This window comes from Pleurodeles waltl, chromosome 4_2, assembly GCF_031143425.1.
Source record: "Pleurodeles waltl isolate 20211129_DDA chromosome 4_2, aPleWal1.hap1.20221129, whole genome shotgun sequence".
NCBI classification, from domain to species: Eukaryota; Metazoa; Chordata; class Amphibia; order Caudata; family Salamandridae; genus Pleurodeles; species Pleurodeles waltl.
In genome coordinates, this window is record NC_090443.1 from 853,323,998 (window position 1) to 853,468,176 (window position 144,179).

At 43.4% G+C, this 144,179-nt stretch overlaps 1 protein-coding gene across 2 annotated transcripts; it reads left to right on the forward strand.

The window, feature by feature from the left end:
* The first annotated feature begins 1,454 nt into the window (after nt 1–1,454).
* On the forward strand, nt 1,455–85,341 carry PLPP3 (phospholipid phosphatase 3). Of its 2 annotated transcripts, none has more exons than XM_069232601.1 (6): nt 1,455–2,085; nt 39,646–39,803; nt 48,882–49,162; nt 52,156–52,213; nt 66,884–67,060; nt 83,717–85,341. In XM_069232601.1, the coding sequence occupies exons 1-6, from the start codon at nt 1,947–1,949 to the stop codon at nt 83,837–83,839; spliced, it is 936 nt and encodes a 311-aa protein (XP_069088702.1). In that variant the 5' UTR covers nt 1,455–1,946; the 3' UTR covers nt 83,840–85,341. The 2 variants fall into 2 exon arrangements, with proteins under 2 accessions (XP_069088702.1, XP_069088703.1); XM_069232602.1 differs by lacking the exon at nt 39,646–39,803 and adding an exon at nt 39,199–39,356 and having other exon boundaries at nt 1,466–2,085.
* The last annotated feature ends 58,838 nt before the right edge of the window (nt 85,342–144,179 follow it).

Here is a 144,179-nt window from a genome sequence, read left to right on the forward strand (position 1 = left end):
TTCACCTTTGCACATCAGTATGTCCTTTACTGATGAGGGCTTAAGCACAAAAGGTCCTACTGGGTTGATGGGCCTGCTAAGTGGCGACGTTTTTCTTGCAAAAACTTCCTGTAATGTATGCATATATTACAATTACTACCCATACTTAACAAAGAATAGACTTCTAATGAGGGGTTTCATGTTGAATGATGCATTTTGCATTCTTTTTTTTTTAAAGAATAGAAACATTTCTGACATCCATCCATTCATTTTCAACGCTTTCAAAATTAACTCAGGAAAGAAGATCGCATCTATTTTCAACAGCGCCCTGGACTTCCAGAAAATATTGCCAGGTTTTTTTCAAAAAATTAATCAAGGGCACATGTCAAGGGAAACTGAGAAACTGCAAATTGTGGGTGGGACTGTGTTAGAGGTCTGTGCACGTTTTTGCCTATGTAATAATAAACAAACATTTGCTATATTTAAGTACATCCCTCACACACAGACACACATGTGCTCCGCTTTCTGGGAAAGTATATCAACTACCTTAAAGAGAAGCCCAAAACAAGCACTGGCGTGTCTGTGATTGTTGAACAGCTTTGAGAAATGTCCATTCATCACCGTCGTCTGGGGTGGTGGAAGAGAACCAGAGTAGATTGCGTCTGCCTACTCCTCTCCCAATTTTATAATGAGAGAATATGCTGCTTTATCTTTGCAAATGTTTTTTTTTTCCCTGCAATATTTGCAGTCATTACATTTTGGATTAAGGGTTTGCACTTCACAGGTACAAAAGTCTATTTCGCAATCGAAAGTTTATTTATATAGGCTTCCAGTCCCGGTTTCAAGGTAAGATGTTATCAAAAAGGTACGTTAATGTTTCAAGGCGCTGTATGCCTGTCATATTTGTTTTTTTTAAATACCTCATTAAATAGGTGGGTTATATGGTATAAATTACTCTCCACTTTATTACAGCATAGCCCTGCAGTGCAACTTTCACTATTTGTCTATTCGTATGCAAAAAATGACGTTATCTTCTAAATAATGCGCCTTTATAACTTTCATTTCTTAACAAATATGATGTTCAGGTTTCTGTCAAGCACAGATTATCTCGTGTCCCTGATGTTCCCTACAACTCTTCCTACCTTGGAATGCTCAACTATTGTCGGGATAATTTCCAAAATTATAAAATTGCCTTTAATTTTCCACGTTTCATTTATGGTAGAGGAAATTACATGAATCGAAAAAAGAACACACAACACTTGACAATGTAAAGAAAGTTCTGAATGCACAGAGATGCGGCACTGTTAAGTCTCCGCGCCAGAAGTGTGGCTCTCTCGACCCCTCCCCCAGTGAGCAGAACGCGCATCATCCCTCCTCCCTGATCACTCCCTTCTGTTACCGCTAGGTGCTCCCTAACTCCGGAAAGCGCTTCCCAAGTTTTGGGAAGAGGGAAGAAATGTGGCCTTAATTATCATATGTAAAAGGCAGCCTCAGGAAGGGGGCTGTCCGCTGAAATCCCATCAGAGCCGAGTCGAGTAACTTAAAGGGGGTGCAAAGGAGTTTACGAAATAAAAAGTGCAGCGTCCCGCTCGCGGAGTTTGTTGATCGCAGAGAGCGGCGGAGGACAGGCTTTGTGCAGGAGAGAGGAGCGCTGCCTCTCGGTCCACTCCACCTCCATTCATTCACCGACCACCCGGGAAGGGGGCTGCAGATCCACACACAGGACACCCCCTCGCACTTTACACAACTTTTGTGGCTGTTGTCTCCCGCGTCAAATACTTTTACAACCGGATCTCTGCATCGTAGGCTCGACTAAAGAGAGAGACTTTGCGCCCGGGACCTTTGTTACTTATAAACCAACCCCTCCGAGGCCAAGGTCGGCAGAGCCGCCCGAGCAGCCGGCCGCCTCCAGGCGCGGTGCAGTTTGTGCAGGGAGCGGCGTCGACATACCGGCAGCTCACCCCAACATGCAAAACTACAAGTACGACAAGGCGATGGTCCCCGACAGCAGGAACGGGGGCGCCCCGGCGCTGAACAACAACAACAGCAAAAAGAGCAGCAAGAAGGTGGTTCTCATCTGCCTGGATGTCTTCTGCCTGATCATGGGTGAGTGCAGCCGTCGGCCCCGCTCTTCTAGCACTTTGCCACTTTTCCTCGTGTTTTGCTGCTTCGCGGTTGTGGATGCTGCGCGCGCCCTCACCTCACGGAGGAGCCCAAAAAGTTTTATCCCGGTGTGTTTTGTGCCACCGCCCTCCAGTGTCAGCCCAAGCTTTGGAGGTGCATGCTTAGCAGCAGGTACCCCCGGTTGCAGCCTGTTGTGTTTCCCCTCTTTTGTGGATGGACTCCCTCCTGGCGTCCCACCCCACAAAAACTAAATTGGACCTGTCACACCCCCAAAATTACCTTAGCCCTGTCAGAGATCACACCTTGGAAGGCGCAATAAACCGATATTATGATTATGATGGGTTTCATCCCCCATCTGCTGGTAGTCACCCCGCGACCGCCCCGCCGAGGATGATGGGAAGCCAGCGCTGCTGCTGCCCCGACCCCACAGTGGCGCTACAGTGAGACGCCGGGCAGCACAGTAACGCTCTATGCGAGGCAGGCGGTCCCCGGTGGCCTGACATTCGGTGCCGAGCTCAGCTCTCTTCTCTCACACACTGTAAACACAGTGTGAGGCGCTCCATGCCCGTCCCTGCTGTCTGACAGGGCGTCCTATAAAACAAACAGGGTTCACAGGGAACCCAGCCCGTTCCCAACCAAAAACAGATGTTTGAATGTGCCATCGCCAATTGGGCATTTTTCTGCTCTTTCTTTTAAGGAAGCGATGACCCCACAAAATGCAGCGCCCAATTTATTGCACCATGTTTTGCTTATGAATAGTAACACAACTGACATGTTAACTGTAGTATAGTTTTGTGTGTGTATAGTGCATACACGTACACAAACACATATTTACACGCACACTCGGGCATTCAGATGAGAAAGTCATTTCAATAGCACGTGCCCACAACAGAACCAAAAAATACAGTGTGTGCATCCACTAAGGATGGCAGCGCTTTGTATAATGACTGTCACTGAAAACATCTTCACAGTGTGCACGGCTATGTCATGGAATAGTCTCCCCGCAATGAGGGCACTGGAAGCTTTTCTCAGTGGTTTAATGCCAGGATGCACAGGTAGGTCAGATGTTGGTGTCTGGTATGAGGGTACTACAAGTAGGACAGGAGGCCATTGCAGCTTGCAGCACAGCTTGTCACTCTCAGTGCTGCAAATTGCAGTACTTACACAACGCCTGTCACCTCCACAAAGGTGACAGTTCATAAAGTTTGAGGCCCCAAAGCTATAAGAATGGGTTGAGTGGCAGGTATTAGGTGTTTACAATGTACATTGAATTAGGTAACAACTGTTGTTCTGCTCTTCTTTAAATTACTAAAAACAGCGCCACCATGTGGCAGCTGTCAAGTCCTGGTGTTGACAATTAAGTGCTGGTGCTGAGCACCGGAAACCACCAACTCAAATTAAGCACTGGTAGGGGGTATTCCGAGGTGACCACAGTGGTTATCATGTGTAAGGCCACGGTCTGGCTGTGAAAGAATGTTTACATAGGATAAGTTTTATCATATGCCTTTACTATTACACGTGTCCAAGTACGGGTATTTGTCTGCGTTGCAGGAAATGCAGTTGTTTGCTTGTGTTGCAGTTATGCTTCCAAAGTGAATTTACTTTGCCCTGAAGAAGGCTTGTAGCCCATACACATAGAGTATGCAGATGCTGAAACAAGTCAGACTGTTATAAAATAGTTATTTGCGCGGACATGCAAAGTGCAGTTTGACACACACAAAGTGCAGCCCACGCATGCGGAGTGGAGTCTCACACACATAAAGTTCTGTCCCACACATGCAGAGTGTGCAGCCTCACACAGGCTAGCTTCAGAGAGGACTAGTGCTTCTGATGCCTAGAGTCTGAAGTGGCAGGAACATGTTGGAGTTGTATAAAACAGCATACACATAATAATACAGAGACCGGCAGGGTGCAACCTCGCACGCTTAACGTATACCCTTACACAGGAAAAGTGCAGCCTTACACAGTCTAGCATCAAAGAGGACTGGGTGGCCCAAACTCACAGAGTATGAGAATTTTGAAACATGCCTGACCTCTATAAAACAACACACATAAAGAAATAGAGGTGCAGAAGGTATAGCCTCACTCACGCAAAGTGCAGCCTCACTCATGCAAAGGGCAGCCTCACACATGCAAAGTGCAGCCCCACACGCACAGCCTCACGCATACAAAGTGCGGCCTCACACACACTAGCATTAGAGATACCTAGTGCCTTAGACGAACGGAGTATTAAGTGTCTGAAACATGTATGACCTTTACAAATATGCAAATATATAGGAGTGCAGACTACAGCCTTACACATGTAGAGCGCAGCGTCATACATGCAAAGCGCAGCCCCACACACCATGGAAAGTTCAGCATCACTCACGCAAAGTGCAGTACCACTCACGCTGGCATCAGAAGCAGAGTTTGAAGTAGCTGGACATGTCAGACCTATAAAACAGCATACACATACTAATAAAAACACACCCAGACTGCAGTATAACACACGCTAATCACAGCCTCGTGCAGGCTGGCCTCAGAGGAGACTGGCTGCACAGACTATGAAGAGACTAGGGTATGTCAGCCCTCTCTCTACTAACCAGCACACATGTATTCCTGCACATAGAGTGTGGAACAGCTGGAAGGCATCAGGCCTCTGTAAAACTCCATAGATGGAGAAGTAGACAGACGTGCAGAGCGCAGCCACACGCTCTTGCGCCCGTCGACTGCACCCTGTGGGACGCTGAAGCGCAACGTGGGTGGCACGAAGCTAACAATTTGTCATTGAGGGCTTTATGCCTCAGTGTTTACAGGGATAATCACAACAAAGGTACCTACATGTGGGTTAGATTTGAAGCAGTGCGCATCTGCAGGCGGGGATGTGACGCACGCTGACGCATGCACGTGTCTGCACAGGCCTCGAGAGCGGGACCTGGCGTCCCCCGGGGCACAGATAAGCCCCGTGTTTACCTAGATTCACCGGGCATGCCAGACAAAGAGACACATCGGAGGAGGTTCACCGAAAAGCTGCTTTAGAAAATCTTCTAAGGGTGGAGGCGTGTGGGTGTGTGTGCGCGCGAGATGGTGTCTAGGCGAATTGTGAGAGAGCATGAGATTGTGCCTAGGCAGCGCGTGAATGAGCATCAGTTTGCTTCACCAGTGTGAGTGTGCATGAGATTGTGTCTATGCGAAGTGAGAGTTTTCATGATATTGTGCCTAGTCGAAGTGTGAGTGTGCATAGATTGTGCCTCGGCATTGTGAGTGTGAATGAGATTGTGCCTAAAGTGTGCGTGTTTATAGATTGTGCCTTGGCGGAGTGTGCATTGTGAGCGAGCATGAGATTGTGCCTAGACGGAGTGTGCATTGTGGGCGTGCATGAGATTGTGCCTAGACGGAGTGTGAATTGTGAGTGCGCATCAGATTGTGTCCAGGCAGAGTGTGGGTGTGCACGAGATGCCAGTGCAGAGGTGCCCGGGAGACTCGTATCTGCGTGTGTGGAGCCAGCGGGAAGGAATGCAGCTGATTAAAACCAGGCGGCTGCCCTCGCGCTGAGCGCTGCAGTTATGTGGTGATCTGAGCTAAGCGCCCCCCAACGTTGCAGCCAAGATCAACCCCTGCATCTGAAAGGGCCGGCGGCTGAGAACAGCGTGCCCGCTTTGTTGGGATCTCGAATATGTATATTGACCCGCAAAAAAGACCTGGAAGGTGCCTGATGTGCCAGACGTTATCTTCAAAGAATACTGTGAGGGCGCGTGAAGAGAGGCGCCCCCACCTCCGACCGTACATTGTCAGGCATCGACCATTCCCACTTCAATGGTTTGAAGACCATTGGCACGTTATCTGAAACAAAGGTCTAACATTTTGATAATTTTGCAGATCAAACTTATACACTCCTATTTATTTGTTATTTATTTAGTGTGAACAGTGTTAAGCCTACACCAGGACGCTTTACATTTCGCGGCAGTATTGGAGAGAGGTTGGAACTATAACAGCGTAGTTTGTTACAAGTAGTTGGAGGAGTGAGACCATAGAAGTAGCCCGAGAGAGGTGTTGAATACATCCCTGGAATTCTTAAAGCCCCATATCAACGGTGCACCTAAGCGCTGCACTAACCTCTTGACCTTTCTGTGCTCTCTCTGCAGCGTGTGACCCTTGCCAAATGCCACCCTGTGCGGTTTCTTCTTCTTTGCAGTCATTCAGATTTCAGAACTTCCCATGACTCTTAACTGTGTTCTGGTTTTGGAAGCAGTCATAGGATGCTGTGTGACTACATTTCATGGTTTGGCACCGCCAGCTTGGGCGCACTGTATGCCAGGTGCTGGCAAGAATGCAACTAGTATGTGCAAAGAGCAGGGCACAGCAGGAGCACAGAGGTTGGATTTGCTGTTAGCCAAAGTGGCGAGGGGGAGCCTTGAGAGGTGCATGTACACAAGTGCTTCACATGAACATTAGTTAGTGCATTTGTATGTTAGTGTGCGAGTGTGTTTTTGTGTGCACGTGTGCTCATCTAGATTTGGCACATGTAAGCATTAGTTTGGAAATGTATTATGTTGTGGTTAATTTCATTCAGACTCCCTTTTGGGTGTGTCTACAGCAAGTTCCTGTTGAAGCAGGTGCATTGTGCATTGTTCGACAGGAAACAAAATCCACTTTGCCTCTGTCCCTTTTTCCACCTGGTGCATTTGTGTCTTTGGACACATCTTTGTCCCTTGTCATGCGACCATCAATAAGGACGACAACGAATGGACACCACACTTGGGCTTTACTTAACAATGTTTGAAAGGTCAGTACTGTTGCAGTCTTCCCTGCCCAATTCCATTGTTAAAGTTTGTGCCCATTCCCCTCTAAAAACTGAGAAAGATGCATGCTAGGGATGCTTCTTAATGAGGCTTCCTAAGGATCTTTGGCTGTTGGTTAAACCACCTAAACACTTGATTCTTTGCCAGACTTGTATAGGATTAGTTCATTCTTAAGTGAGATCCTGCATAAAGTATCACTACCGAGGACAAGCTTTCTGATATTCAGCTAGCCCTTGTCTTTAACTTGCCACAGGTAGTCATTGTGTTTTATTTAACAGCAAAAAACACACTGAAACTTGGAAGTCACCCTTTCCATTTTAATGATCACTCTCACCATCCCAACATCTTTATTACTCCGAAAACCCAGGACATGCTGCAAAACATTCTCATGGCATGGGGCCAGCTGAAGCTAAGGCCCATCAGGAACCCAAGAGTACCTTCAGTTCTAGGTAGGACGGTCAATGAAGAAGATCTTAAACATGAATATGACAAAGGGCATGGGTGCATTTCTACAGTAGCTAGTAGCAAGAATGTTGGAGATTGAGAATTTAAACTTGTTTCCTGCTTGCTTTTATGACAAAAAGCTTATTTCATACATCCTCAAAGTTAAAGTAAGTTCCCAATGAAAAAAATAAAATAAAGCAACCATGGTGATATCCCCGCCGTGATCTGTAGCACCTGTGCAATAATCTGCATCAGTGTGGGATTTAACCCCAGAATCAAGGTGCATGAGCTGGTCACGGGTGGGTGGATTTTCAGGGCGGTACCCCCAAAGTTAAGTTTGAAGTTCTACAGAAGGGTTCAGACCCATCTCAATATATATGAAGCCAGTTGTCACTTCAAATGTGACAGATAGGCTGCTCATCATGCAGCAGTTCATCATTATGAAAGTGTGATACTTTGGCAATACTGACTTTACATTTTATTATTTGATTGCACGTTTCGGATTTAATGCAAAGGTGTGGATTATATATTCAGTATCTGAAAGAAGTCCTGAAATACGAGGCTAGTCAAGGCATCAACTGATTAGGTGTTTGTTGATGCGAGGATATAAGACCGTCAATTACCCATGCTGTAAAACAGTCCTTATATCATAATTACAGTGTGTTCTAATCATGTGCACGAATACTCATTTGCATTTATTATCTGTCATTTCATCTCCTTTCTTTAATGCTGCACTTAATTGTTCCGTCTGCAGACCAAGTGGGACTTTAATATCACAGCGGGATATAAATTTAATAAAAAAATTCCAGAGTATCTAAGGCTATTGCAGAGGAGATTGGGAAACCACTGTACGCCTGTTGCTTTTGTTCTGTTTTGATGCAGTCGATGGCTCATCTGGTCTCTATTACTGGGTTTAGGGACTTAAAGGGATTAAGGAAAGAGACATAATAATTTTCCAATCATTCTCATGTGGGAATGAGAGTAGCTGGGCTCTGTTTTAGCTGGGTTCTGTTTTTCCTACCAAGGACAAGCAGGTTTTGTATAATGTTTCCTATATAAAATAGATGATGGTGGAAAAATTGGGCAACTCGTGAACTGTCAGCCATGCTTAATTTTACACTTCTAGTCATCTGTCTGCCTGGGGGCTTCAGGAAGTGTATGCCATGATGACGAGGAGAAGTGATGGGAAATCAAGTGTAGGCACAAAAAGCAACTGCTCCAGTAAGGCTGGAGCAGATTTAAAAACTCTGCCATGGAAGTTATGAAAAGTTCAAAACTATGTAACTTCACACAACTTTGCCTCTTGCAAAAACGTTACTGTGGGAAGGTGTTTCTGCCAGAACATTTTTATGTAGGACTTTCTCCTGCAAGATTTGCTCCTCGTCAGATTTGTGATGTTCCCCCCAAAAAATCATCACCCTCACTGAACCACTCACTGAACCATAGCTGCAGTGTAGTTTCTTAGGTCCTTGGGGAGATGTCTTTTTTGCAATGCCCATGGGTCTGGTATCAACCACCCAGGAAGAGAACAACAAACAATAGTGCGTGAATACACCACCTTGTCATAGAAATGATCATGTGATGTCCTGACATTGTCGCATTAAAAGATGCTACCTGAAGCTGACTGAACGACGAAGGTATTCACTTAAGTAAATCATTGCACTACCTTTTGAAATGTGCATATGTATTCTCTGTTTTGCGGGTACCATACAAAATCTTAACAGGTGATTGGCGCCCTAAACCTCAAGCTTTTCACTGGTCTTCAGTGGCAAGTAGACAAGCAAAGACAATCTTGTGGCTGGCTGAGAAGTTTTGAAACCAAGCTGTGTGTTTGTGATATATGAGAATGTGACATACCACCATTTGTTGAGTGGCCCCTGGAACTCCAGGTTGCACAGCTCTGTGCATAAACACGTTTTTATATGGCATGAGAATGTGATTCGAGGAAGCATTTGGTCTTTAGTGATTCAGTGAGGCATTTTGACCTTTGGTCTCAGGAAGTTTATTTGGACCTTTTTAATTCAGGTACTTGTTTGGTCTTTCCTATGGTTCAAGGGTGTATTTCATGTATTTGCACACAGACACACTGCAGTTGTTGAAAAACATCTTTAAGGGCGTATCTTGAATGTCTAGTTACCAAAGTCAGAAGTTATGCACTTTAACTAGAGCAGACTATCTGCAGTGCAAATGAAAACATCTGCCCCATGAGAAAGATCTACAAGTGGGGCTGATTGTTGGATTATCTGCGGGTCCTCCCCTTGCTGCTTGCCTCTTGAGCTCTCTGCTAATCTGAAGGGTTCTATTTTTGTCTGCCTTTGTGGTTGATGCCCGTTTGTGTCAGCTAATGGGAATGTAATCTGAAACGGAGATATGGGTCCTGGTGAGGACACGTGTCCAAGGGAACTTCCACGTATTTTCAAACACTGCTGTGCTTGAAGTGAGGGGATTCAAACTTTTATAACACGTGGCAACCATAATCCAAAGTAAATATGATCTGCTTGGCCTATGAGCCAAGCCTTCAGGGTGTGCACTAAAAACATTTATCGTTAGCTCTTTGACATGGTGAAGGTCATAAACGCACGTCAGCCTTTTCCATGCACTGCTACCAAGGGTGGTGTCACACAATATGTTAGCACGTAAGGCCATAGACACACCTAATCACAAAAAAACCCGCGTTAGAAATCGCTGATTTTGTAATCAGGAGCCCATTGGAAGTTGTGACGTCTTGCACGACGTGCGTCTGCCCTCAGTGAAGAGATTCCCTCTATACTGCTTACGTTTATTCTTCCTGGTAGAAGAAACGTGTATGGACGGGGGCAGAGGGGGTGTCTTTAAATACAAGCTATTGTCCGCAGTGTTTTCACAGACAAGCAAACTCCCTGTATCTACCTACTGGCACAAAGCAGAGGTAATTGGAGAGTTCTGGGCCAGAGTTACTGTATCTCTCGTCTCTCGTGCATGATAATAGAGCGCCATGTCACAGGCAGACAAATCCGCCGTCAGCGGGAGAATGTTTATCTTGTCAGAGGGGGGATGGGCAGGAGGAGGCCGAGCTTTCATCTGAAGAGCTTAGGCCCTTTTCTGCTTTGTCTGGTCCTTGGGAACTAGCTAATGGCATCTATTTTCTAACTGTGGAATACTGTGGCATTGCACCACTTATGTGTGGGATTAACATATTTGTAATTCAGTGGGAAAATGAGTTCAAGGCACTATAAGCCTTACTCTGTTTTAAGCTTGGCCTATCAGTGGGATGCGCTGAGGCGCTCGCATGGGGAAATAGTATTGTCTGCCTACGGTCTGCGTTAGTGTGGATGTGCGACCACACAGAAAGGGGGTTCACAAGTTAGGATGGCGTCATGCCTGCTGCGCAAACAGGGTTCATCCCTATGGAAAATCCGGAAGTTCATTTTCAAATAGTTTCAACTAACTGTAGTGGGTAGCATCACTTTTGTGATAGCTGGATCTTGAAAACTGCTGAAAAATGTAATTTGTTGTATTTGTTATTTTTTGTAACTGACAGAGCACCCCTTGTTTTATCTAGTGGACCTGTGTACTTGGATGTCCAAAAACAGGGCACAGTTATTAAACTGGGACATCCAATTTAAATAATTTGTCTGCCTTACCTAAAAAACACTAGTTGTCATGGGAGGGATGTGCCTCCCTCAATATCTTGTATATATGCACCCTGAATACCTCCAGGGTATGGCCCATGACCACACTAGTGAGGCTGTTGCTATACATCAATCATTACGAAATACATTGTGTTGTGCTCTGCCTCAGGACATGTATTCCCTTACTTCCTTCCACTTTATCTATAACGGTAAGCCTTTCAGCATACTGCAGGGACACTACGCTTTTTGAACTGTCCCTGACTATGTTCTCATCTCCCCCTCTCTTTCCCTGAAACATGGATTCGATGGTCCACAGATGACTTGGAAGCAATTTTGTTTTTTTGTTGATCCAAAGAATATTCTATCTTTCACTCCTTGGAAATCGTCCATGGTTACCCTGAAGTGTTTAGTCTTATCAGTAAAATGTCTTGATCACTTCTGTCCAAATACAGATGGCACTGTGATTGGCATAACAGTGGCCCAGCACTTCATAGATGCATACAAGGACATAAAATCCCATCTTTAAAGACCCACTGCCATTCATCCCAGAGAAAAGTTGCAGTAGCAATTTTCTTCAAGTTTCCCAGTGTTGGTTATGTATTTCCTTTAAGAATCAATTGTTTTATTGTTGAGTAGAGCTACCTAGAATTTTGTTTTGTTTTACTATTTGTTACATTTCATAGCAAAAGTCATTTATAGTTCCACAGGTACTTCTAAGTCTTCTTGTCTTGGAGAGCACTTCAACATATACTTGAGTACTAAGAATTCCATGAGAGAATGCGGTTAAAGGTTTGGTTAAAATAGATGTGTTTTAAAATACTCCCAATCAAGTAGTGTGTTCGGTGTAGAACTCCTCTAATGTGGCTAGACGTCTACCTAGATAACTCCTGAGTAGAGCACAGACCTCATTTGGCCTGGAGATAGGCTAATCTGGACAATGTGATGTGTGGCTAACCAGTAGATATTTCCAAAGCCATGTAGAGGACCTTTCTCTGTGGGAAAAAACTTGCCAAATCACTGGGAGATGTAATGTATTAACAGATAGTTCCTACCCAATAGTCTGACATAGATGGTCTTCCAATGTGAAATGCTGGGTGCAAAACATCAACTGTAACTACAAAATAAATGGGACAGTCTCTAAGGAGTAATAGCAGCAGGGTGTTTGTGGCAATGTCTGGGTCTGTGGTGTGCTTGTAAATCTAACTATGGACCTTACAGAGACATCCCTTCTCTATAGTCAGTTTCTGCACTGTAGTCTTAGCACAATTTCTTTATAGGTTTTAAACATGAGAAAAATAGGCTCATTTCAGGATATACACATATCTCAAATATTCAGCTTATTTTGGTAAAAGATTGGTTTAATGTGTCTGCCAGTGAATAAAGTTAACACGAATGTTTGCTTTCCTGCTTTTCTGCAGCAAAGAACCTTTGAAAAACATCTGGACCTATTTTACAGGGTTACTGATGAGGGGAGAGACTGGCTGGAGGAATGGTGGGGATTAAAAGAAATACATTGCCTCCTTATGATGCCAGACAAAATATAACTTTCAAACTTACCAGTATGCCAACCTCCATGAAACTGCATGTAATTTGTAGACCCTCTTTCATCTTGAAATTCAGTATGCAGAATCCGGTGTGTTTTTCCAGTTTTTGTCTCAAAATTTATCGCTGTTTTTCCTGAACTTAGTATTAACAAGTTGGCATTAAACAGGAAACATACTGTATTGCACTACGTTTGATGCCTACTAGCAAAAATTAAGCAGTGAATGCAAAACTGCTAACGTGTTACATTGAGCCTTATGCTTAGACTGTATCATGTTGCCTTACACATTTTTGGTAAAGCACATGCTCATCAATTTCTTAACCTCTTAGCACTTTGGGTCAGAGCATGTGTCTGCGGATTTGCCTTTCATAATTTGTAAGAATATACTAAAATAGAACAAAATCAGAATCGTTATGTGGTTTTATCTTAATAAAACAAAAATTTGCAGACTAGAAATGACAAAAAACTTCAGAACCAATAGGATTTCTGTCCTTGTTAGTAGCATTTCATTCTATCATTTGTAGTTCATCTGGGCAATTGCAGTATGTATGCATACAACCTGATGCAACCGGTCCTGGGAGAGGATTAGGCCAGCCCAAACCGCATCAAGTGATGAGAAGTGTGATGTTTATGAACTTCTCAAAATTTTGTGGGTAAATGTTAAATTTCTTCCACTCCTAGTTGATCCGTGCATACCCTGATCGTGACCTGTTTAAGGCAAATGACACACTTTCTGAATGCTCTACATCTGCGCCTCATGTGTTAATCCATCTTGCTTTCAATTGAGCATGCCTATATTTGGAGCAGATTTCCTTGGTCTTCCGAATCCATCTTCTGACTATTGCTCGGATTATGTGAGCAAAAGTGCCACAGAAATTAACTGAATGACGAGGCAACAATGTGTCAGACTGTTCAATGAACTTTAACTCCTCACTGTTCTGACAATGTTTCCAGGGCCTTTAAGAAAACCTACATCTGTTGTCAGTAAAGATATCCCATTCCCTAACCATTGCCCATGGCCAAGTTAAAAGTAATGGGTTCAATGTCGTACATTTAGAGAGCAGCAAATGGGGAGACGCACAGAATACCACATTTATTGGTTTCGGGGAAACTTAGGCCTATATTTATACTTTTTTTGTGCTGCATTTGTGTCATTTTTTGTACGCAAATACGGTGCAAACCTAACTCCATATTTATATTTTGACGTTAGACAAGTCTAACGTCAATATAGGAGTTTGCACCGTTTTTTGGATGGGTACACCTACCTTGTGTCAATGAGATGCAAGGTAGGTGTTCCCATCCAAACAATAGCGCAATTCCCATAGCCCCATATTTATCCCCCATCCTAAAATGACGCAATGATGGGAGGAGGGGCTTAATAATGGTGCTAAGCTTTCTTAGCACCATTATTTAATGTCTGGGTCAGACCAGGCCTTAGGGGACCTATGGACCCATTTCCATGGTTAAACACCATGGAATAGGTCCACAAGTGCCCTCCCCAGGCACTAGGAACACCCCTTCCAGAGGGACACTGGAGGATGGGGGACCCCATCCCAGATAAGTCCTGTCAAGTATTTTTTTTTATTATTTTTTTACCATTGGGGGCCCTAACTTGGGACCCCCTGCATGGCACAGGGTGCAATGGCCATGACCAGAGGACACTTGTCCCCTGTGCTGCCCATTGGGGTGGTGGGCATGACAGTCATGTTTTTGGTGGTTGAGTGCCAGGAAATGGTGCTAGTCTGGTTAGAGGCATTTGTTTTTTGCCTCTAACCAGGCTAGTGTCATTTTCTGATGCACAACCTCCTCCTTCCCTACCACCACCTCCACCCGGCTAGTGTCTCTGTTTAAGGCGCTAGCCCAAGTTTAGCACTGGCTTGCACCATTCAGTAGATATGGTGCCCAGCTGGCATTGTGAAATAACGCAAGCCAACACTATATTTTTTGCCCCAAAACAGCATTGGCGCAGTTTTGCAACAAAAAGTATAAATATGGGCCTTAGTGTATCTAAAGATTCCTGCATAGGATCAAGGGTGCACATCAGCAGTTCTTTAGAAATTATCTTGGCCTGTGATAGTCTCAAAATTGCTCCAAGCATATTCAGGTCTACTCCAGGGTAACCCTTTGTAAATAGGGATTAAAAAAGCTTGCACAATTCCAAGATATGTGCTGTAATAGGCATCAATAGGTATTCAACCATCTGATCACTTAAGCCCCCCCCCCCAGGGGAGTTCTCCTCCCACTTTGAAGACCCCTGGTCTATATCAATCTACCATTGGCAAATCTGGTTGCACGCAAGTCACACAGAATCTGGGAAGCAGCTGGCAACAGTGTGTCGGATGGCCACATTTGTGAGGTGTATCATTAGTCTAACTTTCTGTTCTTTAAATATATGGATCTGCATTGCTCTACAAGTAAATGTTTTATTCCGTTCTTCAAAATGGTCTGGATGCGGCGGTGCTTTACTAATGGCGTGATGTACTCCTTGAAGGAAATATTGAGGCATGTGTAATTCATGGATGTTTATGACTCTTCTGCTGGTCTTTTATATATCTCAACTGATACATATCATCCATTAGTTCATTATTATCAAGAGGAAGAGTTTTTGGATGATAGTTATCGTCCCTGCTTATTGACTGCTCAGAGGGTGTTTCACGCTACAGTCTGTGACTTCTCAACAGCAGCCAAACCAGCCAGTTACTTTGTGTGTGGCCTAAAGGGATGGTGGAAACAGCAGGGTTAACTCAGCAGTTAACGCTATCTAATCATTCAATGAATCTGTTGCTTAGCAACAATTAATCCATAGTTGTTACTTTAAGCAAGCCTTTGTACTGTATCAGGTATGCACCATGAATCAAAAACTTAACTGACGCTTGTGTGAGTCACACTTTATGGTGACTCACTATACTTTTAAAAATGGCAGCTGGTGCATCATTCTAGATTGTCAGTTTGATGATGAAATATTTGAAATCATAAAGTTGACACTTCAATAACTGTCTTTCGGAAACCTTCAGTCTAGTGAATAATGCAGCACCCCTTGATGGTACAAAATACAGGAATTGTCCCTTTGCTTAAAGGAGGGTTAGATACACATGTTCTATGCAGATAAAGCATGGTCAAGATGAGCTCTTCCTATTTCTTAAATCTACCTCAGTTGCAAGAGAAGGCCAGTACTTGCTTTCAGTGCCTTCAGGCCACGTTCATCTTCTCATCTCAGTTAGTTCTTATTTGCACTGGATGGACTACCAGGATTATAGTCCACTGTCTTCTCAGTATTTTGTAAGGCAGCTTTGGCTAAGTGACAGTTTAGTAGACACTTTGGAACCTGAGTGAAAAGTATAGTCCCTTGATCCAAGCCATGGACCCGTTCTACAATTTTCAAGGATATAGTGACTGACTATTGAAGTCTTTAAACACATCTTGCCCACTGTCAACCTTATTTCAGAAAATGCTTTGAATAGGTTGGTCCTTTCCCTATGCTAAATTCCCTTGATGTCTTTAACTTTTCAGGCCACTCAGCAGAGGATTTAAGTTGTGGATCAGATCAAGATTGCTTGTGTACATGGTGGGTGATCTCATTTGGTTCATGGTCACAAGTGGGTTTTCTTCTGTTGCCATCTTGGAGATTTTGGTGGCCTTCTTACTCCAGAGGAAAGATGAGAATGTGGCCAGTGACTGGTATTTGTCATCCTCATGTGGCACTACGTACTACTTCATGCCCAGCATATTTTCACAGTCATACGTGAGTTTAGTGTATAATCAGTGTAGCCACTGTATAAATGAGACACATCCTTGCCATTCTTTCAGGCACAGCTGGCATAGACTTCCTAATCGTGCTCATCTGACATTGATAACCCTCTGGATACAATGGAATCAACTAAAATTGCAATAATTACACCTTCTTAGAAAAACATATTACAATTTTGAGGGTCTTGAGCTTTGCCAAATGAAAGTCTATCCCTGTGCTGTAGCCAGTGGCTGGAACATTAAGTACATCTTAGCCAGAATCTTAATATCCTATTGCCGATCACAGTGGATGGACAATGGGCATTGTTCGATCTTGGCAGCTCATGATCTCAGTTCATTGTTTTCCTCTTTTGCTTTGGACCGTCTGCACTGTGGGAACACCCAATAGATACAGCACCAACTTAGAATGGTGGGAAAACTTCATGCAAGATGCTTCCATTGTCAGGTATTTCATGGTTGTTCATACATTGTGCAGTGATTCCTGTTGCTCTTCTGATTTCCACTCAGCAACCTCAATGACTCAAAAACACTCTACCTTGAAATGGACCTTGGTGTTTCTCGACTTCTTTAAATTTTTGTACGATTTGCTTTGAACTTCATGGAAGGTTCTACACGATATCCTTCAGCTTTATCGCTCAACCTTGGAATGTTGAGTTTCTTAAATATTTTTCCAAACTTTTGAAACTTTTGTCCTCTACAGATGAGGTCTTTGACTGCAATCTGTACAGGGCTCACTTCTTCCTTTTCTGTTTTCCGAGATTGTTTTTTATAAAGTTACATATATTCATCAGTTGTCTTTTTAAGAATTTGATACTTCTTCAGTGGCACACAGTAACTCTTTAAAATACCACTATGGAGATCATGCATAATAATATGAACATTTGTGTGTAAAATGTCTGGTGTAGCAAATTTGGGCCCACATTTATACTTTTTTAACGCCGCATTTGCGTAATTTTTTGATGCAAAAGTGGTGCAAACTTACAAAATATGATTGTATTTTGTAAGTTTGCGCCGCTTTTGCATCAAACAAATGACGCAAATGCAGTGCTAAAAAGAATAAATATGGGCCTTGTTGATTACTTGAGACTGCATTGGGGTGATTCAACACTCATGAATTTTCAATTGTAGAGGAATTTGGAAACAATCCACAGGGTTAGCTGGAGGTCTAATATTGTTGGCATGCGTAGGTTACTATAGCAATGACAAATTCAAGTTATGGGGTACATTTGCATAACTCCATGGTGTCAGACTTAATGTATACACTCGTCTTCAAGTTCATAAGCTATGGATGTATTACATCCTAGGAGTTATTGAAATGTATACAAAAATCGATAACCGCGTAGATAACAGCATCTAAGAATAAGAAACTGCGCTTTGAAAAAAGCTCCAGGAGAAACTTAAATGATGGTGGGAGGAGCAGGACTGGAAGAGCAATGGAGCATAGATGGAATTAGATAATGGGTTCCATTAGCAGGCAGGCTAGCTTTATCAGTTATCTGAGATGCAGAGCTGGGCTTTGTGGGGCTTCCCATCATAAGATCTGAGATAGAAAATCAAGCATCTTTTTGAAACAGACAGTACTGTAACTCCCATTTGAAATAAGGACCTGCAATCATTTCCTCTAGACCCGCTGAAGGAATGTCAGAAGGGTCCAAAAACCTCTAAAACGAAATGCACTGTTAATTACTGCGGAAAATCGAAAGCATTATCATGATCACGTTTTACTGATAACAAGTAACAGTGCAAAGCTTACTTTTTGTTCTTTTCAGGAAACAGGCATTCAGGCTTCAAAGATCTCTTTCCTGTTTTACATCATAGACAAATTAGTTAAAAGGCGACCTCGGATGACACATTTTTTTTTTTTTGCAAAAGTTTGACATTTTTCAAGATGTAGTTCAATTTGGTGGACCAACACAGACACAAGTTTAAATGTGTCTTTGTTGTATAACCCATCCAGAAAGCGGCAAGGAACAAAATGGCATTTAAAATAAGTACAAAATATGCTAGTTACCTTTCCTGATCTAATTGGGTATAAATAGAAAAAAAAACACAGCAGACAATGCTGTGCATTTTAGCTCTTCTTTGTATGCCCGATCCAAGAGCAATTCATGCCTCCCATAAGCAACAACAGAAGCAAGTGCCAGTGGTTTTTTTCCCACCACTGCTTTTCAAAAGTCTCCACAATACTTTTTGAATGGGTGCAGTGTCCATGGCAACAGGACAAGAACCCAGAGGCCTTCCTTCTGGAACAGATGGTTCAAACTCCACACTACTTTTAGGCAGTCACAAAGGGGCCTGAATGCGATTTATTCCTTTCAATTGATGGGCCGAAATGGACACCATGGTTCGAAATATCGAAGGCGATTTTCCACTTCGCGTTTCTCACGACTGCCTCAGAAGGCGGCGGGCAGATTCCTCCACCAAAAAGACAGCGACGTTGTTTTTGAGTGCAAGTGGAACGCTGCACTGGCCATATGGAGTGCACGGCTTAAATTCGAGCCTGCGCACGCGCCCTTCGTTGATTGTACCTTAAAATGCTGAAAAATGTCATTTACTGTTGATGCATCGTAGGCACCGAATGCACGTCCTTGCTTGCTGCTCGCGTAAACCACTCACAATGGACTGGAAAACCAGGGTAACAGGACCCTTTGAGAGCAGAGTGCACGCAATGTGAAAAGGGTTCAGTGCACCTCTCTCCTATTGTTTGCATCCCTATTCAGTGGGTAATTGAAGAGTCGGCTGATTAGCATGTTAGCAAGCTTCCCAAGCATGTGCCGTGCATCTCAATTCCTTGGTTGTTTGTTTGGCTGGTAAGTCTCACAGAGGCCCAACTCCACGCTTCTGTAAACCGAGCAGCCATTCGCCGAGGTTTTGCAGTTAGATTTGCAGAGGGGCAGAGCCGTGGTGTCCGTCACCTGACGTCTGCGGAGGGTCCCACTTGGCACGGCAGTCTCCCACTGGTGCAAAGGAATTATTTTAATTTCCAGCAGGCAGGGCAACTACAGGAATGTGCAAGTCTGCAAACAAGGGGGCAGGCGGTTGCAAGTTTGCCTGAGGACATCTTGGCCATCGTTGTGTGTTACCTGTGATCTTCGCTGGACCCGGTAACTTGAGTTTCCTGGTTCAGCAGAATGACTCGGACAGTCCGAGAAGAACCCACACGGTTTTCAGCTGCTGAATAAATCCGAAATTCACAGCTGAAAAGCTAGCTTGGAATGGGGAATAACACACCCAGTTATTTCTCTCCCCCACGTGGATCTTAAGGGTCCAGATTGTAATGGGTTGTTTACCCGACCCCGTGAGATACTGTCCCAGCTAGTAACAGTATCTCCTGATCTATTAACGAGTCACTCGTAATGAGGGCCTTCATTTTTTTTATTCCAAGATGAAACATATTTTATAGTATGAATAAAACAGCTCAATCATGCGGAAAGCAGTTTTATTCAGAACACAAAGAATGGTGTAGCAGACTTGTCTTGCCAGTGGCTTGTTGAAGAGTAGCCAATAATACCTGCAATGTTTGAGTAGGTGGAGAAGTTATTTTCGAAATGGAGTCAACAGAAGTCAAGGCCAGTCCTAGTTAGTCATGAGTCAGTGACTTGAACTGAGTGACGTTGGTTTGGCTGTTTCTTTTTTAATTTGGCGTCTTATTGCCACCATTCAGTTGGTCTCCTTTGCAGGTATGTGCAACCAGGTGATTGTTTTGAAGTACTCAGCGAGACTTGAAACAATGTCCTCTGTCTGAGTTTCTTGGCTAATCTAAATTGGGGCATACATTGTGCTCTATGACAGGGTCTAAATTAGTGTAAATTGCTGTTTTACCCCATAAAAATCCCCGTGAGAGTAACATGGAGTAATTTTTGCCAGGGGCTTTGTACTTACTTTGACATTTAAATATTGGTAATAGGCAAAATATGTTGCTTTATTGCGTGGCAAAACAGCAACCATAAGTTATTCCCCATTCCGACTTGCAAAACTCGTAGGGCCAGATGTATGATCTTTTGTGACTCGCAATTTGTGAGTCGCAAAAGAAAATGTGCTAATGTGTCACATACACTTTTAGCGATTCCCAATTGGGTTGCAGTTGACCTGCCTCATCAATATTCAAGAGGCAGGTCGCAATTTGCAAGCCTTTGGGAATGGGAAATTCCCAATGGCTTCCTGCTGGGGACAACAGACCACCACCTCTGTGTTTGCTTTTACATAAAGCAACTTTTTTTTAACAATGCATCCCGTTTTCCTTAAAGGAAAAGGGGATGTGTTTCAAAAAGAAAAAATGAAACGGTTCTGTTTCATTTTTTAAGGGTAGGCATTGGTGCCTGGGATGACTGCCTGCACTTACAAAACATTTTCGCTACCATTCAGGGGTCCGTTTCCGGTTTGCGACTGGCTTACCACCTACTTGAAGTAGGCGGTAAACTGCAATTGTTTTGCGAACGCATTCCAGTTGCAAAACAGTCATACATCCCCCTGCGCCTTGCTATTAGGAAGGGATGCCCTTGGCACACCCTTTCCTAATATTTAATCACAAAACGTATTTTGCAAGGCGGTAATAGGTTATCGGCTCGCAAAATAGGGTTTGTACAAGCCAGAGGCCGTTTCCGCGGTCGCAAATGGGAGAAATCTCTGTTTGTGCCCCCTAAAAACGGTTATACACTTGGCCCTAAGTTATGTGGTAAAACAGTCTGCAGCGAATAATGACTTTGTGCGATAACACTCAGTGAGAAGCAATGCAGTGTCCGGATCTGTTGCCATAAATTTACCTGTGAACATGAAGCCCATGGTGATGAAGGAACATTGGTGCCATGAGCTAAACCACACTTCATACAGCCTAAAAAGGGGAGTATCCTATCCCCCATGCCTACTTAGGATACTGGCCCAAAAGCAAACTCACAACAATTAGCAGACACAGGATAAATTAAGTCCTAATTTAAAATAACCAATATTAACTCTTGGTTTCAAGGGGTAAATTATTTGCCCTTATTTATTTCATTAATTCACAAAAAATGCAACATCAGACTCGTTGGGAAAAAACCTAGCTCTTGTTCTATTGTTATAGCAAGAATATACAGATCATCAAACGTATATTTACATTAAATATATCTAACACATGGTACATACATGAATACACACATAACAAAATTCATAAAAATTAAACAAAACCGTGTGCCCATCTTCGAAGTTTTTTAGATAAATAGTCACTATACCACAATTCGTAATGTGATCTAATACCAAATGGTAACCAAGTTTGCTTATGGGCTAAACCACAAGCAAGGAAAATGCCCCCCCGCACCGTGATTGGGTGCTACTAAAAGACAGCTATGATTGGGACGCAATATGCCGTTTGCCCTGCTAGACCTGGGTGCCACTGCTCCTGCCGTACTACCGGTAGATCCCGAGGTTCCCGGAGTATCTTTTCTGGTAGAGAGAGAGGCCACCTGCGCTTCTCCGTCAGCTTCTGCCAACTTTCCTATGCCCTGCGCTTCCCAGGCTTTGCAATGCATACCATGTACATCATCGCTCCGAGCTGATTGGCTGGAGTGCTGTTAATCTTCGGCAGCCGCACAAACCAGCACTTCTGTGAGCTTTTAATGAATGCAGAGCTCCTTGTAGCCTTTTGACAATATAAAACCTTTCTTCTCCTCCTCGGCGCCCTTTGTCTTACTTTTAAAAGCGCTCGCTGTGGGTCTACGTGCCTCAGCTTTGTGAGCGGCTCGAGGCCGCAAACCTGCTGGCGAGGGTCTTGCGCTGCCAAGGCACCGAGCGTGCAAACGCATCGGGGGTTCAAGTTCAGGATACAGGGATCTGGGCCGCGAGACTGCGCTGTAAACAAAGGGGCTTTTCAACATGGGGGCATGGGCTCGGCTTTCAGCTGCTGAGGCACTCTAGCGGAATGTGCAAGCACGACATATTTATGGGAAACGCAGAAAAGTGTAACTTGCATATTTTTGTTTGAAACTCCACGCGGTATGGCTGGCAATGTTTTCCCTGCTAAAGAAATAATAAAAAACTGTCGGCTTGGTCTCCCCTCCCGCTTTGTGTTTGAGTCAGAAACACAGCCCCATTTTATTTATCAGATGGAATGCGGGGTGTGCCTCTCTCACATCCAGGAGCAATTAGCCTGAACTTTTTATGGCTACAATTTTTTTCCTTGGGCAGGGCTGAGTGTGTCCCACGACCTGCAGGTGAATGCACTCGCTTTTTTTCCACAGTTCCCGTGGTGTGGCACAACCTCCACACTCCACATTGGTGTTTCCACAATAGCACTCTGCACACACAAAGCCACAGGGCGGTTGCAGCCACAGAACGCAAGAAGCACACATTTGGAGAAATAAATGTTTGCGAAGCATGCCTTTCTCTGCAATGTATAAACAATGTTGCTGGTAAGCACAAAACGGATTCATGCCTGAACACGGCCTGGCCCTTTCAAATCCATTGAAAGGTTGCTAAAACAGTTAACTGTGCTGTAAGCCTGCTGACATCAGCTAACGTCACCATTGTAAACCAGTCAGTTAGGCCACAATGGCATTCAAGCTATGGATTTAAGTCTCAAATGGGAGTCTGGCGGTAACCCCTATAGTTAGCACAAACCCCAATATTGTTATTGAATTCAGAGCACGAAGGTCATAAATGAAGCAAAAAAACGAGTAATATGCTTGGCCGGAGTCAATCGGAAACTCATTATCTGACATAAGTTTGTTATGTAAGTGAACACCAATTCAGATATACACTCTGAAACAAAATTAGGAAGGAAACTTTTACTAAGTATGTTGTGTTTTATAGTTTAATATCCTGCCTTTGAAGGTGCCATAATTTATATATGATGCAACAGTGACTACTTGAATGCTGAGCTTGTTTGTGTTAATAATATCTATCATTTGATGGTTCCACAAGGATTGCTAAGTGGGTTTTCAACCTTGAAATGTTGGTCGGAAACCTTTGATTCGCAGACTAGGTGGAATTGCGAGAGTGTGGTTGGTTTACTGCAAAGTTAGGTGATTGTTGATGCAAAATAAAGTAGTGTTCAGTGGATACTCATCTACTTTGGGAGCTTGGTGTCTACTCACATTGACTAATCCACATCCCCTACACGACAATCCAGTTCATACTAATATAGAAATTCAGATGCTGATAAGTTTTGATTTAGTTGCCATGTGTCATTACGATTAGACATGTGGATAACATTCTCTTAGTCCACCTTCTCCAGTTGTGCTCGAAGGTGACCTCAGAGTGTTCCCTCAGAAACACATCAGCACTGCGCTGTTGTGTGAGTGGGAAGAGGGCAGAATGTGAGGCTAATCACCCTCAGTGGAACATTTGGCACAATTAATGCACCATCTTGAACCAATTTCTATATTTACAAATATGGAATTTGGTGGACAAGAGCCTGTGACTTCATATCCCACAAAGAGATCACACACCAGTCTAACTGTGGATGCTGGACTTGGTGATCATCTGATTTGAGGCAAAATATGACAGACTCAATTGGAGGCTTCTCAGATCTGCCGATGCTAATGTGTGGGCTGTTTCTGAGGAGGTTCTGGGATCCTATGTTATACTGTATATACTTAGTGAATTGTACTTTTTCTAAATTTAAAAGGTAAAGCAATATGGTAATTTGGTTAGAGGACAGGTTGATGAGTAGTATAACATGCAGAGGGCCGTGCTGTATATTAACTTGGCAGCTGGATTCAGAGTCATGTATCTCCGATGGAAGAGAGCCAAGTGTTACAGCCAGATGCTTCATGTGGCGACCTATGCGAAAGGTGAAATTCAGTTTTACGAACATGTAGAAACTTTTAATTTCAATGGGATGAGAGCCTTCATGTGCTCACCCTGAACCTACTCACTGTCATTCAGTGCCAGTGTTCCTTAATAGAATTGAGAATTATCATTTCACCAACAGGGCTTTATAATTTTCTTGAGAGGGGTGTTGCTCAAGGCATCAAAGAAGACTTGGTTGGAGATGACAACCTGTGAAAAGTGCATTTAACAGAAAATTATAATTGGATTGCTTCTACTTTTACAATGTATGAATATAAGTTGATTAATTTGGAGAAGTATTTCCCCTTCTTTTTTATTTTGGTCCTACATTTTTCACTGCACCAGAGGGAATGTGGCGATGGATGAGTATTCTTAAAACTTTTAATCAACTGATTGATTAGCTTAAACCTCTTTATGTTGATGGGTTTCCTAACTCCTAGATTTGAGGTGTACAGTGACTTGGTGCTATAATACTTACATCTTTACTCAACCTCAGGGCAGCCTCTCACCGCGTGAGAAGATAGGATCATATTCTTCCTTATCCAGTTGAGAAGTTCCAGAATAGCTAGGGGAGACATCGAAAAAGTTTTTCTAAAGTGTATAATCCAAAAAGTATCAAGATGCCTTCCTTAGTTAAGGCATGAATGGTGACTCAAATGATCGTGAAGATCACAGATTTCAGTTTCCTCTTTAAAACTTCTACGTTTTGTCTTCTTTAGTATGTAAGCTGAGATGATTTTAAAGGTGAGGAGTGGCCTCCTGAACATGTCTGCTTTGCAGAGAAACTCGGTGGAAACTTTGTAAACCAAGAACTTTAAAGTATTAGATCTAAAGTCTCACATCTTGATTTTATTTTTTGGGGGTAACGTAGACGGAGGGGTTTGAAGACTACTGTAAGAGCTCTAAATTCATGAAAAAGAAGGAATAAAAGAATTGGGAGTCTCGGGTGGCATGCCAAAATTGGAGGGCAAGAATTGCTGCTCGGCTGCATGGTTTTGGAATCTTCTGGAAACAATTGCTGAAACAATGTATGTGTTATCGCCAGACAAATAGGCAGCCTTATTATGTGCCTATATAAACTCATGTTTGCCAGCTGTGGCTAGATATATGTTGTTGTCCAAATTGCTGTGATGCATTTACTTCACCTCCGTATGTTTGCCCGTGTGCACACTGCATATGAGAAACCACTTGCGTAGATGTATTGTGTTGGTTGTGATGAGTGCTGCCTTATTAGTGGATATTTCTATGATTAATGAAGTCACATGGTTTCAAGCTGGATCACCTCCAGCGTAGCACTATTTCCCTTCTTGCATACACAGAGTCTAAATTACAAATCTCTTTTAAAATGTTGGACATAAAGGTGTTATGTGTGTATTGGCTGTATATACAAAGCCTGGCAGTGATGTAATCAGTAAGCAGATAATGGCCTTATGTTGAATACTTAGCAGCAGTGAAGCTCCCATCCTCAACACTCTCACTCTTCATAGTATCAGTGAACAAGTTACAAAGGCATTCCACTGCATCTTCCTTCCGCCAGCACTGTTCTCTGGAGACACTAATCAGTTTTAGATACAGAGGGTTATCACTCTCCATTCTCTCCTCATATCTCTCACAGGCTTAAGCTGCTGGTTGGGATGCACTTGCCCTCTTTGCAAGGAAGACGGCTACTAACACATGGATAAAATGGCTGAACATCTATTAAGGGTTGAGATTAGGCCCAGGGAGTAAGCCTGGGAAGACAATGGAAACACGATCTGTCAACACGTTGTTATCATGTGTTATAGCTACAAACAGGACAGCAGCCCTCACCCCCCCACCCCCCACCGAGGTTCTCATCTGAAAAATAATTAGAAGGTGTCACTTCAAGCTGTTGGATAATAGCAAGCACCTGAAGATATATATATTTATTTTTATATATTTATTCTAGCTTAGGGATTCAAGCTAATGGTAGTTTCTGAGGTGAAGCATGGCAATAGATCAGAAAACACATGACTTGACCTAGGCGACAACAGTCAGTCATGACTGGAGAGTGCATTTCCAACTAGGATTCTAGTTAAAATAATAATTCAATAGGCAGAACATTGATCATAACATTTCATTTTTTTCAAAGTAGCAGTAAGTATGGCAAACTGGAGTTAAGTTGGTATAGGAAAAGGAAGGGAGGACAGTAAAATACGATAAAACACAAATATATGAAAATGGCTCCATGTCTTTCGTCCTCATCCTTTTCATACTCCGGTCTGGTAGGTAATCTCCTGATTCACAAACATTTTTTGTTGTAGTGTATCTTACTCTTGGTAATACAAGACTATGTCACACTTTTGTTGAGTTTAAAACAAACCAACTTACAGAAAAAAGCTTCTAACATTGGGCCCCCAATGAGAAAGTTCAGTAGATCCTAATATTGTTATAGATTCCTCAGGAATATTGCAAACTAGGATATAGGACCTCTGCATCAAGTCTTCAAATCTCTTCTCTAGGAGCTACATTTGAATGATTCAATGAATCTTGCTAAAAAAGGTATAACTCCAGTTACACTGGAAGACGTCTTGGTCTGGGCTTTTGTAGTAATTTAAACTACTAAAAACATAGAAAGACTTTTTTGTAATTTCGCAGTGAAAGAGCCTGAACAACATTATTCTGTTTTGAATCTTGTGCCTACTTGCTCATTCCTAAAATCTATCCGCTTAAACTGTACAGTGCGATGTAAAAAATAACGCCCTTACATAATTGAATGAGTAAACCTTCACTAAGGTAATAAAGCCCATTAATATGTATTGTTCCTAATGAGGATCTCAATTAAGATCTAATTATACAGAAAAGAGGATTAAACTGTAGCATGTACCTTCTTGCTCACATAATCATCTAATTTAGTTTCTCCTTTCACATAAAAAGACGAGGTCTACAATTAACAGATATGTCTATGTTTTGAATTACTCTTTGGGAGCCGCAGTTCCACAAAAAGTATGGTTGGAAAGCCATAAAAGTCATCATTTTCCAGGTGCATCCTGTACCACCAATACCACTCCTTGGGATTATTCTCAGGATCAGTGTCTGTGGATATAGGATTAGCGAAAATGTCAGTTGCCCACATTTCTTGACTGAGTACTGTAGGGCCAACCTGGTTGATTGTGGCTTTTCACATTGTAAATGCACAGTTAATGCGACCTATTTTTCTGGAGTAAATGTATGTTTACTGTGAGGAAAAAATATGAATGGATACTAGTACCACCAAAAGTTCACATTTGTTGGATTTTTTAAAGTTTTTAAGATTACTCACCTAACTCTTCCATGGGAAAATCATTCACCACGTTTTTGTAAGGTTATACAAGCATACAATTCACTGTCATGGGAGATTTCCACTGTTGTGAGTTGAATGCATGGCTGGAAAACTCAGCAAATCCATATTCTGGGAATTAATAGCTATGAGTTCCAAATACTATTTTTGTTTTCTTCCCACAGGCAAAGAAAACAATTCTAAATCTTTCCAATAGATGTTTCAATTATCCATGGGTACTTCCAAAGTTATGTTTTCAGGTATACAATTGATCGCACTGCGAAGAAGTGAAACTGGGTATTGTGTATCTGTAGGAGTACTTACCAATTAACAGCTACAGCACTTCGCAGTCGCAGCATTTAACACTGTACATGTGGCAATTAAGAAACCCCTCTACTCCTTAGTGTTTACAACTGAATTCTGAACAAATGTTTCAACTGTTCTTTCCAGATTTATGTTCCTAAAGGAAAGTGCTCTGTAAGCCTAAGTCCATTAAACCAGAAAAAAATGAGAATGAGTGACTGTAATGATGGACATCAACACCAGAATCTTTTTGCCAAACAAACCAGGAAGTGTTCAAGGCTGCAAAGAAGAAGAGCCATTATACTGCCTCCTCTCGAACCTTGAACTTTATTGAAGTCTTAATAAACCCACGAGCTGATAAAGAAAAAAAGTAAATATAGAGCAGGTGCAAAAAACAACGAGGAAAGCGTAAGAACGCATTTCATATGTTCCCTCATTTCCTCATGCATAAGTTCCTTATCTACTACAGTCAAGTATACTCTGACCACGATTTGGCACAAAAAGTACCTGGAAAATCCTTTAGTATCAGTCAGAAAATAAAACTTTAAACTTCATACAGCGCACTACTCACCCGTTAGGGTCTCAAGGCGCTGTACGCATACCACTGTGGAACCCCTCCTGGCTTTTCCCTGTGAGATGCCCACTCCTGGGCAACCTCCAAGGTGAAGCCAGGCATCCCAGTGCTGTTGGGGCCGTTGTGGAGATTAAGCAAGCTATTGCCCAGAGTGGGACCCATGAATTAGATTAGGCACCAATGCGAGAATTATCAGGTCTGAGGAAATTGAGCCCAAGACCCCGCCGAGGCAGGAATTGAACCCTGGTCCCGGGCCAGATTTCTGCATCAGGGTCTGCCGCTCTAACCATTGAGCCACAGTCTCAGTCTTACTTAAACAAGGATGGTGGCGCTGTTGACTGGGACGGCCGCCTTTTCAATATTACGAGCAGCAATGGAATCCTCAGCTGACCAGCATTGAGCATAGTTGATGAGATGGGTCATATTACTGTACATGTACGTAGTTGCTACCCTTCCCAATCATTATTTGTTGATCTCCTTTGCATTTTATGCCATGCACCTATTTTCCTAAAAGCGTATTTGACACCATGACGAGGTCAATAGTTTTGACCTACAAAAATATTATATCACCAACAACATTGTCTACTACTATTTTATACCAAGTGAAGTATATATCAATATTCTTAGCTCAATATCTTCTTACAGTATATGGACCTTTCAAGTTGTGAATTGGTTGAGGTAGAGGATACAGTATTTGTGTCATATTATCTAACACATGCGATATAACACATGTAATATAATGGTGGAATAATGCCCAGAGGAGTCCACGAGAGGTTAGCAAGCATGCTGTTCATTATTCGGTCACAGTCTTTCTGAGCTCCCTAAAGATAAGTTCATGTCCTCTGCTGAAAATACATTGGATGCTAGTTGTTGTGCGTATTACTTTTGGAAAACCCTAGAAACGCCAGGCACTGCTACTTCTTCAATCAGAGAACGTAATTTAATGTTTACCTTTTTCTATGTACAACAACAATCGAACAAAGACTCAAGAGTCATTCCTTTCTTGAATGATTGTCAATTGCCTGTGAGCCCTGGCTGCTGTGGACATGACAGTACTTTCAGTAGATGTTTGAAGGTTAAACTGCAGTACCGTAACGTCTAAAATATGTAGACAGCCTAGCTGACTTTGTTACTTTTTGTTCCTTCATGTTTCAGTGCCTTACCCTGCATTTAACACATGGTTGTATGAATCAGTGGAGCATCTATTTAACCATGTGGATCTTGCTTCGTCCATTGATGTTCGGTGATACCATGAGACATTATTGCTTTTTGTGCAGAATAGCATATAAGTCTGAAAACCAATGAGGTCCTTCATTGTGATGATTCTTTCACTTACAAACAGAGTGACATGGGGGAAAGATGGATTCCAAAAACTTCCACGTGGAACTGTTGGCCTGTATACCTGTAAGGTTCCTCTGTGTCACTGGTATTTCCTTTTGCTATACCGATGGTTGCATGCAGACATTTCTGGATGTCTCTGTATAGGATCCAATACCCACAGAAGTGAGTGCATCTAGAAGGTTTTTACATGTAGATAGTGTTTAGGCAGCTTAAATTGGAAAACACTAATTTCAAGGTTCCTTCTCTAGGATCATCTACTAAGAATTCCAGCAAATGCTTGAATTGTTCATCTGAAATCCAGATATTCTTAAAACCAATTCCAGTGTCTGGGCATTTTAGCAAGACTCCATATTCTTGATGTAGACTTATCATTACAATTATGTTTTGAAAACTCTGAATACATATTGTCCTAAGTGCCTTTTAAAGTAATTGTCCTTTATTGAGGTTTTATTTGGGAATACCTATCCAAAGTTAGGAAAATCGACAAACCACAGCTATCAGTCAACCCCACCTAGAGAATCCAGTCTTTAAAAACCAAAAAAAAACCTGGACAATCTGCAAACATAGAAGTAGGACTACTATTTTGCATCAGCCTAGAGTCTCAGAATACCTTGATTGACAGCACTTCCCAACTAGAAAACACAGACATTGATGCACTAAGGGTAACAAAATGGAATGCTTACACACAATATCATCTGTGCTACTTAAACTGCTACGTGATAAGGGCCACTAACATACCTTGCACTGGAACACACAAAAACGTGTCCCCCTCTCTGTTTTGTAGTATCTCTCTTTAAAAACAGCAGGTATGCTAAATGTAATGAAATTTGATTGGACAGATGGTGAAAGTCCCTCACTGTTCCAGCAAATTTGTCATGGTTCCAGCAAATCAGGGAGGCCTAGTCTCCCTAACTCCACCAATAACTTAATTTACACATTCTGTAATGACTTACATTTTAATCACATCTGTGGTGATAGGATAGGTCAGCGTAGGTAAAGAGACAACCACTAGTGTATTGTAAAATGATAATCTATGCTCTTTAAGACATTTTTTCCAAAAAGGAAAGAAGAACTACAAGAAGTCATCTGGCATTTTCAAAAGTAGCATTTGCCTGAATGATTTATTAATTTCAGGATTTTAGCTGCTATGAAGCAAATCTTCATGGTCACGGTGCCCAGATGTGCTTCAGTGTGTGGCAGGCCTCAAGCTCGCTCGCTCAGCATCTGTGACCTTTGAGGCATCAATGCCAGCTAGGAAATTAACCATGCCTAGATTTCTGATTGAAATCATTCCTGCCCACTGTATGCCAGCACTGGCACACAACTCATGAGTTTTATAATAAATTATGCCTATTATCCATTAGGGTTCCACCCCTGCTCAGCAAAGCCCTCTCTGAAGTTACTCTAGCTGTGTTCATACCTTCAGCATTTCCAGATGGAGCTTGTTGAACATTTCATAACAAGGAACAGGCAAGCAGCTCCGTGATTTATTTAGATCCATAATTGAGAGGCTAAGTAAGAGCTTTGGGGAAGATCAAACATTTAGTACACATGCTAAATAAAAATAAATTTAGTATTAAAAAGGATCATGTTGATTTACCAGTATGTACTTCTTGCCGACTGAATAAACAGAAAATATGAAAGTTGGCAAAGCCATTGCTTTGATCCGTGTTTAAGTGAGAGGCCTGTATGTTTCATCCATTTGATCACAGCGCAACACGTGTTGCCACTTGGCAGCATTTATGGAAACAAGACTCAGACTTGAAAAAGTGTGAAAAAGCTTCATTCCCAGTTCCTCCAAGAGTCCTGTAATGCCCTCTAATTCTGTAATCCTTCAAAAATGAGCATGCAGTCTCATCAAAAGACTTACAAATGAAATAAAAATACACTAAAAAATGAGAAGTGAACTTTACATTTTATCGTAAATGGTTTCAGTGCTTGTATTTTGTTACAGAATTTTATGCTGGCTTTATTTGCGCAGGTGGCTGCTGGCAGTTCTAGTCCAGGATCCATGTTTACAATGGGAATATTGTGAGGGCTAGCAAAAAGTGCTGGGGTGGACACCTTTAAAGATTCTCATTTATCTCAGTCCTAGGGAATGGTAAAAACACAATTAAAGGAATCTTAGATGATAGTTAAACATGCCACGGAATCTAAGCACTATATTGCTTTTTATGTCTTCTGACGCATGAAGATATCCTGTAATAGAAACTGAAAGGGTAGTTTGTAGTATTTTAAAATCCACAAGGACATTTGTGTTTCTAGTGTTTCCTAGAATCATTATGCACCCAAACAAAACACATATAGAGGGTGTGGTTCCTCATGTTTGGATCCTTCATTAAACATACGGCAAATCACCCCTCCTCCCTTTGTAAATCTAATTCCGACAAAATAGTTTGCCTTTACAAACACTAAAAAATAAGACAGTAAAATTAGCAGTGCAAATTTAAGGTGTGAATCATGGTAAGACTATGCTATTTCTTTTATGTGTTGTAAGAGAAAACAGAGCGCACCCCAACATCCCTGGGAACCTGCAGTGCTGTAGGCACAGGAAGGGGTACAGTGGTTCCTTCAAGGTCATTGACATAAAAATGTTGACCATACAGTCCGTTATTATTACTGAATACACATGCATTGTTAGAGGTTCCATTCATTAACATGTGGGCTTTTCCATATTTTCGTGACTGTGTTACCAGGATACTCACGGAAGTCCCCTTAGCCAGTGCTAGGCCAACACGCAATGCTCAAGGAAGGTGGATAATGTAGACCATCCAGCAACTTGTTCACATTTTGTGCCCTCCTCCCCCAGGATGTAAATATGATGCGCTTAGGGAGGAGTCTAGGAGGGTCTCCCTGGTCTCTTAAAGACCCCTTTTGGAAAGATCCAGTCACAGATCCCACCCCTTGTCTTTCCCTGGGGAGTGGGTAATGTCGCCTCACTAGGTGTCCTTTTCCACAGAAGCAGACCTTAGAACGCGTACCTTGCAGCCTATTGTTGCTCCAGGGCCCTTTTGACTCCACCCACAAGAAGGACATGGATGTATACACAAGGGTTAGGGCGGCCAGAGACTGCACGCACACTGGTGAGGGTGCTCAGGATCCCTTCAGAGATCAAGGGGGGGCTGCATACCTTCTTCAAACAACAGCTGACACCCCAGTCTAGGAAATCCACTGGGAGCAGATACACACAAGCACACACACTAATACCATGTGTACCTGCAGCTATGTATTTCACGCCGTTACCTGGGCATGGTTTGTAGTGCTAGGAATGGCCTTTGATTTATCTTGGCACTAGGACAGGGTTTTATTAGTGTGCCACAGCACAAAAGATCACTATGCCCTGTTGTGAATATTTGTGCATGCACGAGTAATGCACAAGTGATGAGAAATGCAAACGGACCCTGTACTTCTGCATTCTAGCATGGCAAGGTTGATCTGTCGGAGAAGGCTGCAATGATTTGCTGTGACAAATGGCTTCTTGGGTTACAGCAAACACTGGCCTTTCCTTGCTCTGAACACAACCACACACCAACAGGAAATCATTAAACTCCGCTTCTGGGGGCAGCGTCTTTTCTTAGACCGTGTCTGCCATGTAGTCATGCTGACGGGCAAATATTTACTTATGCAATATCAGGTACACGACTGTAAGAACTTTCCTAGACTACAGCGAAAGGCTTCCTGCTTGGAAGCGGTTCCTTCTTTGGAAATAAAGGCGCTGCCAATAAAAAACGCTTTCACTCCTGAGTTTTTCAGTAGCGTATTGTGAACTTTGCCCGGGACTTAAAACTGAAACTGTTATTGCGGTTTCGCAGCTGTGTAACAAGGGTTGAAAGATAAAGTTAAACTGTTTTTGTAAGATGAGGAGTGTTTTGATTAATCGGAATGGGGTGCCAACCTTTGGGTGCTGTACACACTGACCTACATTTGTTGTGCTGTCGTTGACACATGCTGATGGTGGTTTTCTGAAGAAAGGAGTTTCCCCATCTCTGCCTGAGTCACTGTGCTGTACCAAATCTCACCAGCAGTTGGCGACCCTGCAACAGTGCCATCACTGTCCCACCACACCTCAAACTGGCTTGGAGTTGCTGTCATATTGATGACACCCTGTGTGCGCAACCTGGCAGATGTGTGGTGTGCCGCCGTACTGCTCCTGCTTTATTTCACCACAAATCAAGAAGGTATGCCAATTGATAATGAGTGTTGGATAAGGCTGTTAGTGCTAAACACACATTAACTTACAGAGGAAGTTAATGTATGCTTTTCATCTGCACATGTATGTGCGGAGCGGTTCAGAGTGGGAAACATCGGCAGGAAGCCTTCTCTTTAAAAGACAGCACAAAAAGTGTTGGATGGAATGTGTGCATATATATTTTAGTCGCTGGTTACTACACTGGGGCACATTCCATTCTATTGCTTTTAGGTCATCTGTGCCTTTGCAAACAAATACCAACTTACTCAAATTAGCATTGGTCCACCATAGGGGGTGGTCCTGTGGCACAGTGGGGTTAGGGCTATGGGCATACGCCTCCTACTTGGAGAGATTCTGAAGTGATGGGTGGAGTGTTTGTGCTAACTACTATGGACCACATTCAGTTCTATCCCTTTAATACCACCAGTGCCATTGCCAGCCGGGATCAACCAAATGCAGATCTCTTTCGTTTTTTTCCTTTTTATACATTACAATAAATACTAAAGGAGATATTGTGAAAAATATCCAAATGCTCACATCAGCTGAACTCATTATGGATAATCGGGATATATGCGGCCTGCTTGATTTGAATACCTGGTATTAGCTGTTAAGTGCTGTGATTCGAGTTAAGGTACACTTGACTTGACATGTTAGGGCCTAATTTAGAGTTTGGGTGGTGGGATATTCCAAAGGTGTCAGATGTACAGCCCACGTATTATAAGTGCATTAGAGTGTAATGTCCTGGTAGTACGGAGGACAGGATATCTGCTACGCTTTCATGGAGTTTCCCACGTTCCAGACTTTAAAAAAGCACCTTAGTCTTCAAAAGGCTGAAAACCAAAAGGGCATCAGTATAGTGCACAACTGATCAGTGTCATCCATAGAGAGGACTAAGTGATTTCTAGGATTCTGCAGAAGTGACTTAACATTGTATTAAAAAATGAGCATTTTGCATGAATGAACTTTCCACGTTTAGCTCTTGCTTTATAAGCCTAGAGTCTAGACTACATTGAAGTCCAAAGGTACATAATGTTCCATTGTGAAAGAAGTGGTACCCTACCAACTGAGCTCCCAACCAAACTGATCCAGTCCTGCAACTCTTGGTGAGGCATCCATGTGAGGCATCTCCCTGGCTCCTGCGAATGTAGCACAAAGGAGCATTTTCATTGAAACATCACTTTACAGGGACAAGTTCTGCTCCGTCTAAGGCCTCATTGAAAAGGACCCAACCTATCCAGTTAAATCTGAAACCCCCCAGTCACCAACACTTAGGCCACCAGTGCTTCCAAGCGGAATTATTATGTTTGGGTCCATGAGGCTTACCAGGGATTGTGTAAAGAAACTGCATGAGCAGAGAGCAGTCTGTGGAGTGGTGCTTGCTGCATTCACTCTGCTAGCTCAAGGCTTTTATGTGGCAGAGCTATACGTTATTTCAAAGTTATTTAACTTAAATGCCATGCATTAACTGTATTGCAAACCTAAGTTAAGTGAAGGAGCCTCGACTTTTCTAAATAGGATCAGAATGCTTGTGTACTGTTGTTTAACCACAGCATTGACCTGTTGCAAATAGTGTATCCCCTAGGTACACGCTAGAATTCCTTACTGGGCTGTGTTACTAAGCAAATACTTCCTCATCAGTGGCTTTATGGGTGGGTGGCCTGGGCTTTGTTTCTTAGAGCCTTGTAAAGTGTTAGCTTTTCTCGGACATCTGGACACAGATTGAAAATCCCACACTCCTCTGTTTGTCTAACTTTCCTAGCACGAAGATGTTTAAGTTGAATTGAATTGGATACCTGAAAGGAACAATGGTTTGCCTTTTGTATCCTCCCCACACACCCTCCCTCAAGAAAATAACAACATGTTCTAGGCAGACATCATTTTTTTTTATATACAAAAGTGACTGTTACAGATTTTGGTGACAGAAGGTCTACATCCACGATCTTGTATTCGGGAGAGGGTTCACATTGCAATCAGATGTACTTCATTGCTCGGGATGTTTAGCTAATGACTGACCATCTCGCATCCACGTTTTTTCAACTGAATTTATCCAGAGAGACCTGTTTGATAATGCACTAACTTCAAAACCTGAGCAGACCTTGATGGGTCAAATGTATGACTGCTTCTGAAGCAGACCCAATCAATCAATCAATCAATTAAACTCAGGACCCATTTACTGCAGAAAATAATAGTGATACGGATGTTACATTATCCTCTTTGGGTGAAAAAAACATATAACCCTGGAATTGTATTCACTTTTGATAAGAGACTCCTTACATGTTATTCTTAGCATCAATACATTCTAATCACTGCGTATACCAGGGTTTGTAGAAACAGGGATTGATAGCTTATTACCTTTGACAATGAATAGCTGAAGAATGCAGAACTTTAATCAGGTAAGTATGTAGCTATTGCAGTAAAGCCTCAATACTAGGGGGTGGATAAAAATAATTGTTTTAACAACAGACAGGCAAATTAAATTAATTTAAAGAAAATATGGATATCACTTTTGTGACCTGTGTAGAGCTCTCATATTGTCTATTGTGAAGCAGATTATATACACACACTGCTCATCCATCTGTGCGCTGCATTTTCAGCAGCTGAACTTCCTACATCTCATCACTTAGACCCCATCACCCTGGGTGAGTTTATGGTTCACACAGCCTAGGATGTGAACAGGCGGGCTGCAGTGACATCATCATGGTCGTCAAGAAGTATGGTGCACATCTCCCTTCATGTTGGGTTTGGTGCGAGCAGGTGCCACAGGGATGCCATCCACTGGCCCCTGAGGCTAAACATAGTTGCAGCATGGCAACATGGTTTATGACACTCCCCAGGGCAATAAATTAACAAATTAGCTGAAGTTTATATGTGGGCTAGTTTCAGTCATTTAAATAGCTGACACGTTCCATTAAATGTTCCGCCAGTGAAATATATCAGAAAAAGAATTATTTGCTGTATTCATCCAGAATGCAAAAAATTAAGAGAATGCCTTCATTTAATGGTTGAGTAGTGACTGCACGTTCTTATTATCTTGTCGTCGGTCTGGTATGTTCTGTAGCTAGTTCAGCTGTTTTATGTTTGCATACGTTCATGACCTGTTTGGCACCAAATGTAATTCCTAGGCCACTTTAGGGAGCCTTGGACAAGCAACAGCGTGTGGTTTTTAAGCTGTGTGCTACGACTATATTTAGTTTTGCATCATTCCCATGTCAAGAGAGAAAACCTGAGGTTATGGTTTCACTGTAAAAGAGGCGCCATTGAATTGAAAATATCCTATGCGCGCCACAAGCCCAAGCTAGAGAAAACACAACCAAAACAATTCCATCTGTGTGTGTTAACTGTTCTGTTTGCTTAAAAGAAAGGAAACCACACACAGCACAAGTATAATAACCATGGCATTCTATTGTCTGGAAAGTACTGGGCATAACAAGTGATGTACATTCTCTTGCATCAAGTCAAAAAATGAAGTCCTAATACTAAATGAAAAGAGCAACATGTTCCCAGAGCCTCCTTAGCTCACAGCTGGGTTCTATTATTTGAACGCCATGTGGCCTGCAGACATGTAATATGAAAACTATTAGAGGAGCTAGAGAAATAGCAGTGGCCACGTAAGTGTGCTCTGCGTGGTCCCCGGGATGAGGTGGAATTTAGAGAATAAGTAGAGGGTGGGATCAACCCAGGCCTCATCAGCTTTGACAAGAAATCCATTACAATATCAAGGGTTCTAACCCAAATACCGACACCAGGCGGCTAGCTGGCTTCCGATAGACTTTTCAAAGTCAAGAGTACAGGGTTTCAAACTATTTAGGTAACAGAATATGGATGAGAGGGATCCACTAGAAACAAATTGTTTGTTGGGAATTTGTGCTGAGAAAAGACGATCATTCAATGATTGTTTACTGACATGCTATAAATGGGGGTCGCTTTATTACAAAATAACATTAATTTCAAAGAATAGCATCTCTCTGTCTCTGACAGTTTTATTTTATTTTTCTGAAAACCAGTGAAGTCCTTCTTGTGCTTTTCAAAGCAAAACAGAAATAAAAGATGGTGAATTGATCACTGGGGATATTTCACTCCTTAGGTGGACTCAAATTCAACCAACTGAGAAAAATGAAGGTAACAATATCTTTAAGCAGAGAACAAGTGACCACATTTTGGTGACAACACTTTGAACTATGTCAGTGGCAATAGTGGCAAAATGCTATTTCTCGTGATCAGAAAACAGAAAATGAATGTTACACTGTTATCTTGGCCATTACTCTGCTTTTAGGTGCAATCCCATGCCTTCTGCTAAAAACACCATACATCATTTCTTGCTTATGACATGACCTAGAACCACCAACCACAACCTCTGTTACCTAGCTCAACCTTATAGAACTTTGGAGAGCACATATATTTTATCTACCCCTGAGGGCATGCAGCTCTTTAACACACAGATTTAAACTAGAAAGAAATAGAAAAAAGTATTGTTGTTCAAGCCTGTTGAATGTCTAGTCACTCCTATCATAAAAGGTCTTTAGAAAAGGTCACGTTTGATCAAAAAAAATAAAGATGCTTGTATACTCCTAATGTAGGTGATATCACACAGTGTCTCAGTTATTTAAAAAAAAGTTGTGGGGCTTTAGATTTTTGTTAAACACAAGACAAATAGTCAGGAAAAAAATGTCTCTTTTCATTCCCTTTACCTATTTTATTATGAAGATTTGAAATGGAGAAGGAACTTAGAGGAATGGTCCTAAAAGTCAAGGCAGTGTCTTCAGAACCAAAACACACAGAGATCATGTTTCTGCTTGTTTTATTGCTGACTTTTAAAATGATTTGTAAATAAGCGTTTCTTAAACTCATTTTGTGAATATTTCAGTTCAGCGTCAGAGAATATGCTGTAAGGAATTGGTCACTTCTAGTTCTGGAGTAATTTGGAAGTGACCAAAGATCACATGACCCTGAAAAAACTTCCTTTCCTCATTCACAATGAGGACATATTCACTCATGTGCCTGCCACCATCAACAGGGCCTCAAACTCCACGGTGAATGTTCTAAGATTCAGGTTTTGTCAGTGATAACCCCATATGCAATTCTTTAAATATTCTTTGAAGTATTGGTGGAGGAGTGATGTGCTAACCTGACAGGTGGCAGGTGAGATGCAAGAAAATGTTCCTCCCTTCCCCAAGTACTCGGTGCTGGATCAAAAGCAAATACACTTCAATAATAGTTGATGGCATTAATCAATTGATCATTTTGCAAGAAAACATTAAAAATCAACGTAGTGTTTCGAAAACAAAAGGTTAACAGAGTCATTCTCACAAGTCATTTTATTTGTTTGATAACATATTAAGAGTGCTGCTGTAAAAAACAATGTTGATGCATGCCTTGAGTGTTGAATGCAGCTGTCCAGTAGCCACAGGGCAGATTCCTTTTCCACACATTATATAATGTTGGCATGAATTATGCCTACAAGTATTACTTGGTTTAATCATTCAGGCCAGTAACACTCATGTTCTACAATTTATTTACGCAGTCACTATCCCTGCAGCAGTGATGAACACATCTTCTTATATCAAGCCCTACAAGCGGGGCTTTTACTGCAGCGATGACTCCATCCAGTACCCCCTATTGAAAAGCACTGTACCTACCCCTGTGCTGCTTGCAGTAGGAGTTCTGCTGACGTTCATATCTGTAAGTTACCAATCTGTGGCACACAAGACTATGCTGGGACCCTGCAAAACATACACAATGATGCCCAAATTAACTACTCTTCATACGTTTTGCTTGCTCTGCATTTTATCGAACAATGAACCAATGTGTGTATTATGACAACTCTATAGAGTAAGACTTAACCTAAAGCCACTTCCTGAAAGAAAACTGTGTATGGATATTGCATTGTCCCAGTGGGTCTGTGCTGCATGTCGTTCATGTGTGTCCATGTTACTGATGTGTTTTTGTGTCTCTCTTGCTCTTTCGCTAGCTGGCCTGCCCTTCCTGGTTATTGAGACTAGCACAATCCAGCCATACAGACGGGGTTTTTACTGCAATGATGAAAGTATCAAGTACCCATCCAAACCAGGAGAGACCATTAATGATGCTGTGCTCTGTGCCGCTGGCATTCTCATTGCCATTCTTGCTGTAAGTCTGCGATCATACAATCAAAATGCTCCTTCCTTTCTGCCATCTTGCACGCTTTCCTCTGGCACACACTACGTTCAGCACGTACAAATATGGCTGCTCGGCTATACACTAATGGATTATACCTGCAAAAGGAAAGAAGCCGAATCTAGGAAACTTGGCTGCTTCTATTAAGTATTTATGGTGTAATCAGGCAAATTACATTTAATTACCCCGTCTGCCTTTGAAATGTGCAGACCATAAATATTATACTACCAAGGTTACATTTTGCAAGTAGAGGAGCAAACCAAGCTCAGAAACCTGCAATCCTTTGGAGACTGTGTGCCTCACCAGAACACACACCTCCAGCCATAAGATACTGATGACACACTTTCTAAGCTAAGGTAAACATAGAAAAAATACAAACTAGCTTCCACTTTCTGAACCTGAGGTACTCATAACAGTCTTAATAAATAAAGGTTAGGCAGAAATTACATCTGCTTATTTCACATGTATTTGTGCTGGATGTAGTGGTGCTCTTCATTCTGTCTAAAAACTGTTAATTTGGGGCAAATTGACTGGTGCTGCTTTGCATGCTTTTGCTATCTGGTAGTCTGTTACTGTTGTCAAATGTTGCTTTTTTATATATGCAAGTACAATTAGAGACAAAGTTTATAAACATGTTTTTTATCATGTGTAATGAAATGTTTTGTTACCTGTATCAAGCAAATATTCCAGTTTTAGCAATGTAAACTCTTTTTTTAATTAGAGGTTATAATTCATTTTTAAAAACATGAAGAAAGCTATTCCAGCATGAAGGGCGACTGAGCGCTGTAAATTCAAGAGAGGCTTTACATATTTGAGTTTCACGTGCAAATTACATTTCAGGAATATACAGCTGCATTATATTTATGCATGCACATAGTTTAAGATGCAGAGGGATTGAGCGATTTGACCAAAATCAAAGATTTACTATCGAGTGCCAGAGCCGGGATTAGAACCCACTCGACCAAGTGAGTCGATTAGAGTTTAAAGAGAGGCATGGACACGCCCTCTTCCACATAATCTCCCTACATCTTCTCTTCACTCAAGTCTTGCTTCTAATTACTTAGAGGCAGTGATAAACAGGCGTGTTGGGTTTCAATCAGGAAACACGTGGAGCAAAAACAACAATCAACCGAACGAGTTAATCAATCTGCTGTCAAACTAGAAACATTAGACTGATTTATTGTCTCGGATCAGGGAGTGGGCCCGATAAAGAGGTAACTGGGCGGTGTGTGGAATACTAGGGGATTTTTAGTACTGAAGGAAAACTGTAAAAGGAAAAAAAAAAAAAACAGCGACTCAGTGTGAAAGTGATACTGCAGACCGAACTACGTCACTCTGATTGCTACCATGCCTCATCTTTTAACACGTGACTGGACAAAGGTCAGGTGGCCTGAAAAGCAAGGTCATTGGACAGCTTTACATTTAGTCACAGAAGAAAATTCATTCGTGAGAAATGCTAAGATTTGTTTTGAGTGAATATACACAAAAACCACATGACGTGACTTGAGTCATAACAACATTGAAATTGTTCCAAATATTAATAACTTTTCAATAATGTTAATGTAGTGCGCAGCTAATCATTTGCTTCGGATGGATTTTACTAATCAAATATATCAGGCCACTGTGTCGTATTCTATAATAAATGCAAAAATGCCAAAATCTGACTCTGGTCTAATACACACTTCATTTTAAAAACAATGTCGTGTGCCCACTAGCAAGCTTTAAATCATGCAGTTCTTGGCCCTGTCACATCCGTGTTTATTTGAGAAACAGCAGTGGCATTTAACCGTACGTAGTCTGCATTCACAAAAAGTCTATTTTGTATTCTTGTCCAGTCAAAGAACCACTATACAATAATGAGAAAACAGGAATACTCATTTTCAAGTTGGAGCGACTGACCACTTGGCCACTGGGCTTCTCTCTGTCGTTTTCTTGCTCTCTCCATCACACAACTTTCATCTCTAACAGATTAAATCTCCATTGGGCCTGTAGGTTCTCCCCCAGGTTTCTTACCACCGCGTAGGGTCCAACAGCTACCTTACGAAATCACCAATGCCCTGCACATATGTTAGACATATTGAGCAGTCAGCAATAACGTGTTCGCGGGATTGCTTGCACACAAACTATGGTCGAATTTAAGAGGCTCATTAGTTAATCCATCATTTGGGTGTGAAAAGCAGTGTTTTAAATATAACACATAGAATTAGAAGATGTAATAGTTCTCTAGTTACAATCTACTTCATATGTGTCATTCATTAAGGAAGCCACCAACAAAGAAGGTGGCATGTAAACCTAGTGGTTCTTTGGAAATGTTAAGTGCAGCATCCTCCCGTGGTTGAGCGATACACAGGGACATAATTTAATCTTTCTTTAATTTGAAAATTGCCATCTATTTTACAGGGCGCCAGTACAAAGGTTTTAATTCACAAAAACATTTATGCCTAAGGGAAGTAATACCAGAGGAGTACTTTTTAACTTACTTTAACATGCATTTGTGACTCAGACACTTCTCATAAATGAATATCCCCTAAATATTCACATTTTATTCCCATGTTAGGTGGTTTGGGGCCAATTCACAAAGACGTATAAAAGTACATAAGAGATTACTACTGGAGTTCTACATTACAGATGTCAATATGCTTTTGTGAATAGGCCCCGATGTGCTTCAAATACCAAAAAAGCATTGCAAGTTGTAAACAACAAGTACAATAAGCAACGTTAAGCATCAATAACAAATACTCTGGGCACAGAAGCATTGCAGATCTCCCTTCAAAGGATGTCACATTTAAAAAAGCCATACCTCTAGTGTGTGGCTAGGTTCTTGCATGCAGGTAAAATTCTGTCCTGAGGATCTTCAGTTCTATTACTCACAAGTCTGATGGTAGAGTCTGTCCTACAACTGAACAGCACACAGCCAACTCTGAACCTCCAGAGTGGACAAATATGTATCAAGTTGTACGAGGCATCAATTCTTTTGATGAAGTTTGTCAGTCACATTCTCGATTAACTAATGTAGTTCCACAGTGGATTTGAAATTATGCTGACATGTAGACTAATGATTCAACACCTGTAGACATAAAATACTGGTCTAGCCCAAGAGCAGCACCAAGCGCCTGATGTATCCAAGCGTTTTATCCATTCTCTGTCTATGGGCAAATACATTGATACTTAAGGCCCCAAATTGTCTTTACACTCTACAACTTTACCTGCTTGGCAAGTGTACGACATCAGCACACCTCACTGTACCATACCAGCTAATAATTAACAGACCACTGACCATCCCACAGCACACTCACTGGTGTGTTGATCCATTTTCAGTTAATAGTATTCCAAACGCATGGCCCCCTTATCATGGGCAGGGCTACTGGAATTATCCAATTGTGCTGCCTCGGCTATTTTAGAATAATTATAAGTTTGCCGCATAATCCATCATCTGCCACATAATGTGCAGAGTTTAAAAAAACTAAATGTGTTTCTAGCTCAAACGGTTCAAAAGTTGCTAAAAGTATAGCTAAGGTTTTGTTGCACTATGGATGGTCCTTTGCAAAGCTGTATTGGTCCCCTTTCTGTTGCTTATTGTCATAATTTGGTGGTAAACTGTTAATAATAAGGCGCAACCAATGCCCATACAGTGCCACCAACTTTAAACATGTTGAAAGTTATACCATAATAAAATGTGCTGCATTATGAAGCCTAATTTGGCTTTTCTTAGTACATAATTTACTCAACCATGCCACCTAATTTAGCCCTCTCCTGCCGCATAATTCCAGTGGCCCTGACCATGGACATAGACCATGCTGTTTTCGCCTGAATGGGACATGGTACGTAGCTCCATTGGTGTTTTGAAATTAAGTAACCTTTTGTGTCAAAATGTCTCAGAATTCCACTAAATCATAGAAGATTAATGAAGAAAGAAGAAAGTTGGTTGGTACTAAAATCAGTTTAGTTTATGAATCATAATATCATATGAAATCGACCATACTTGCTCGTGGTACATTGTGCTTACCCTTTCACTTATTGATTTTTGGTATAAGTGACATTTACCAGAAATGTTTCTTTGTGAATGACACCTCATTGGAACATTGTTGATTTAAAAATACCTTTGACTCGGGTTCCTCGATAGGTTTATGGGTCTCCTTTTATAGACCAAACAATGGAAAATGAGGCAGCTGGTGGCAATAACCCAATGCTTCTCAGGTGGTCGACACCACTCCTAATTATGAGGCAAGTGAAATGCAGGTGTGCAGCCCTGACCCATCTCCTCTGCCAAACATCTGGTTATAGGTTTTAGACCAAAACAAGAGGCATTGGCGGCACAGGGAGAAGGATAGCAGGCAGTGGCAGAACCGACATAAAGATTCTTGTCACCAACACTTGTTCCACCATTTACTGCCACACAAACCCAACATGACACGTACTGCTTTCTAAAATGGCCGACTTCAAGACCTTAGTGGAGCAAAGGGATGCCTACATTTTTTCTTTCCAATAAAGACGTCCTATATTTCATATTTTAACTATCACCCCCTCTGCCAAAATATATTCTGATTTGATATGTTTCCTTCTCAACACACTTGAGTGTACATTTATGCATCTGGGTTACAAGTGCAATTTCCCTTCAAATACAAATGATCTAAAAAACACCATACCCTGTGCCTTAAAATCAGGTGAAGTTTGAAACTGCACGTTCCTCTAAGTGCAAAAAGCTCTACATACCAGTAGCCCAAACAGTTGCTGGACAGCTGGCGCAGAAGGGTGCCATGGTCCTACCCACCACACAAACTTCATATATTCATCCTAGACAGTTACAATTAAGTGGAGCTCCGAGTCCTTTATGTGGCTCCTGAAAGGCTTTTATGTCGGCTGTTAAATAATAACACCTTGTAAACCGCCCATTTGGGGTTCACAAAGTGTTAAAGCAGCCCTCCTCGCTAACTCTAATTGCAAGATGTATTCCGTGTGGGAGTTTCCATCTGCAGTTCCAAGCTGTTAAATAAGGAGGGGACCGAATGCTGCCTTCCAGCCTGGCACGAAGGGGCGTGTCTTGGTTTGAATGGAGTTAAACCATGTGCATGTTTATTACTTCTAGTTAACTATACATCGTTCAATGCTAGGCTCATATAAAATGGGCCTTTTTCCTTTTATTGCACGGGTACAAAAACATTTAGCTAATGAATAGAATCCTGAAGCTGTGAGGCCATGGCCAAATGTAATGCATTTATGATCAGGTGTCAAAATCTAATCTAAGCATCACCTCTTCTGCAGAAGTGAGACATTTGGACTTCATTCCAAGGCCTGAACTTTGTTGAAAAGTTAGAATACCGGGAACCCTTCTCTTAACTACAATCTTAGCACTCCCAAAATCAGCACTTGCCTTCAAGTGAAGAAAAAAGTCCAAAACTCCATCTTTGTATGTCAAAATTGTCAGATGCAATCGTTTGCTAAACTCTGCATGGCCCTTGCATGGGTAAAAGTGAGTACTGCATCGATAATGCATCCAATTGCCAAAAATATTAGGACTTCTATAATTGATTCCACTTGTAATCAGATTGTCAGCAAACTGCACAGGGCATATTAAAGCTTTGCTGGAGATTGGCCTAGATCAATCACTGTGTCCTCTGTAGGAATGGACTGAATGAAGCAGGTACTTCAGGCCACACGCTTGCTTTAAAATATCTGTTTTGCACCACTGTTCTGGCTCTGTAATGTGACTCCCTGTGCATAATTTGGAAACGATACATTGAGATATGCATGAGGTGTCCTAATACTTAATTGTATAAATAGATCACATACTTCTGCCGAGGGATTCACTAGAAAAGCCTTATCGAGTTCTGCTTCTGGCAGCTAAGCTTTGTTCCATATAATTCTGCATCACCATGGGTGGAACCTGTGGGCACCTTAGTGACTGCTCATCAGTAGGCTAATGCTTGTCAGATTGATGGCACTTACATCGAAAAATGTCAACCATAATCCATTATGGTGAGAATTAGCTAGCAAAACCTGGGTCATCCGAGTAACAAACTTTTACTCTGTGTTGCTTCCATACTGGAGATCTTTGCAAATTCATTCACTGACTCAATCAGGAAAACCTCATGCACACACGTTATAGCGAGGGCCTGCAGCCAAGTTCACATTTCACCATTCTTAAACAAACTAAATTTGCTAAAGAGTCAGATAGAAATGAGCTCCTACTGTCACTTATAATTCACAAAGTAGTGCCTCAACTACCTCTCTGTTGAATGACTATTATCACAAACGTTCAGACGATCAGTCCACTTGAAGTTCTTGACAATTTTCAAGATCACAGCAAGCAAATTGCTGGATGATGAGGAGGTTTGAGGGCGGCTAAGGGAAGCCTTCTATGGTGGTTTAAAAGTTCTATAAGTTAAAAGCTCACCGTCGAAATGTGTAGCCATCCTGACAAGTCACAACTACTTCTCATCACAGTCCATCACTCGTCCAAGGTTGAGTACGTTAAAACTCTTAATTAAGGCAACTTGATGTGGATACATGTCACCACCACACAGATTTGGACCATAAATGTTTGTGGTTCCATTTCAAGATGCACCACTAAAAAGGGCTTTGGTTTTGAAATGTACATCTAAAGATGTGATATTGGTGAGAGATTTTAATTCCTCATTTGGAATGCCAGCTTTTCACTTCACTGAAGTGTGTGGTCACTGATAAGTTTCTGTATCTTCATGTGGCTTAGTTCCAGTGGCATAACAATGGCCCCACAGCCTCTGTGGTGCAGGGGGCTGGGGCCCCTCTGCTCAGTACCCTGGCCTAAGAGCTCCCCCTCAAATTTAGTTACGCCACTGCTTAGTTTCCAAATCTATGGAAAAATTGAAGGTACCTAGAGGTCATTTAGTTTGTAGTTGAGTCATACTGCAACATTTGTTCACCCTTATAAATTTCAACACGACTCACACGTCCTCTAGTGACTGCAGCAAGGTATACAAAAATCACAACACCTAAAACTCTAAAACAAAATTATTTCCTTTATTTATTTTCGCATTGTTGGAGTGTCCAGTCCACACATTTTGAGTTATTCTTCATATTAAGAATAACTTATGTAATTGTTCCCTTTTACTTTAGGTAAAGTTATCCCATCTTGATAGTCTTCCGTACAACAATATTGACCTGGCCTGGTTTGTCGCCGCTTCCCTAAAATTGAGAAATTAAACAGGGTGCCTGGGAAACTCGAAATCGCTGACGTTGGAAAGATTCCCTAGTTTATTTGAAAAAAATCTTAATGGGAGGGAAAAGAGAAAAGTGAGTAGATTAGCCTAAGGGTATCGTTTTCACCTTTGTGTCTGGTCTATGTAGTGGTAGATGCATGAGGGCGGGCATGTTTTCATTTATTATTCGCACGCTAGAGGAAATGAAGAAAGGACTGTGGTAAGTGGGTACTTAGGACCTCTGCTGTTGTGGTGTAGATGTAATAATGGCATTTCCAGGCCTTGGTAATGGAGCTCACATAATTGGAACAGTAAGCGTTTTTTGGGACACTGCTTTTTCCATTGCGCACTTTGCACTAAGGGTCCTTTCCATGAAACACTTAAATGGGTCTGCATAAATGAAACACTGGAAGCAATTATCTGACTGCTGCAGGCAACATAGGAAGATATTGCTTCTGCATGTATCCACCAACATTCAGAACTAGTGCCTGAAAACAATCTAAGTCATAATAAAAATGAAAAATCTCCATAAAAACATAGCATTTTACAAAGTATTAGAATTTGCCATCATCAAGAGATTTTTTGGGGAGCGTAACCATTACACTATATAAATACAACACTCTGAACACACCTTGATTAAAAAATATAATTAGGATAGAATTAAATTGTCGCAGATGCATGAGTAAAATTAGTACAGATTACAAAATGGAGTAAAACCACTTAAAATATTGTAGATGTTTCCAAATTCTAGTCGACCCGCCCTATACAAAAAGTAGGCAGTGCTCAGTTACAGATTTTTTTTCATTAACCTTAATAATAATAGCTGAATAATATTAGTGGAAGGAGGGATTACTAACACCCACAAATGTATACTTGGACTGTACTTAAGTACCATTATATTTAACTTTTTCCACACTTTTGTCTCTATTATCCCCACAGAGGCTTTGGTTCTGGGCAACAAATTGGGGTTTGGTGTTTTTCTACCCACAATTTCCAGTTCTAAAAGCAACAGACCTGGTAAATACACAGATGGAAGAAGGACAAAGACTGTGGGCAGAGACAAAGCCTGGCCCCACCCACACCTACACCACTGTGGGGGGAGCAGAAAGTGTTCCCCTAGAGAAGCTACAGCCTTTTCACCCCTAGGATGCCCTTATTGTTTACCTTAAAGAAAAATGAGATGCATTTCAAGAAAATAAAACGTTTGAGTTTAATATTTTAAGAGTAAGAGGTGGTCTATGGGATCTCTGTCTGCTCTTAAAAATATATAGCATAACTTTCTGAAAAGGGAAGGGTCCCTAGATGACCCCATTCCATTTGTGAAAGGGTTCCCACTACAAGTCTGTAGTATGTAAAAGATTAATGTTTCGTGACCAGAATTCTGTCACAAAACATTAATACATACCATTCCAACTTGGTATTTGGAAGGGACGCCTCTTTCATATACAAATTCGGTATTTGGTAACAAGCACAAATTGTGATTTGGTCGCAATTTGTCTTTTGTACATAGGAAAAAGCTTTTTTGCTGTCGCAAAGGTCCCTGCGAATTAGGTCACTTGCAATCTCAAAAAAGCTTTGTACATCAGGCCCTTGGTCCTCAAGGGTACCTTGCTAGCACTCAGGTCCCTAGACTCTATCTTCTTTCTGCTTCTTACATCCTCGTCATCGTTTTGCTCCTAATCTTTCCCCAATATATAAAATATTACAATTGGAGCTAAATATTATTTTTTGGTTGGGAGTTTAAGCACCTTATCTGTGGGAAGGTGTTTTAGGCTGGAGGTGAGGTTGAACTAATACTATTGTGGCTGTTTATGTGACCCACTGCTGTAGTTCAAAGCACTTGTTTAAATATTGCACCTTCTCTTTCCCTCAGATCATCATTGGTGAGTTCTACCGGATCCACTACTTGAAGGAGCGGACCCACTCCTTTATCCAGAATCCATACATCGCAGCCCTCTACAAGCAGGTTGGCTGCTTCATTTTTGGATGCTCCATCAGCCAGTCCTTCACAGACATTGCCAAAGTGTCTGTCGGCCGCCTGCGCCCGCACTTCCTAGCGGTCTGTAATCCAGATTTCAATCAAATTAACTGCACTTTAGGATACATTGAGGACTACGAATGCAGAGAAACTGAAAGCAAAGTTATGGAAGCCCGGTAAGAATAATTTCACCAAGAGATGCAGTTTTTCATGCCACTCAGTAAATTAACTTACCATGCACGCAGCAGTGTTCAGTTAACTGGGTCTGTGATCCGATAGGCTTGGTCTTTCTCTAAAGGAATTCTAAAATCTTCCCAAGCACAGCCTTTTGTCCCCGCTCCATAGTCTGGCACACAATCCTGCCGTTCACTATTCATTAATATGTAAATTTAGTCAGAGGAACCCATCAATGTTTGTGTTTTTTTGTTAATGGAGCTGGACAGTTTCAGCCAAGAGGCTCATTATTATATGTGTTGCATAATTTCCAGACAAAGCATTTCAAGAAAACACTGTGTGCTAGCCAGGGAATCTAGGCCATTGGATGAATGTGGGCTAACGGTCCTTGAATGTAAATGGCACGGGGGGGGTCTTTTTGATTGAAGGATCAGATCAGTGTGATCCTGCTCCTAAATAAATCTTCCCAAAGCTTATCTGTCAGATGCTCTGGGTGTCTGTTCTTTGTTTGATGCTACATCTCTGCATTTTCTTCACTTATGAAGGGATTTTCCCTAGAGCGATTGAAACAAGCACTGGCAAAGTCAGTAGGTGTTGCTTTAATGTACTAATGCATATAAACACAGGCATTCACAAAGCTGGCTATGTTGGCTGCATAGACAAAGGCTGCTGATCACATTAAAGCCCGTCTGGTTGGTTTTGGCAGTGGTGGGAAAAAAAGAAGGAAAAACAGGATGGCCTGTTTATAATGCACGTAGAAGGTAAGGATTTGAATATGACAGAATGAGTAACGATTGAATTAACTTTTCAGAAGTAGGATAGGCCCTTTGAGGCTTTCAATGGAAACTCTTGGTCAAAGGTGTAACAAGAGAACAATTACCCAAAAGCGTTGGGTGAGAGAGTAATACTGCTTTGTGGAGCCAAACTCCATGGATGTACTTTAAAACCAGACTGAAAAATGTATAGTTTTGCTGTTTTGGGTGAACTGATGGGCAGCACAAAACTTTATGGCAGCACAAATGGCCTTCATTTAGCAATAAACTGCACTTCTGTATGCGCAAAACTCTATTATTAATTTCTACCCGCCAGTCCTACTGCCCTAGGGTTTGCATGGCCTGTGGTTACAAAGGGGTTGAAAGCCTCGTACTGATGATGTCTAGCAGGCTCACTCTTGCAAGTAACCAGATATAGTTCTTACTTTTCCGAGTTTCATCAGTTACCGATGTCGCATGCGGGTTTACAGAGCAGACATCCCAGAAGCATCAGGCATTATATAGAGGCAAAGCAAGCAAAACAGTTGAGGAGAGCGCCCTGGATGCCTTAGATGCTGTTTCATTATGCCCTTATTCACTGATCTCCGTTAAAAGATAGTTCGTGTAAGACTCCCGGAGCTCACTCAGTCTTTAAATTATTAAGAAAATTAGCTTTGCTCTAAATGTTGCAGAATTTAGAACTCCTATCTGCCAGCCAGACCTATATATCTAGAAGGCTGTTCACCACCTCCTTCTCAAGGTCACTTTTGAGGGGCGATTCTTTTACTGTGCTCGCGCTTGTATTTTTGCAGTTGCTTATTGTACGTCTCTGTGACATCACTTGCTGGTGTACAGGTATGTAAAAAGAACTTGTCTTCATTTGTGCCTCATTGAAGCACATCTGTCTTCGTTTACAGTAGACACTGTGTAGCCCAGAAAAGAGAAATCGTTATATTTTGCTGATTAATCAGTTATTCACCTGCTGTTTTTAGGTGCGCATGTGCACATCTGTGTAACACTGTGTGGAGCAGGGTTAGCCATTGCGGAGACTTGTTAAAATGTGGCTTCCGCTCATGTTGAGTAATTTACTGCTTCGATAGCAGCAGCCCAGTTCTGCTGCCACTGCACCTCCTGTTCAGTAGTGATTTCTAAGTGACTCTTGACCTCTGATCCCAAGCCCAGATTCACTGCGGCCTAGTGTCCCGGCCTTGACCTGTGGTCTTCCGGCTGATTTCCTCTCTCACATCCTCTATGACGACACATCTCATTCTTACTCATGCAAACTCCCCACAGCGCTGCCTGTCCTTTTCATCTGTGGCTTGCAATTCTGTAGATGTGTTCTTTATGAAACTTCATCCTGGGGACCATCTTCTGCTGTGACCCATCTTTTATGCAAGGACTCAGCCTCTTTGTTGATCACAGGCCCGTGACTTTCAGATGTGTGATGTTCTCCACTCTTAACACTTCTACTGTGTGAACACTGGTAGATGTACGCAGAAGTTTTGTTTTAGGTGCATCTTGGTGAAACTAAGAGGTACTTTTCATCTCATTAACGAAGAGCCAAATTATTTCAACGACCCCCGCCCTTCCAATGTCTGCATCCACAAAATCTTGCCACAAGCAACACTTGAAGCATTGATAATGATTCCATAGTGTAAAATACCGATTAAGCTTCCAATTTGTATCATAGCAAATGCTATCCCAGCCCAACTCAGCTTTACGCAGCCACTCTTTGATCCTGCTGATATAAGAATATGTCACCGTTGGTCACGCGTATCATTAACAGGTGCTTCAACCCTAACTTCTTACACAGCCCCTCTTGGAATCTGTTGTGATTTTTAACCCCTCTGAACAGAATTTACTTGGCCCAGTGTTGCAGTAACTTAAGGGGACATTTTGACTATTGACAAAGGAGTAATAAATCTTGCCTAAGGTACATTCAAATTATTTTGTTGATTTGTGGGAAGTGATGTTCGTGCTTTAAAAAAAAAGTTGGTGAAGCCAATTTTGTTTACAGGAAATTGATGTTCATTAATGTTGTACCATTAAATCCACAAAAACATTGAAGACTCAACATTTTGGAAATTATTTCCAATTTACCACTGAAAAATACTTGGTGTTCTCAATATGACATCTTCCCCACCTATTTGTAATTAACTGCTATATTCTGCTGCCATTGTATCTTGTCTGTACAGAATGTGGACCCAAAGCAAAATATTGACAACCTGTGGTTTCTTTCACAGAAAGTCCTTCTTCTCCGGGCATGCATCCTTCTCCATGTACACCATGCTTTATTTGGTGGTAAGTGTCTTACATATTTTACAAGTGATTCTCATTTATCTGTAAACCACAATGGGATCTCCATGTGAAGATATGGCCCAGTGTAAATCAATCTTACAAAGTGCCCTGTTCGCATTGAGGAAACTGCACTGTGGATGGTAGGGGAGTTAAAATGCTTCATTTAGGTGTAGCGGGGATCCTTACGTTAATAGGGAGAGATGAGAGTGGGGAAAAGACGAAGACATAATAGAGACACTTTTGTATGGTAACAGGATTGGGGGGGAAATTCTGAGCTCAGCAATTTTGAAGTGAAAATGACATATAGAAAAAGGATTGAAGAAGGTAGAGAAGAGTATCCTGGCATTAGTGGTTTTCAAAGGTAGTGGCTTCACAATAGTGGCAAAGGTAAAAAGGATGACTCCACCTATAAAGTAGGAGGGAGAAGAAAGGCGGAATTTCTGTGGATGTTGGAAGGAATACCCTTTGGCATACCCCAAAATATGGGACCCCTTACAGAATGTCATGAGGGGTCCCTGACACTCCCATACCTAATAGATATGCATAGGCCCTGGATTGAAAAGGGGAGGCCCTCCCAAGAGTGGGGCACCTCCTATGCTGCGGGGACCTATGGAAGTACTCTACAATTGATGACAAAAGTGTAAGGAGTACCCTAGCATTAACGGAGAAGGTGGAGTGAGTACTTGAACATTGATAGGGATGGAGGGAAACAGAAGTTGGCAGTCATGGGAAAAGGTGGCAGGAGTTACCCAGGCATTAATGCAAATTGTCTACAAGGAGGAAGAAGGAGAGCCCTCTCATTAATGGATGCAATGCATGCAGTGATCTGACAATAATGAACAAGCTAAAATTAGTACCAGGGCATTACCTCAAGAAGGTGGTTAGAGTACACTGCTGTTAATGGAGGCAGTCACGGAAATACTGAGCCACTGGAAAAGGTGGAAGGTGTACCTTAGCATTGAAAGAGAATGTGGAAAGAGGTCACTTGTGCTCCTGGAGAAGAAAGGGGAAAATAAAGAAAGACAGATAAATTGGGGAGAGTGGTTGTGTGGATTAAATATAGAAACACGAACAGCGGCATTTCACAATGAAAATTCAATTGCACTGAAAGTGACAGGCATGCGTACAAAGTAACTTTACACAGTTGACATGCTTTCAGTGTTTGCAGAGAGGCTTTACCGGGCAGGAAGTATTGTAATAACACTTGTGCAGTTCCACTGCCTAAATGTAGGTTACATGTTGCCCATTAACCAAAAGCACTACTTCCCTTTCCTAGAAGGAGTGTCCCCGAAGAATAAATAAAGGTGTTTCTATTTATAGATTCTTTGAGGCGGCAGCTTTAATTAAAACATCAAGGTTAAAGATTCCCGAGGGAGTTAAATCATTCATCATGCCATGGCTGATTTTGTGAGGTTTCACAGAATCCAAACCCTTAACAGATGATTTGCTAAACTTATAAGAATAATGTTATTGTAAAGTTTTACTAATGATGCTTGTAGATATGTTGCCCGTGAGTGAAAGAGTTAAAGAAACTGCACTCGATCAAATGGTTTTGGCCCCGATAGATGTTTATATAAGGTTTCAGAAAACCAGGCAAATTTGTAGATGTGTTCAAACATGCAGCTGCTTCGGCAGCGCTCAGTAGCAGGGGTGTCTGAGCCCCCTTCACCTGCAAACGTCTTTTTAAACACCCTATGCACGGTGATCATCCCAGTTAAATAACCCCCTTATAAAAAAAATCTTACAAACAATTGACAACAAGCTTCTTTTTATGCACCCTTTGGTTGGTTAATCTTAGGTAATTAACACCCTTATAAAAGATGATTTAAAACAATTATTACACAGGGGCTATCAGTTTTAGATATTCGATAGATGGCTTTGTCAGGAAGAAGATGCAAATCAAAAGAGTACCTTTATGAAATATTTAAATACACAAATTAATTGTTTGTGCCTTAGCGGTTGCGTTGAAAACTACCACGTGCTTTTCCTTCATCAGTTTTTCATCACAGATTACAGTATACACCCTAAGGCATCGTGTCTTGATCTGTAATTGAATGCTGTTTGAGTGGCATCACTAACCTTTCAAGTAACAATATCTCATCATCGTGACCATAGAGAACCTCAATTCAGGGATGTGGGTTATGTCAGTAATTATTTTCACCCTCCTTCCACACAACTCCTCAGGCACCACCATTCCACCAAATAAGAGTTCTAGTATTGGGTTGGTTCCAGAGCTGATGAGAAATACCTCTACCGGGATTGATCATACTTCCATAGACTAAGGACAGTTTAAGAGCCTTGGGCCTATATTGTGCACGTGCCCTTGAGTGATCACAGTTTTTGTGGCTATGTGATACACTGCCTCCATGCTCTCTTACCGTCCCATTACACCTCTGGCCCAACACGATCAGCTTGTCCAAGGCTCCCAGTCTTGATTGGGTATGACAACTATTACAAACGAAGCAGGGAGTCTTCAGAACTCTGGGACAGACACAAGACACATATTTTAGGTGTTTGTTAACCCTGAGAGAGAAAGTGTATGGAGTTTTGCAGCCCCACCAGATATCCCTTTCAAATATCCTCTGTGCCTTCGATGAAAGAAATTAAACACGATGATTGATAATCTGCCAACATCAGCAGCATATCATAAATACTTCTTTGAAACCAAGTGTTATAGGATATGCCTCACCTTTTAATAACACTTACAAGGTCAATGGGACCCAAGAGAAATTATTCAACACCAGATCCAGCTGAGTTCTATGGTCTTTGATGGTTTTATGAAGAGGATGCATTTAGGGCCTGATGAGAGTCAGAAATGTGCCTAAGGCCTTAAGAATAGCTGTTTCAGGGGTCTCCAGCCTGCTGTGGACCATAGATAGAGGGATTTTGTGTTCAACACCCCGCTTATACAGATAACAGCAAGGAGGTTATGGGCAGGCATATTGTGGTACTGTCACTGGTGACAGTGGAATCATTTAGGAGTCTCTTTACTTCCAATTTGTGACAACAATGCCTCCTGGTCTTAATAGAAACACAGTGCCATATTGAGTGGCCCTCATAGTACTAGGTGCACTGACCTAAGTATATTGTGAAGCACTCCGCCTTTTTGGCTGGCAGCAACCTGTAAACTGTAAGCTGCACCCTAACATCACTAGCTCGCTGTGTAGCACCCTTATAAGTAATGTCAGAAATTCTGATGGTATTTTATTTTCTGGTACATGGGTTCTGGTAGGGGTATCCATTAAACAGGTATAGGATTTAAAGCCAATATGATTTCACCTACAATCAGTTCATTTTTCTGTGGCAAAACTGTTTTGTATTCAGTGCTTCTCTAAGGCACATTATTTTCTGACAAAGCATACACATGTATTTGCTGCGGCTGAATTGATGTATTTTGGACACTGCAGGAAGCCTTCATTGATTGAATTGTTTAACGAACCTTAATTCAGAAACACATCTAAAAATATTAGAAAATGGAACTTAAAATGCTTCATGTTGCTGTTTTCTATGTCTGTTTTGACAGTGCAGTTGCAAGCAGGCCTAATGCTTACATTTTAGGTAAAGTGTATTGGGTCTACTGCTTTCAGCCATTGCCCTTCTTTGACCAGCCTCTTAGCCACTTGCTTGAGACTTTGTCAGTCACATCTTGATTCACCTCAGTGAAGTATTCATCTCTCATCCAATGCTATTGGCTGTTTTCGTGTATCCTTCTGCATCCACTGAATACTTCCATTGAACTACTTGAGGGACTACTTTACAACGTTAGCCGTCTCTGCCCCCTCCTGCTGGCTCACTCTGATGTGTCTCCCATCAAATGCGGTACCATCAAGTGTGTCTACCATCTAATGTGGTAATGCTACATATGTTAGGTTACATTCAGACCTATTGTCTTCAGCGATTCTTGTTTTATACAAGTTGCATTGGCCTGAACCAGTTCAATCCCCCATTTCTCCCATCTCTGAAAAGTGTAGCGTTTGCTCTGTGCACTTCTTCTGTGAGGTGGGCTTTTTGGCTCCTATGTGATTTGAAGAAACTATGCCAGGGACATAAAACAGAGCTTGAAAATCAGACCAGCCCATAGAAGACCGCAGTCTAAGCAAACAGGTAGATGTCTAACTTTGTAATTCACTCACTGTTTAAGATTATTTCACATAAGGAACTTTCTACCTGTGTATTCTTGGACTATTTAATGTTCAGGTAAATGGTGACTTTCCTATAAAATATGATGATGTTCAATATGGTCCTCTGCAGTTTTAGTAAATCAGTCACACGCCAAAATAATAAGATTAAGTGTATCTAACAAGGAAATGGAATTATGTTTTTTTCATATTTCAACCAAACATTCCAAGTCTGATCCCAACCGTTCTGTATTGCAATCGCGTGGAACACGTGCAATCTGCAATTGATATATTTTTATGCAAACAGGCGTTTCGGATCTGCTGGGAAATTGCTGGTTCCCAAGACGTGCTATCAAAAGAATCCTATTACATTAGTCATCACCTGCAAAATAGCGTGCTGAATGAAGCTTAAAAAAATGCAAACGTCTTGACTTGCAGGAACCCCTCCTCCCCTTTTGAAAAGACCGAGATGAATATCTCAGCTAAATACAAGAGTGCAATTCCGCATATTCTACATTGAGGACATGTGATAAGATTGCAATTAAAGGCCTGTTTCATCCTGCCTTCTTTGGTGCATTGTACAGTGTGGGGCTAAACAGCGGGTTTGGATTCGCCGGACTTGGGCTGTAATCCTAGCTGCGGTATTTCACCATCCAGCACCGTGTGACTCCAGACAAATCACTTCATCTGTTTGTGCCTTGAGTCGTATAGAGGTCCGAATATAACTATGCGTTATGCAGGGGGGAAATGCAGTATTCCTTCTAGTCTTTCTTCCATGATTGGATGCTTACATCCTGTCTATCGTTCGTCTTCTGCTTTCAGAAGCGGTCCTCAACCAACTCCACACTGTTTTGTAGACTGCAACTCCCGTTTAAGATTCCCCTGCTACAAAGAAAATGTCATCGCGGTAGCTCCCCGTGATCCTTGCTGTATCAGGTTCTTAAAATAAAATAAATATGTGTGATTCAATGTGTGTTTAATGTTCAGTCTTCAGGAATTTTCCCACCCCTCTGCTGCTATCACTGGCACATTTCAGTGTCTGGGATCTGTCTGCCCTTCACCCACAACCAGCATTTTAAGGCCGCCTCTAAGCCATTTTGGTTGGAACTAATGCCTTGTGGTTGGCGCTCTATATTTTCCTCTGTGATGGCAAAAAAAATCACAACTGAAACTTATGCTTCTGAAATTTAAAGAAAATCGCTCCGCTAAGTTTAAATGCCCCAGAGCTTTGTTAAAATGCGGAGACAGTTAGCTCTTTTGCTGGGAATGGCGGCCTACGTGATTGTGATGGCCACATGGGACGGGACAAGAACTTCAGAAATTGGGGCTGCAATTTTTCTTTAAGAGTCAACAGAAATGCAAATGGAGAACAGATGTAGCCAGGTACAGGAAATGGTTGTTGGGAGCATTGGCATAGTGTACACGTGCAAACTTGTTGGGTGCCTTAACTACTCTAAATAAATATATAGCCTCCCTCCGTAACCAGCATCCGACAACATGTCATTACCAACACACTGAAGATCTAAAATGTTATGTCAGAGGAGGTTTAGGCTGCTATTTTTCAGATATCAGGGCCTAAGGTTCAGTAGCCAGGCATGGTGCAAGGCATTTTTGTCACCTTGGTTCTGATATTTTGACCTAATGCCTCTCCCCCTTCATTGGGGTGCCCACCTCCATCCAGGTCATTACAGACACTATTTCCGGTTCGTGAATTGGGTTGAAATCTTGTTTTGCAACCGTTGTATATTGTCAGTCTCATTAGACTGACTCACCTGAAATCAGTTATTTGTAGGCGAAAAGTTCAGGACTGGAAGTAATGTCCTTGGCTTGGAGTGAAGTGATCCCCCAACCCACCACCTCCAGTATGGGGGTCATCTTTGACGTTAGCATCACAAATCTGCCTCGGACCCTTGCTGCCTCCCCCCCACCCTCGATAGCTGCTTACTCTTGCCTCACCCAAGGACCAGCCCTAAATTTCTGTTTTTTTCCTAAAAGGGGGGTAACTATAAACTTAATAACTGGCAATACCAATGTTTGTGCAAGGCAAAATTTAGTCAGAGGTAACTTGGTCGAGGTCAATGATAGGTTCATGAACCAATCAGATAACTTTGGCCTCTAAATTTGATTTGAAACCACAGCAGTAAAGGTCTTGTGTGTGATATCTTGCTCCTGTCTTTTAGCCAGGTCAGTAAGGAAGTCTATTTATATTGTGGTAAAGGCACTGCCACCCCCCAGAGTTAGCCTTTGCCACCATCTCGCATTTTTGCCCTAGAGTGATTGGGTATTTTAGCAGGGAGAAAGTAAAAGAAGCATTGGCAAGACCAATAGGTCTGGCATTCTCTTGCCAACCTTTTGGCTTTGCTGATGCGTATTTTATTTTGTTACGGTTTTTGTAAAACGTTATTGGAGAGGGAGCTGCCACACCAGTGTATGTATGTATGTATGGGTGTGTGTATGTGTATACAAGTAAAAATATCTTTTGGACTCAAAATGACACACTGCCAGAGTAGTCCCTTACACTTGGAACAACTTTGTAAATGGATGTTTTGCTTGTAAAACAAAAAAATGCCACCACTCCCAGTGAAGGCAGCCTATGGCAGAACTGAACAGGCTTACTACCTCACACTATTAGCTGTAGTGAGTTGAAGGAACATGTGAATGACTAAACAGGCTCAAGGATGAAGAAGGATGCCCAAAAGCCCCTGTAAGTAAGTATATCATGCAAATAATTTTAGTAAAATGAAAAGATCTTGGCTACTGTCAGACCTAAAAGAATAGTAAAAAAAATATCAAGATTTAGCAAACAAAATTTGAAGTCGCCATTTCTAATTAATTACCGCATATATAGAAACTAGTAACCCGCATTTACCTTTTTACATTCTTGGAAAATCATCATAATATGTATTTTTCATGAGGACACTGAAACATCTCAGACAAAGTCTTAAACGTAGAATGGAGAGCAGCACGTGACCCCGTGTTGTCAAGCGAGGCAGCATTTCTATGCTGATGTCTTGGTTGAAAGCAAGGGGAGGCCGCTCTTTACAAGTTTAGAGGCATTAGCAAAGAAACAATCACGGCGATCGCCCTCGTGCCCTCAGAGCTTTTTTATCAAGTGTTTCTCACTCAGGGATAAAGGCGCGCACAGCAGGTGAGGGGTGCAACCTTTAAACGAAACCCCACAGGCCTTTTGCTTCAGTGGGTCCCGGAAGGAAAGTTTCTTAGAATTCTAAGTAAAAACGAAAAACATGTTTGGGCAACGAAAACCGATAAGGATGACTGACGGGTACCTCTGTGAGGCCGGGAACCACAATCATCTTTGAAAGGATTACTACATCTACACGTTACTGAAAATGACGTTGATTGGCCAAAACTGAGGGTCCCACAAGATAAAAAAAAAGCCTTGCTTATCGCAACTTTTTGTAGTTTGGCAATTTCAGTTTTGAGCGCAACAAGGTAAAATTTAAACTAACTTTTCTTCTTTACTTTTTTTTTATCTTAACAACTTCCTAAATCCCGGGACTTCCATCAAGATGCAACACATATTTATTAAAACACCTATTGCCCATTACAGGAACTTCCCACCGCCACAGAGGCGAAAATGTGAACTGAGATTTCAATGATTAAGCAAAGGGGCCCTGACGTTCCCAACATTTTATATATTTCTGGGATTCTTAGGGCCATATTTATACTTTTTGACGCTAAACTGCGCTAACGCAGTTTAGCGTCAAAAAATTTAGCGCCGTCTAACGCCATTCTGAAGCGCCATGCGGGCGCCGTATTTATTGAATGGCGTTAGCCGGCGCTACCAGACCGGCGCTGCCTGGTGTGCGTGGAAAAAAACCACGTACACCAGACAGCGCCGGCGTAGGGGGAAAATGGCGTATGGGCGTCTTAAAATGGGGCAAGTCAGGTTGCGTCGAAAAAATCGTCTTAACCCGACTTGCCCCATTTTTTAACGACGCCCATCCCCCATCAACATGACTCCTATCATTGTAAAGATAGGAGTCATGCCCCCTTGCCCAATGGCCATGCCCAGGGGACTTCTGTCCCCTGGGCATGGTCATTGGGCATAGTGGCATGTAGGGGGGCACAAATCAGGCCCCCCATGCCACAAAAAAAAAAAAAAAAAAACTTACCTGAACTTACCTTAATGTCCATGGGATGGGTCCCTCCGTCCTTGGGTGTCCTCCTGGGGTGGGCAAGGGTGGCAGGGGGGGTCCCTGGGGGCAGGGGAGGGCACTCTGGGCTCATTTTGAGCCCACTTGTCCCTTAACGCCATGCCTGACCCAGGCGTTAAAAAGCGGCGCAAATGCGCCGTTTTTGGCCACGCCCACTCCCGGGCGTCATTTTTGCCCGGGAGTATAAATACCACGTAAAGGCCTGGGAGTCATTTTTTAAGACGGGAACGCCTCCCTTGCATATCATTAACGCAAGGAAGGGGTTCACGCTAAAAAATGACGCACACTCCGGGCACTTTGGCGCCCGAAGCGTCTAACGCCATAGTATAAATATGGCGTTAGTTTAGCGTTGAATTTGCGTCGAAAAAAACCACGCAAATTCGGCGCAACCAGAGTATAAATACGGCCCTTAGTGGCAACGTCATGTTTTAAAAGTGACACTGCTTAGTTAGCTTGTTAGTTTGAGCTTCTCTGTTGAATCTTTGAAGCTTAACATTGTGTGTTTACCAGTGTCAATTAGAAAACCTCCATGTTCTGCATGTTTAATACCACAGATTTCAGGGAAAAATGCTTTTGTGAATATATACACAATTAATTGAAGGCTTTCTTTGCCTTTTCGAACTAATAAAATATTGAAAAAAATAAAATCAACTTATACTAGTTAAAAATTGACATTATTTTAGGTTTTCTTCACGAAAGCACTTAGCAGTTTGAGACCAACTTGGTGCTCAGTGAATGATAGCTGCAGGTGTGAGATTCACTCTTTCTGTAACTTGTCGCAAGTGAGAAAGTCCAGTGGTCCAGAGAAGAAAGCCAGAAGCTCCCACTAATCTGCATGGATACAAGAGTTGTGCCTCAGGGGAATAGTTCTCATTACTGAAAGGGAAGGAAGAGATACTGCACAAAGATTAGTAAAACAACTCACGGCGGTCGCCGCAGGTTTCAAGGGTGCGGGGGAAACAAAAAAAATATTTTAAAAAGTACCTCTTCCCATCGTCGCCGCCACCTTCTGCCACCTCGCTCCTCTTTTTCAGTGTCCCAGCATTCACTGGAACACCAGCACAGGCTCCCCAGTAATCCTGGTACTGCTTTCATGCTAGGTCTAGCATTGAAAGCAGTGTCAGGATTGGTCTGAGCATCTTGGACTACCACTCAGACACTGCCCTTGGGTCTGTGCAGTTTCTCCAGGGGTCTGTGCAGTTTCTCCAGCCCAGCTGCTCAACACAGCCATGCTAGACAAACCTAAGTGCGCATGTGTGTTTGGCCGGCCTAAGATGGCCGGCCACGTACACATGTACACTTAGGTGCACTCTCTTCTCCCCGCCCCTCCTGTGGCCAAGCCCCGCCATTCCCCTCACAGGCTGCTGGCTGAACCAGCAGCCAAAAGATAAAACAATAAAGAAATGTTGTTTTATTTTTGAGCTGCTGGCTTAGCCAGGGGGGCAACGCTCCTTCACCATTGCAAAGGAGCTGCCCCGGAAACAACTTGTTATAGGAAACTAATGCTTGTATGGAACAAAGTGTGCAACCAGAATCAGTGACACTATGCAATTTGGTGGGCCTCACAATATGATATTAGAGGGGCCGCATGATCCCTGCTAAAAGAGCAAGCACGGAGGGTGTTGTGAGACATCACAATTTTAAAATGGGGCATTCCCTGATATGAATGGGTGCAGGAAAACCAATGAATCACTGCCATCAACTGCATGATCCCATTAGAGAACATAAACTAGGTGATGCATTTCCTAGAAGAAGAGGAAAATAAAGACTAAATACGAGATGAGGGGGTGCATAGTAGAGCCCTTCCCCAGAGGCAAGACTGAATGTTTACTGGCACAGACCTAGGGAGAAGGCTGGAACCCCAGCCCCTGCCTTTTTTGAAAGTTTGAAGGCCTGAGGATGATCCTCACGGAGTCCTTGAGTCCCACACTCCAGGGCCGTCCATCCACCACAGCTGTCACCTGCAGGCGACAGAGATGAACTGATGCACATTTAGTGTGCACCTGAGCTGCAGTTCTACTACTTCAATATGGTGACCTGGTCCGCGGTGCACAGGATACGGTGTCCTGGCCTGCTATGCACAGGATACGGTGACCTGGTCCGCTGTGCACAGGACGCAGTGATACAGTGACCTGATCCGCTGTTCACAGGACACGGTGACCTGGTCTGCTATGCACAGGATACAGTGACCTGATCTGCTGTGCACAGGATACGGTGACCTGGTCAGCTTTGCACAGGCTACGGTGACCATCTGATCTGCTGTACAGAGTCTCCTCGGGCATTGCCTCTATCCTGCCTGAATGTTACCTAATTTTTGACATAAACATTTTTAGTTTCTGCAGAGCATTGCCCTGGCTCCCCACCCCAACATCCCACTATACACCCCCAACCCCACAACTAGCCACCGAAAATACACACACACTCCTGGGCGTGATTTTACACGTGTCCCTACATCATTAATGAAAAATCTGCCCATTTAACACTGTTAATTAAAAAATCGTCAGTTCTGCCTCTGGCTTTGTAGTCATTACCCATCTGCTAATACAATTTCCACTCAGATGAAAAGGGATAAGCGCCACTGTAACATGCTTTGGCATTCTCCAGCCGACCAGATTAGGGACGTGCCACGCTGGGCTGATTGCAATCTCCATTGTTTTCGGTCGACGCTTCCAGGACAGCCAGGCCTGCAGCGTTATCACTGGCCTAAACTCCGATCTCATGTAAACAAAACCGGAGATGCGCACAACCCGGAAGTAGGCCTCCATGACCCGCGAAACGAGAAACCGGATGTAAGACTAGCACTTTACTCAAACCCCAGACAAGTAAGACCAAAGAACTTGTTCAGCATCAATCTTGAACTGTTCAACACTTTACAGACGGTAATGATTATACTTCACAGCCGTCTCTTCAGAGAAGGCAACCGTCGTTTTTAATTTATTTATTTAAGGGCATGATTCATGCACTTTTTAAAAATCTAGTAGTTAACTTAAAAACGAGTGCGTGACATGATGAACCTGCCATTAAGGTGTTTGCAAATTAGGTAAGAACTAGACACTGTGATCGCCTGAGTGATATCTGTGCAATCTATCTGATCATCTCATATTTGTAATATAATTCTATTCCGCACCACAAATTGCAGATTGTCTATAATATCTTTGAACGACTCTAATGATCTATAAATCACATTGCCAAACAGGTAATTTAAGAATACTTCCAGTTTGCTAGAGCATTTTGCATATGTTTAGGTTTGCAAAATGATGGAACTTACATATTTTTTTGCAAAAATTGTATTCCAAAAATAATTTAAGGTGCTTTGGTTCAGCATCATTCACCTTTTGGCTGTGTTGGTTCAGAAACCTTCCACCACTGGCTTGTGACATGCCAATCACAGCTTAGCCCACAAAAATACTTTAGTCTCACCTTCTTACTGTTGGCCGTTGGATGTGTGCGTTTGACTCTTTTGATATTCATGAGAGACTATTTTATATCTTTTCTGGATTCACATGCAAAGTGTTATTCCACCCTCTAGTGTATGGCCTGGAATGTCACTATTTTATCTCTACTTTTTTTGTGTGTGCGCCAAGCAGTAGGCGGGCTTAGTTATCCCCATATGGCATGAGGCGTACAACGACAATGCCCCAGGGCGTGGTCACCATCTTCAGATTATTTTTCCGCGGTTGGGTTTAGAAGCATGAGTCATAGCTCCAGGTCGTAGATCACTGAAGATACAGGAATGACGCCAAAGAAGAGTGAGAAAAACGCAGAAAAACAACATAAAAACCTTTGAAGTCTACAGTGGTCATTAAGGATAATCTGAAAACACAGAAAAGTATTGAAGTACAGTATAACAATATGCTGAATATGCTTGGCTTTGACCAAGATAAATTGCCATCAATTAATACTATGAAGGCACAAAAAATACAAATCTTTAAAACCACAATGCATTATAGAGCTGGTAAGAGAGATCTGCCATTGAGTGTGTCTGCTGCAGAGATGTCTGTGTAACTTGCAAATCACAAGGTAGAATTCTGACAAATCGACTCAGGCTTCCATCCTTCTGAGACTGATGAAATGAGTACATTAAGTGGGGATTTAGTAAAATCTAGTGCTTACAGACCAGCAAATCTACAAGACTGTGACAGCAATTGCCTTAATATTACATTATAGTAAGTGCCATTTGTAAACAATTAGAGAAAGCGAGAAATAATTGTTTTCTGCTGAAAAAACATAACGCTGTGGCACTTAGGTGTGTCACAATTCACAGGTATCTGACTACAAGACTGGCACTCAAGACAAAAATGCAAATTCCATTGTTTCACACCTGCACTGACCCTAAGATGAGGCCATATTTTACACACAATGATGCCGGTACATTGATTCATATAGTCCCACCGCCAAAAGCCAGGTAAAGAGTAGATTGACTTAGTGATAGGTGTATCCTTTGCAAGTTAAATAGCTGCGGCCCCTGAAACCTTAGGGTCCGCCTTTAAAGGAGAGCCATCCTTTCCTCACAGAGTCTCAGCGCATAAAAGCACGCCCACTGACATATCAATCAGCAGATGCAAGAACCAACCACCTCCTAAATAGTCCACTGAGGGTGTCTTCATTGTGTATACCTCCTTCTGACTGGTCGACTTACTTTATCTCTTCGAGTTGTGATGTGAGCTGGTGCTTGCTGGCTGACATATACACATTCCCAACAAAGTAGTCAAATCCACGATTCGAACACTTAACCCTAATACCAAAGTGCTACCTTTTCAATGAAAATGACATATATATATATTGCAACTTGAAAAGGAGATTGTTTCTTTTGTAATGTGACCCCCTGTGTGCTTGTGATATTAAAGACCGTGCTATCAGAAAAATAACCTAGACCAAAGTGAATGCAGAACTTTGAATGTCACAAGGGTCTTTTTGATCTTATGATGGGGTTGTGTCTATAAATTGCTTAAGAAGCTGAAGTAGGCGAATTGCCACATCCTGCACTAACCAAAGCTATTTTTCAGAGAGGGAGTGCTCTAAAGGGTGTACTTGAACAATGTCAACACTGGTATTTCTATATTGATATTGCCAACATACCAGAACACCTCTTAGAGCTCTTGCAAGTTCACAATGAGTTTGAAATATATATATGCATGAGTTTTTGGGCACCACCATCACCTATGCTAGGTAGACTTTATGTGTGTGGTTCCTTAACTTAAGATTAACCAGCACCATAACATCAAGCATGAGTGAGCCTGATAATGTACACTGTGCACACCCTGAAACAACTTCTTACAATGTGCTGCTGTAAAGTGGTGCCGTTATGAAGCCCCGAATGAACCTGCCCCACAGAAGCCATTTTAAGCATAGGCGCTGATCTTGGACTTGGGACCAAAAGGTCATCTATTGAAAGCCATAGACTGCCCGAGCTCATAAGGCACTTTCGAAAACACTTTTAAATCTGTCCAGGGCTCTAAAAGAAGGTCGCATGAAGATTACTTTAATGAATTGCTTTACAAAATATGAGACGTGCGGTGGGAAGTTGTGTGTTTCTTGTTCCATTATGTTTCTTATTTCAAGCCAGATGGTCTGCTACTCACCGGCCAGTTCATCAGAAGAGTAGCTAAATCCCGTTTCTGTGACTAGGCCAAGCCAGTGCTTAATGGGTCGACAGCTTAAGGTCACTGTACATGCGAGGGCCATTTGGCAGGTGTGTGTCATTGTAAATGACTCTGAACGTGACCCGCCTTTTCTTTTTGAGACATTCTTCCTTGCTGCCATTCCCATGAGCAAAGCATGTTGTCCTCAGAGGCGTCCGGGAAATGAAGGAATGTCTGACCTGTAGCCACGTCTCAGCCCGTCCGGACCTGCCCAGCTTCCTTCCTCGCCCTCAGGAAGGTAGTTGTCTGCTCAGACTGCACAGTCACACCCATGAGCGCTCCTGGGCAGCCTTCCCTCGACAGGCTTTGATTTGTGGGCAGAAGGGTTCATTCTTCCTGTTGCCCCCTCCAGTCTCTCCCTCTCCGGTTCCCACAGGAATCTAGCAACAGAGGGCGGTGCCGCAGCTACAGCGGAAGCTAGAAAGTGATAACTGCTACTGGACAATGCGCGTTTGACGTCATCCACGAGCCTTCAATTCCCGAGCTAGGATTTATCTTTTCTTATGAGTGACAGGTGTCTATTCTTTGCTCTCACCCTTCCTCAGGGGTGTCACTGCAGCCTATCTTTTTTTAAAGTAATTACTGCGCTTTTGTACTGATAATGCAAAAACACATGGCATATGAAATATAATGCTTACATTTTTTAAGTGTGAAAGTACTGCCTTACCACAAGAAAATGTTAGCAAGTAATGACCAGTTATCCCTATTAATGTCTCTTACCTCCTCTTTCCACAGCTGTATCTGCAGGCCAGATTTACCTGGAGAGGTGCCCGCCTACTTCGCCCTCTTCTGCAGTTTACCCTGCTGATGTTGGCGTTTTACACAGGGCTGTCCCGTGTGTCTGACCACAAGCACCACCCCTCCGACGTGCTCGCCGGATTCGCACAAGGAGCCTTGGTGGCTTATTGCATAGTGAGTACCCTCTCACTTTTCTTTACTTCTCTGCTGGCATCTGGGATTTGGATTTGCAGGAATAACAGATGAGCTGCTAGCAGAAATGCATGAAGAAGCGTTCATCGTGGCATGGCTGGTTATGCGGCTACAGGCCTCACCACACAGTTAGAGAAGAGCGAGCATCTGTCCACAAGGTTATTTGCTTGCTTTTGCTCTTCAGGACAGGTGCAAAAGGAAATTATGCTTTTTCATTTAAGCGTGGCATTTAATAAGATTGTGGCTTGGCTTTGGGTATTCCTTAACTAGGAGCCAACCTGGGCACATGACCAGTAGGTTCCCGCTAGCCTGGAGAAGACACGCCAAAAGAATTCTTCCATTCCATTTTCTCTTTTAGGTTAAACTCTTAGCAAGAAAGAAACATATTCTGTCTCTCTGATGCGTGCCTGTGCCCGCCACTGTCATTTGTCAAGCAAAGATGTAGGCTCTCTGATTATAGCCCTACAATGCAGCTTAATAATACCAGAATTACTGAGAGAGAGAGACAGAGGTAGATAGAGAAAGAGTTTGTGTGTGTGTGTGGGCATGTACAGCCCCCTCTGTGAGGATCGGTTCAGTCCTCATTGCGTGGGCAAACACGGTCAGTTCCAGGCACACACTATCCTAGTGAGGACTGGTGCGTCATGAGGACCTGTCCCCGTAGTGTGTTTCAGTAGTTTCAAGCGAATGTATCAAAAAACTAAAAGTGCAGTTATATTTGCCTCGGTCCGCTTTATAACCTTCCCTACTATCAAAGCGTGCGTGGAGTTAGAATTGAAAATATACACTTCATTGTGGCCAATGGCCAGTCCTCATAATTAATTATAGGTATGTCATGTAGTGTATGCGCGTGTGCGTGTGCCCCATTTACAGGCTGCTGGGACCATCCTTTATTAATGATGAGGGGAATTCTATTCTGAGGGCAAGCTTTTCTCCTCCTTGCAACATTATAAAACTGATTCTTCGGAATGTCCGCTATAGTGTACTCAGACGTAGACTCTGTCGCTTATGCAAGGCAACATATTAAGCTACTATCTCTTAACCCCTTTGTGCTTTGTTCCATGTCTTGTTCAAACCACAAAACCCATGTTATTTAAAAATTAAGAACCATTTCAGAAATTTGGTGTAAAAGGTTGTGACCTGTATTGGTATTAGGTAGCAAATACATTATTTTGATAGCTCAATTGTAAAGAACAGTATTTAGTACCCAATAGGTACTGCACCAACATTCACAAGCCTGGGGCCTACAGGGGGCCGCAGGCTAACTTAGAAAATGCATTTTCAACCTGTGTGAACAGCTGTTTTCTCATTAAGAAAACCTAGTCAACAGAATAGTGCCATGGGATTAGAAGATCTATACCAGTTGGAGCCTCGGAGACTATTTGAATTCAGGCAGCTGGCACCATAAGTGCCTTGGCACAGAACATAATTGGGAGCAAATTAGTTTGTCCCCATCGTTTCTATTACTCACCAGAAAGCTATCAAGTCCATAAACTGTTGGTCTGTACTGTGCTCTGTGTAGTTCTACGAGGAATATGTTTGAAAATATCAGTCTCGCTGCATGTTCTCAAAGTTCCCTCTGAAATAGAAAATTATTAACTTGTGTGCAGCAACTCACCCTGGGTCAAAAGCACAACGTGTACCCCTAAATATTGATTTCCATTCTAATTCTTCAGTTGGATTTACACGGTAGACAGGGTCACTGAATTGTGCATTAGTGTAGGACCAAATTATGCACCAGGATTAGCAAAGTTATGCAGCAGCAGGAAAAGGCAAATCATGCCCAGTAATGCAACATATTTAGAGTTAGTATTAACTCATTATTTTGGAATTTTTAGACATCTTAAAATTGTCTGGGCAAAAGGTTTTACCTCATTAATACCATTTTGACACCCATACAGAAATAAGCAGCTGAAAATCAGTCAAGCTTGTTGAAGGCTGTCCACTGCAAGGCAACACATGTCACCTGCCATTTAGTAACTTTTGATCCGTTTGAACAGAAAGCAAGTTTTTTTAATGAAATCTGCAGATAATGCTGAAGATGATGGATTATGTAGCAAAGACAGTAAATCCATAATTATGTGGAAAACACCACAGCCACAAAATCACATAAGTCCAATGGCCGTGCAAATAGAACATTTGCCAACTATTTGAGTACTCATAATCCGGATATAGTGACGAATGACAAGTGATGTCACCTCTCACATACCCTATAGACCACAGCACATACAACAATGGCAACATGTGTGCTGAGTCATGACCAGACCACATCAGTACCTAATGCACCACGCCCAGCTCTTCCCATGTAAGACAGACAACAACCGCAACACTCTCCAATCAAACATGTAGGCAAACCTGAAACTGCAGGCATCAAATTACAATTCACAGCAGTGGTAATAATTATTGCTATTGAACTTTGCTCCAGTCAAAGTGCATAAGATAAGAATAGAGACAAGCTGCAAAAAACTGCTAAATATTCCATATAGCATAGCCTGAAATAGATTTTAAATGATATAAATTGATGGAGGTGCACTTTTTTTATATCAATTGTGCGTATCGATGTTTGTATAGTACAGTTTATAATATGTTCGCACCTCCAAATGTATGAGATCCACTGCTTCATTATATAAAAAAAAGTTGTATTCTTAGCTCTAAAATCTTTTTGAAGAACCAACAAATGTGTTTCCTTCAATACATTTAGGAAAGTCTTTAATGCAAATTAATAATATTCCCTTCGAAAGTATTACCCGGTACACGCTTTGTTCAGAAATGAGCAGTGTTGTTATTTCTGTGGTATTAGATAGTTTGATGAATCAAAGTTTCACAACAGCCCCCGAATTGGGGTCTGCTAACCCTTCTTCCCGAATTTACCCTCTTCGCCAGCTATGTGCTATATAGGACAAGAATGCTACCAAAGTCACTATTGTGAAACTTTTATTCTTCTAAATCGCGCTGTTTATGATGCTTGTGCCATGCAGCACAGGACACTGCACTCCCTTGTATTTCTTTCCCCGTGCAAATATTTAACCACAGGACCACGTATGCTCCTCGGTCTGTCTTTTATTGATGATGTCCTGCGACTTGTGTACAGGCTGAGCACTGTCTCAGTCTCTTAGCACAGTCATCATTCACTAAGTCTAGCTGATGTTCCTTTGCTCTGTGGGATTGTGTCATCCTTGACTCATGCCATTGGCGGTTATCTTTGTGCACTAGCTGCAGATATTCATTTGTTACTCTTATTAGCCCCAGAGTTCTATTGTTCAGAGTACTGGGCCAAAGGTATGTGCCACGGTGCTGAGTCTTCTAACACAAGAATCGTTATTCTTGCCAGACAAAATTACTGTACCTTAAGGGTTCCCCTTCAAGAAATTAGCTAAGTTCTCAGACGTTTTTCTGTAAGGGGACGCGAGATAGGTTCCCCGAAAATGCTGTGACCGAAAAGCTTCATAAAAATATCTTGAAGGATGTCCGAACGGAAAGACTGGCCAGAAATAGCATTTGGTGGGAAACTTGAAATTGTCTTTTTGGATCTGGCATACAGGCGGCTTTAGCTGTCCTCCCAGCTTCTTTTTTCCCAAAAAGTCGAAATAATATGTACAGATGTTTACACATAGATAGGTTTTCGATCAACCCTCTTCCGCCCACTACAGCTTACATCAAAGGGCAATGAGATAGCCCACTTTTGATATCTGCTCTGCTCACCGTAAGTGATGGCATTTTGATCATGCACATGTGCACATCCACCTGGTAAATAGCCCAGATCAGCACAAGGATTGAAAGGTGAATCTCTGCTTTCATTTTGTTTTGATTCATTTTGCGGCGGGTTGTTTTTTAGGTTGAGCGTGCAAGCGGTTTGACCTGTTGTTAGTATTGTGGGCTTCTAACCACGCCCACCGCAATCCCATCACTTTCACTCGTTCATAGGCGTGCCTTTCAAAAATCCTTTATCATCGTTGGTAAATGCTTTATGTTTGTCCCTCCTTGCAGCGTTTTTTTTACCGCCGTGCAGACTGCCCCGTTACATGGATAATTGCATGATTACCAATACGTTTGACTGCGAGCTAACTTCTTTTTCTTTTTGTGTCTCTCCACGCTCATGCTCATGACGGCCATGGCGCTTTGAATCGGCTCACTGATGCCAACTGTTTTACTTTTTTATTCTCAATTTATGTGGCAAGAAAAGTACAGTTAGGAATTTTCAACTCTAATACCTCTAACTTGAGCAAATACGAGACCCATTGCATTGAAAATGTTTGTTTTATTTACTTTTGTTTCTTGCAAACATGAACGTCATATTCAGACATTTCCCCATTCCTATACTTTTTTGCTTTTATACGTTTAATGCCTATTGCAGATGTTTGCCAAAAACAATCACAGGCTTGCCTGGGCCAGCCTTATTGGCTTTGCCAATGCTTGTTTGATATACTTTCAGTTATATTGTTGTGTGAAACTCATGCAACAATTAATTATGCAAAAGATTTAAAAAAAAGGTGTATCTTAATTTAGAAATACAACATGCGACAGGAAAAGAAAGCGAGAGTGTGTGTGTGCGCATGTGTGTGTGTTTTAAATGTGTTCACTGGGGACATGTCTGGGTGTGCAGTTGTTCAGTGACTCAGAAGGCGTCCTTCTAGCAGTGTCATATTATAAAGAAGGCCTACAATAAAGATGACGTTTTCAGAAGGGGGAAAGCATAGGTTTAACAGTTCACACAGGCTTCCTCCTGTCTCGCTGCAGCTGTTCGTAAAAACTGAGAGGAAATGAGTGATTTTTTCAATCGCAGAAAAGTTTCTTACAGTTCGCCTTAGTCAGACTCAGCCCTACCGTCGTTTTTAAAGGACCGAATGGCTAGCTCTCTTTTTTTTTTTTTTTAACCAAATGCCTAACATGTGCCAGCAAGTCTAGTCCTGTGGCTAAGGCAGCGTGAGAGAAGCAAGTGTTTCCAAATCTTTGGGGCGATCTTTGGAATGTAAAGACCGGATCGTGTTTTTGAAAAAAGCCACGTGTATATAATTGGCTGCAATGTGGCGCGTTGTTTAGTAACATTACGGTTATCGCCACTGTCACCTGCCTGACAGCGATGTGGTAACGCAAGCAGGTTTTTCCTTCATTTAAACTGTTGTCTAGGGTTGATGAAACCACGCCCTTACACTACGTCTGAGCAATAGGCTCCGGAAATCCCGACTACTGGAATTCATTTGATGAAATAAATATGTATGTATTTTCGCATCTTTGCGTCGTCACACGCATTGCCTCACTGCAACGCGTAGGCGAATCAATCAATCTTTGGAGTTTCTGAAAGCATGTTTGGTCCGCTGGCATGATTTATGTAGGATAAACAGTCGATTGCAGACAAACCAGGCATTTGAACATGAAAAACCGATTCCTTAAGTGTATTTTCCTCGTGCCAGACCTTCCTTGCCTCTTGTGTCAAAACTGGAATAAGTCAGGTTTTCGTAGGTGACACCGGAGGTAAGGATTCTCGTGCAGACGTTTCTACGTTTCCTGTTCGCTGACAGCTCCTCGTCGGAAGCTGCCGTTCTTGGCCCTGCGGCGGATGGCATGTCGTGGCCGCAGGCGGGAAGGGACCGAGGAGTGTGTTGCCAGGAGGGTGCCGTCCCGTGATGAAATAAACCTGCCTAGGAAACAGCTGCCTGGGAATTTCATAAACATTCATTGTTTGCCACTCTTATCTCAGTCCACACTCTTGCTCTATGTTATAATTAGCCTGGCAGACATTTTGTATTTGGGCCGTGTTTATACTGTACACGGCGTGGCACCAAAGGCACAGCGTAACCTTTACAGACTCGTTGGTTTTAGGGTGATCACACTGTTATTCTTGCTAAGAAGAATACTTTGTAGAAGGAACTGGGCATAAGGTTGTGCCAAATACTGCTAATAATACAAACAGAGACCTGGGAGAAACCTAATACGAGTGTTACGCCTAAGAGTGCACATGTCGTATGTGGTGACTAGGGTGACCAATCACGGACACTCCTTCCAGCCCTCACTCTTTCACCTACGAATCATTATTATGAGGTGTGTCCGTCTAATTAAGTCCATGGAAGCAAACCAAGACTACAACACCCAGAATGCCTTAGGCTGACACGCAACTGCCCTGGACAAAAAACTGGGTCTGTAATGACTTGGAGTGTTGTGGTCACAGTGGTGAAAATAAACTTGGCCTGAATTGTTTTCAATATCTGTGGAACAAGTATCTCATAACACGAGAATGCATATGTCAGGTGCACCATTAATAATGTACTTTATTCTCAGATTGCTAAGGCAGTGAACCTTTACTCCTCCCTCACCAGCCTTTTCTGGTGTAGCTTATGGGTGAGAATCAGAATGGTTAACACCTATGTTGTAAAAACACACACACTCTCTCTCGTCTATCATGGCTAAAATAACCTACTAATATTCACAGGAGTGACGAGATGTAGTGCTTCCATCTGTCGAAGCCTACTCCAAGCTTCTCCAATTTGCATAAACGTGCACCCGAGCAAGCCTCCTACCTCCTTGCCCCTCAGTTTCTTCCCCTACTAGCGACTTCTGAAAGGGCTTTGTGAACAGACCAGGTTTATAGGACAGACAGCATGTATACTTTTGCAATATGTCTTCTAAATTATTTTTAGTGGGACTGTCGGAGATATTTTAATACAAACCATTAAACCTCATATTTACCCTAATCAATTTTATATGAACTTTAATAATATTTTAACGTCAATGTAAATATCGCACGTCTTCTGGGGTATGTAGAAGATAGGCTGGTGCCAATGAGCCTTTTTAGAGCGTAGTCTCTTCACCCCATGCAGGAGGGCAAAGGCGAGTATTTACCCCTACAGATTTCAAGATGAATTTCTGAGTAACAGTCGAGTTGAGAAGTCATACTACTTTCTGCATCCTACCACTTGGGACCAATCATTTGACAAAACGTTGCATTACATTACATAATGTGCACCATATAAATCTCCATAGCATAGCGTAAAATATCATGTTGAAGCCTGTACAATTTGATTGCCACCATGTGCTTAAGTGGCCAGATTATATTGAAGATAGTTTTGTATAAATGTAATCTTGGTCAACACACACACACACACACATGCATCCATACACACCTCCAGCAGACTACCAAAGTCAATAGAAGGCGGTGGATGAAATTAAATACCAGATGAGCTCAGATCCTCACATTTGGTAGAATCAACAGAAGGTGATGATTGAAACTGATGAGGTGTAGGGTAAGATTGTCACTGTAGAAGGAGCTCTAGTGGGAGAGTAGCAGTAGTCAGTCTGTGATTCCTTTGCTGAGAAAAAAGAAGAAACAAAGAAAATATCAACCTGCTGTGGAATAAAAATGAAGTACATGAGGTAATCCTGTATTGAGATCATATGTGAGTCAGAAGAAGAGCCAGGGCATTGTGCAAAAAAACAGATGTACAACAGAAGAAGGTAATTGTAACTGAAGGACTCAGCCAGCCCAGCCACCATTCCACAGCAGAAGTCCCACCCACAAAAAAGAATGCTGGGCTACATTTAGGTCTATTCTAGCCAAGGGCAGTGGCCCGAAAGGCACAGCAGTAGTAATGGAGAACACATTTCCTTGCGAAACACAGAGAAAAACTGTGGTAATCAAAAGCAGGTGTTCAGAGCCCACCACTTCAGCCAGGAAGTCTTGCAGCAAAATAGGTTGCAAACAACCTTCTTGATATCGAGTCTGTTTGAAGTGGATGTCCTTAATCTCCTTTAGCTCCTCATGCTTTACTGTTTACATGCTGTAGTTCCCCAGATGAAGGCTTTGGCCGATGTGTACATGCAATGCATGTGTACAAATAGAGCTATAAACCATTTCAGAAATGTATGGCGCTGTGGTGCGTAAATATAAGTCACGCTGCAACGTATGTTACCAAAGTCAAACAAGGGCCATCGGCTATGTATCCATACTTCTTAAAATATGAACTTGTGGCGACGAGGTTACCTTGTGTCAGTGAGAGGCCCAGTGCTTGATCCCTGGATGTCAACACTTACAGGAAAGAACTCTTAATAAGTAAATGGAAATTGCACTTGAAAGTCCTGTACTCCGGTGAGTGTTCCGGGAGACCATCAGTTCCAGGAACTAACTCCTTCCTTAGGCTTCTGTGGTCCTTTTCCACATCCTCATTCAAGTTGTATATAGTAGGAAGGAAAGGGGAACGATATTAAGACTGCTACAGTATCACTGCAGGTTTATCTCATTTGAGTGTGCAGAAACTCCCCCAAGTAGCAGATTGACAGAAGCATTAATGTGCAGTCCAAAAGACCACAATAAGCTTCTCTATGTGAGCATTAAGCGAGGGTTTCTACAGAACTTCTGCTGCGAGGCCATATGAGTGTCAATTTGCAGGCTTTATAACTGCATATAACATAAAATCAGACAAAATAGGATCACATTGCAAACAACTTCCATCACCACTAGATCCGCTTTAGTGTCATAGGCAGAACTTCAATATGTGGGATTGCAGGCTGCACTTACTATCATATATAAACCTTCCCTAAAATATTAGGATGAGAAAATGGATGGAAATGTTCAGATTTTGAAGCAGGGATTTAACAAGATGCCATTTACTACCAGTTTTGGCAAATAGGAGACCTCAGACAGGGGAAGTGTATGTAAGCAATATGTAAATTTAATAATGTATGGTATCGTGTAAATATACAGTTTCCATTCTCACACCCAGCCCTCACGACCAGTCTGCTCATAGACTGCCGGTGAGCTGTTGTTCTGCTGTACAGGCAGAAAACATCAGCTGCAGATGGCAACAGTTTGGATAAATGTTGATATCACGAGGTAGAAACTGACTCATTGAAACAGGTATTCTAAATAAAATGTGATTATGTCACGAACATTTTTAGGCTCATTTGATTAAGAAATATATATTTAGTCAAAGATATGTGGTTTGGTGGCTTGTCAACTTTGGGACCAGGAAACCTGAATTCTAGCCTTGGCTTTGACAAATGGCCTAAACGGATTATCCAGGGAAAATAACCTTATTTACATTAATCAGATGGGTAAAAAGCGCCAGATATGGTGGCACACACAGAAAGGAAATACTATCTGGTAGGAGTAACCTTTTGATGATCAAATCACGGTTTCACATAAAACTTGTTAAAACTCCTAACGGAAAGACAAGTGGACAAAATGATTTTGATACAAAATAGAACAATAATAGAACAATAATATCAACCCATCTCTAAGAGTGCAGGCAAGTATGTTCCGTATGGTAAGTGTTGCAATCAAGAATGTCCAGTCTCTCACGGAGGACTGCGTATATTCGTCGAAGAAACTTGAGGACTAAAGGAAGTGGAGACTGTAACCACGACGACGATGTTTTCTTTAATAGTGAGGTACCCTCTGGTTACATTTCCAAGATTTGGAATCTTTTTTAGGTCTTACCTATAGACTGCTTCTCTCTGTCTATCATCTTAGATCTATTGCGGACAATACCAGTATTTAAAGTGGGTCACCCCATTGCTTACTATTTGCTTGCTGCTTAGTTGATGGGGTTCCTTCCTCTTCTTGTGTTTGTCCCTTCCTTGAAGCACAACCTCTTTGCCATCCTTTTGATTGGATGACTTGTACCTTTTTTACTGCTTACATTCAGGAAATCACTTTTTTTCCCTTTTGCTTGGATCACTCCATGTGAGGATGTGTGTTTCCACGCTATCTCCCTCAATCTACTTTCCCTAAAAACCCTGTGCTCTCTGTGTTGCCACCCCTAACCTCCAATCTTGTCTGTTGCTCCCCCTACCCTTCCTATTCTCCTCTGTTTTCTCTTTATTTATGTTTTACACTCCTTCCCCATCCTCCAGTGCTCCCACCATCGCTGCCCTCGACACTCGTCTGCTCTTAACTCACCTGACCCCTTTTGCCACTCTACCTTGTTTGCCTCTCACATTTCGATTTTTTTGGGGAGTCCAGCAGCTCTAATTTGCTGAATTTAACCACTCCTTTGGCAACAAAACACTCAAGATGGGCAGCAGAAAAAACATTTTTTTCTGTTTTTGCAAAATGCATAGCCAGAGCAGTTAGTCTGCATTAGCAGCCAAACGAAATACCAATGTTTGATATATTAGTAAGTAAAGGCATTGTTTGACAGTCACCTATTGTTTCTATAGCAACAGGAGCGGCTCTTCCGATATGGTGGAGTGTCGTCCTCCAGCCAGCAGCACCAGCTGCCACACTGTTACTACAAAAGCGATAATACACTATATTTATTATCATTTTGTATTAAAAGGGCAGGGCTACTGGCTATGATGGGTACGAGGGGGAGTGCTCAGCACTCCCCCTCAGTGCACATGTATGTTTGGCCGGCCATCTCAGGCCGCCCAAACACACATGTGCACTGGGCTCCCTCCAGCCCAGCAACACAGTTGCTGGGCTGAAGAGAGCAGGCACAGGCTCCCAGTCTGCCTGGGAGTGCCCTGGCTGGGCGCTCCCAGCCAATCCAAACACTGCTGTCAGCAGCATTCGGATTGGCTGCTAGTCAGGCTGGGAGCCTGTGTCTGTAGTGCAGGAGAGGAGCGGTGCGACGGCAGCAGCGGCAAAGCAGGAAAGTGATTTTTTAATGGAATTTTTAAATTAATTTACCCCCTGCACCACCCCCCACGTGCCGCCCCACCCCAACAAAGTCCAGCTCCTGTGTAGCACTCATTACTCACCCAGTATTTCTACACCAGTATGTATCCTTAGTTATAAACCTTCTTATGAAAATCAGTAGGACGACAATGAGTCAATTTCAAAGCTATCATCTCAAATTCCATTTCCTGCAGAGCAGTTTATCTACTTCCAGAGCTAATAGCCACAGTTGAAGCATAACGGACTTGGAAAGAACAAAGGTTTCCCGAAGGAATCGTTTCCAGCAAAGCTGCCTGTTGCTTCTCTTAGCAGCATGAATTCATCTCTGACAGATTTCTCCTGCTTTTTCTCACAAGAAAAATAAAATAGTCAGCTCCCTGCTCATGGAAATATTTCACAATATGTTAAGTAAATAGCCCGTCCTCTATCTATTTCTGGGAAGAAACTAGATAACCTTTGACCTGTGCGAAGTCATGCTGCTGCGTCATTCAGCATCCCATTGTGTCTGCAGATGAGTCCCCTGTAAGCACCACTTGGCAAGTGGCAGCAGTTTCCCAGAGGGACGAAAAGAGTGCTAAGGGCCACTTTGAGCATATCAGTAAGTGTCAGTAATGGCCACTTGTCCAGCAGTATATCTGATATTATTTCCCCAAAATGGCAAGCTCCGTGTCCCAGTGTCTATGTTGGCAACCACATTTAAACACAAGCAACTTTTTGTGCCACACTGCTGAATTGGAAAGGGAAGGTCATTTATTTATTGTAGGCTCGAGAGAGTAATAAAACTCTGAACTTGATTTCATGGCTGCAGAAGGAAAACATTCAATATCCATTAATTGGTGTACATGTACAGAGTGTTATTTCATTTCGGTAGCGACACTGGGTGACTTTTTTAGAGTAAAGCATTTGGTGCTGAATGGTGGTTTTGTATGTGTGTCTGGAAGTACTTGCGAATACTTCATCATTAATTTATTTAATAGTAAAATACAGTGGATTCTGCTATTCTGATCACTTTCAGGATTATTGTCAGAAAGTTGCGGGATTAAGGTTATCGAGGACACAGCAGCACCGCAGAGCGATGACTACAATGTGAATACACACTAGTGGAAAGACAGCTTTGCCATAGGGGACAGAAATCTATCGGGCTTTGGCCACCTAATGCATTCCAAATGCAAACAAGCATTGGCAGAGCCAAAAGGTTTTACCTTTATGACCTACTAGCTTTCCCAATGGCTTTGGCCATGATGCACTTTGATGCTGTGCAGCGTGGCTAATAAACAGGGGGAAAAAGTCCTATGCGGAAAGCATCATCATTATGTAGCATGTGCACCACGCATGATGGTTGGGTGCAAAGAAAGCAGATGGAGTAAGCAACACAGAGGGCGTACACCCTGCACGTGCAGTAGCAGGCTGAAGTCAATCGTCCTCCGTTATTACACCCATATGGTTTTTGGAAGTCAGTCCATAAAAAGCACTCTTACTACTTCATTATGCAAGGAGGTTGAGGCCAAAATGTTGAGCTCAGAAGATGCAGTTGTGGACTGATGTTCCCCCTTGCCACAGATTCTGATTGTCAATAAGGGCCCACAGAGCATTAGTGAGTAGGGTGACCACCTCCCTCCAGGCCATTGCGGACGCTGTTTCCACTTCCGGACTTTCTTGTGATATCCTAGTGCATTCTGGGTGTTGAACCCTTGTTTTGCTAACACACTTGAAAACTGTAATTTGTAGGTGAAAAGTTCAGGACTGGAGACAGTGTCCATAGTGACCTGCAGTAATCTGGGCACCCTAATTGTGGAAGGCGCTGTGTCCCCTGAGAATCGGACCATGTTTTTGTGAATGGGATTTAAGTGTCTATTGAGAAAATAAGATTAAATGGAAAGTTTAGAAAATAAAGTAGTGAAAGTGAGTCTACAGGAGTGATGAAGGTGTGCCTGGCAACACAAGCTTATGACAGAGGACAACAATAGCACGATCGAAATGCCCTTGTAATTTGGGAACTAGTGAAGAACTTTGGTGTTGTGCAAAATTCATGATACAATCGCGCAGCTGACTACTCAACTTTTTTAATTTATTAAAACTGTCAAGCCGTCTGGGATCATTCACTTTCTCAAGTAATTTCTTCAACATGCTTAGCATTTAAAATAGAACAAATACTTAAAATGTAATCCACCCCTTTTCAGAATCATATTTGAAACAGGGCACTGTTTTTTTGTGATGATATTAAACATCTCAAAATTCAAGTGAGGCCTCCACCCTGTAAAAATGAAAAGAAATTAAATTCAATGGAAATTAAATCTCCACATAGTTCGTGATTCAAATTCCAGGCCCTGTGCTGTCAAATGTTGCTTGGGTGGGGCGCGATGCGCACCTCCTGGAGGAAATGGGCCAAGTCCGATCTAAAAACAGCCCCAGGGGCTGGTCGGCATTGTGTAGAGAGGACTATTGTTCAAGCCCACGTAACAGTTTTCTAACCCTGGAAGGTCGTGTTTTACGTCCCGCAATGTTTGTGTAACCTCTAGTCACAGTGGAACAGACTCACCCGCCGAGCAAAGCAGCCCAGGCATACTACTGACAGGAATATGATAAAACCGCTCTGGTTTGAACTCAGTACTGAAAACTGCTGTCCCGGTCTGTCCGTCTTCTCGTGGCATTAAGAGACGTCTGGGTGGGTGTGCTAAAAGTAGTGTGCTTTTCCTTGTCAAATGGCATTTATTTTACAGGCTTGTTTCTTGCCTCAGTGAATGGAGGCGCCGTCTTCTGAGATTTGGGCTTTATACGAGGGCCATTTCAATAGGGACTGCATAGAGATTTATACCCCAGACCCCGCGCTTCTTCAGGGCTCCGCGCTCCTGCGTAAAACATTTTAACAGATCTTGAAGCGTGTCTTGTATATTCATGGCAGCAGCCACTGCAAAAGCCACTAGATGGCGCCAAATATTGGAGCTTCCTCTTTTATTATTGTTCAACCCTTAAAATTAGTTTTTGCTGCAGAGCCATGCCTGATCTCTCCCCTTCGATTCCTTCCCTTTAGAGGCGGAAGACAGGACTTTACATCCTCACCCAAGCGCCCTGTCTGGGTAGGCTACTCCTTTATTTTCCCATTACCATGCCCTATTACCACGAGCTGATGTGTAAGCTATAATGGTCACGCTTGACGGAAAGGTTTGGCTTCTTTGGTCTGTAAAGGCTTGTTTTAGTCTGGCGGGGGTTCTCAGAGGTTGTAAATGTTTTCCCCTCGTCATTCGCTGTGTTTGTGCTGTATTGTCCCCCCGCCGCCTCGGACTGATGGGCACTGCCCTTTCAACATCCGGCAGCTTATGTCACCGCAGTATACCGGAAGAGGTGGCTGCATATCGCTTCCTTCCATTTGTCCTCGCGGGCCGGCCAGCGTGACTAAAGTAGGATTTTATGACCTTGGCGGTCATCGTCAAGGAGAGAAAGGCAGAGTCTGCCCGGGCTAATTATACCAGGGCTCTTTACTTAGAAGTTTTTGTCTACACCGTCGTCAGAAGAGGAGTTGCAAGAATTACATTGAAAGGTATATTTCACGAATGGATCGTACTGTAGGTGGGCTGCACCATGTAGGGAGTGCGGTTGGTGGACTCTGAAGTGACTTCCTACACAGACAGCATGCTGCACCGTGGGAGTGTGGTTGGTACTGTGTTGCCTTCGTTTTGACCCTGTATGGGAAGAGGTGGAGATATTGTGTTCTGGGACACAGTGCTTAGCAGTGTGATAGATAAATAGGTGTGAGAGAGAAATTCACATTTTATGGTTTTCAGGAAGCTGACAGGCCTCAGGTCCCTTTAATATATTTGTTATGATCCTAATCCTCCAAACTGGTTACCATAATGGGTTGTCCACTCTGAATTTTTTAGTTCAAAGTTTATGGTTCTAAGCATGCACAGGTGGAAGGGATCGAAAAATAGAGGAACTACTAAGAAATACAAACATGTCGTGGTGTATCTTTGTCCAATCAGTTAAGGGTGTATTACTAGGCATTATTCAGTCCTTGTAAAGAGAACAAATTAAATACTACACACAACTGAAATTTGAGTGCTGTAAAGTGCAACAGAAAATATCTGATAAGTGGCAAACCCATTAATCCTCATCTAATAAAGGTGAAATGGTCTCTTGGCTATGTTGGTGTCTAAGACACCAGAACACCTGAGTGCCGATGCGGACTTCCGCATTTCACCCAAATGTACAATTTACAGAAAAATATCCTTGTGTGATGGTATTGCCTCACTATTTTGCTATTTTACACTTATTAACAGTGGTTGGGTAAGATTTCACCTCATTAGCGAACTTCTAACACCTAAATACAGCAATCGGCAACTAAAAGGGCACCAGGTAACCTTTGGAAAAGGGTTTCAACTGCAGGGCAACGTGTGGCAGCATTTTTAGTTACATTTGATCTGTTAGAAACAAACACTTTGTTAAAATCTGAAATTATGTTACAGATAATTTATTGTGTTGCAAGTGTGGCAAATCCATACATATGTGGTAAGGAGTACAGAATTGCATAATTCCAGTGGCCCTCACAATACCTCATCTATTAATTTATTATGAATTATACAGAACCAAAATTCGCCTTACCATATCCCCTCCAGCTTTAGAGATCTAATCTACTTAGTAAGCTGCATTTTGTGGGGGGTGTACGTGGTAGAGGGAAAGAGTGACTTGTATACCAATACCAGCATTAGTATATGTGCACCATAAAGCTATTTCATGTTGACTCAAGGAGAGTAGTTAGTAGTGAGGCAGGTTGGTACGTTGTTAGTGAATTACATGATCACTTAATGTTGTGTCCCTTAATTACATAACTCCATTCAATATAGCAAAAAGTTTACAGTGGATGTAAAGTTCTAGGGTATGACTTATATACAGAGCACTAGTTAGTACATTGGAATTTTGGGTGCTCCACTGAAGCCAATGAAATGGATCAGGAATAATAATGGCTGGCATAAGCCTTCTGCTCCAACATTCTAATGTTTGTCTTTCAACGTCCCTGTAGAATATGAGCATTTTCCCTTCAGCGGGTGTAATGTTCTAATAGACTTATATCCCTTCTGCCTTGGGCACTGTTGATTATAAAGGTCCTCTCCCTCCCTGTGGCTCAGGCCTATAACTTGCATTCAGGGCCTTTAACAACCGGCAAAGCCCTCAACAGTGGGCTATAAAGATATATTATGGCAGGAAAGCAGTGATCAAAATAACATTTTCTATTTTCTTGAGGTAGTTGAACAGTGAGTGGAATAGATTTGGCTGGTGTGTGTTTCAAATATACCCAATGAGGCACTATCTGTAAGTGTAGCATGTGCACAGTTGTACAATCAGAACGGCCTGAATGTAGCCACTCTTTTATCAATGGTATGTCTTCCTATTTCCTTGTTGCTGAAAGTAAAATAAACATTCTAGTATATTGTAACCCACAATAGATTAACAGTAGGGGTCGTCAGGGACAATGGGTGCCACATAGCGTGCTCTTTGGTACCCCTTGGACTGCCATTCAATCCCCTAGTCTCAGGGTTCATGCAAGGAGCAAGAGGAACAGAAAGGAAGTTAGACTTAAGGAGCCCAGGTTAATTTCTGTATTCTCCACTACCTTTCTGTATACTCCACTACCTCCCCTCTTCTCAACACAATGCATGATGAACTCAAGGTTTCGGCTTCTATGTCTTCAAAATTTCAATGACTATAATCATATAGAATGTATATCCTAACCAGGTATGTAACTAGCCCCAGGTCCACATTCTTCAGGTCATTGAAACGTTTAACGTTTTTTTCCAGTTCCACAGTTCTTATCAGTATTAATTTGTTGCCAAATCATTTTGTTGTACAATACACATGATCAAAGTGATTAATGCAAGAAATGTTTCTCGAATACTATGTTTATTCTCTTTAGCTCAGTTAGCACAATACGACTCAATTAGCTGTGTCAATATATGAAAGCATTTAATTTGAACTTGGACAATGTTGGATGATGCATGTACACTAATGAAATATATTTAATTCATTTGCAGGTCTTCTTTGTGTCAGACCTTTTCAAGCCCAAGGCAAAGACCTCCCTGCCTCCTCCGATCAAAAGGGAAAACCTTACACCTGTGGACATCATTGAGCGAAATAACCACCACAATATGGTGTAACATGCACAGGATCTGCTTGCAAAAAGACTGCTGAAGGCAACTGCTGGTTGCCCTCAAATCTCATCAGACAGTAGAATGTAGGGAGAGACCTCTCTTTTACCCACACAAGCGACGTCTGCCATGAGGCCTTCAGCTCACAACTATGCACGACATGGGTGACCATCATTTTCAACCGAAAAATAAATAAATACAAGTGGAGCCAGAGTTCAGGACGTGCAATTAGGTGTTAAGTGCTCATGTTATAGTGACCACTGCATTTGCTGTGCCATAAAGAGCTTTGAACTTTTGCAGAGAGCAAATCGTCTTTTTAGGCGGGAACAATTCTTTGCAGTCAGCAGGTTGAAACTACAATATAGCACTATGTTGAAATGACGTAGCACTGAATTGGTTGTTGGGATTTGCTCTCTGGAGTCACCGCTCTCTTCCACTGTTCTGTCTGTGGCTCAAATGCATACTGTGACGTTGGTTCGGAATGAAGTTCACCCACTAGACACCATCCAAGCCATCTCTTCATCACGCACGGCAAACGAAGCATCTAATGCAACATCAGCTATCTTGGCGATGGACCTAACACCCAAGCCTTTCCACTTCTAAGGACGTGTCTGACTAAGAGAATCCTGTTAATCTTTTAAGCATAAATTAACAACTCTAACCTATGGTGAGTTGAAGAACGGCATAAGAGAAGACCTCTAGAATTGACAACATGCAGCAGTGTTTTGCGTGCCATTGGTCCCACCTTCAGGATTTCACGCTTTGTGAAATTATTGTGGTCTGTCTTGCTAAATCTGTTAGCACTATAAATTTGGGATTGACTCCCATTGGACATTGATCCTGTTGTTCAGAGCTCATGCCGCTGGGCGGTATGGCTGAACCAGCCCATCAATCGTAGTTTGTCCATTCACCATACTTTGTAGTTTAGAGCCCTTAAATCATAGCAAACATTGAATTAGATCAAATAGGACTATGCTCAAACTTTCTGCTGAAGCGAAAGTTAATGAAATTGCATATGTACAGTGTTAAACATCCATTAAATATTTTTAAAGGGCAAACATGTAAAAAAGGAATCATATAAACCCCCATAGATTGGCCATTTGCACATTAGAACAGAATCCGTCCTATCATTTCAATTATAGCAAGCTATGATTTTATATATATATTATATATATATAAATAATGTACAAAACATAAAAATTAACTATGTAAAATATTATTTCTGAAATAATGTAATAATGTTTAGATATATCCACTATGAATATAAACTGTGTCTTGACCTGTGTAATTTACATTGTGCTGCTTAAAAAAGCATTGATCTAATTTTTTATAGTCGACTAAAAAATGTAGTTCTATAGTAGTCATTTTTGTATTAAAAATAACTACAACTAGAAACAATTGTATAAAATCATATTAAATTGTCAGTATTTTTGTAATGTTTCATTTTGTAAAGAAAAGACTATTATTCTGAGACTTTTGTAGAATACAAATTAAAGTTTGTATTGGCAAAACTATGAGTGCGTGACTTTCTTTTTGTACACGTTGTGCACGTAGCAGCGGGGTGTACGCTGAAACACAAACTATCTGATGTTAATTCTGAAGTGATAAAAGGTTTCTCGTGTCCTGTACCTAGTTACTGCGGTGTCAGAAGACCCTGTGCTCGTTGTCAGTGAATGGCAAACTTACAAGCCTATGACGCACTGCTAGTTCATACTTCCTCATTTAATGAATGAACAATACAGCACCGAACACATTTGACCCACATACTTCACAATGGTGAATTATGTCTGAACGACCTTGTGATTCCCATGGACCTATTTTAATAATGTATCCTTGCCTACGGATAATTAAAGTAAAAAACACATAAATGAGGGGTTGAATCCGGCAGCACTGTTCGTCCTTACTATTTTCTTCAACTGTGATATGTTTGCTAAAACTGTGTGCTTTAAGACGAGTCTGTTCACAGAGCTAAACCACACACATTTTATTAATTCATTCAGCTGTAAACTATTATCTGGCTTTGTCTTGTGGGTTAAGTTGCACACCACTAGCAATGTTCTTCACGGTGAGTAGTGTTATCACAGAGTATAAAAGTGGATTTAGTGATCGTGAAATATGCGAATGTTAGAATAAAAATCACTTTTGCATTCCAAATCGGACCACTCTGCCTCCTGTCCACCATTGTAATCAGGAATGGAGTGTACCTCCCTCCAGGTAACCTTTGTATTCATTGATAAGATTGCAAAAAACACACTGGCAGATGATGAGAAAAGTTAATCATTGATTCTGACGACAAGATCCGCACCTTCAAACTGGAGGCGAAAAGCTCTGTGACTCTGAAAGACTGCAAAACAGCAGGAGTACCCCTGACAAGGCTCACTCCATCCACTCGCATGTAACATCCTTAAGTCAAGGGAAATCCTAGAACATAACACCATTCTAAGAAGCACTTGCAGTTGGGTAAAGGCCGATCAGATAATTTAAATTATCCATACCCTAACTTTCACCTGGTGTCTTCCCCTTGTAGTGCCGGCAGATAATTTCCCAGTATCTCGAAACCTTGCTTTAGAAAGGCCTGCTCGAGCGTTCATGACACAAGATTGTAATCTTTTACAACCCCATGAGATAGCATGAATGATAATCAGCTCTACAATCAGCAGACAATCGGCTATACAATATCTGTTTACTGATGGTAACTGGTTCACATTGTGAAGTCTCTTTACCTTTTATGTCTAATGCTTTAGGTTTTATTGACTATATGGTGTTGAAGAAAATGCTAGTACCTTTTGCTTCATTAAATAATTAAAGACCTTTTGTTTATGATAATGTCAAAATGTGTAAGAACAACAACAGAGGACAAAATGGCAAAAGTGGACCACTTTGGGCTTAGCAATCTCAATAGAAAATCTGTGCATGATGCTAGGTAGACCAGTATTTGCAGTCTCAATGTTCCCAGTACCCTATGCTCTGGCACAGGTGAAGAAAACCCCGTTTTCCTAGTAAACTCCTGCCCCCAGCCAGCTCCATCACAGGCTCTGCACTGAGGTGCCATTGGGCAAAGGTTTGTCTACACAGGCATGATGTCCAAGGAGAGGGACGGGTACTGTGCGAGAAATGCATTTTGGAGACCAGCAGAACCCTCAATACCTCACTTCTAGCACAATAACAACCATCTAGCACTAAAACAACAAAACCCTACCCAGAGGATACTGTGCGCCACATTCCACTGTTGCAGCTTCAGATGATACTTTTGAACTATCACTGAGAGACACTGGTTTAGCAGAGTCCCCTCCTGGTAAGTCAGAGAACTTTTGTGTTCTAGAGGGCGCTCATGTTCAGACTCGTGCCCACCCCTATAAAAGTACCATCTTAGCCAATATTTACCTGAGTAAAACAAGACCAAAACAACAAAAATCCAACTTTCATAAGCAGAGATACAAATTTTTAAAGATTAAGGGCCATATTTATACTTTTTGACGCAAAACTGCGCTAACTCAGTTTTTCGCCAAAAAAATTAGCGCCGGCTAACGCCATTCTGAAGCGCCATGCGGGCGCCGTATTTATTGAATGACGTTAGCCGGTGTTAGCCGACCGGCGCTGCCAGGTGTGCGTGAAAAAAAACGACGTACACCAGGCAGCGCCGGCGTAGGGAAAAATGGCATTTGGGCGTCCCAAAATGGGGCAAGTCAGGCTGAGGCAAAAAAATCGTCTTAACCCGATTAGCGCCATTTTTTTTGGGCGCCCAGACGCCATTAACATGACTCCTGTCTTAGCAAAGACAGGAGTCATGCCCCCTTGCCCAATGGCCATGTCCAGGTGACTTATGTCCCCTGGGCATGGTCATTGGGCATAGTGGCATGTAGGGGGGCACAAATTAGGCCCACCTATGCCACAAATTTTTTTAAAAAAAAATACTTACCACAACTTACCTTTTCTTCCCTGGGATGGGTCCCTCCATCCTTGGGTGTCCTCCTGGGGTGGGCAAGGGTGGCAGGGGGTGTCCCTGGGGGCAGGGGAGGGCACCTCTGGGCTCATTCTGAGCCCACAGGTCCCTTAACGCCTGCCCTGACCCAGGCGTTAAAAAGAGGCGCAAATGCGGGGTTTTTGCCCCGCCCACTCCCGGGCGTCATTTTTGCCCGGGAGTATAAATACCACGCACATGCCTGGGAGTCATTTTTTAAGACGGGAACGCCTACCTTGCATCTCATTAACTCAAGGAAGGTGTTCACGCCAAAAAATTATGCTAACTCCATGAACTTTGGCGCTAGACGCGTCTAACGCCAAAGTATAAATATGGAGTTGGTTTTGCGTCGAATTTGCGTCGAAAAAAACGACGCAAATTCGGCGCAAACGGAGTATAAATATGCCCCCTAATCTTGGTAAAGCAGTTAGAAACACAACAATTCTAACTGGGGCTATCACCGCATCTTGACGGAGTCATTCCCAACAGTCCAACACCACTCATGAGGGAGTGTGGGCCCGCCTTGGAGTCACATCGACCCCAGGTACAGTACCTTTGAAAACGATGAGGAAACAAAGATGTTGCACGGAGTCAGCAAGGTGAGGTGTCGCAGGAGTCAGTGCAGTTTTGGTTACTTACTAGTACTGGGGGGGGTGAGGCATCAGTTCCTTACTGCTGGGCAGGGAAGGTGAGGTGTTGGTTCCTTACATTTGCATGGGAGATGATGCAGCGTCATTGACGAAGTGTCAGTTCCTTATGACCTGGTGAGGTTGATGAATCCAGCAGGTCAAGATGCAAGGTGTCGACTTTGCGGTGTCGCGATCACACCATGTGGCCACAGGTGCTGTGGTGGAGTTGGAATCAGGTGTCATGGGCGCAGGTGACATGGCACTCAGGACTCACACTTTGGTGGGACTTCAGAGGTGCTGCGGCAGTGTTGGGCCTGCCGCATCAGTCTCCGGTCATTGCACTCAATGGGGACCATGGCTTCGGTGTAGGCATCGCCACAAATTCAGACACTGGTGCTGGTTCCGAAGTTGCTCTGGAGTTGATGTACTTGATTTCTTCTTCACCAGAACTCAGTCACAAGGGCCCAGGGACCGGATTTGGCACCACATGGTAAGTCAGGACTCTTTGCAAGAGAGCCCAGGTGCTGGCAGATGAAGTCTTTGATGTTCCCAAGACTTCTTAACAGGAGTCCAAGCCCTTGGAGAACCTTTAGTAGCAGGATGAAGAAAGCAAAGTCCAATCCTTTCACTCCCAAGACAGAAGCAGCAAGCAGCAGGCAGTGTGACAGTCCGTCCTACAACATCCAGCTCTTCTTTCTGGCAGAATGTCCTCAGTCCAGAAGGATTCTAACTCTGTGGTGTCAGAGGTCCTGTACTTATTCCCATTACTGACTTAGAAATAGGCAAACTTCAAAGAGAAGTCTTTGTAGTCCACAAGACCTACCTTTCCTGCCCTGGCCCAGACAACTCCAGGGACTTGGGGACTGCTTTGTGTAAGGACAGGCACAGCTCAATTCAGGTGCAAGGGTCAGTTCCTCCCAACACTCTAGTTCAAGAAGACCCATCAGGATATGCAGGGCACACCTCACCTTCCTTTATGTGACTGTCTAGAGTGCATTCACAAACAGCCAAACTACCTTCCTGACCCAGATGTGTATTCCACAGACAGGCAGAGGCGCAGAATGGTTAAGCAAGAAAATGCCCACTTTCTAAAAGTGGCATTTTCAAACTTACAATTTAAAAACCAACTTCACCAATAGATGTATTTTTAAATTGTGAGTTCAGAGACCTCAAACGCCGTATCTCCATCTGCTCCCGATAGGAAATTGTATTTAAAAGATATTTCAAGGCAATCCCCATTTTACCCTATGGTAGAGATAGTCCTTGCAATAGTGAAAAGCAAATTTAGCAGTATTTCACTATCAGGATATGTAAAACACACAGTACATGTTCTACCTTTTAAATACACTGCACCCTGCCAATGGGGCTGCCCTGGCCTAACTTAGGGGTGACTTGCATGCAGTAAAAGGTAAAGGTAAAGTTTGGGCCTGGCAAGTAGGTGCACTCGCCAGGTCTACATGACACTGAAAAACTGCACACACAGGCACTGCAGTGGTAGGCCTGAGACATGTTTACAGGGCTACTCATGTGGGTGGCACAATCAGTGCTACAGGCCCACTAGTAGCATTTGATTTACAGGCCCATGGCACACATGGCGCACTATACTGTGGACTTACCAGTAAATCAAGTATGCCAATCATGGATAAACCATTCACCAATACCATTTAGACAGAAAGCACTTGCACTTTAGACTGTCCGGCAGTGGTAAAGTGCCCAGAGTCCTAAAGTCAGCCAAAACGAAATGCACCACACAGTCAAAAATAGGAGGTCAGAGGCAAAACATTTGGGGATAACCCTGCAAAAAGGGCCATTTCCACCAGTAGTGAAGCTCCCATGATCACTGCAGCCAGCTCTAGGAAATGCATGCCAGAGGGACCCCAAGGCATAGAGAATAAAGGCTGGCATGTGAAACATAGAACTATATAAAAGTGGGGCTGGTGCAGAGTTAGGTAAATGAGTCTGGGTGCTGCTCAGGAAGGTGTCATCCCATTAGCTCTGTGTAAGTGAATGTGAATTGAAGGGTCAGTGGTCTGTCAGGTATTGGTCTCCTTTTGTGCTTGTGCGATTCTATGCAAAAGTGGTCCTACATGAGAAATATAGGTGATCTCATCAGCATTTTAGGGTAGGGCAATTTCATAACAATAAAGGTAGGGTGACGCATGTCTAAACATGTATAAAAAACAAGGTTGTGCCATTTCATGGCACTTGGGTACACATTAGTTACCAGGTCAAAGTGTAGCTGCCATATGGTTCATTGCAGAAGAAGGCAGGACTTCAAATGTGCAATAGACCTCTTATTGCCTAACCCAGAGGGCTCCAACCATTTCTGTAATAAGAGATACTTTAGTTAGATGAAAATAATCCTAAACTACTAACATAATTAGAATGGTAACAGTGACCACGTCAGACAAGATTACATTAGTGGTCACCATAAGCAAGATTACCAGCAGCGATCACATCAGTGCATCAGGCCAGGTTACCAGCTGTAATGTGAAAAAGGCTATATGAACTTGGAATACCTATCTATGGTTAATACATGACAGCCATAGCTGCAACCCCCCTGGTACAGATGTAATAATATCAGTAATAAATTCACCCAATGATGCATGGTTCAACAATCAGATATCACCTTTTCCATTATGGGATAACTACATTAATTGAACCAAGCAAAAGCGCATGACTGGGCTGCACACTGGAGAGCTACTTGCAGGTAACTGGATAGCTACCAGTAGCTGTACCAGTAGCTCATGAGCTACTCATCGGAGAAGCCTAGCCTAACCAGTTGATACAAGCTCAGAACTGCTGATGTCTAGATCTGCTCCTCTGACCTTCCCCTATGTCATTAACAAAAGTATTTAGTCTATACTTTTGTTTTTTTGTGTCCCGAGAAGCTCTCAGCAAGATCTGAATGTTTACTGTGGTTTGCTGAAAAGCCAAAAATAGCTGAATGCACCCACATGACATGGGGTCCAGTTGAGACTTAGGGCAGGTATTCGGTCCGCCGGTGTACAAATTCCATAGGATATAATGGAATCGTAATATGGTGGATGGGATTATCTGCCATATTTGTGACAGAGCAACCCCGTCCACCAAGATCTAAATCATGCCCTTAATTGGGTAAATTTTCTTTTTAAGAAATCCAGTTTTCAAAAGCAATCTCATTTCACCTAGCCCTTTGCACTGGAATTCAAGAATAGAATAGTGACCAATCCACAGTTCTAGACACAAAAATGAGCCTCAGGAAAACAGAGTTATGCGTTAATCTATGCAAATGGAACACAATATTATAAACAGAGGAAGCTAAAAAATAGGCGAGGAATGGTGTTGTCCAAGAGTGAAGCAGATGTTCTAGGATAGCTTTGTCTCCCTTCTGCAAGGATGGTGAAAAGCAGCACCTTACTGCTCCCCACATAAACAAATGAAGCAGACTGTGCTGAAAAAATGCATGCATTACCATCATTTATAAGAAAGTTGTGTATGATGCATCAAAAAATATTCTAGAATTGAAAAAGACATACATAAGAACTACTGCTTTAAGCTGATAATGTAACCCTCCTTAAAGTGCCATGCAACAGCCAATGACTAAAGAGGAATGACCCAAATCCTCTTATTGAATTGTACGTTATGTAGTAAGTTGAGGAGCGTGTGCTATGTATATTGTGGAGTGATTATATCAGGTCTTGCAAAAAAAATAAAGTGTGTAGCAAGACCCAAACATGCAAAGGAGAATAAGGCCAAATATTGTGATTCTGTGACTATCTGTTGCTCTCCTTAGCACCTCTATTTTAATAAATAGCAATGAGCTCAACCTTGTCCAAGCAATGAACTCAACCTTGTCCACTGTGTTTTCGAAATAGAGCTATTGTCTGTGTCACACTATGTTGCTGACCATCATGGTTTAGCATTATCATAGCCAACGTCTAGACACATTCCTGCAGGATATGTATAACCACATATTACTCACCTTTAGAATAATTCTGAGGTGTCTGACTGGATTTGGAAGCTTTTCACAGCAGTGCTCCCACATTCCAATTGGTGCCTTTGTGCGGTTCCGATGTAACTTAATTCTGATGCAGTAGTGATGGATCATAGTTGATATAGATGTTGACCCTGCACACTGACATCAGTTCCTTTCCTAACTTTGCCCATGCCCTCAGATGCTGAGCACAAAAAGTAATCAGAGGTACCAGTGTGTAGATCTCTAGATTGGGACCTTTTTAGATGAGAAAAGAGACTGTTCCGCAGATAGGGAGGTTTGAGGGCAATGAGGAATCTGAAGATGGAGTTTCCACCAGAAAGATGGTTACAGAGGGTAAGGAACTTGTTCTTCTTACAATTGATACTTCTAACCACAGATTCCTCCCAGTGCGAGAAGACACCAAAGCAGTACCTCCCAAAGTAGCGCTCAAACCAAAAAGTCCTTCAGGACTGAACAGGCAACATGCCCTTCCCATTGGACCTTGTGAACCTATGTACTAATGCCCACATTACAACATTACAACTGCCCAGAACAGGTACTCCATTGCTAACACAATGGTAGTGTCCTTGGCCCTAGTGGAATGAGCCCTCAATCCTTCTTGGGGCTGATTCTTGGCAAGTGCTCAGCAGATTTTAATGCAGAACAAAGTTATTTTCTGTACTGCCTTTCCCTTTCTTTGACCTAAAGAACCCCAGAAAGTGATGATTGTCTTTAGTATGATCGATGTAAAAACTCAAAGATCTGTTGTTGTACAACCGATGAAGTCTCGGGGGGGGGTCGGGTAAGGTGGGGCAAGGAAATTGGTAGGGGATGGATTGCCCAAGGTGCAAAAGAGTCACAACTTTTGGTATATTGGACACCCTGGTTCGGAACGCTACTTTGAAAAAAAAGGTGGTGTTAAGTGGCTGCACCAAGAGAGCCTGAAGCTCACTCATGTGACATGCTGAAATAAGCTCGACGAGGAAAAGTTTTCAGTGTAAGGGGACGCAAAGAACAGCTGTGCATTGCCACCAAGGGGGAACACATGAGGAAATACAGAACCAAATTGAGAACCTGCTGTTGCATCACAAAAGATATTGGGGAAAGATTTTGGGGGAAAGATATGCACCAAATTTTAAAACCCTTATTACAATAGGAAATTTAATCAAGGGCAGCTAGTCCTGAAAAAACAAAAGGGTCCACAGATAACATTTAAAAGTGCCCACTGCAAGCTCTCCCTGGGTCAAAGACAAAACAAACAATAAAACAATAAATCATCAGAAACATTAGCATGCAACAGATTTGTGTTGTGGACTCCACACCAGATGGCAAACTTGTCCCAGCCCCCTGCATAAAAGGTTTTTGTAGATGGGTGCCTTACTACAAGGATAACATTCATGACCTTAGAGATAGAATGCAGTCAACTGCAACCAATCAAGATCCATGCACGAAGGTGTAGATTACTTAACCCTGGGTACAGAACCAAGCCCTCCTGCTACAACAAAATATCTCCCTGAAAAGGAAGCATGTTTGAGGCACAGATGTTCATGTCCAGAAGGCAGGTGCCTCACCCTCCTGGCAGGTTAGAGCCACTAGGATGACTTGGGCCCAGTCGTTCCTAATCTTTTGTGGAACTCAAGGTAAGAAAGGTAGAGGTGAAAAGGAGCAGAGGAGTCCAGTGCTCTACTCTAGCCTAAATGCATTTCTGGAGAGACGCTTCATGGGATCTGCAGCACACAAAAGCATTGACACTGCAGGTTCTTGGCGGTTACAAAAAAAATCTAAACAGGGTTCTCCACATTGAAGGAAGATTACCAAGATGCCTCAGGATGAAGTTGCCATTCATGATCGCCAGTTGCTATCAGCCTAGTTCATCCACCGTGGCATTCACAGATCCTGCCATGTGGTTCCTAACTAAGGGTATACCCTGATGGTCCAGCCAGCTCCAGAGAATATGAGCCTCTTAGCACAAGAGCAGGAACTACACGTCCCTGCTTGTTGCAGTAGAAGGGGTTGTCTGTGAGAATCTGCACCAACCTCCCCTTGGTGAACAGCAGGAAGGCCTTCAACACCATGCGGATAGATTGATGTGAAGTCAGGTTTCCGCCGGAGGCCAGAGTCTTCTGCTCTCCACCGCTCCTAGACCGCCTAACCAATCCAGTAGCGATGCATTTGTCACCTCCTTCAACTCTGGATGGGGAAGAGACAGGGGTCTGCCACTTTAAATGGAGTCTAACAGCCACCAGTACATATATTTGTAGTCTCCTCCAAAACCTAGACGAAATCCAAGAGGTTCCCCGGGTGCTGGACCCACTGAGGCTTCGGATCCCACTGCAGAGCCTCCATGTGCTGTTTGGCATAGTGAAAGAGCAAGATGCAGAAAGACAATTTTGCATGAAGCCTAACAGCCACTCCTGCTGAGATTCAGGAAAGAGACTTAAATATCTGGATCATAGCCCAAATGATCTAGACTCACTGTGATGGAAGGAAGTCTTTGAACAGCACTGCATCCAGGATGTCTCCTGTGAAGGAGTCAAGTGTAACTTTGGCACATTAATTGTGAGCCCCAGAGATGTAAGATGCTCATCTGGGGGTGGTTTGCAACTGACAGAGGTGAGCCCGCCTTCAACAGCCAGTCATTGATGTAGAGGAAAACCACTATCCCAACCTCTGAAGATGCGTCATGACCACCATCATCATTATTGTGATCACCCAAGGGGCACAGGAGTAGCTGAATGGGAGCATGGCAAATTAGAAGTGCTACAGGCCTCTCCTCAACCGCAGGTAACATATGTAGGACTGCAGGATCAGTACATGAAAATATGCCTCCTGCACCTCCAAGGCCACCATCCAGTCACTCCAATCCAGGGCAGACAGGAGCTGCCTATATGAGCATCTTGAATTTATCTTTCCACAGGACGGCATTCAGAGGGCAAAAATGTAAAATAAGAGCAAAGGCCACTGTTATTGTGTGGAACCAGAAAATATTGAGAAAAATAGCCAGTCCCTACTTACAAGGCCAGCACCCTCTCTATTGCTTCTTCGGACAAGATAGCCTGCTCTACCTGAAGTAAGAAGGACAGGTGGTCCTCTGAATGTTGCTCTAATGTAAGCAGAAGATGTAGTGGGTTGAGGAATGGAAGGGCATAACCCTATTGGAGAATTTGGACACCCCATCTGTCTGATGCAGTCTGTCACCACCCCTGGAGAAAGGGTTGGATATGGCTTGCTACAGGGTGATCGTGAGACCCTTATGGAAAGCTAGGAGTCCACTGCCTCTGACTTGGGGGACTGAGAGGATTGGTGTCCCTGCTGACCAGGACAGATCTGCCTGATCCCCGACCCCTATCCCAAAAGAACTGAGGTGCCTGCTGTGGCGATAGCAGAGGGTTGTGTGGGGGAAGCTGCCATTGTTGGTATGCCAACTTTATTTAAAGTCTACTAAAGAGGCAGGTTTGCGGATGTAATTACTTTGTGGGTGCCAAAAGGGCCAAGGAACGTGCTAATGCTTGACTTTCCTTTAAAAATTCCCAGGCAGAATCTACTTTCTCACTAAACAGGTGAGATGCACCACTGGCACATCTATACAGGAGGCCTGGACATCCAATGAAAAACCAGTAGATCTTATCCACATGTGGCGAAGGAGGACTACACTGGTTCTGACTGCTTGGTAAAAGCACTCAGAGGTGTTCGAGTCAGAACAAGCAACATATTTAGCTGCATCCTAGCCATCCTCAATAGCTTGCACCAGGGAGGCCCGAAGGTCTTCAGCGACTAACAGCAAAATCTCGCTGACCATGTCCCAAAGGGTGTGCCTGTAATGACGAAGCAAACAACTGCCATTGCCCGACTTCAGGATTAGCCTGACAGATGAGAACATCAATTTCCCTAATGCCTCAATACGTTTCAACTCTCTATCAGGGGGTGGAGAGGCAGGGGCTAGTTGGGAAGAGGTCGGGATTCACCTTGCTGGCCTAATCTAGATCCAGGAGTCTCTCAGGAATGGGATACTGAGTCGTGAAACCAGGGTCTCCTGGCACTGGCTTGGTTCATCTAGATACATTCCTGTTCTCCAGTGAGCATAAATAGGCTTTTCCCATGTACCCATCCATGTATCAATCAGTGCTTCTTTAAAGTAGGTGTTGGTGATAAATTCTGATCCGCCATGGAAGATGGCAGAATTTTGGTCACTACATGTTACACTTCAAATGCTGAGTTCTGTCCAAATTCTGCCAACCGCCATGTGGCAGATATTTTTCTCGCTCACGGCTCGCCAATGGTAAGTTGATGAGTGTGAGAGAGATTTTGTGTTCCCTAGGGTGATTTCCAGTCTCTAGGAGGGCACCTAGCTAGATTTCTGCAATGTGGGCAGTTGCAACTGTTCGCTTTCAAAAGCTGCCGCTCGATTAGAAAAGCTAGTTGAGGAGCAGCAAATTAATTTCAAGAAGCAGCACCCTCTGCATACCATGTATTGCAAAATCAGCCTGGAATGAGCGCCCAGTGCTAAAAATCAGTGTGAGCTGCGCAACATGCCTATTTCTGCCAGTTCGCAGAACTCCGCAGAATCGCTTGGAATTTTCATGAAACTCTGGAATTCCATGGAATGCAACTCAGCGAGTTCCACCTAGCCCTACTTTCAAAAGAAACAGTGGCTCAGAAGAAGCCTTCCCAGGTTGCAGGACCTTTGTAAGGACATTAGTTTTGACCTCCACAGAAGGACATTGTATGTTCAAGACCTCTGCTGCACATCTAATGATCACAGCAGAGGAAGCACTGTCTTCTATCTGTGGTCTAAGGTGATAAGTCAATCCAGAATAAGGCAATGTATCAAGCCTCCTAGCGACTTGCATGTCCATATACAAATTATCATCATTATAGTGTGGTGTTAACACATTCCCATCGTTAGCACTGTCATCTCCAAATGGTGCCAGGCTCTGATCAGAGTCTGAACCAAAAAGATGTTGGAGCATCTGAGAGTGACACCACTGCAAGGGTACTGTTCTCTCAGAATCAGACTGAAGGGGACCGAGCATGTCACTGTGGATTCCAGACATGATCACGGTTAAGGCTAAGATGAATTTGGCTCAGATTCAGACACAAGAATTGGAATATTGTCTTTTTTCAGTGGATTCATCACTGGCGTCAATGTCAAAGGGACTGCTGCAGATTTTGACACTCTAGCAGAAGTCATATGAGATATTATTATTGTCTCCAATTGAGTAATAATTTTGTATATAATACTTAAGAGTCAATATTTTCACCAGACAATGTTCTAAAAATTATATTTTGGCTTGTTACTGAGTTTCTTTGCCTCTAACCCTGTGTAGAGTTTCACTACTTTTTAGCTTGGTTGGCTCAATACAAATGCAAAGAAGGTGCTGACCACCAGCAAACTTTGTGCAAGTAAGCTTTTCCCAAGCCATAATCGATGATCTACCAGATCTTTGGATGAAGATAAAGTCGCCCACACATGGTGTGGGTCCTCTAAGAAAAGCAGACTGTCTCATACCTGTACATTTTCAAAAGAGAAGCCACAGCATAATCAGCTTGCTGATCAGGTTTTCGAACCAAAGGAAAACTTGATGTTTCAACCAAGTCATATTCAACATCCTCATTTTTACTGAGTTGTTCACTATGCTATATGTTGCTCAATAGGTCCATTATTACCTCCACTGTCTGAAAGATATCAGCCAAAAAGAAACTAAATGCGGAAAGCCCTAGATACAATTTACTGGACAAAGTGGGAGCCACTCCAATAACTGACCCCAAATTGCATTCATTTTTAATCAAATCCAGTAAAGATCCCCAAAAATCAATTAAAACAGCATCTATGTCATGTCCGGACAATACCTTCAAACCAGGGCCCCTTCTCACAGAAAAATAGATTCAAAATGGGAATCAGAAGTGAAGAACTTGTATCAGCCTGGTTGTTCAGTTCAGAAACCAGATTCAATCCCAGTTTACGTCATAGGCTGATGACTATTTCTAAAACCCAGCAAATGCTAGAATTGAATATTCATGAGTTGCTTATCCATCAAAAAAGGGTTGATTCTCAGCTTCAGGAGCTGCACAATCTACCCTCTAACAAGAACTTAAAATCACATCTTTACATGATACAGTGGCCAAGACCTTCTCTGATTTAGCCATGGTAAAAATCAAGCTGCAGGAGAACTGAGAGTGCCTAAACTGCATAATGGAAGCAACATTTTAAAAATGATTCTAGAACATTTAAAGAATCACTCTAAGAGTAACAATTTGAGAATGATTTGGTTCTTCAAATCAGCAGAGATATAAATTAATTTGAAAATTAAGGCTATATGTATACTGTCCTCTATTAACTCTATTCAGGACATAGAGTACATGAAAGATCTCCATTCACAAATGGCCTATATTAGTGAACCTCTTTACTTACAGTCATTTGGATAGGATTTTGCCAGAGCCCTCCATGCCCTTTCATGATATACAAGATTAGTGGTGTGACTCATCAAAGAAACATTGCATCATGACCAGTAAGCCTGCCATAATGCAATAAATATGCAAATACTATACGTAATCACCCATGTGGCCCACAAAAGGCTATGACAGCCCACACACATTTGATATCTCCAGACACAGGAAATTCAGAGCAACACTTTATTAGTCAGCATTATGAATATTTTATTTGTGTGTGTGAGAAAAGCAATAACGTTTTGAAAGGTTTTGTTAAACACATTTCACAAATTCCACCATTTTTTATGTCTCTTCTGTTTTTAATAGTGTTAGAAATTGGGTCTTTGGTTGGCAGTCAGGTTACCCCCTGTCCAAGCAAGGACCGTGACTCTAGTCAGAGTGATCACACAGAATCCAAATTATCCTGTGCCCACCCTCTGGTAGCTTGGCACTGAGCAGTCAGGCTTAACTTAGAAGGTAATGTGTAAAGTATTTGTGCAATACATCATGCAATAATACAGTATAACACCACAAAAAATACACCACACAGTTTTAGAAAAATATAGGATATTTATCTGGTTAAATGCAGAAATATCACTTTAGAGAATGATAAAAAGAGTCTTTAGTCTTTAAAAAGCAACAAGTGTCTCTTGCAAGCACAAAGTACCTGGTATGCGCCAAAATTATTCACAAGGGGCTGCAGAGGAGGAGATTCTCTGGGCACACACAGAAGATGCATCAATATTTTTCACGCTGCCAGGGCCTTACATCAATTTCCGGCTCAAAGGTTTGGATCCTCTTTGAGTTGCGGGGTATTAGGACGCCCTGGGGATGATATGGAGAAATCCTGGGTGTGCAGGACGAAGTCACAGGAGCTGCGTCGATCCGGTCAGAGATGCAGGGAAATTTCTGTCACACGGCAGGCGGTGTATCGATTCTTCTCACAGGTAGTCGGGCTGCATATTTCTGGCTCTGCTATGCGTCTATCTATTGGGCCATGCGTCGAAGTTCCGGTCACAACGCTGGTGCTGTGTTGATCTCCTCTCAGGGAGCCGGGATGCGTCGTTCCGGTTCGGCGTGCCGTGATTTTCTCACCGCGATGCAGGCTGTGCATCGTTTCTGGCAGGCTGTGCATTGAATTTTCGCCACACAAGGAGTTCTTTGCAGGATGAAGACTTTTTGCCCCTGAGACTTCAAGGAACAGAAGGCAAGCTCTATCCAAGCCCTTGGTGAGCACTTCTCAGCAGAATCAGAGGACAGCAGGGCAGCAGGGCAACAGCAGGGCAGCAGTCCTTTGCAGAAAAGCAGTCAGGTGAGTCCTTTTGGCAGCCAGGCAATTCCTCTTGGCAGGTTGCAGGTACTAGTTCAAAGTTTCTTCCCCAGTGGTATCTTTTCCAGAAGTGTCTGAGTTGGTAGGGTGAGAGGCCCTGTTTAAATACTCAAATGTGCCTTTGAAGTGGGGGAGACTTCGAAGAGTGGCTTAGAAGTGCACAAGGTCCCCTTTCACTTCCATCATGTATGCCAGTGTCCCAGTAGGGGGGCTGGCAGTCCATTGTGTGAGGGCAGGCCACTGTCCTTTCAAATGTAAGTGCCAGACCCTCCACCCTCCCAGCACATGAAGACCCATTCAGTATGTAGATGTGTGCAGGTGTGTCTAAGCATCCTGTGTTTGGGGTGGTCTGAGTGAAATGCACAAGCTGTCAACTAACCTGGCCAGACGTGGATTGTAAAACACAGAAGAAATTTAGGGCCAGATGTAGGAAAGTCCCAAATTGCGACTTGCAATTTTCGAGTCCCTGCGACTCGCAAGTCGCAATTTGGGATGCAGAAAGGTGTCTCAGACACCTTCTGCGAGTCGCTATGGGGTCGCAAAGACCCACCTGATTAATATTAATGAGGTGGGTCGCAATTTGCGACCCCATAGCGACTCAGGGCACTCACGGGGATGGAGGCCTGCTGGGAACAGCAGACCTCCATGTCCGTGACTGCTTTTAAATAAAGCAGTTTTTTTTTTTTCCAAAGTGCAACCCGTTTTCCTTAAAGGAAAACGAGCTGCACTTTGAAAAATAAACCGAAACCTTTTGTTTCGGTATTTTTCAGGGCAGGTAGTGGTCCATTGGACCACTGCCTGCTCTGAAAAATTATTTTTTGGTCCAGTCACAAAGGGGAAGGGGTCCCGTTTGCGACTGGGTTACCATCCACTTCAAGTGGATGGTAACTGCGAGTCAATTTGCGACCGCTTTCGCGGTCGCAAATGGAATTGCATACCATTGCGACTCGCAAATAGGAAAGAAACACCCCTTCCTATTTGCGACTCGGAAATGCATTTTGCGAGTCGGTGCCGACTCGCAAAATGCATTTCTACATAGCAAAGACGCATTTGCGACTCGCAAGCGGCGATTTTCGCCGTTTGCGACTCGCAAAGTCTTTTCTACATCTGGCCCTAAGTGCAGAGAAATGCTCACTTTCTAAAAGTGGCATTTCTAAAATAGTAATATTAAATCGAACTTCACCAGTCAGCAGGATTTTGTATTACCATTCTGGCCATACTAAATATGACCTTGTTATTCCTTTCAGATCAGAATCAACCACTCAAACAGTATATGAGGGTAGCCCTAATGTTAGCCTATGAAAGGAGCAGGCCCCACTGCAGTGTAAAATGAATGTGGGAGTTCTACACTGCCAGGACATATAAACTACACAGGTATATGTCCTGCCTTTTTTCTACATAGCACCCTGGCATACGGGTTATCTAGGGCCTACCTTAGGGGTGACTTATAATTAGAAAAAGGGGAGTTGAAGGCTTGGCAAGGGGAGTTGAAGGCTTGGCAAGTACCTCAAAATGCCAAGTCGAATTGGCAGTGAAACTGCACACACAGGCCTTGGAATGGCAGGCCTGAGGCATGTTAAAGGGCTACTTATGTGGGTCGCACATTCAGTGCTGCAGGCCCGCTTGTAGCATTTTATCTACAAGCCCTGGACACATGTAGTGCACTTTACTGGGGACTTACAAGTAGATTAAATAAGCCAATTGGGTATGAACTGGTCAGCAGTGGTAAAGTACAGAGTCCTAAAACAGCAAAAACAGTGTCCACAAAGTGGGGAGAGGCAGGCAAAACGTTAGGGGGGACCACCCTAAGGCTGTCAGGTCTAACACGTATGACTATGGTTACGCCAATAAAATTCTATGCTAAAGGAACATAAAGCTTATTTGAGCATTCAACGTGCCAAAATAGGTGAGCATGATTGAAAACCCAGCTTTGAAGCAAAACTCTTGCACAGTAGTAAGTAAACACCACCTGCAATCACTGTTGTTGTGCATTTGCCAAATGTGCAAAATCACTTTGAACATTGCTTGGTGAAATAATGTAATTCTGCAGTTACAAAGTCAAAATAATATGTAAATATTGCTACATTTTCACGTTTACAATGTGTGACTTTGATCAAAATCACTATGAAAGGGGAACTCCAATTATTGTTTTTCAGAATAATGAATATCTCTTCCTTTAAGACTCATTTTGTCAGTGATACACAATAAGTGCATGACCATTGCAGGATCATAGGGCACTGAGCCATAGGATGAAACATGCCCTACAACTGAAAGACTGAAACAGAACCACATTGGTGCAGTGGTAGGCAATATTATTGCTTTTTTCAAATAGACAAAGATTAGAGTTCTCCTTCCTGCTTTTGTATACTAAGCGTGGTGTGGTTCATTGCATCATATATATCTAAATTAAATCTTGTGTATTGCTTGAAAGAACACTGCAACCTATAACATGTATCAAGTTTTGCGGTGTTGTTTCGTTAATGGTATACATGGGGATGTGCAGAGTTAAAAAACCCACCATTTTTCATTTTTTTAAACCTTGCCATTTTCACATGATGTCAAGTTTACAAAACTAATGGCAGGGAGGAGGGAATCAAAAAATGGGCCCTGGGGTGGGGTCTGGCCATTAAACAAGATGGCTTGGAGGCTCCACTGAGCTGGGAGGCCCAGGGGGACCCAGTACTGGTGAATGGCTTACAGTATCTGCAGAGGGGGCAGCAGGGGCCCCCGGGCCAGACTGAGCCCTGTTTGAGTCCCTTCCATGCCTCTTCCGCAACGTAATGGCCCAAAATGGGCAACTGGAGTGCAGCAGTGGCCTATGAGGAGTGCGGCGTCGGGAGGCCCAGGTGGGAACACCAGTGCCAGATTGTGGTGGGATGGAGCAGTTACTGCCTACTGGTCGGCAGGCCAGGTGGAGCTTGGCCGCTCTCAGGAACAGGGCGAGTGCCAGGCCTGAGGTTCTTCTGCATGAACTGCAGGGGCACAAGAGGACAACTGCACCACCTGCAGCATTGAACTCTCAATTTTCAGACTCTTGGATCCTCAGCCCCTGCATCTGAGAAGAGGAGGTGGCTGCCACTGGCTGCTCAATTTGAGGAGATTGCACAGTTTCTACTCACCTCACCACACAGAGTAGGTCTGTGCCTTCACCCACCTGCAGCAGATCACCAACTGCCCCCTACACCAAAGCCATGGACAACTATGCCCGGGAAGGACCCCCTCCTCTGTAGCTGCTACAGGGCCACCTCCCTCTACAATGGGGTTATTAAGATTCTAGCCAATATACTGACGGCCAGTCTAAAGAAGGTTATCCCTTCCCTGGTCTCCCACTCCCAAGTAAGGTTTGTCCTAGGGTGTTCATTCCAGAATCATCTTCGCAAATTGGCTCACACCCATGGGGTGCCCATTGTCGTCCTTAAACTTCCTCCTGGCCATGGCACCTGTGGTTGTGGCTCTGCGTCAATCGCAACAGATATTTGTAATCCCCACTCCAGGTGGCCTGTTGACACTCTCTCTATGCCGACGCTATCCTGCTTGCGCTCTACACCCTTACCACCTCCTTCCTTCAGTCCTGGATACCATCTCCACCTTCACAGTGTTATCCAGATACAAGGTCAACTGGGGAAAGAGTGAGGTGCTGCAGATCTCATCAGTGACAAATAGGGCAGCTACCGATGGATACTTATTTCAATTGAAACCTTTGCGCCTCCAGTGTCTGGGACATTAACCAGGGCCTAGATCGCATGGTGGTGGACAATATAGAGCTGCTTTTGGAGAGGATGAGGCTCGACTACAACAAATAGACACAACTCAACCTCTCATTAAGAAGCAGGGCACGACTTAAAATTATGACACTCCCGAAATTTACTTATGTACTGGGGATTCTACCCTTTAAGACCTCTTAAGATACTATTTCTTGTAGACATTATGACTTTTTCTGGGGGAAATCAAGGCCTTGGCTAGGATAGGCAAGCTTATAGCCCACCAGACTTGCTTTGCTCTAGGACTCCCCTATGTTGAACACTATTACATAACCTTGCACCTGGCGCAGCTCTCCTACATGCAACCGCATGTCTAAGGCTCCCCACTGTCAGTTGAAATTGAGAACAGTATAATGAGAAGCTTGCCGGGACTATACTCACTGTACAACACTATGCCTCTGCCTCTGGGTCAGTGAACTCCATGATCCAGGCCATTACCAAAACATGGGCACAAGCCCACAGGCTCCTATCAGTGGACCCCATTATGATGCAACACCAGTATTTGCAATGGAGGGTAAATGCTTAACTAGGGTCTCTGGCGCATGGCAGGGACCCTCTCCCTGGATGACATGATAGCCCAGTATTAACCCAAGGGCTTTGAGACACTCAGAGAGGAATTCCATTTACCTCCCTATCAGCAGTGGAAATATACACAACTGTATCACTGTCTCATGAGGTGGCTAGGCTCCCAACCTGCCCCTTCCCGTCGTCTCTGGTGCTCCCCTACCTCAACACACGGGGAGATTCAAGGGAGCGATGTTGGGTTTCTATAATCTCTCAATCCGTCATCTGTACTGTCAACTGCAGGCAGTGAGATTGCGCATTAAGTAGCAGGACCGGATCCAGGTAGAATAAGAGCTACAGGACTGAGATGAGCTCCTGAACAACATGCACTGTGGAGCAAGAGAAACCAGGATGAAATTCTGCCCCTCTAAATACGCTACAGGAATGGCACTGGACACTGACAAAACTTAAAGCGGCAAGCTACGGCTCCACTCTAGCTGCTGATGCTGCAACCATACACTCTGCAACATTGTGCACATATTGCACGATTGCAAGGTCTTTTGCACCTTTTAGGAAAAAGTCAGATCCACACTGAGTGGAATGATAGTGACCCCCATCTGATTCTGCACTCCTTGATAATGCTTTACGGCACAGCAGACTTCCTTCCCATCATGAATGTAGGTTCCTTCAAACGGCACTAGCAATAGCAAAGCTCTCTGTTCTCCGTCATTGGCATTCCCACATCCACCCACCCATGAGGAATGACTCATAGAAATGTATAAAACAGCCTCCCTTTAGAAATTCGTCTATAATCTGCAAGAAAAGGCAAGGGTGTTGCAGCCGTGCGACGGGTGCAGTTGCACCTGTCGCGCTTTTTACTGTCTGCATAGCAGACAGTGAAAAGCTTCACAGGGCCCTGTCAGGGGGCCCCTGCACTGCCCATGTCAGTGGCATGGGTAGTGCAGGGGCCCCCAGGGGCCCCGTGACTCCCCGTACCGCCAGCCTTTTCCTGGCGGTTCAAACCGCCAGGAAAAGGCTGGCGGTAGGGGGACTCGTAATCCCCTGGGCAGCGCTGCAAGCAGCACTGCCCTGGCAGATTACAACCGCCGGGGCCATTGTGGCAGGAAACCGCCGGCCTCGGCAGTGCGACCGCGGCGCTTCCGCCGCGCTCGTAATCCCATGGGAAGCACCGCCAGCCTGTTGGCGGTGCTTCCTCCGAAACAGCCCTGGCGGTCTTGGACCGCCAGGGTTGTAATTAGGGCCTAAGGGCCGTATTTATACTCTGGTTGCGCCGAATTTGCGTCGTTTTTTCCAACGCAAATTCGACGCTAAACTAACGCCAACTAACGCCATATTTATACTCTGGCGTTAGACGCTTCGGGCGCCAAAGTGCCCGGAGTGTGCGTCATTTTTTAGCGTGAACCCCTTCCTTGCGTTAATGATATGCAAGGGAGGCGTTCCCGTCTTAAAAAATGACTCCCAGGCCTTTACGTGGTATTTATACTCCCGGGCAAAAATGACGCCCGGGAGTGGGCGTGGCCAAAAATGGCGCTTTTGCGCCGCTTTTTAACGCCTGGGTCAGGGATGGCGTTAAGGGACAAGTGGGCTCAAAATGAGCCCAGAGTGCCCTCTCCTGCCCCCAGGGACCCCCCCTGCCACCCTTGCCCACCCCAGGAGGACACCCAAGGACGGAGGGACCCATCCCATGGACATTAAGGTAAGTTCAGGTAAGTATATATTTTTTTTTTTTGTGGCATAGGGGGGCCTGATTTGTGCCCCCCTACATGCCACTATGCCCAATGACCATGCCCAGGGGAAAGAAGTCCCGTGGGCATGGCCATTGGGCAAGGGGCATGACTCCTATCTTTACAATGATAGGAGTCATGTTGATGGGGGATGGGCGTCGAAAATAAATGGCGCAAGTCGGGTTACGATGATTTTTTCGACGTAACCTGACTTGCCCCATTTTAAGACGCCCATGCGCCATTTTCCCCCTACGCCGGCGCTGCCTGGTGTACGTGGTTTTTCTCGCGCACACCAGGCAGCGCCGGTCTGCTTGCGCCGGCTAACGCCATTCAATAAATATGGCGCCCGCATGGCGCTTCAGAATGGCGTTAGCCGGCGCAAAACTTTTTGACGCTAAACTGCGTTAGCGCAGTTTAGCGTCAAAAAGTATAAATATGGGCCTAAATGTATGAATACAAAAAATGGACCCACTAAAGCAGTTGGAATGTTCTGCTGCCACTTAAAAGCTGCTAGCACCTGCCATAGTAATGCTACCCACATTCCATTACTGTCTGCTTGAAGTCCCAAGTCGGGTCCCACAGCAGTGCAGTATACGAGGTGCACAGCTGCCTAATTGCTTGCATCCTTTGTGGTCTCCGGCTGCGACTGAGGAATAAGGCCAGCCCAGAGCATCAGCGGGGACAGCCAATTCCCTGCAGTCTGAAGTTCCTTCCATCTTGAGTGGGAAATCTGGCTTCAGGGGATGAGTGGGGTTGAGTGAAGCAACACTCCATCTCAGGAAAAGTTGATAATCTATGCATGTGAGCATGGTGGACCGATATCTCTGATTTGGTCTGACCCAATGGGTGATGGTTTATTCCTCGCTTACTAGGAAAGGGTAAACGGATTATCCAAGTGTTTTAAAACTGTTTGTAATAACTTGCACTAAAAGCACAGGACAGAAGATTTTCGGGACAAAGATCAATATACTGTGATAGTACTTAAAAGCACCAGGCTCATTTAACTTGATCATGCATTGTTTGCTTTTAACACACTGAACCTATATTGAATCCACTGTTAATCGCTCATACTAAATATTACTGTTCTGTATTTTCTATCAGAGGGCGTGTTTAACTCCTTTAAAAATCACTTTGCATGTGCTGGGATCACGTTCCAATATTCTCTCCGGTTATTTCGAAACATGTTGAGGTTAGCTCTGGTATCAGGATTTGTTTTCAAGGACAAAAACAGATCTGCAAAGTTTCTTATACATTTTAGTGGCAAAGATTGTTTACTAATGCAGAAAAGGCAGGGTGAACATGTTATACATTTGCTTTCATAAACCTATTCATAGTTTGAAGCAAACATCTGTTTTTTTGGAATACCGAAAAAAAATCAGTGGTACTCCAGGAATACCATGCCAGTCATTGTTGTATTGGAGTTCTCACATAGGGAACAATTATGCACGCAGAACTTCCAGGTAGAAAAACTCTCCATTTGAAAATGTGATAAAACTTGCATTATACCCTGTAACTTTTCCCTGGGTTCTCATCAGGGAAAACATCCTCTTTCAAATATGCGGGTGTTCTCTCCTCAGCCTCACCCTCGAAACACACATATTCCTCCTACAGAAGGGAGTAAACTTATGTATTCTTCCTCAATGCTGTTGAATAACTAAAAATTTACAAATTTTGGAATGTTCGCTGTAGGAACTCTGCCTTTTCTGCAGTCACCACAGAGTTGTCACTTTTTTGGACTTGCTTTTTGATGGATTTGGAAGGCGGTGTTGAGTTATGTTATCAGAGCTTTTATCGTGATTTTATAGAGGGAATGCAGGCGCTATATAGCAGGTGATGAAGCCAACCCTGACGGGTTTAGACAAAGAGCCATGTCTTCATGTTTGTATGGGAGTCAAGAAGAGAGGAGGAGGCGCTGATGTGTTTTGAGAGGTAATTCCAGGCTTTAGGAACCATGTATGAGAAGGTGTGACACCCCACTGTTGTATATGCATGGGTTGTGGGCTAGTGAGAGGCAGGCAGAGTGGAGGTGTCTAGAAGGTTGGTGAAAATGATTGGGCCCATTCAGGTAGGCAGAGCCTGTGTTGTGGAGTGCTTTCTAGGTGAGGAGTTTGACATGTGCATGCTTGAAGCCAGTAGAGTTCCTAACAGTGTGGTGTAATGTGGGCTCTGCATTGAAGGTTTTGGACACTCTCCAGTCTTCTTGTGAGCTGGTTGGTCATACCTGCAAACAGGGTGTTCCCAAAGTCTAGTCTGCTGGTAATGATGGAGATGATGGCTTGAGTGATTTTTTTTATGATGTGGTCTGGTAGCCACTTGAAGATTTACATCAGCATCCTTAGGGTGTTGAAGCAGGACAAGGCTACTGCATTGAATTGGGCGGCCATGTCCAGTTTGTTGTCTATGATGCTTCTATGTTTTCTTGCATATGAGCACAGTGAGTGGAGGTGGGTCTGAAGTCTGTGGGCAACCAGATGGAGTCAAACACACATTCGATGATGAGTGAATGCTTGCAAAAAGTCCAACCACTGGTAATTGCTTGGAGTAGCATTTTAACCCATCACTCTTTTACCCACCATGCCACGTCAGAACAAACTCAGCTAGTTGGAGAGGGTCTGTCTTGACAGTTCAGACTGTAATGTTCATATTGTAGCAGGGCCAAGACTGATTTTCATACAACTGGGTCTAATCTTCAGTGGGATGGTAGGCAAAAAAATGAGGGTTTGGAAGGCTACCCCAAGCGATTTGCAGTGGTTAGACTTATTTCAAACATCCTCCTGTCACCTTTCATGTGCTTGTCACCTTTGCATCTTTCCTGAAGACCACCGTAATACACTGTAACCCTTGCTAAACAGGTGTAGAGTATCTTTGCTTCCCCTTTAAACATTTTGAAATTGCTTTAAGCTTAATGGGTATATTTAACTTTCCTATAAACCATAGGATGGTGCAGAAATACACCCGTGGCATGGAAAGGTAAAAATCATGTGTGGACTGCAGCACTGATTGTGCCATCAACTAAGGTGATAGAGAAAACATGGCTTCAGACCTACCCTATGTAGCTTGACTGCAGCAACCTAAAACCTGCTGTGCAGAGTTTTCAAAATATATCTTTTTTTGACAGGTGAGAAATGCTGTGCATGTGTAAAATTAAAATAGTCATGTTCCTCAAATGACTAGGGCATAATAACTATTTTCAGTGGTAGGGCTGTAGCTGTATCCTAGAAAATGGCAAAGTACAGCTTATACATTTTAGCCCATAACCTTGACAGGAAACAGCTATAAAACTGTAATTCAAATACTATTTTTCATATTGTCAGAGGTTGGTTAGCCTTTAAACTCACCAGATGCCTGGCCCCAGTGAAGAGAAGAACAATGCTTGATCTCTGATGCCCAATTGTGCTCTCCAGATCACGTTTTGAATATGCTTAATCTGAGACAGCCCTGGGGGAAGAGAGGAAATGGGATGAAAGAGAAGATATGACAGCTGCATCTGCAAGTGAATGAGCTGCTGTGTGTCTTTCTCTTGATTACATTCTCTTGGTGTATCACTGCAAGGATAAAAGACAATGTATACTAAAACTCTCTACTACTGGATGCCCACTTTGTGGTCTCCCATGTGTGTGCAAACCCCCTGCTCTGTACCTTGTTTTTCCTTTGAGCCTCTCTTAGCTGGTGGGCAAAGTATGAATGTCCATCCTTGAAAGTTTTTCGAGTGTAGATCCAAAGTCTGCACTTGATGCTTGAAAGTTTGCACAGATGCGCCTTGATCTCTGAGTGCCGAGAGCTTTGCACTCTCAATCACGCAAATGAGTTGTTAGCTTTATCTGATTGTTAGGCCCTGTTCCGGTCACAGAGGTCTCCTTCAACAATCACGCTTAATCTCACACAGTGTCTCACAAATGGTCTCTTAAATTCAAAGATTAGACTCTCCAATTTCTAGTTGAGTAAGATGTTTAGCACACATACTGTAGCTTAAGATGAACTCATAGGAGGCTTTTCTTTTGCAGGTTTCATAGTGCTTTAATTGATGAATACTGTGGATACTGAACAATTAAGAGGAGGACTGAAGTTGTTCTGGGAAGCTGGACAGGATTGCACAGGTATGTTTGACAAACAAACAAGAGCTGCTGCTGAGTTCCTGATTGCCACTGTTTGTGTCTTTCATACGCTCTGGATTCAAAATGGCCACCAACAAGTTTCCAGAGGTTCTGGATTCAAAAATAGGTGATGAGAAGTTTTTAGAAGGTTCAGAAGCTTCTTGAGGAAGGTAACCTAGTGCAAGTGGACCAGATTGTGTTGGTGATGAGTGATGAATTCTGTGGACAGATTGGCCTTTAAACACTTGATAACTTCAAAGCTATGATGTTAGGGCTCACCACTGCTTGTGCCTCCAGCTACGTGTGTGACTACTAAGTTACTGACTGCTGTGTATTTGTGTTGTGAATGATTACAATATTTCAGGGAGCCCCAGGTGATTTTGAGGAGATAGTGACAACTCAGGGCAGAGCACATTATGGGGCTCCATGTGGTCATGACACACATTTGTTAAAAGTGCAGTCATTGTGGAAGTCGGACTTACAACAAATACATATGAAAAGTAACTTTTGGAAAGGTGTATTTTGCCTGCCTGAAGCTCCAGGAATCTACTTTGCATTAGCTCTCCAGAAGCTGCAAAGGCAATACTTGACCTTAATGAAGTGTAAAAACTGTTCCCAGAGCAGAAGAATGACACAGGCACGTTGACAGGATGGACTTGGTGTGGGATATTTGCTCTATATCAGCTTAAGAAGGACAGTTGAGGAAGGTCCAGAAACATTATTAACTTGAAAGGCACATAGGTAAAGCCTGTCCCTTCAGGATGTAAGGGGAGGCCTAAAGAAGAAAAAACCTTTGTCTCTAGGCCCATACTACCTGGACTGGCACCGAACCCAGTGGGAAGGAAGCTACCATCTAGAACTTGTTTGGAGTGAGCACCCCAAATGACTGCTCATTTCCCTAGCCACTCCTCTAGGTGGACACAAGGCATCTTGGATTTTAGGAGCAAAGGGTCCTGTGCGATTGTCTGCAGTCAGGCAAACAAGAACTGCTGAAAAAGTAAGTATGCTTGCCCCCAGTTTTTTTTTCCACCTTTGGTTAGGGAGTGTGCAGCAGTCATTCCTGTCCGCTGCCTAGTGCCAACCACAAATGTGACATCCTAAAGAACCCTTCTCAGAACACTTCTGAATCCTGCAGAAGATCGGAACACAACTATATCCCTGCTTGCTGTGCCCTGAAATGAACCCTGAAGGAATGTACCAAGGACAAAGAAGGAGACTCCGAGGGTCAGTTGGCTTACCTCCTGTTTGGCTATAGGGACACAACAAGATGCAGGAGGCCTTTTTTCCTGAAGTGACCAGCTGACAAAATACCTACTGGATCTGGACTGGACCTTGCTGCTGGCCTCTAATGTAGTGAGTCCCAGTGGTCCTGGGAGCCTTAGAAGTGACCTAGACGAGCTGCTCAAAGAAGTGAAAAATTGGGACTTAGAACGTTTTTTGGATATCCAAGACATCTGGACCATTCAGGGAGACCTCACGGCAAAGGTGTCTGATTTCGATGCACCTTCCTTAGATACAGCTTCAGGCTTGCCTTGCTGGATGATTTGTAGATCCATAAAAAGACCAAGCCAGAAGGTGAAATTTTAGACCAGGATGTACCCTCTTTGTGTATCCAACCCACTTTCCATTTTGGGCGGCCTGAAGTCTCACCTAGATCCTGGTCTACTGCTTCCATTGACTATCATTCACTCTTCGTACTTTTTGCCACTAGTTTTCTTAAAACATTAAAAGATTCACCTCTCTTGGTTCCCCTTACTGGATTTTTGTCGTATGGGTGTAATGTTGTTTATTAAATTTTACTCTATTTTTAACTCACTTCAGGATTTTTATTGTTTGATGTTTGAAGTTTATCACTTTTTTCGTACAGCAGAAATGCTTTTAACATTGCCCTAAATTAAGCCTGAGGGGCGGGGTGAACTCAGGTTAATTTAGTGACTTTGGGATTCACCTTGACAAATTAGTGTAATTAATTCTTGTTGTGGGCGACTGCCCACCCCAAATTACAACCCACTTTCTTAACATTTGCCAATACTTACAGTTTAGCCTCTTCATGAGCACCTAAAATTCTGACCCTCAGAATGTTCAAATGTGGTAAATCCCACCATATTTCGGCAAATCTGCTGGAGAGCTAATGCAAATGTGAAAATGGAAAATGCCCCATTTTCTGAGTCTGCAAACCAAGGATAAGAATTTCAGTGCACGAGGTTTTGCTTATAAAAACTGAACGTAGCAGTGCAAAATCATTTATGAATTGGATTAGATGATAGTTGAGACCACACATTAGCCTAAAGTCACTTTTAGAGTGTAAAAGCTCTTTACAGAGAAAAAGCTTCTGGAAGCAGATCACTTATTCCATCACATTATAATCAGAGGAAGGCATACACACCGACATATTTTAAACAGAATTCCTCTTATGTGCCAGGTGTTTAGCTCAAGGGGCCGTTATTTACTTTTTTGGAAACATGTTTACTTTGGCGACACACCAAAGAAAAGTTACACTAGTACATTTGAAGTAATGTGTAATGCCAAGCGTGTGACTGCCACATTCAGCAGACAAACGTCACCATTAAAACGAGGCCCCACCTGTCACCTCTAGCTGCACACTTACCCAACGCTCGCGTCACAGGCAGCCCTTTTAGAGACTGACGGTAAGTCACTGCATACGGGCACTTGCCACATCTGTCAGCAGCTGTGGGAGGATGGAGCTCTTATGCCACAAGACAAGGCAAGGAACCTGCCTTGACCTCTAACATTTATATAGCGCCGCTAGACGGGAAATAATTAGGTTTTTTTTGTAGGATTCTGGAAATATCCAGAGGCATCTTTTTGCACTGACACTTCACGTTGCTGAATATGAAGAAGCCGATTCACAAAAGTGGAGCTAGGTAAGTAAACTGCGCAAACCATAATGTACCATTCATTTTTCATGTGCTGAGATTGGGACTTTTCCGGTATTCTTGTGTATTCCAGTGCAACTCAAGCCTACAGTGTATATGTTGGAAAGTACTCATGTTTATCTATATTATTCTCATACAATATGGTCGTCTGTCTATTTCCATAAACACTTGTGAGCCATGCACATGTTTTGCATGTGTAGCAGTAGGAAGAGGGAGCAATTGTTTTTATTATAAAATGTTAGTAACATTGGCCACATCCGTTTCTGAACAGACTGAAAAAATTGCGTGATTGGGACACGTCCTGTTCCCTTCTGCACTATTTAAGACCAGCCCTTTTTCGATGCAAGATATGTCCCGAGTTAAGGTTGTTATTTTAAGGCAGTTTTTGTGACTGTATGAAGTTATACTACTTTTTAGTGGGAAACTGATTTGCATTGCATTTCTCTTCTCACTTCTTTCACCAGGAGCTGTGCGACGGCTCTACATGACTCAGTGTAAAATGTATTTTGCTCCCGGCTTTTCTCCTCAGCCTAAGCATACTTATATGCAGCTTGCAAAAACAATAATAGGCCCATCGCCATTCCTTGCTGGGTGAGCTGTAAGAAAACTATCAGACCTTGCCACATTACCATACCAGCCTTGCCTCCCACAACCCTTGGGAGCAACAGCTTTTGCAAACCAATCAGAATCTGTGCTTGCTTTTTGTATGCATAATTTCATGCTGTACATACGTAGCACTGCCGTGGAGCATGCATAAAGCTAGTATGCCGACATCATGTACATTGACAGGCCTGAGTGATTATACCTGAAAAAATCATTGTGAACTGCCAATTTAACATAAACAATTAGGCCTAAATCGACTTTCTACTAGTGAGGCATAAACTATTCACCAGGGCCCATATTTATACTTTTTGACGCAAAACTGCGCTAACGAAGTTTTGCGCCAAAAAAATTAGCGCCGGCTAACGCCATTCTGAAGCGCCATGCGGGCGCCGTATTTATTGAATGACGTTAGCCGGCGTTAGCCGCCGGCGCTGTCTGGTGTGCGTTAAAAAAAACGACGTACACCAGGCAGCGCCGGCATAGGGGGAAAATGGCGTATGGGTGTCCAGAAATGGTGCAAGTCAGGCTGAGGAAAAAAAATCGCCTTAACCCGATTTGCGGCATTTTTTTACGACGCCCATCCCCCATTGAAATGACTCCTGTCTTAGCAAAGACAGGAGTCATGCCCCCTTGCCCAATGGCCATGCCCAGGGGACTTCTGTCCCCTGGGCATGGCCATTGGGCATAGTGGCATGTAGGGGGGCACAAATGAGGCCCCCCTATGCCACAAAAAAAAATATAAAAAAATACTTACTTGAACTTACCTTAATGTCCCTGGGGTGGGTCCCTCCATCCTTGGGTGTCCTCCTGGGGTGGGCAAGGGTGGCAGGGGGTGTCCCTGGGGACAGGGGAGGGCACCTCTGGGCTCATTCTGAGCCCACAGGTCCCTTAACGCCTGCCCTGACCCAGGCGCTAAAATCCGGCGCAAATGCAGGTTTTTTAGTCCCGCCCACTCCCGGGCGTCATTTTTGCCCGGGAGTATAAATACGACGCATATGCATCGCAGTCATTTTTTAAGACGGGAACGCCTACCTTGCATATCATTAACGCAAGGAAGGTGTTCACGCAAAAAAATGACGCTAACTCCATGAACTTTGGCGCTAGACGCGTCTAACGCCAAAGTATAAATATGGAGTTAGTTTTGCGTCGAATTTGCGTAAAAAAAAACGACGCTAATTCGGCGCAAATGGAGTATAAATATGCCCCCTGATTTCTTGCTCTATTTTTTACTTTATTTTACTTTTGCGTGAATTTGTATTACCTCTGCCTACTCTGGTATGTAGTATTCGATTAATGGATAATTTGGACATAGCGGGGAATGAGTGATTTAATAAGAACCTACTAGGATTTCATTGCTGCAAATCTCGCTCTACGATTGTGTGATTATACGCATTTTTGTCAAGAATGCCTCTGTAGTAAGGCTAATTTACTCTGACCCTCATCTATTACATTACTGCATAAACACTCTGTGCTGCTTTTACACAACTGCCCCAAACTCACATTCCTTCTCTCCCAGGGGCAGCCTGAAAGAGCAGTCACTGAATGAGGTGGCAGCCTTCATCTTTTTATGTAGCGAACAGAAGTTTACACTTAAAAGCCATGTTGCTCCTCCACGCTTCACTAACAAAAATATGAACACTTTATAAAACTAGGAAAGCAAACCTTCACAGCAGTTCCAATAAATGGCTGTGTTCACAGATGAAAGCTATTAACTGAAAAGGGTGGAGTTCAGCATCCTGAGAGATATTTTAGGTTCATTGTGAAGTCTTGTATATATTTAGTTCTGATGTATTTTTGGTCAGTAGTTAAACCTAGTACCATATAATGTACATTGTACTTCCCGTATTCACATGCAAAAAATCTGCAAAACTCAACAATGGACATTCTCATAGTGGTTATTTCATGTACACTTCTTAGCGACCTGCTTCTTATATCAGTACAGCTCAATTATAAAACTTATAACATAGCAAGAGAGTATTAGGTATAGACAAAACGAAACAATATATCCGCCACCGGGCGAATAAATAGCTAATCACTGAAGTGAAGTTGCAGTGATTGAAAAAGTTTTCGAAAAAATATTTAGGTTTTTAAATCGCCGAAAGTAAATCGATAACTTCAGAGAAATGTAGCAAAGCTAAAAGTTTTGGAGTAAAGATACTGTATTGCATGCAACATATTACAAGGCAAAACATTTTTTATCCACTGTATATTGACTTTCACTACATGGACAAGGTAAGTAAATGTAGAGTTGAGAATTGTAAATATGTAAGGCCTCATTTACTAGGCCCTAGTGGCACACTGCGCTACAGGAGCGTCATGTTTTTTACACTCCGGTTGCGCACTGTGCCAGCCGATATTTACAAGGCTACGCAAGGCCACCTTGCATGGCTTTTCATGGCCTTGTAAATATGGACCCCTTTCACGCATAACACTGCATGAAAGAAGCATTCAATGAGTGTTGTTTGGGGGTGTTCCCATGCAACACCCATGGAACCCGAAGGAATGTGACGCATTCCCAGATTTACAAGTCTGGGAATGCGTCAAATTCCTACACCACATCAGGGGGGGTGCAAGCACAACACAATGGGGAGAAATAGCTTTATTTCTCCCCGTTGTTTCATCTTTCTATGTGTACTGTATTCTGCAGCACACATAGACAGCGGAAAACACCTCTTGTGATTGTTTTTGTGGAGGGAGGTGTCTCTTCCTACATAAAAATAATAATCCCCACAGGTGCAAGGGTGACTGCATTGGTGCTAGGCAGCAATTTGTGCACAAGCGCAGGGGGAGAAGACAGAAATATGTTGTATCTTGTAGATACAGCACATTTCTTGCCCTGCGCCACACACCTTGTAAATGAGGCCCATAATTTCTTTGATGATGTGATAGCTGTTGTAGTTGATGCGCTATTTTGTAGATCGATATTGTTGATCTTGGTATAGTGACCCACAGCAATTTTAGAGCCGAGTCAGGAAACTTGCGATCCGGCTGGTTGGGATAGGGAAGAGTTCCTGCTAAAGAAAGTTACTTTAAAATGTATTTCTTTTTTACATGAAGAAAAAAAAAAAATGGATTATCATTGAATGGTGTTGCTGGATAGGCCTGGACTTGGATACAAAACATTGGGTCTGGAAGGCAGCTTATTTAATGCACATAATAGTGGCAACTTAGATGCTTTGATGACAGAAAAACGTTTCTGATTGGGACCTTATGGTAGAAATGGCCAAACAAGGTAGCATGGTTGGTTAGAGGTTTAGAGGGCAATTAGAACTTTGAAGGAATTGAAAGAGTGCTCTGCAAATCCTAGTGATATTGATGATCAACAGTGACAAACCAAACACAGAAGAGGTGGTGGGAGAAATATTTGCAATTTGCCTAACTACTGGGAATCTGTGGGTAGCAATCCAAACCATCGTTCTTTTGCCCACCATGCCATATGCATAAGTATGTCAGTCTGATCCTGCCATATGTATATCAGTCTGATCCTTCTTGATTAGGAACAATCCCGCCCAAACTGCTAAGGCAGATCTTTTGCAAACTGGAACAAAAGTCACTGAAGGCCTGTTGAACCCTGGTGTTTTGAAGCGTGCATGTTGAACATGGCAATCTTTTGTACATAATTGAAGTGAACAGTATTGGAATATTTGCTGCACCAATAGAGGCTGTACCAAGTGACATGTTTTTGAACTAATATATGAACAAGAAGGCAAGAATCTTGGACAATCTGTTGAGTGTATAAGACCTGAGGAAGCTTGTGGTGTGAGTGAAACACATTGGCTGCATAGTTTTATTTCATGAAGAAAATTTGTGGAGCAATAAATTAATAAATTTTTACCACAATTTTGTCTCAAGATGTTTGAAGCTCTGATTTTGGACTTAATGAAATAATTTGTGGGACGTGACATCTCTATTTTGATACTGTTTTATTGTTTGGGCATTTGAAGGTCCTTACTTGCCATGGTGATTTGCCTGGAAAGAAATTTGCACCAGAATGTGGCTTATTGTTGGGTGACGATTGTCATATTACAAATGCAAGTGCAGATTTGTGAGTGGTCTCCTCACAGTTGAGCTTGCGGTTCTATATTTGATATTTGAACTGTGTGGCTGACAGTAAGTGAGAGTTGATGGGCTGGCTCCCAAATTCACAATTAGCTTTGATTTCTTCTGTTATCTGTACTTCTCTCTGTTATTTTGAAGTGTCCATGAACGGTAATATGCTAAGATAAAACACATAGGGACATATTTACGAGAAAGCGGAGCATCGGTCGTGATGCACCACTTTTCTTGCATCTCCATTGCCCCACCTAACAACACCATGAATACACTGTTTTTACAATACGGTGCACCATGGCGGTCATTACCACAACAGAATCAACATTTTTGATGCTGTTGTGGTGCTTTGCTGCACTAGTGCCAAAAATTTTGGAGCTTATACCGCAAAGCACAGGGTGGCCCCTAGATTATTATGGGTGTGTCACTTTAACGCATGCCCTGAGCAGACATTAAAAATGACGGAAAAAAGGTGCAGTGAAATCTTGTACATTTCAATGCACCATTTTTTCAGGCCTCTCTGTGTCGGAATGCCCCCTTGTATACATTATGCCGCAAGGGGTTGCAAAGTGTTGCAATGCATTCATTGCGCCACTTTGGAAATATGGCACAGGGGGATGGTCACCTTAACGCCGCATTAGCCTCATTAAAATGACACCAAGGCAGCCTTAGGGCAGCGCCAGGGTTTGTAAATATGCCCTATAGATTGTAAACTTTACTGAGTAGACAGCTGAACATTGCTCTCTCCATAAATAAGGCAGCTTACATTAATAAGGTGCTGCTATTTAGAGTAGTTCAAATTCCTCTCTGCAAGTGGGAAAATAGTTGCACCAAAAACAGCATTTTACCAGATAATTTCCTCAGATTTTTCTTTCCTTTCAGCAGAGTAAGAGCGATTGCATGCCCTAAAAAATCCTCTAATTGAATAACCTCGACCATTAAATTCTTCTGTATGATCAACCTCACATACAGATTAAGATCCAGAGGCATATTTGCAAAGAAGTGGTGCAGCGCAACAAGATACATTGCAGTTCACTGCATTACTTTTTCTTACAAAGTCACCCAAATCGACATCTGTTTGGCTTTGTAAATAACAAATATAATTTTGAGTCGGTGCTACATTAAAAAAGTGATGCAAACCCAATGCAAATCTTTCTAAATCTGGACTACGGTTTTGCTGTGATTAATTGTCCAAAATTTTACACCATCATATCTGAGGACCTCCTGTGTCCCACATGTCCTGAATGTATAATACACATAATAAACATATGGAGACATAGAAAATATAGTTGATGTTACATATTCTCCAGGTTACAAGCTGTTACTACATTTCAGTAAAAAGTGATGCTCAGTCCGTCATTTTTAAAGAATTGTGGGGCATATTTATACTCTGTTTGCACCAAATTAGTGTCATTTTTTTTACTCTAATTCGGTGCAAAACTAACTCCATATTTATACTTTGGTGCTAGACCCCTCTAGCACCAAATTTATGGAGTTAAAGTAATTTTTTGAAATTGGAGACCTACTTTGCCTTAATGAGATGCAAGGTAGGCGTTCCCGTGCAAAAAATGACTCTATGGCCTTAACGCCATATTTAGGGGCATATTTATACTCTGCGGCATATTTATACTCTGTTTGCACCGAATTAGTGTCATTTTTTTTTACTCTAATTCGGTGCAAAACTAACTCCAGATTTATACTTTGGTGCTAGACCCATCTAGCACCAAGGCCCTGATTTAAACTTTTTTTGCACCGCATTAACGTCATTTTATGACACAAAACTGGCGCAAACTTACAAAATATTGGCCCTTATTTATACTTTTTGCTGCAAAACTACACTAACTCAGTTTTGCACCAAAAAGTTTAACACCGGCTTGCACCATTTCTGTGCACCAGCCGGGCACCATATTTATGGAATGGTGCAATCCGGTGCAAAGGGTAGGCTAGAGTTTTAAAAAATGACTTTAGTCGGGTAGAGCTGGCAGTATAGAAGAAGAGGTATTAGCACCAAAAAATGGCTTTAGGCAGGTTAGAGTAAAAAAAAATGACTCTAACCAGATTAGCGTCATTTTATGGTGCTAAACCTACCATGCCACATGACTCCTGCCTTAGAAAAGGCAGGAGTCATGCCCACCACCCCAGTGGCCAGCACAGAGGACAGGGGTCCCCTGGGCATGGCCATTTCACCCTGTGCCATGTATGGGGGCCCATTTCAGGGCCCCCAATGGCACTTTCAAAAATAAAATGCACTTACCTGTACTTACCTGGGATGGGGTCCCCCATCCTTGCAGTCCCTCTAGTGTGGGTGGGGGTGCCCCTAGGGCCTAGGGAGGGCACCTCTGGGCTTATTCCATGGTGTTCCACCATGGAAATAGGGCCACAGGTCCCCTAAAGCCTGCCCTGACCCAGGTCTTAAAAAATGGGGCAAAGCAAGCTTTGCCCCATTTTTTGACCCCTCCTCCCTCCCTTGCACCATTTTTACATGGGAGTATAAATATGGTGTTAAGGCCATAGAGTCATTTTTTTGCACGGGAACGCCTGCCTTGCCTCTCATTAAGGCAAGGTAGGTTTCCACTTCCAAAAAATGACTTTAACTCCATAAATATGGTGCTAGACGGGTCTAGCACCAAAGTATAAATATGGAGTTAGTTTTGCACTGAATTAGAGTAAAAAAAAAATAACGCTAATTCAGTGCAAACAGAATATAAATATGCCCCTTAGCGTCAAAAAATGATGCTAATCTGGTCAGAATCATTTATTTTGACTCAAAACTGCCTAACGTCATTTTTTTTTAAGCTAGCCTACCCTTTGCACCGGCTTGCACCATTCCATAAATATGGTGCCCAGCTGGTGCTAAAAAATGGTGTAAGCCGGTGCAAAACTTTTTGGGGCAAAACTGCCTTAGTGCAGTTTTGCACCAAAAAGTATAAATAAGGCCCTGTATGTTTTATGTTGGAATGCAATGCCAGCTCACAATTTGAAATTCTTCAGTATGTTGTGTTTGAGAGGCCTTACCGTGTAATAAACCTGCAACATGTACTGGCATCTGTGGGTCTCAGCAGTCAGGCTGTATCAAAGGAATACGTGTGAAGTATTAGGAAGTACCAAAATAGTTGAAGAAGAAACAAACAAGACTCAATAAAAATCCAACACTAATTTATAAAAATAGATTGTAGTCTTATCATGAATTAGAAACCTAGATGACAAATAATCCTCTGGAGGATTCCAGAGATATGATTTTAAAAGAAACAATAAATCACTGCTTTTTCATTCAACGTAATAAATCATTCTAACTTAGACTGCACTTTGCGGACTGTGGAAAATGTTTATAAAGTTGTAAACTGCTACTGAGGCCTGCTTTGGACAGCCAACTCCAGCAGAGCACAAGTCAAAAATGGCAAAGAATCTTAGTTGAACAGTTACCCAGCAGTCAAAACAGTCTCCAGGTCAGTTCCAGACTTATGGGTGAACCGTCATAGACATCAATGGAGTGGTTCTGATGAAAGGGACAAAGGATGCTGAAAATGCAGATGGATGCTGAGGATCCTGATCTGGTGACTAGGGTCATCCTGAGGCTACTCATTGGTCCACAAACATAGTAAGGCGACTTTGGCAAAAGGGGTCAATGTTCCTCGAAGTCCAGTTAAAGTACAGCCAAAAAACAACTGCCACTGGTCTACTGGTGCAGTCTAGTCTTGGTGCAGCCTCTCTGTGCTGGGTCCAGATAATAGCCACTCTTCAGTACAGATGTGATCTGAGGTTTGAGGCTCAGGGGTGGCACTTTTATGTCCTGTTTGTGCTCTTGGGGATGTGGTGACTACTAGCCAATGAGTTACTAGGTCTCCTCCCTCCTAGTGATGACTTCCTATGAAGTGTGGCATATAGCTAGCCCAGAATGCATCATTCTGCATATTGCAATGATGGCATAGCCCTTCTCTTGGTGTGTGGAGCTCCCTAGCTCACCACAAAGGTGTGGCTACCTGGGAACTACATTCCCATGGAAATACTGGTTTAACATTGGCTTACCCTTCATTGTCCTAAATGCAAACCTGTCTGTAAGAACACAAAAGCAGCCCTCTAATGTGTGTTCACCATTTGCTGTTCAAAGGAGCCTTCCTCTTTAAAGCTTGCCTTTTGGGCACTCACCCTGTTTGGTCTTTCTGACATGGAGAGGTCACACCTCTTCCAACAGCAGGCCATTTGTTTTCCTTCTTGAGAGTTGTTCACACCTCGCCCCAGGAGGACAGTGGTCTGTTTTGTGGCCAGCAACCATAAACCTTCACTGAACAACTTTGAACAACAAAGCAGTATTTACTAAAGTTCCCACTTGTGCAAAAGTTACAATCAATTCGACTTGACCGTCTAGTCAGGTTTAATGCAACAATTCTTTTGATACCTAAAAGTATCATAGTTAGTAGTCCCATTCAGAAGTTAGCACTACTGAGTTGTCAGCATGTAACTCTTTACTCGCCAACAGGGCTGCTAGCCTCTCCACAGTAAAAACAACAACGTAGGGCTTTACTCTCAGGACATATAAAGTTAAGAAACACATGTCCAACTTTTTAATGTAATGCACCCTGTAATTTAGGGCTCAGTTGGCCTGTCTTTGGGGTGACTTATAAATATTCAAAAGGAAGGTTTTGTGCTTTGCCATTACTTTAAATGGGAAAGTCAAGCTAGCAGTTGAAAACTGCTCTGCCAGCCAGCAATGATGGGTTGGAGTCACACTTTGCTTCATCTCACTTGTGGTGGCTCAATAAGTGCAACACTCCACAAGAGACACTTTACCTTACAGGCACTCGGTACCCCAAATACCATAAGCTAGGGACTTGTAAGTTTAGTTAACTGCATGCCAATTGTTGGTGAACCGGTCAGAACACTTGCACTCAAGCCTGTGTGGCAAGACTCAGTGCTTCTTCAGAGAGGAAAAAACAGCAGCATCAGTCCAAAACTTAGGAGTGATTATGAAAAAAGAGGCATTTCCTTACATTTCCTTACATTCAGTTTTCACAAATATCAAATTGTAGAAGATTAGTTAAAGGGTTATGTTCTTTAATTTACTCTTATTTTAAGGTGAAAATTCCTAGGTTGTCATAAGTGTTGTTACTTTCTCTGAAGCTCTTGAGAGTACCACCTTTTGATATGTAACATGCTGCTAAACATTCGCTTTTGTCTTATTTTCATGTATATTGTGTAGATTTGCCTATAACACTCCAGAGTCAGACCAAAGGAAGCAAGACACCATAGAAATTCCAGTACAATGCAATATGTGCTTCACGGAGACTCATTGTAACTAGAGTACCTGAAAATCAAAGTAAGACTACCCTCCATTTGTCTTATTTCCTTGCAAGCTCTTATGTAACATTTTTTACAATGTCCTTTCTGTAATGTATTTACATTTGCTGTACTCTAATCATTCTTCACAGCTTTTTCACACTTTACACGCACATCTACTAGATATACAGAAAATTTGCCCTGTCTTGAAGGTATTAGTCTGGTCTGGAAGACTGAAGATCCAGAATGGTTCTCATCAAGAATGTAGAGAAAGTGAATAGTAACTATTGCCTGTTAGCTTGAAAGCCAATGTTTTCCACCTGCACAATTCCTGTTGATCATTCTTGGTTCATATTCTTTGCACAACCATCAAGTCTGCTTCTGTTTTGTAATTTGAATGTGCTCAGTTTGCCAATGACCTAGTACGCATGTGGTTTTGCAACATAATGTGGTGTTAGAGTTGATTCCCAATGAACAATGTACTGCAAACAAAAAACTGCTTTCAAGCCTGAAGAAGGAATATATTCAACAGCATAATTCATTTGGTGATTAAAAATGGCATGTGTGGCAGGTTTTTCTGCCAAAAGATATCATAATTTTTCTGTACTACACCATGTTGTCATATTCAAGCAGAATCTGCAGCATAGCACTGATTAGAAATATTGTTGGCGTCCAATACAATTTTGAACAAGGTTTTAAGGCATTTGTTAGGATTTGGTCTTCTTGAAATTCTTATAGCCTGATATGCATCTGATGAACTCTCTTCTCTGATCTTACACTTGAAAAAGATTGCCTGACAATCTTCAGAGGCTGAAAATCATTGCTCTTTGAGGTCGTCTAACTAGCTCCTATTCACTGTGGCCAAAGTGGAATGTCACATCTGGGTGACATGTCACAATTTTCGACATTGTAGTTGGGCATTGCAATGAGGACACGTAGTCAGTGGTCAACTGTTCAGGTGAGTTTTATTTTTGGTGCAAGATAAGAGTCCGTAGGGATATGTCCTATATTTGTGATGTTTTGATTCAGGCTTTCCTCTTCTTGTTTTCTTCTTCCAGGGCTCCCAGGAGGCATATGTGGGAAAACACAAGATAAAGAACCGGCAAGTAGGCTGTCCTAAGTACAGGTTTTATCTTTTTCTTCGTCTTTCCTGTCTTTCCTTCCCCCTGTCTGTCTCCTCTTTGTCCTTCTCTATCCTTTCTTTATGTAGTTGGCGATAGCCCTCTCATATTTTGGGTCCCTTTTCTTTGTCTCCTGTATCCTGGTTGCTCCTTTTTCCCCTCTAGGGTATTTCTGCTTTCCTGTGGGTTTTACTGTTTTCCCTTTTTTGCTTTTCTTATTATGTCTGCTCACCTCTGGTGTACCTTTCTATGTCTGTCTCTGTTCCCTGGGTCTTATGTCGTCCCTTCTTCTTCCTTCCTGTCTTATTGGAGTTGGTGTTGCTCCCCCTCCAACCTCAAACCACATTTAGTGCCCCTTTTCTGTGTTGTCCCAACCACCACACCCCTTCACTCCGTATTATTCCAAAATAAATCTCAGAAAACAAACCTACAACAACCAAATACTATAGGTTGTATAGCCCCCTCCCCTCCACCCCTTCCTTTCCATTCCTCAGGATTGTCACAAACCTGGAAAGGCCACGCTTCTCCTGAAGCCCGGCCGGAATTCTCGCTGGGAACCTCCCGCGCCGCTGGTGCTGCTATGCAGATCTCCGTGGCGTTGTCCTCCTCCTCCCGTGGTAGAGTTGGCTCCTCTGCTCCGTTCGGATGTGTTGCCGGTCGTCATCTTCTCCGTGGCATTTTCGGGGCTCTCCCTGTGGCTTCCCTCAACGTCCGTCCCTCTTCCGGTGGTTGTCTCTGGGTTTACGCCCGAAAGGGTATGAAGCTGTTGGCTCTGCCCTTCGGCTCGGGGAAGTCGTATTGGCTTGGTTGATGGACTTTCCCATTCCAGGTCGGGAGCAGCAGGGTCAGCCTGGGCCACAACATCGGGCTGGTCTGTTGCTGTTCGCAACACCCCGTCACAGACACTCCCCCTGGCGGGTGGCTGATAGAGCCGCTCCGTAGCTAGATAGCGAAATAGGTAATCAGCATTGGCCATGCAGGATCCAGGGGAATGACGAACCTGGAAGGAAAAAGGCTGTAGTGGGAGGAACCATCTGAGTACCCGAGCATTAGTATCCTTATGTTGAGCGAGCCAGGTCAAAGGAGCATGATCCGTAAGCAGCGTGAATGGTCTCCCTGCCAAATAGTAACGTAGTGATTCCACACCTCATTTGATCGCCAAATACTCCTTTTCAAGTGTAGGGTAGTTTTACTCCCTGGGTAACAATTTGTGACTGATGTATACTATGGGATGTAAAGCCCCATCCCTATCTGCCTGGACAATACTGCCCCCAGTCCCACACCCGAGGCATCAGTTTCAACCACAAAAGGTTTGGTAAAGTCCGGGCAACAGAGGACCGGTTCAGAAGTCAAGAGGAGCTTCAGAGTTTCAAAACTCTTCTGTTCGGCCTCAGAAAGGGTGGCTATACGGTTTGGACTTGTTTTTCTTAGTAAATCTGTAAGTGGTCTTGCTATGGTAGAAAATCGGGGTATGAACCGGCGGTAGTAACCTACCATTCCCAAGAAGGCATGAACATCTTTTTTTGAACGTGGAAGGGGTATTTGTGTAATGGCTTGAATCTTTTTTATTTTGGGTCGCACCCACCCTTCCCCTAGTATGTAGCCCAGATATCTGATGATGGTGTGAACTAGCTTACAATTCTCCGGGTTTGCAGTCAGGTTGACTTCCCTGAGGACCTGTATTATTTGACGTAAGTGCTCAAGAGGCTCTTCCCAACTGGCACTATAGACCACTATATCGTCCAGATACGCTGCTGCATACCTGTGGAAGGGCCGGAGTATTCTGTCAATAAGCCATAGGAAGGTGGCAGGAGCCCCACAAACCGTAGAACCGTAAACTGATAGAGTCCGGAAGGAGTGGAAAATGCGTTGACTTGTCTAAAGTCAATACAGAATCTGGTACTTCAATCTGGTTTCGGTACTAACACTACCGGGTAACACCATGGACTGGCAGAGGGCTAGATTATACCTGCTTTTAACATGGCTTCCACCTCTTGTTCCACTATCTGTCTTTTAGCCTCAGGTATCCTGTATGGTCATTGGCGGGATACTGTGGGGCATATTTATACTCTGTTTGCGCCGGATTTGCGTCGTTTTTTTTTACGCAAATCCGACGCAAAACTAACTCCATATTTATACTTTGGCGTTAGACCCGTCTAGCGCCAAAGATCTTGGAGTTTGCGTCATTTTTCAACGTGGACACCTACCTTGCGTTAATGATATGCAAGGTAGGCGTTCCCTTCTAAAAAATGACTCCAAGGCATATGCGCCTTATTTAAACTCCCGTGCAAAAATGACGCACGGGAGTGGGCGGGCCTTAAAAAATGACGTCCAGCCGCTTTTGCGTAATTTTTTAATGCCTGGTCAGGGCAGGCGTTAAGGGACCTGTGGGCTCGGAAGAAGCCCAGAGGTGCCCTCCCATGCCCCCAGGGACACCCCCTGCCACCCTTGCCCACCCCAGGAGGACACCTAAGGATGGAGGGACCCATCCCAGGGAACTTAAGGTAAGTTCAGGTAATTTTTTTTTTTTTTTTTGTGGCATAGGGGGGCCTGATTTGTGCCCCCCTACATGCCACTATGCCCAATGACCATGCCCAGGGGACATAAGTCCCCTGGGAATGGCCATTGGGCAAGGGGGGCATGACTCCTGTCTGTGCTAAGACAGGAGTCATTTCAATGGGGGTTGGGAGTAAAAAAAAATGGCGCAAATCGGGTTGAGGCCAATATTTTGCCTCAGACCTGACTTGCCCCATTTTTTGACGCCCAAGCTCCATTTTCCCCTACGCCGGCGCTGCCTGGTGTGGGTCATTTTTTTTGACACACACCAGTCCGCAGCGCCGGCTAACGCCATTCAATAAATAAGGCGCCCGCATGGCGCTTTGGAATGGCGTTAGCCGGCGTTAAATTTTTTGACGCACAACTGCGTTGGCGCAGTTGTGCGTCAAAAAGTATAAATATGGCCCTGTATCTTTAGTGGTGCGAATGGGGTGTTGTATCAACGGAGTTCGACCGGGTATTTTGAAGAACACATCGAGGCTCATGACGACTAGGTGTTTGAGCTGTTTTAGTTGGGTCTGAGTGAGGGAATCATTTAACTGAGGTGGGGGGGGCTCCGTTGTTGGGGGGTCAGGGACTGGGTAAATGGGTATGTCTTGTTCGGGTTCTTTGGTTATGTACAGGGTAGGGTGGTTGTCAGTCGTTTCATACCATTTTTTCTCTGCCGGTTCCCGGGGGTATCTCAAACTTATATGTGGTGGGATTGATCTGTGCTACTACCTTATATGGACCTTGCCACCGTGCAAGCAATTTGTTTTCACTGGTGGGTAATAACACAAGCACCTTCTCTCCCACCCTCAGACTTCAGGGAGTGCTTTTATGGTCATAGTATGGGCCACAACATCGGGCGGGTCTGTTGCTGTTCACAACAGCCCGTCACAGACATCTTGCTTCCAAACTTTAGGCCAATGTCTGATAGCCATTATTATCCTATTTATTGCCTCTTTATTGTTGTTGTTTTACATCAATTTTACATGGGTGTATCTTGAGGAGGGGTGTTGTTTAGAGTGTTACACCCCCCTTAATAAATGTATTGTCTGATAATTTGTTGGGTACAAGTGCTTTCAGTCGGTGATTGTAAGTTGTCAATTGGATTTCAGCAGGAATTTGTACATATGCACAGACAAACACACACACACACACACTCTGCTTTGAAATTCCTAACAAATATTGGTTATGTTATAAATATTGAATTTTCTCTCTTAGTACACCTAGAAATCTGAATTCTTCTCCCTTTCCACTGTCCCTTAGGCCCCTCTCATGCACCCTGCTTATTGTATAATGTATTTAAACATTATATGCACACTGATTGTCGGTAAATCTGAAACTCACACCCCCTCAATCTTACTGACCAAGCTACGCCCCTGTCAGTTTAGCACCATGAACCCAAGTCATGGTTATTCGCTTTTGAGATAAAATACAGATAGTAAATACCACAAACGTCCTCCGACAGTCAAAGCTCTAGACCACAAATCTCTGACAAATGGTTGCATTGTTTCTCCTCTCTCTTGCAATGTAATGCTGCATTTTCCTGTATATAGTTATTATCATTACTAATAGTTAACAATGCCTAATTAGAACTACCTCTCTGTAGGAACTAGGAAGATAGGTTTCGGAAGGCAATTCTATAGATATAAAGGATGGTGTGACAAGATCAGCCACTTACATTACTTCACTGTCACATGTGCCTAATATTGAGGTTTCCATTTTAATTTTGTTCTCTGTTTTCTTCTAGAATGTTAGAAATGGGGTTTTTGGTTGGCAGTTAGGTTGCCCTCTGTCCAAGCAAGAACCCTCACTCTAGTCAGGGTAAGTCACACACAATCCAAAATCAGCCTGTGCTCACCCTCCGGTAGCTTGGCACGAGCAGTCAGGCTTAACTTAGAAGGCAATGTGTAAAGCATTTGTGCAATAAATCATACAACACCATAGTATAACACCACAAAAATACACCACACAGTGTTTAGAAAAATATAGAATATTTATCTGGATAATTGTAGGTCAAAACGATCAAAGTTGCAATACGAATTTGTAAAGATATCACTGAAAAGTGATATTAAGAGTCTTTAAGTCTTTAAAAGCAATAAAGTGTCTTTCAAGCACAGAGTACCTGGTTTCTGGTGGGAAATCTCCTCAGAGGGCCACAGGAGAAGAGATGCGTGGAAAAAGGGGTGTGTGCGTCGTTTTCCGCTCAGCACACACAGACTTGCGTCATTCTTTTCCACGCGGGGAAGTCGGGCGTCGTTTTCCGGCGCGCAGACAGTCTCTTTTTGTGGATCGCGGGGATTACCAGATGTCCCGGGTCTGTGCGTGGATTCTCCTGCTTATTTTCCGGCTGCGCGTCGTTCTGCGGGACTGCGCGTCGAAGTTTCGATCTCACGGTAGGCGTCGCGTCGATTTCTCCTTGGAAGTCGGGCGGCGTTGTCCTTGCGAGGCCGTGCGTCGAAATTTTGGTCTCACGGCAGGCGTCGCGTCGATTTCTCCTTGGAAGTCGGGCGGCGTTGTCCTCGCGAGGCCGTGCGTCAAAGTTTCGCACTCACGGTAGGCGTCGCGTCGATTTCTCCTTGGAAGTCGGGCGGCTTTGTCCTTGCGAGGTTGTGCGTCGAAGTCTCGATCGTCCCGAGGGCGTCGCGTTGATCAGCGTCGGTGTGCGGCGTTTTTCTCGCCGCGAAACAAGCTGTGCGTCGAAATTTTCGGCGCACGGAGCGTCCACGTGAAAGGAAGAAGTCTTTTTGGTCCTGAGACTTCAAGGAACAGGAGGCAAGCTCTATCCAAGCCCTTGGAGAGCACTTTTACAGCCAGACAAGAGTTCAGCCAGGCAGCAGGCCAACAGCAAGGCAGCAGTCCTTTGTAGAAAAGCAGACAGGTGAGTCCTTTGAGCAGCCAGGCAGTTCAGCAAGGCAGCAGGCCAACAGCAAGGCAGCAGTCCTTTGTAGAAAAGCAGACAGGTGAGTCCTTTGAGCAGCCAGGCAGTTCTTCTTGGCAGGATGTAGTTTCTGGTTCAGGTTTCTTCTCCAGCAAGTGTCTGATGAGGTAGGGCAGAGGCCCTGTTTTATACTAAGTTGTGCCTTTGAAGTGGGGGTGATTTCAAAGAGTCTCTAAGAAATGCAACAAGTTCCCTTTCAGCTCAATCCTGTCTGCCAGAGTCCCAGTAGGGGGTGTGGCAGTCCTTTGTGTGAGGGCAGGCCCTCCACCCTCCCAGCCCAGGAAGACCCATTCAAAATGCAGATGTATGCAAGTGAGGCTGAGTACCCTGTGTTTGGGGTGTGTCTGAGTGAATGCACAAGGAGCTGTCAACTAAACCTAGCCAGACGTGGATTGAAGGGCACAACAAGTTTTTAGTGCAAAGAAATGCTCACTTTCTAAAAGTGGCATTTCTAGAATAGTAATATTAAATCCGACTTCACCAGTCAGCAGGATCTTATATTACCATTCTGGCCATACTAAATATGACCTTCCTGCTCCTTTCAGATCAGTAGCTGCCACTTCAACAGTGTATGAGGGCAGCCCCAATGTTAGCCTATGAAGGGAGCAAGCCTCACAGTAGTGTAAAAACGAATTTAGGAGTTTTACACTACTAGGACATATAACTACACAGGTACATGTCCTGCCTTTTACCTACACAGCACCCTGCTCTAGGGGTTACCTAGGGCACACATTAGGGATGACTTATATGTAGAAAAAGGGGAGTTCTAGGCTTGGCAAGTACCTTTAAATGCCAAGTCGAAGTGGCAGTGAAACTGCACACACAGGCCTTGCAATGGCAGGCCTGAGACAAGGTTAAGGGGCTACTGAGGTGGGTGGCACAACCAGTGCTGCAGGCCCACTAGTAGCATTTAATCTACATGCCCTAGGCACAGGTAGTGCACTCTACTAGGGACTTACAGGTAAATTAAATAGTCAATCATGGATAAACCAATCAATAGTACAATTTACACAGAGAGCATATGCACTTTAGCACTGGTTAGCAGTGGTAAAGTGCTCAGAGGTCAAAAGCCAACAACAACAGGTCAGAAAAAAATAGGAGGAAGGAGGCAAAAAGTTTGGGGATGTCCCTGTCAAAAAGCCAGGTCCAACATGACCCCCCACCAGCCTAAAGCCAGGGGAGAACAATCACTATCCTGATGTACTTCCCTGTTTGAGGCGACAGAACAAGGACCCAGGCCCACAACAGCAGGGGCATGCTCCAGTTCTTCGCCTTCCTGACTCCAATTGGATCCCTCTGTCCATACTCTCAGGGCCCACTAAGCCCATCCATGGGGAACCTTTCTCCTTTCCTGCGGATCCCATCTGTGCAGCACCTAACCTTACTTTGCTCACAGATGTATCCCAGGAGCAGGATAGTACCCCCATGACCAACATAGTGGTGTTGCCCACTCTACCCCTGGGGTGTGACACTTGTCCCCTCCCCAGGGATAACTCTGTCCACCCGGACAGCAAGCCACAGTGATTACTGACAGCTGCCAGGGATGAGAGCCAGGCCCCAGGCCTCTCAAAGCTCTCCAACCACTGTGGCTGTGGAGAGTGGGGGGCGGTAGCCCCAGGTGCTGGGCACCCTTTAACCACTCTCCCTTCCACCAGGTCAGGGATGACAGCCTGAACCTGGTCCTCCCCTCTGGGGCTTTGTACCCTCCTTCCTGGAGCGGTACCCCCAGAGTCCAACATGGCCAGGGGGCTTACAGAAGTCGCCCTGTACCATTCCTCCACCAGTGCAGGGCTGTTAACCCGCCACTGGCCCTCCAACCTGGGGTCTGTACCTACAGGTTGGACTAGGGCCCGGGGTGAGGCTTCCCTCCCCCTGCCCTCCCTTCTGGGGTCCAGCACCCTCCAACTAGGAGTGGCCTCCTCAGAAGACAACATGGTAGGGGCACTGTTATCAGTAGCCCCTCCCTCCAGGTCCGGGGGGACACCCTGAACCTGGTCTTCCAGCCCAGGGTCTGTACCCTCAGACTGGATCACCGCCTGGCAAACCAGGACTTCCTGGGAGGCACACCTACCCCCCACCAGGTCAGAGTTTAACCTCTGCACCTGCCCATTCAACTCAGAGTCACCACCCTGAAGTTGAACAATTGCCTGGCACGCCAGGACTTCCTGGAGGGCACACTGACCCTCCACCAGGTCAGAGTTTAACCTCTGCACCTGACCATTCAACTCAGAGTCACCACCCTGAAGTTGAACAATTGCCTGGCACACCAGGACTTCCTGGAGGGCACACTGACCCTCCACCAGGTCAGAGTTTAACCTCTGCACCTGACCACTCAACTCAGAGTCACCACCCTGAAGTTGAACAATTGCCTGGCGCACCAGGACTTTCTGGGAGGCACACCTACCTCCCACCAGGTCAGAGTTTAACCTCTGAGCCTGGTTCCCCAACCCAGGGTCACCACCCTGAGGTTGGGCAATTGCCTGGCACGCCAGGACTTTCTGGGGGGCACACCTACCCCCCACCAGGTCAGAGTTTAACCTCTGAACCTGGTCATCCAACCCAGAGTCAACACCCTGAGGTTGGACAATTGCCTGGTACACCAGGGCTTTCTGGGGGGCACACCTACCCCCCACCAGGTCAGAGGTTAACCTCTGAACCTGGATATCCAACCCAGAGTCACCACCCTGAGGTTGAACCATTGCCTGGCAGGCCAGGACTTTCAGGGAGGCACACCTACCTCCCGCCAGGTCAGAGTTTAACCTCTGAGCCTGGTTCTCCAACCCAGGGTCACCACCCTGAGGTTGAACCATTGCCTGGTATACCAGGACTTTCTGGGGGGCACACCTACCCCCCACCAGGTCAGAGTTTGACCTCTGAACCGGGTTAGCCAACCCAGAGTCACCACCCTGAGGTTGGGCAATTGCCTGGCACCCCAGGACTTTCTGGGAGGCACACCTACCTCCCACCAGGTCAGAGTTTGACCTCTGAACCTGGCCATCCAACCCAGAGTCGACACCCTGAGGTTGGACAACTGCCTGGCACGCCAGGACTTTCTGGGGGGCACACCTACCCCCCACCAGGTCAGAGTTTGACCTCTCCACCTGGTAAGCCAACCCAGAGTCACCACCCTGAGGTTGAGCCATTGCCTGGCATTCCAGGACTTTCTGGGGGGCACATCTACCCCCCACCAGGTCAAAGTTTAACCTCTGAACCCGGTTATTCAACCCAGAGTCACCACCCTGAGGTTGAATCTTTGCCTGGCATGCCAGGACTTCCTGGGGGGCACTCTCACCCCCCACAAGGGACACGCCGTCCCCAAGGGCCACACAAGAGTCTGGTTGGCGCAGGTCTCCCGACCTCTGCCCATCCGGCAGAGTCTGGGTTTCCCCCAAACCAGAAACGGTCTCACCTGGGTCATTCCTGGGGGGCTCTGCTCTCAGAGCTGACCCCTGACTTTCAAGATCCTCCACTGGGGTCTGCCACCCCCTCTCAACCCTATGTCTGGACTTCTGCACCCCCTCACTAGGGGTGGTACTGCCAGACACCAGAACTGTTGGGATGCTGTCTACAGTCATCCCCCCAAGTTCTTCTGACACTGCGGGGCTTCCCTCAAAAGGTGGCCCTACGGTACAGGTTAGGCTCTGAGACCTACCTGGGACACTACAATCCTCTCCCACCTCACTTGGTCGGGAACCACCTAGACCACTCCCTTCAGGAGCACCCCCAAATGCCTCTTCAGACTCTCTGGTACTCACCCAAAAGTCTGCCTCCACTGTAAGTTCCCTGGGGTCAGAGAACTCACACTCCACCTGGTGTTGGCGTAGCTCTGGAAAATAAGGACCAGACATATGCTCTCCAGCAATTACATCACTCTGCCCTTCACATGTATTAACCACAGTACCCTTCACCCAACCACCTAGTAACTCAGCCTTGGAAAAGCACTCTACATCACCCTCTTGAGACTGGTGAGACAGTTTCTGTCTGTCCCTGACACTCAACCCAAACTCTTCTGGGATGTCTCTACACTCTATATCCAGGACGTCCACCAGGGGGGAACCCTTTTCTCTGTCACTCTCTGCTAGAGTCAGTAAAATGTCCCTCCCCCCAGTAGGAATATGACTCCCTGTGCCAGTTCCCCAATCCTTCTCAGGGACCCTGTGCATAACGGGAACTACCTCATACCCTTGAACTGCCTGGGGTGTGTCAACTCCCTTCTTAAAGTTGGGCACCACATCTCTGGGCTTGTGCCCTTCTTCAGCAGTACTAGATGCAAGATTTTTGCTGCCACCATCTGAACTGGACTCAGCCCTTCCGGCCTCCAGTTTCAGCTCTTTATAGCTCAGCTCTTGAGCTGCAATCTTTTCTTCTTCCAGGGCTAAAAGTCTTTTTGCCTCAACCTCTGCAAGATACTCCTCTAATTGTTGCTCCTGTCGCCTTTGACTTCGGAGCCATTCATCTATTTCTGGGTCACTGTCCAACTCTGAGTAGCCTTCCTCCTCATCTGAGTAGTCTTCCTCCTCATCTGAGGGGTACTTAGTCATTTGGTTTCTTGCTGCCTCTCTCTCTGCCCATCTTTCCTCCCCCCAGACTATGTAGTGATGGAGCATCTCCGCTTTAGTAGATCTCCTTGCTACAGGAAGGCCCCATTGTCTGCAAAGCTTCCTTAGGTCAGCCTTAGTGAGGTGGTCAGTACGAACAAAGAATGAGTAGGTAAGCAATCCCATTTTGATAAGATCTTATCAGCAAAAACCAAAATCCAAAGTCCAAAATATCAATAGTATATCCAGGAGGACATCAGAGAACCAAGAGCCAAAAAAAGATGAAAAATCAAGTTGACCTTCCACTGTGGGTAGGTAGTGACATACTTAGCTACTGTATGTCACTGCACAAACACAAGTCCTATCCTCACCGCTGATCACCAATGTTAGAAATGGGGTTTTTGGTTGGCAGTTAGGTTGCCCTCTGTCCAAGCAAGAACCCTCACTCTAGTCAGGGTAAGTCACACACAATCCAAAATCAGCCTGTGCTCACCCTCCGGTAGCTTGGCACGAGCAGTCAGGCTTAACTTAGAAGGCAATGTGTAAAGCATTTGTGCAATAAATCATACAACACCATAGTATAACACCACAAAAATACACCACACAGTGTTTAGAAAAATATAGAATATTTATCTGGATAATTGTAGGTCAAAACGATCAAAGTTGCAATACGAATTTGTAAAGATATCACTGAAAAGTGATATTAAGAGTCTTTAAGTCTTTAAAAGCAATAAAGTGTCTTTCAAGCACAGAGTACCTGGTTTCTGGTGGGAAATCTCCTCAGAGGGCCACAGGAGAAGAGATGCGTGGAAAAAGGGGTGTGTGCGTCGTTTTCCGCTCAGCACACACAGACTTGCGTCGTTCTTTTCCACGCGGGGAAGTCGGGCGTCGTTTTCCGGCGCGCAGACAGTCTCTTTTTGTGGATCGCGGGGATTACCAGATGTCCCGGGTCTGTGCGTGGATTCTCCTGCTTATTTTCCGGCTGCGCGTCGTTCTGCGGGACTGCGCGTCGAAGTTTCGATCTCACGGTAGGCGTCGCGTCGATTTCTCCTTGGAAGTCGGGCGGCGTTGTCCTTGCGAGGCCGTGCGTCGAAATTTTGGTCTCACGGCAGGCGTCGCGTCGATTTCTCCTTGGAAGTCGGGCGGCGTTGTCCTTGCGAGGCCGTGCGTCAAAGTTTCGCACTCACGGTAGGCGTCGCGTCGATTTCTCCTTGGAAGTCGGGCGGCTTTGTCCTTGCGAGGTTGTGCGTCGAAGTCTCGATCGTCCCGAGGGCGTCGCGTTGATCAGCGTCGGTGTGCGGCGTTTTTCTCGCCGCGAAACAAGCTGTGCGTCGAAATTTTCGGCGCACGGAGCGTCCACGTGAAAGGAAGAAGTCTTTTTGGTCCTGAGACTTCAAGGAACAGGAGGCAAGCTCTATCCAAGCCCTTGGAGAGCACTTTTACAGCCAGACAAGAGTTCAGCCAGGCAGCAGGCCAACAGCAAGGCAGCAGTCCTTTGTAGAAAAGCAGACAGGTGAGTCCTTTGAGCAGCCAGGCAGTTCAGCAAGGCAGCAGGCCAACAGCAAGGCAGCAGTCCTTTGTAGAAAAGCAGACAGGTGAGTCCTTTGAGCAGCCAGGCAGTTCTTCTTGGCAGGATGTAGTTTCTGGTTCAGGTTTCTTCTCCAGCAAGTGTCTGATGAGGTAGGGCAGAGGCCCTGTTTTATACTAAGTTGTGCCTTTGAAGTGGGGGTGATTTCAAAGAGTCTCTAAGAAATGCAACAAGTTCCCTTTCAGCTCAATCCTGTCTGCCAGAGTCCCAGTAGGGGGTGTGGCAGTCCTTTGTGTGAGGGCAGGCCCTCCACCCTCCCAGCCCAGGAAGACCCATTCAAAATGCAGATGTATGCAAGTGAGGCTGAGTACCCTGTGTTTGGGGTGTGTCTGAGTGAATGCACAAGGAGCTGTCAACTAAACCTAGCCAGACGTGGATTGAAGGGCACAACAAGTTTTTAGTGCAAAGAAATGCTCACTTTCTAAAAGTGGCATTTCTAGAATAGTAATATTAAATCCGACTTCACCAGTCAGCAGGATCTTATATTACCATTCTGGCCATACTAAATATGACCTTCCTGCTCCTTTCAGATCAGTAGCTGCCACTTCAACAGTGTATGAGGGCAGCCCCAATGTTAGCCTATGAAGGGAGCAAGCCTCACAGTAGTGTAAAAACGAATTTAGGAGTTTTACACTACTAGGACATATAACTACACAGGTACATGTCCTGCCTTTTACCTACACAGCACCCTGCTCTAGGGGTTACCTAGGGCACACATTAGGGATGACTTATATGTAGAAAAAGGGGAGTTCTAGGCTTGGCAAGTACCTTTAAATGCCAAGTCGAAGTGGCAGTGAAACTGCACACACAGGCCTTGCAATGGCAGGCCTGAGACAAGGTTAAGGGGCTACTGAGGTGGGTGGCACAACCAGTGCTGCAGGCCCACTAGTAGCATTTAATCTACATGCCCTAGGCACAGGTAGTGCACTCTACTAGGGACTTACAGGTAAATTAAATAGTCAATCATGGATAAACCAATCAATAGTACAATTTACACAGAGAGCATATGCACTTTAGCACTGGTTAGCAGTGGTAAAGTGCTCAGAGGTCAAAAGCCAACAACAACAGGTCAGAAAAAAATAGGAGGAAGGAGGCAAAAAGTTTGGGGATGTCCCTGTCAAAAAGCCAGGTCCAACATAGAATATTAATTCATTTCATTTTGACACCATAGTCTGTTTCAAAATTATGTATTTCTAATCAAATTAATTAACAGACAAGCAGATAGAGGGTTTGAATATAGATAGAGGGGTATAAATACAGATTTGTCTAAAGGCACAACAGTTATGAAAAATGTCTATTCCTGTCAGACTTTTGTCTGTCACCTAAAGCAATGCAGCTGTCTAAGGACACAAATGCAAGTTCTTTGGTTACCAGGTATAGTTTGTAAAAAGCCCTGGATTCCCGTTTTCAGATGGTACACGCAAGAGCTGCACAATGCAACTAAAGGTTTCAGGCCTGGGAAGGCACTAACGTGTGTTTCAGAAGTACTGGATCTTTTCTGGTCTGTTTTGTCCTCCTGATTCCAGACTGGTTATGGCACAGACATTCCTCACTGGGATTTCTGTGTGGATAATGAAGAGAAGTAATTGGCTGCTAGTTTGCACTTGGTCAACTTTGATTGTGGTAGGACGGTGTCCCATGTGGAGATACTACTTGCCCTACCCATAATTGGCACCTAACTGCTGATTACTAACTGTGCACACACACAAACACATACCCTCTCTCTGTCTCTCTCTTTCTCTCTCTGAGAAAAATAAAAGCAAAAACAGTGTGGAAAAACACAAAATGAAGATGGAAACTTGAAAAATATAAGCTAATACTAATGCAGTGAATAGACTGTGATCAATGAAAAGTATAGAGCAACAAGTGAAAAGAAAAGAGCAAAGAGCAGAGAATCAAGAACAAACAGCATTCCTCCTCCCAAACCTCTCTCCCCAGTCCATCACTTCCTCTATAAACCATCAGTACACTAGTCTGTGTTTTGCAGAATTAGTCTGTCATTTTTAAAACTCTCCATCTTGTTGAGTCACGGTCATGCAGATGGGGTATAAAAACAGATTCTGAAAATTATTTTGAGTAAGCGCACAGAAGCTCTTTATCGTCAAGTGACATGGCATAGGGTTCATTTAATCTTATGAAAGCACCACACGTCTTTGAACTGGTTAAGTTTGTCCTGAATTTTAAATATGTGTGTTAGACCTGGCATCCTTGGCACGGTCTTCCCTAACTTTTTGCTTCTGCTTCCCAGATTGTTAATTGTGTGCCCGACTCTGTTTTTTCTGTTTTTGTTACTCTGGGCCCTTTACCACTGCTAACCAGTGCTAAAGTGCAAGTGCTCCCTAAGTGAAATTCTATGTGTAATTGGTTTTTCCATAATTGACATATTTGATTTACTAGTAAGTCCCTAGTAAAGTGCACTAAAGGTGCCTATGGTCTGTAAATCAAATGCTACTAGTGGGCCTGCAGCACTGATTGTGCCACCCACATGAGTAGCCCTGTAAACATGTCTCAGGCTGCCACTGCAGTGTCTGTGTTTGCAGTTTTGGACTTGCCAGGCCCATACCTTCCCTTTTTATACATGTAAGGCACCCCTAAGGTAGGCCCTAGATAGCCCCATGGGCAGGGTGAAGTGTATGTTAACGGTGGGATATGTACTGATGTGTTGTTCATGTCCTAACAATGAAATACTGCCAAATTAGTTTTTCACTCTTGCAAGGCCTATCTCTCTCAAAGGTTAACAGGGTGGCTGCCTTTAAATATCCTTAAAGTGCAGTTCCCTTTTAAGAGCAGATAGAAATATAGAGTTTGGGGTCTCTGAACTCACAATTTAAAAATACATCTGGTAGTGAGGTTGGCTTTAAAATTGTTTGTTTGAAAATGCTACTTTTAGAAAGTAGGCATTTTCTTGCATAAACCATTCTGTGACTCTGCCTGTTTGTGGATTCCCTGTGTGGGTCAGACTGACAGTTGGGCTGTTTGTGAATCTCCTCTAGACAGTGAGACAAAGGGAGCTGGTGTGTAGCCTGCATATCCTGATGAACCATCTGGGCTGGAGTGGAGGGAGGAGTGGTCACTTACATGTTTGTTCATTCTTGGTGTGTTGGAAGTGTCGCCAGGATTCAGTACCTGAGGATACAGACTATTGTCACCATTAAGGCCATCTATGTCCTTCTCTTCCAATTAATTGTACTGTCATTCCCCTCTAGAACATCATGTATGATGGCAGGTTTGGCTGATGCACTAAAGGGAGCAGAGCTAGTATTTTGTAATGTGTTCCACATATCTGTCCAGTAGTGGGATAATTCTGTATAGGACCACAGTACATGGAGAAGGTCGCACCTAGATTCCTGTCACCTCCAGCAGTTGTTGTGAGGCAGTAGGTTAGCCCTTTTCAGCCTGTACAAGGATCATACCAGTCTTGTATGATTTTAAAATACTAAAACTTTAATTGTGCCTCTTTTAGAGCCTTGGCCTGATTATTGAGCAAATCTAACCAGTCTTCATCCATGTATTCAACACCTTAGCAGGACAGCCAATACAGTCTCACCTCACAGCTAATATTTCAACAATGTAGGGAATCAATAATAATCTGGTATAAGTTTCCCACTTAAGTAAGTACTTCCTATCTATTACCCATGTTTCTTACTGGCTTAAAATAAAGTTGGCAAACATTTTCTTGGTCACAACCAACCCGGTGATGGGATGATAATTTAATGGATCAGTCCTTTACCCGTATTAAGAAAGCGTATCATATCAGTGCCTTTTTCAATATTCAGGAATGAGGATGTGTACTCAATACAGTACATCAAAAAATGTTGATGCCGCTATTTGTCCCAAAAAAGAAGGGCAGTTTTAAGTTCTGTAATCTGGATATTATCATGGCCATAGGCTAGAGAGCAAATCATTCCTTTACAATTTTTGCAATCATGTCTGTCCTTTATTTGGTTAAGGATTAAAACAAATCAACTCATTACTGTTTACATCAAAGGAGGTTGAAATCATTTTGACTCCTGATAAAAATTTACAAACTGAGGGGCATATTTAGGAGAGGCTTGCTCTGCCATAGCATCACTTTATGTGATGCTATGGTGGTGTAAACCTCTCAACTATATCTATGAGACCACGTAAAGCCCTTTTGCGTAGCTTTGAATGGCCTCATAGATATGGAGTAAGGCAAGGCAGAGCAAGTCGCTGCGTTGCCTTACTCTGTACCCGGAAGGCATTCCATAGGTGTTACAATGGATTTTCTCACACTACACCCATGGATTCTAATGCTGTCCCAGATTTGCTTAGTTGCGTAAACCTGCGGAAAGGTGTAACGAGGAGAAATATTTTTATTTTACAGTACACACAGAAAGAGGAAAAAGTGTTCCTTCCTGCACAAAATTAATCGTGCATGGAATGGAGGAACCCTTGCACCATGGTGCAATGGTGCCTGCATTGACTCTAGGCTGACAAAATAGCGCCAGTTGAGGGGGAAAGGACAGGAATTCACCATGTTGCATAAATACTGTGCATTCCTGCCCTTTCACTTTGGCACAGGGCAGAGCAGCAAGATGACTTGCTGTGCTGCCGTACACCAAATCCTTGTGACATTGCCAGGTTTTATTGTCTAATGGGATTGGCTTTTTACGAAGACCCATAATACTAGTGACTAAATTCATTAGAGAGTGAGTGCTACTAGCTACTGATATATTCTGTAGCATGTGCATACATTTAAACCACATATATAATGATTTTCCCTGTAATGGTTGGAGTTGATAAATTTAAAAAAAGTAGACAAAACTGGAAAATAGTACTTTTGTGAGAATTCCTACAGAAATTGCTTAAGTGCCCGTTACCTGGACTGGCATATGTTGTTAACCTTAACCTGTACAGCTCTGGTACCCTAGCGCTCCTGAGAAGCAGGAAAATCAATATTTGGTCTACTATCCTCAACACCCAGACTCCTGCATAGAAGACAAATGGCAACTTTTTTGAAAACTTTCATCTAGAACAAAAGAACAAATATGATTTTTTGCACACTTTCTGGTAGTCGGTGTGCTTCAGGCAATGAAAAGTGCATTCAAGATAAACGTCACTGTCTGCTTTCCACAATTTGTGGTTTGCAAAACATTGTACTGAGTAATTTTCATCACCAAAAGATGCAACTTTAAGTTCCTGATTTTAAGTTGGTCACTGAATTCCAAACTTTTTAAAAACCCCTGTTTGTACAGGGTCTGAATTTCAATTTGGTTGGCATTTATTGCACTCAGGGGCATATTTATACTCCGTCTGCACCGAATGTGCGTCACAAAGTTTGACGCACAATCGGCGCAAACCTTGCCCCATATTTAAACATTGACGCCCAAGCCCGCGGACGACAAAATCACGCTGTGTGTGTCATTTTCTGGATGCGGGAAGCCACCTTGCGTTAATCATATGCAAGGTAGGCGTTCCCATCCAAAAAAAGACGTAAACGGCCATGCGTTGTATTTATGCTTCCGGGCAAAAATCCCGAACAGCCGGGAGGCAGAGTCGGAAAATGACGCACAGCCCGATTTGCGTAAAAAATTAACGCCTGGGTCAGGGCAGGCGTTAAAATGGGGCAAACACACCTGTATTTAATCAGAACACACAGAAGCAACAGCAGAGCAGCAAAAGGGAGACATGGAGGTGCTTCTCATCCATTGTGCACGCAGACGCAGAGCCCAGCAACAACAACAGCAGCTACCACAACACCAGCAGGGACCCCAAAGGCAGCGCAGAAGGCAGGCAAGGATATTCCGCACCAGGACAACCCTTCATGGCCTCAGGGAACATGACATCATCCAGAGGTACAGGTTGAATTGCAGGCCATTCAGCAGCTGCTGCGCAACATAGAGTCACAGTTGGCACCGACCTTGCTGACACCCGCACCATCCCAACAGAAACCAAGCTACTAGCTGTACTTCACATGTTGGCAAGTGGCTCCTTTCAAAGCACTGGCACCCTGGTTGCCGGAATATCGCAGCCATCATTCTCTGCCTTCTTGACCAGAGTACTGGATGCCATCATTGGACTCACACCCCACCACATCTGCTTCCCAAACACACAACAGAAGCAGCAGGAGCCAAAACAGGGGTTTTACCTCATTAATGGATTCCCACACATCTTTGGTGCCATTGACTGCACACATGTACGCCTTGTGCCACCTGCTGCAACTGAACACCTCTACTGCAAAAGGAAGCACACACACTCCATCAATGTGCAGGCCATTGTCGGTCACCAAGGATTGATCACCAACATTGTGACAAAGTATCCTGGGAGTGTCCATGACTCATTCATCTTCCGTCACTCTACCATCAATCAACACTTCCAGGATGGACGATATGGCAATGGACTACTTGTTGGTTAGTACAGAAACCTACTTATATACACACTGCACAGCAACCCTCTAAGACACACAACACATACACCACGACAGCCACATGTGGACAGGAACACACTAAGGTCGTGACACCGCTAGCCATGTTTGATAGGTCTGCAGTGAACCTGCCACACATCTGAAATTAGTGTACAGTCTAATGTCAATACGTCAATGATCACAACGTATGGAGAGGTTTGGCTAATTGTCACCTTGCAAAATGTAAGCGTCTCACTGATGTTTAAATTAATCCATTGCATATGTCTAAAGGTATAGGATGTCCAGGGTACATAGATGCTAACGTGTTACCACCACTGTCAATTGAGTCTGTGTATGGAACTAGCATCTCACCCCCAGTGAAGATACAGGGACACCTGTATCACTAGTCACAATGCTAGGGAGTGAACACTGTACTGCAAATCCCAAAACATACTGCTGACAACCGGTCAGCAGGCAAACAATCGTTCAGCCAAGGAAACAACCCAATGCAGATGGTACATCCTAGAAGGCTATGAAGCAACACAATAACACAAAAGAGTCACAGACAACACAAGACAACTACTGCCATGCAAGGTGATAATAATGGGGCAAGCTACATCAACATGATCCCAATCATTTTCTTTTTCAGCTGATCAGGGGTATGGGATCTAGCCATGGATTATGACAACATTTGGCAACCCAAGCGCTGCAGCAGAGCGTTCCTGCAATGAGGCACATAGGAGGACACACATCATAGTGGAGAGGACCTTCGGCATCCTCAAGTCGAGATTCAGATGCCTTGACATCACTGGTGGCAGCCTCCAATATTCACCAGAAATGGTCTGTAAGATCATTTTAACATGTGCCATCCTGCACAACGTTTGCATACGAAGGAACATTCCCCTATTAGAACCAGAGCCACAGATGCCGGAAGAGGAGGAAGAGGAGCATGCTGGCCTGCAACATGATGGGGAACAACAAAACACAGCTGCTGGATTGCGTAGGCGCCAACATATTGTGAACAATTTCTTTTAAAACAACTCACCATCACCACTGTAGCAACATATGTAAATAAACACCGATAATAATCACCATATAATGGTCTGGGTAATCATTTTTGCTCAACTTTATCACTAACTATCAGAATAACAGTGCACCCTCATGGAGCATTGCTGATATATCGATCAGGACACAGAGCATTCCAAAGCAATTGTGATGCATATTACACAACAGTCACATACTCACACACTGTAAATGACATACATACTGTACATTTCACCTTTGAAGGGCAATAGCAGAGGACCACACCTATTTCACACATACAAGTTAGCAACATGGTTCATCGCAGCATATGGCACACAACTAAGACACTATCAGTATATAAGGGAAAAAATGCCTCATACATGAGGCAGTGGATGTGCTATTGCATTGGTAACAGGAATGTATGACCAGACCCTTGACAGCAGTATGTCGTACAGCACCTATCTTTGCAAGGACTATCTGTGACTAGAGTTCCATATAAGCAGAACATAGATAGCACAAGAGCCACAAGCATTGCCCACATGACATTCCTTGTACATGTCAGCCCATTCCCTAACTCCTGACACACACATGCTCCTTGTCTCACCCCACATGTCTGAAGAGGTCCCTGGAATAGTAATATGTGAACCCAGATATTCCCTCCTCTCCACACATAGACTAACAATAGTAATCCAGTGTGCTTCACCCTTTCCTATGGTATGCCATTGTCATAGTACATCTGACTGCATAGATGTCAGGTCAAGTAATACACTGGCTTGTAGTTTCTAAGCCCTGTTATCAGCTGTAGATTGCTTCCCATGTGAAATGTACTGTTGGCCATTTGAACTAGAATCTCACCTACAGGACTTGTGAGAAAATGATGCAGCACACACCTGTGAGCACCTCTAAGCAGACCATCCATTTGTACATGCACTGCCCTTGCAGATGCTTGGAACAGCATAGAAGTTGCCATTTTGTGGGATACACTGTTATGCATTGCT

Excerpts from the sequence above, each read along its gene's own strand:
- PLPP3 (XM_069232601.1), top strand. The coding sequence starts at position 1,947 with ATGCAAAACTACAAGTACGACAAGGCGATGGTCCCCGACAGCAGGAAC. Across the intron at positions 2,086-39,645 it reads TGTCTTCTGCCTGATCATGG|CTGGCCTGCCCTTCCTGGTT; the intron begins GTGAGTGCAGCC and ends CTCTTTCGCTAG. Across the intron at positions 39,804-48,881 it reads TTCTCATTGCCATTCTTGCT|ATCATCATTGGTGAGTTCTA; the intron begins GTAAGTCTGCGA and ends TCTTTCCCTCAG.